Source organism: Astatotilapia calliptera, chromosome 17 (genome assembly GCF_900246225.1).
Source record: "Astatotilapia calliptera chromosome 17, fAstCal1.2, whole genome shotgun sequence".
Classification (NCBI taxonomy): Eukaryota; Metazoa; Chordata; class Actinopteri; order Cichliformes; family Cichlidae; genus Astatotilapia; species Astatotilapia calliptera.
Window position 1 is genome coordinate 31,040,763 of NC_039318.1, and position 144,179 is coordinate 31,184,941.

General features: G+C 39.0%; 5 protein-coding genes and 1 long non-coding RNA gene across 11 annotated transcripts in view; 4 read left to right on the forward strand and 2 right to left on the reverse strand.

Annotated features, from left to right (window-relative positions):
* The first annotated feature begins 15,467 nt into the window (after nucleotides 1-15,467).
* Nucleotides 15,468-40,370, forward strand: lrrc17 (leucine rich repeat containing 17). Of its 2 annotated transcripts, none has more exons than XM_026147667.1 (5): nucleotides 15,468-15,815; nucleotides 24,699-25,051; nucleotides 25,969-26,455; nucleotides 34,654-34,809; nucleotides 39,603-40,370. In XM_026147667.1, exons 2-5 carry the CDS (start codon nucleotides 24,779-24,781, stop codon nucleotides 40,043-40,045), a joined length of 1,359 nt encoding a protein of 452 aa, XP_026003452.1. In that variant the 5' UTR covers nucleotides 15,468-15,815; nucleotides 24,699-24,778; the 3' UTR covers nucleotides 40,046-40,370. The 2 variants fall into 2 exon arrangements, with proteins under 2 accessions (XP_026003452.1, XP_026003453.1); XM_026147668.1 differs by having other exon boundaries at nucleotides 24,702-25,051.
* Nucleotides 40,371-41,946: 1,576 nt separating this feature from the next.
* LOC113009794 (ras-related protein Rab-19-like) lies at nucleotides 41,947-48,068 on the reverse strand. Its single transcript, XM_026148339.1, has 4 exons — nucleotides 47,214-48,068; nucleotides 44,952-45,135; nucleotides 44,131-44,234; nucleotides 41,947-44,047 (listed from the first exon to the last, which is right to left on the reverse strand). Exons 1-4 carry the CDS (start codon nucleotides 47,406-47,408, stop codon nucleotides 43,856-43,858), a joined length of 675 nt encoding a protein of 224 aa, XP_026004124.1. The 5' UTR covers nucleotides 47,409-48,068; the 3' UTR covers nucleotides 41,947-43,855.
* Nucleotides 48,069-49,951: 1,883 nt separating this feature from the next.
* On the forward strand, nucleotides 49,952-83,908 carry LOC113009667 (tetraspanin-8-like). The gene is made up of 9 exons (XM_026148124.1): nucleotides 49,952-50,171; nucleotides 50,823-50,888; nucleotides 51,244-51,357; nucleotides 51,504-51,578; nucleotides 51,696-51,794; nucleotides 78,315-78,401; nucleotides 82,124-82,183; nucleotides 82,435-82,518; nucleotides 82,636-83,908. The coding sequence occupies exons 1-9, from the start codon at nucleotides 50,091-50,093 to the stop codon at nucleotides 82,738-82,740; spliced, it is 771 nt and encodes a 256-aa protein (XP_026003909.1). The 5' UTR covers nucleotides 49,952-50,090; the 3' UTR covers nucleotides 82,741-83,908.
* Nucleotides 83,909-96,099: 12,191 nt separating this feature from the next.
* On the reverse strand, nucleotides 96,100-103,266 carry LOC113009398 (tetraspanin-8-like). The gene is made up of 9 exons (XM_026147669.1): nucleotides 103,061-103,266; nucleotides 100,118-100,183; nucleotides 99,712-99,828; nucleotides 99,518-99,592; nucleotides 99,351-99,434; nucleotides 98,529-98,618; nucleotides 97,812-97,883; nucleotides 97,596-97,679; nucleotides 96,100-97,173 (listed from the first exon to the last, which is right to left on the reverse strand). Exons 1-9 carry the CDS (start codon nucleotides 103,118-103,120, stop codon nucleotides 97,039-97,041), a joined length of 783 nt encoding a protein of 260 aa, XP_026003454.1. The 5' UTR covers nucleotides 103,121-103,266; the 3' UTR covers nucleotides 96,100-97,038.
* A 9,471-nt stretch (nucleotides 103,267-112,737) lies between these two features.
* pus7l (pseudouridine synthase 7 like) lies at nucleotides 112,738-121,689 on the forward strand. 5 transcript variants are annotated; one of them, XM_026148061.1, is made up of 11 exons: nucleotides 112,744-112,805; nucleotides 112,907-112,936; nucleotides 113,347-114,168; nucleotides 114,532-114,691; nucleotides 114,852-115,071; nucleotides 118,623-118,721; nucleotides 118,858-118,939; nucleotides 119,283-119,448; nucleotides 119,860-119,986; nucleotides 120,948-121,001; nucleotides 121,102-121,689. In XM_026148061.1, the coding sequence occupies exons 3-11, from the start codon at nucleotides 113,379-113,381 to the stop codon at nucleotides 121,420-121,422; spliced, it is 2,019 nt and encodes a 672-aa protein (XP_026003846.1). In that variant the 5' UTR covers nucleotides 112,744-112,805; nucleotides 112,907-112,936; nucleotides 113,347-113,378; the 3' UTR covers nucleotides 121,423-121,689. The 5 variants fall into 5 exon arrangements, 4 of the variants coding, with proteins under 4 accessions (XP_026003844.1, XP_026003847.1, XP_026003845.1 ...); XM_026148062.1 differs by lacking the exon at nucleotides 112,907-112,936 and having other exon boundaries at nucleotides 112,740-112,805; XM_026148060.1 differs by having other exon boundaries at nucleotides 112,743-112,805; nucleotides 112,907-114,168.
* A 22,296-nt stretch (nucleotides 121,690-143,985) lies between these two features.
* Nucleotides 143,986-144,179, forward strand: part of LOC113009651 (uncharacterized) — a 383-nt gene continuing 189 nt past the window's right edge. The window contains exon 1 of the long non-coding RNA XR_003270227.1: nucleotides 143,986-144,155. This is a non-coding gene — a long non-coding RNA (uncharacterized LOC113009651). The remainder of the gene's footprint in view (nucleotides 144,156-144,179) is intronic.

Consider the following 144,179-nt stretch of genomic DNA (forward strand, 5'->3'; position numbering starts at 1 on the left):
TCAAATGTCACAATAGCAAATCTACAGCAGAATGGCTGAAAATTAACAAAGAATAAAGAAAGGTATTGCAATCCGGTTGTTCAGTCTGACGTCACTAGCCGTGTCTGGGTCTAAACTCCGCTGCAGGTCCATATATCAAACGATCACTGTGGCATTACTGAGAGTTGAAAAACTGTCTAAAGTCTTTCATCTTTAATAAAATGATCAGCGTTCTGCTCTACCAGGTGTAACAATTGAGTTTAACATCCAGGCATCCATGAAAACGGAATTTATGACATTTAACGGAGTTAGAAGTTAGCAGGGAGTTAGCTCGCTAGCTTCTATCTAAATACAATATAGCATGTCCTGACTGCGGGGTTTTGGAAACAAATTAAAACGTACAGCTCTGTTATCACTTCCAGCATAAATGAAGACAGAAAACTAAACAGCAGTAATGTTTGTAGGGTTACTGAAGTTGGGCTAGCTGGTATATAATGATGTGCTGCGTGACCGCTAGCGACACAGCTACGTTAGCATAATATAAACAAGCTAACTTTTTTTTCCACTCGATAAAAGTTACCGTGAGTGTTCTCGGTGGTCAGGAACAAATGTAATCGCATGGCAGGATGCTGTAAAAGGACCAAACTTCAGCCAGGAGAACAACTTAGATAATCCATCCACAATACGAGGTTAGTCATTCATATACTGCTGCATGGGCTGGGCTGTAGTTACACCCTAAGGTTTTAAAAACTGAGCTTAAATAAATGATTAGCGGTAATAAAAGCCAAGGGAGGTCAACAGTGATCACTGACTGTTTTAGGAGCTTTTTGAGATCAAATAGAAGAAAATACATAGCATTAAACATGTTAACAACACAAAAGCCATATTAAACGCAGACTACTTTAGACCCGGAAGTAGGATTCGTCGCGTCATCACTGAACAACCGGATGGCCCTGTAAAAGGCCTCAGACCTTAGCCTGAAATGGTATTATGGGAAAGCTGTGCACTAACAATGCCTGGAAACCTGAATAAAATTAAGCAACACTGAAGGAGATTTCCTGTACGATACCAAATTAAGCTAGGCAAGAAGGGAAGAAATGGCATTCCTACTGCTCACATAGACAGAGAACCACATAGATGAGGAAGAGAGCAGTGGGAAAACAGGGAATAAGAAGTCAAACCAAGGACAACAACAAATACAAAGTATTGAATTTAGTTTTTTATTAATAATCCACAGCCTTTAGAATCTATTGCATTTGCAGATAATTGAGACATATTTTCCTCTGGAGCTGTGTATTTATGTGTGGACTCATAACACAGACCAATGATTCTTGGAATATCCAGTTAAATGGAATGACATGTGATACATCTTCAACAAGTAATTTGGGTTCTGCAGAGCATGTTCCTTGTTTTATGTGTCCTTGGATTAAAGGCTTAACGATGTCATCATAGACAAAAGAGATAAATGAAACATGCAAAAAGCAGCTCTGCTTTAAACAGGAATTAGATACAAAAATTGGGGTAAAAAAGCATTTAGTGGCAATGAAAGCAATAGTGATAGCAGCTTGCACGGCTCATATTTCAGCTTGAAATGTTGGCTTAAAAGGAAAAACATTGCACTAGTAGTTTTGAAACTAAAACTGCGTCCAGATCGCATACGCAATGATTGGTCTTGATTTGGAGAGACAAGAATTGGTACACAATCAATTGAGAATATTATTAAGGTATATGTTTGCACTGGCCTGCACCAGTTACCAGTCACTTTGTGGAGCATTGGACTGCCACTACCTCATAAGACTTTGTTGTTACACTATCTCTTACCGTACATTACCAAATCTCCATTTGCACTACTCTGCCTGGTTTGCACTCAATGTCATTTACTCATTATATTGTATATTGTATAGCTTTCTTGTTATATGTAAAAATTGTATTGTATTTATTTATTTAAATTTTACTTTTTAATTATTTTACTTGCATTTTTAATCACTCTTATATTTAAATGTTCATTTGCTATTTTATCTAGGGATTGAGAGTAACGTAGTTTCTATTCTCTGTATGTCCTGTACATGTGGCAGAATTGACAATAAAGCTGACTTTGACTTTGACTTAAATTCAGCTCTCAGACAACAAGAGAAGGATAACCTCTAACAATAGTAAGAAATCTCCCTTCTATTAGGCATTAGCCTTAACAGCATTAAGTTCTACAAAGCAAGACCACAGGTCTAGCATAATGAACCCAACGCTTCTTGTAACAACGTCTCTTCTTCATCATAGCATGTTTCCTTCTTTCTTGATCCTCCCCCATCTGCCTATCAGTGGCAGAGCAGTCTTGTAATGTGGATAGACGAACAGCTGTGGTATGTTTGGACAGTGCTGGCCTCCACAGTATGGTCTCCTTGGTAGCAGAAGGAAGTGCAAGAGAGGTTCTGTGAGAACTTTTAGCAACATCAGGATTAAGTGGGATTTTTACCATGTTACAACAGAAGGTGATGGTGAAGTGAAAGTGATTATTTTTCGTCTTTTCTATCTGTGTTGGACTGTCTGCAGGCAAAGCAACATGCTATTTTCATCACCCTGCCCTGCAACATTTGCCAAAAACCTTAAGTCTGTGAATGTCACATTTTCCCATATTGCCTCAAACTCATAATTATCCATAAACTATGTATCAATGGAGCTTATCCCAGCTATCCGGGGTAACATTCAGATTCTGATATACATATATTTATATTTATTTTTATTTGTTATCAAAAGGTGAGACCCTTCTCCCTCTGGTGCACTACACAGACTCTACCCCACTCCTAGAAAAATTTATTTTCCTTACACAGATTCTTCAGTCTAACATGTGCTATTGTGTTATTAGTTAAACCAAATTTACTCTTTGAAGGGGGCATGTTGAAGATTTCCATTTCATGCTTAATTTTAGTTATTGACAGGGCCATTGCATCAGAAAAACGAGTGGAAACACTGAAACCAGATAGTTAACACAGTGGAGAATTCATTCCTGGTCTCGGGCTGATGCAACTTTTGAATGTTTAAGGTGATTGAAACCATTTTAAGTTAAATGTAAGACACTTGAGAGCCAGAGAACACATCTGGGTGTACTCAGTGCAGTACATAATATAGCCTGCAGCTCCTTGCTATACTTGAGTAAGAATAGCCCATTCTCTCATTTTCCTAGACATACTGTAGAATAGCTTAGCAACACAAAAATTCAACCAGGAGACGACAAGCACCACACATTTCTGAGAACAAAGCTAGTTCAAAATGACTCATCATTTAGTCAAAAGGAGATTATTATCTATATTTGATGGCATGGGTCTAGGCAGTGGCAATTCTAGAGTCTGTTAGGGGGGCATCTCCAGCCAACGCTCATCACCATTATCTTATAAATAAGCTGACACAAGCTTCAACAACAGGAACTTTAAAATAAATAAATGCAGAGCTATATATGGACAGGCAGAATGAAAACTTATAGTGGACTTTTAATAAAATAATCCATAAGATATTGCGTCCAAAATGTCCAAAATTCCAGAAGGTTTAGGAAAATCATGAGAATCCAGTTGTTAAGTGATGACGTGACGAATCCTACTTCCGGGCCTAAAGTAATCTGCGTTTAATATGGCTTTTGTGTTGTTAACATGTTTAATGTTTTGTATTTTCTTCTATTTAATCTCAAAAAGCTCCTAAAACAGTCAGTGATCACTGTTGACCTCCCTCGGCTTTTATTACCGCTAATCATTTATTTAAGCTCAGTTTTTAAAACCTTAGGATGTAACTACAGCCCAGCCCATGCAGCAGTATATGAATGACTAACCTTGTATTGTGGATGGATTATCTAAGTTGTTCTCCTGGCTGAAGTTTGGTCCTTTTACAGCATCTTGCCATGCGATTACATTTGTTCCTGACCACCGAGAACACTCACGTTAACTTATCGAGTGGAAAAAAAAGTTAGCTTGTTTATATTATGCTAACATAGCTGTGTCGCTAGCGGTCACGTAGCACATCATTATATACCAGCTAGCCAATCTTCAGTAATCCTACAAACGTCACTGCTGTTTAGTTTTCTGTCTTCATTTATGTTGGAAGTGATAACAGAGCTGTATGTTTTAATTTGTTTCCAAAACCCCGCAGTCAGGACATGCTATATTGTATTTAGATAGAAGCTAGCAAGCTAACTTCCTGCTAACTTCTAACTCAGTTAAATGTCATAAATTCCGTTTTCATGGATGCCTGAATGTTAAACTCAATTGTTACACCTGGTAGAGCAGAACGCTGATCATTTTATTAAAGATGAAAGACTTTAGACAGTTTTCAACTCTCAGTAATGCCATAGTGATCGTTTGATATATGGACCTGCAGCGGAGTTTAGGCCCAGACACGGCTAGTGACGTCAGACTTAACGACCGGATAGGAAACCAAACCAACCAGAAACATGATGGGAGATAACAAAGCACCGCCAGCAACAAAGGACTGACCGGGTTAAAGCACACACACTGAGGGGAAAAGGGAAGTGGAGACAGATGCAAGGAACAACTGGAGAAAATAAGATGAGGGAAAAATGACAATAGTTTCTAATTAAAACAGGAAGTAAAAAGCGATTACTAAATGGTGCAAGAGACACTAATGAACTTAATAAGGTGGAAAAGACACGAGACGATGGAACTAAACTCTTAACAACCAAAAACTGAGAACAGGACTAAACAGCAAAATAGATAAAGAATATATATATATAATATATATAATATAACTTATTCTATAACTGCAGTTAAGAAAATGGAGCGATGGCAGAGGGAGAAAGCCAGAAGTGAGGATAGAAGCTTCAAGCCACCTTACATGAAAGAGGGAGAAGTTAATGAGAGCAGATTGGATATTAAAAAAGTCACACTGAGGAAATTGTGTAAGTTATAAAATAAAAATGCACTGTGAGCTTTTATTTCTTTTATAAAATGTTCTCTCTTCTGTTTGAATTCAATCTATCTTTGACGTTAAGAAGAACTCATTTTGCTGCAGAGGAGCAGAGGGAGCAGAGAGTCTTAGGTCAATGCAATTCTGCTTGGAACAAACTACAAAGATGTTCCTTCTACTCTTTCCAGAATGCTGTCACTTTTGGTTTGCTTCTTGTGCAGCTGTGAAATAAAGTAATGTGGAATGAAAGCGTATTATGGTTCGCAAATGATGAGCTGATGTAGAAAGACAGGTAAAGTTTGGACACGTGTCAGGATTTTCTTCAACATTTTCAGGGAAGTCAAGTTATAAATCTAAGGGCAAGTCATCTAAAATAAACTAAAGATGAAGCATTTCAAACGGAAATAAAACCCCAGCAAATAAATAAGTCTGTGATATTTTCATATTCACAGCTCAGTGTAAAGCGCATTTAAAAACAGCAGACCAAAGCAGTAATTAACCACAGTCCTTCTAATTAAAATGGTTTCATATGCTGAAATTGCTTTACACAACAACACTGAAAATTATTTTGACATCTTGAAGAAGTTATGGAATTGGCCTTGATATCTCCGAGACAGAGCTATTTGGGGTTTGTGGAAAACTGTTCTACTGCTTTCCCCAGTTTTCCCCCTTTATGGAATAGTAACTGGCGACACAGCCAATATCAGCATTGTTGTCTTGATCTTTTAAATCTTAAAAATAGAAAACATAGAACAAAGTAGACTACTAATACAGACTCTGATCAGTGCTAGAAACATTTGCAGCCAGTCAGAATTGTATTTAAATATGATTTACTCTGGATGTTCCTGCTTTTATCTCTGTTGGGGAAAGATACAGCACAAAAAGATACATCTGGCCCCAGCTTGCACATATTATTTTAAACACCTTATTATCTGCAAGGGTCTTTCTTAACACCACTCATCTGGCAGCTTCCTTAGGAGGTCAAATGATTCGTGCAGATTATTTTTAAATGAATGTATCTATATTTTCTTTCGCAGCACTGAAAACACCGAGCTTCCCTGGAATAGTGTTGGCTTGGTAGAGGAAATTTCCGGTCCCGGATAACTTGTCCTGGTGACCTCATGGTGCACTCCACACAGGGAGTACAGCTATATTGCCTAAGGGATAGTATGTCTTTAGTTTAAGCTTTTGTCAGGTTGACTAAAGTTTGCATTGTCTTTGTTCAAACTCCCATTTTATAATCTTTGGTCCTGAGGGAAAACAGAAAGGAAGATAAGTTGGATAACCATGCCTGCCTCTCTGGCTTGTTATTTTATCTCATTGGAGGAAAGCGCTGAAATGATGGTAACAACTCTGAAATGGGATATGGCCATTAGAGGAATAGAAAGCATGCTGGTTTAATTTGGAACTTTTATTAGAACTTAGTGTGATGATTTTATTACTATGTCCAGTCTGTTTTTTATTTAGTTGTGCCTACCTAATAGTGATATGTATCAACTCCTCAAGTAGTAAGATGGAAATAATTGCAGTAGCTAATCTAAAAAACTAATCCAAAGTCTACAGCCACCCCTCATTTCTTGATATTTTGCTTCCAGACTCTTGAGCTTGGGCTCCAGACTCTTGGCTTTGAGCAATAGGGCTTTTTTTTGTCATCTCCAAAACAGTTAGACCTTTTTTTTTTTTTTACACCAACAAGGTGATTCCCAGGGAGCTATTAGCTAAAATCTTGGTGTAACCTGTCACGGTTTGGCATGGCAAACCGTGGGGGGTGTGGGGAAGGAGGACCCAGGCGCGGTGCTCTATGCATTTATTTACAGTGATGGAACTGATACACAACAATAATACATCCCCGTGTGCTCCCGACTTCCACTCCGTGTCTTCTCCCAGTGTTTGTGCCCATGTGTCTGCTCCCTCGTGCCAGTGCACTCTGTGTCTGCTGCCCTCTCATCCAGCAATCCTTCCTGGGAAAATAGAGGCAGTAGTTAGTACCCTCAGTTCACTTGGTAAGCTCACACTCACAAACAGACCAGCTGGAGAACTGACAGGAAGTCTCACGAAATGATCCCACGCCGGTGGGAGCTCCAAGACTCTCTTAAGTAGCTCCCCCGACGAGGCCTGATCAGCAGCAGGTGTGTGGCTTCGGGTGTGGCCAGTCCGCCAGCAGGGCCACACCCACCAGGCCTGAAGGCGCCCGCAGAAACAAACACACACACACACACACACACACACACACACACACACACACACACACACACACACACACACACACACACACAAGCAGGGATAACGAGGGACAGCAATACAAAATATATATTATAATATTAGTCCATAACTGCTCAGGGATTCTGGGTCGCTCAGACCCAGGACCCTGACATAACCTTAGTTTTGGCATATGTATTTACTTATTTATTTACACACTGAAGTTGTATAGATTATAAAATAAATGTATGCTTCATAATATGTTTTGCACTAATATTGCATGCTTTTTACATATCCTACAGGGCTCTCAAAATTTCAAAATCCCTGGTAGCCCTTCGGGCAGGGACTCTTCAGTTTTTGGTAGCCCAAAATAAATCTAAGTAGCCCGAATAAAAAAAGAGAGCAATTTTTTGATTGACGTTTTGTTTCCTTTACAATATTATACATTAAAGTATAATATTGTAAAGGAAACAAAACATTAATCAAAAAATTGTTGAAAAACAAATTACAACATTGTATAAAAATTACAATCATCAACTCAAATACTTGGTTCTAATTGAACAGAAATTTCTATGAACTTGTAAGAACTGTGTAGGACATGAATCAGTCTGTGTCAGATCCTGAATTTGAAATTTCCGCTGAAGTCACGGGTAAGAGACAAGTGGAACCAAGATCTAGGCCATTTGCTTTTTGAAGTTTGCAAAGACTGCTAAATTTTGCCAGTGGTAGTTCACTCTTTGCAACATAGTACGCTGTTCTAAACAGATTTTTCAGGTTTATTTTTAGTATGTTATTTGCAATTGGTGTTTGTTCTGGGAAAGATATTGCAGACTGAGCAATAATGCATTTCTTGCATTTTTCATGGGTTCTAATGGGGCCTTTCTTAAAATGACTGGTCCCGGTAACAAAGGCGCTTGTCGACTCAGAAATCGAGAGAAAACCAACAACACACCCGGCAGAACATTATGTTATTTACACGGGTGCACATAAGTGGTCCGCATGTGCGCATTCGCTGTCAAAATAAAAGAGGCGCACCAGATAAGAAGTTGCAACGCGCGTTTGCGTCCATATAAAAATCACTGTTTTTGTCCGCTAGAGTGGGATTTTCACGGCACATTCCGCACCACATCTCTGTGCGTTCATCATTTGTTTGAAGCCAGCTCACCTCCTGCAACCACTTTTCTTTTGTGGTTCGGACTCCTTCTGACATTTCTTTGGAGGTGGAGGAACACCAAAGTAATTGCTTAAAGGAGCTTCTTCGACATCTTTAAGAGTTTTAAACAAATGTCTGTCCTCCTCCAGAAAATCTTATGTATGCAAACACGCGTTGCAACTTCATATCTCGTGCGCGTTTTTTTTTTTTTTTTTTTGACTGCGAATGCACACCTGCGGACCACTTATGTGCACCCCTGGTTATTTAGCTCGTCATATTGCAGCCACAGAAATTCTTTTGTCCATGAAACCATAAAGCTGCACTTTCTTTTTGCCTTATAGTCTGATTTGTCATAACTTCTCCGTTTTGTGGTAAGCTTTTCTTTGGCTGTCACTTCTTCACCCTGACCTGTCTTATTTGGCTCAGCAGAACTAAAATATATATCCTGCTGCTTTTACACACACACTCACATAACGGTCAGCGATTCTCTGCGCGATCAACCTCTCACATGTTTAAGCTTGCTGCGGGAGATTTCACTTGTCATGTTTGCATAGTAAGCTAACGATTGATAAGACGATGTCAGAGGAATTGGTGCACAAATTATCATCACTCACCAATCAGTGCTGTCGCTCTCTATACACAGTTCGCGCGATTGCAAAAAAAAAAACAAGCGCAAATTCAAACGAGATTTCAATATGTCACATATTGACAGTGGCTCACCGATGCCAATGACATAATTACCCAGCTACATTTCCGAAAGAATGCAAAAGCATTGACATATATTTTTCCTTCCTACAATAACCCGACGGGCAGGGCAGAGATAGATTTTGGTAGCACGACTGGAAAAATCGCTAGCCCCGGGACGTCGGGCTAGCGATTTTGCAAGCCCTGTCCTAGATTATTATATAATTATTTACTTTACTATCATTTACCTCACCTTATTAATTTATGTGTAACATTTAGGGTATTTATTATGGTCACTTTTGAGTGGTAAATTTGGTTCCTAACTAGTAGTGCCTGTTTTTAGAGTTCGACATGCTCTGAATGTCAGTTGGGAAGAGATTGGAGTAAAGGTTGAGTAAACTCTGTCCTGCCCTGTTGGTATTTATGTGATACTTTTAAGAGAAACTGTAGCCCACCTTACACCCACAGCCCACACAGAATACTAATGCAGCCAGAAATGACGGATACACTGGCATGTCCCAGGGTGGTGAGCATACTTAGAAAAACAGGACAGTGAACAAATTGAGGATTAAAGAGAAGAAGTGTCAGGCTTAAAACCCATCTACAACAGATGAACAGTATTTAAAAGTCATAGGAAAAAAATCCAGCAAAGACCTGACACAGAACCTGAGAAATGCATCTGGCCCTGCAGCGGCTCCAGCTGCTGTTCACGGAAGCCTCATCAGAAAATGGTCTCAGTCGGAGGCTGGCTGTCAAGAGAAAAAAAAGGGAGAAATGATGAGTTATGAATCACACAGTGAAGTAAATTAGTGGCAACATGTGTTATGGATAATTGAATCCAAATTTACATTTCTGGTTCAAGTCAGTGTCAATATTTTCAATATTTTGTGGAGGAGGTCAAAAGAGAGGTAGAACAGTGTCCACAGCCATCAGTAAAGGCCCCAATATGAATTGGGGATCTTGTCAAAAATGATGGAATAATGAACACAGAAAAGTACCAACAGATGATATTACATGATCCACATGCAATACCATCTGGAAAGCGTCTGTTTGGCAGTGGCTTCATTTTTCATCATGACAATGATGCCAAACATAAGAGAGAAAGTTCAGGCTGTGTTGAAAAAGATGGTCGTACCAAATATTGCTCATTTTCAGTCTCATTGGAATTGTACAATCTCTGGTTTTTTATTATATGCTGTATCTCTTTGCATGCTTTCAATAAATCACCTATTTCCCATTTTCCAAGCAAAATCTAAAGAAATGGGGGTGGCTCAAGAATTTTTCACAGTGCTGTTCATAAAAACACATCATCTTGAATTCAATACAAGGCACATTGTTGTTTATGAAAATAATGTGTTTGATTTTTATTAGAATTTTTTTTATTGCTTTTGAGCTTTTGGCAGAACACAGAACAACAAATAATGAAGACACTGAAAAGAACTTACATTTAGAATAGTTTACGATTAAGAATAACAAATTCTCTAGTTTTATCTCTGAATTTGGTCTTCACTAAATCCACGGTACAAAATAAGGCTCTTTCCTGCTAAATCTTCCACTGTGTTCTCTAGCTAGTGGTTAAAGCTAGGCATTAGCTAGCGGCTAACCGCCTACCATTTGGGTATAGCATACCAACTGAGCTACGGAGCTAGATGGCTCACAACATCACTGTATTCATTTTTCAAATAAACAATGAACAGAGGAGCATGAGGCCTGCAACCAATAAATGCTGTCAGTAGTCATTATTCACCTTACTCTCAGGAATACTTTAGGGATGAACCATGGTTTAGAGTTATATTGAGAGCTGCAACATACTGCCATGGAGACATTGCTCATATTTGTCTAGAATTATCCACAGCCCAGGGTTTAAACCAACACTGTCACTTATTTAATAATCATTGCCAAATTCCAGAAAATATTACTTACAGTTCATCATGATGTGATTCAAATCTGCCGTGGCTCTCGGGATGACAAATTGTGACAGCAGCTGATGAAGAAAATATATCCAAACAATCTTCTTTCCACCCTCCTGTTAGCCTCGATTAATGGTCAATATTACGCTAAACGCAGTTACAGCTAAGCAATGTATTAATCAGCGGAAAGCACGGAGCCGAAGGCAGTTGTGTTATTGTCTTATTGATGTCTATTTCTCTATTCTCAGTCCAATCTTCATTTGTCTGTTTGCGAAATGTTATGATTTTTAATCCACAATGACATCCAGAGAAACACACTGTCACAGACACCCAGTTAATTACCCATGTGAGAGCAAAAAGTATGTAAGAATGACTCTTTTTATTTCTTCGAGTCAGTGTTTTGCTCTCTATTTCACTGAGTAAAACAGCCATATTCCACCATTCTGGCATCTTTTACTTCCTTAAACTCTTCTTCAAGTACAATAAAGCAAACGGGGGATGAAAAAAAAGCAGGAGAAGAAAACTGAAGAAGAAAAGCGGAAGCGGCTGAAAGATGACAACGCAAAACAAATTAATCACCTAAAGGAGTGGAAAGAGGAGGAAAGGGGCATGTAAACAGTGAGGAAATAAAGAAGGGGGGGAAGAAGGTGACGTGATTTCCAGAGCAAAGGAGTTATTAATGCTTGTTGTCTTTGAAGTGAGCAATTACCTGTGGAGTGTGTGCTGAATCACTGCTGTACACTGACAGAGTGTAACAGAAGGGATTCAGTGTGCAGCACTTTGCTTAAAATTGGATCTACATTTATAGCCAGAGCAGATGGAGATACTGGGTCATCTGGTTTGTCTAAATACTTGTATCCGCATGAACAGCGTGTACATGTGTTGCTTCAGCATGCTTCCAGACTGTTATGGATTGCGGCCAGGTAGAGAAGCATGGGACTCAGACAGAACCAAGGTCAAATAAAGTCAGCCAATACAAATGAGAAGAAGAGAGCAGAGTTAAGTGACTAAACATGCAGGTTATTCAAGGGTGTCTCATAGGTGGTACAATACTAAAAGCTTACCAATATCTCTGATGTTGTTGCAAAGAAAACATCCAATATGTGTCCTCGTGCAACTCTTCAATTACTTTCAGTACTGCTGCTTCTCTGTGTGTCTTTCACACCCCCATTTCACAGGGAAAAAGTCTGAATGAAATTCAGCTTTAACTTCATTTGAATGAGGAGAGATCATTAGGAAAAATTAAACGTAATTAATCAGTGTATTTGGAGATTAGACTCCGGTAGGAGATGAGTTGCACAAAGCACAGTCTGAAAGGGAGAATGACAGAGAGCATAGATTTAAACCCTGCAGCGTAGATGCTGATTGGTTCAAAGCAGGCACGCAAGAAGATGATTGGAGCAGAGTATTGAGCTAGACAGCGTGGGTAGCGGTAGTAATATGAAGAACAGACTAGCAGCTGAAAAGCGATTACAGATCTTAATTGCTGAACTTCCGCATAAGCTTCATTAGAAAGCTGTTTTTGTGTGGCTAAACAAAAGGCCATAAAAAGATTAGATGAATTTCTTTGTTGATTTAAGCCTTTAGTTCCCATTTACTCCTGTATAGAGTAGAATAGAAATATATAGAGTGATTTTATAAGCTTTGTTTTGCTTTGTTTTTTAAAGCCATCTATTAGAACTGCTTTATTTTTAGAGCTATAACCAAGTATAAACACAACTTTTAGCTGCCTTGTCTAATAAAATTAAATATTCACACATTTTGCTTTCATCAAAGATTATTTTGGAAGTTTCTACACCGTTTGGAGGTTATAAAAACGTTTTAAATGGATGCAGTGGATTGTCAGGTTGACCTGGCTCTCAAAGAATGTTTGAGACATTTTAACAAGGCACACATCCTTCATCTCCCCACTGGCAGCACAGCTGGCCTGGCACACAAACAGACCTTCTCATTCCTGGGTATTAACAAACACACATTCAGGCAAAGGTTTTCTGACTGCCCTGCAAGCCTGCTTTTGTGCATGTGTGTATATATACTTAGCTTCGGTGTATGTTCATTTACCACTGTTAAGTAGACAGGTTATATAGCCTTTTGAGAAACTAAAAATGCTTTGCATGTCCCCATACCTGCTGTCCTACGTACTAAAAATAAGTGTTCTGTTATAAGTACCCCCAGGCCTTTTGAAGTGTTTGCCAGTAAACAATCCCTTTAAGAAGCTGCAGAATGGTGGTCCTAATATGGAACTGTTCCACTCAGTGTTGATCTAGAGACCAGAAGTGCTGAGCAGTATGTTGACTATCAGGGATTACTTGTCTCCTACTAAATTAAACTTCACAGATCAACAAAACACTATTCTGCTTTGTTTTCTTACTCATGTTTGCAACAAACTGCAAGTGTGCAAGTGTGTCAAGTGAATATGTTTATTATTAAACAAAAATGTCAACTTTTATCAAAGAAATTATTAAAAATGCGCGAGTAGTCTTGTGTTACAGAAGTGCTAAAGCAAAAAAATACACTGTTTGTACATCCACTGCAGTCCTAAGTTGCATGTGAGAATGTAGATGCCCACTGCAGTATTATCAGAGTTTAAATAGTCTTCACCCTCCAAACTCCTTACTGCAGAGTGTGTGTGCCATTTCATTTTTGCTGATGTGAGAACTGTGCTGGAGAAGTGTAAGTGTCTTATTTTGCTGCATATGTGTCACATTCACATGTTTCACATCATCAAACAAATGTTAATGTTAGACAAAGATGATAAGATGATAATGCAAAATGCAGTTTTTAAATGAGAATTTTTTTTATTAAGATCTCAGTAAACAATATTGTAGTAAACACACCACAGACCAGTTGACAATTCAATGCTTTTCAGCATGATTGTGGATGCAGCTCAGGTGTGTCCACCTCCCCTGCAGCGCCACAGACCACGTGCTGCCGCATATATATTATATGAGAATCTAATGAAATTCAAGAACAGATGAGAGACAAAATTATTGACATCTATGAGTCTGGGAAGGGTTATAAAGCTATTTGTATGGTTTTAGGTCTTCGGTGAACCATGACGAGAGCTGTTATCCACAAATGGAGAAAATCTGGAACACTGGTAAATCTTCCCACAAGTGGCCGGCCTACAAAAATTACTCCAAGAGCTCATCGATGACTCATGTAGGGGGTCACAAAAGAACCCAGAACAATATCTGAAGAACTGCAGGCCTCAGTTACCTCAGTTGAGGTCAGTGATCATGATTCAACAATTAGTAATAGACTGGGAAAAAATGACATCCATGGCAGATTTCCAAGGAAAACACCACTGCTGACCAAAAATAACAATGCACAAGAGTTTGGAGAAAATATTCTGTTGACCAATGAGGCAAAAGTTCAACTTTTTGGAAGGTTTGAGTGCCATCACATCTGATGTAAAACTAATATAGCATTTTATAAAAAGATGATCATACCAGTAGCAAAGCATGGTGATGGGAGTGTGATGGTCTGGGCCTGGATTACTTGCTATTGATAGAACCATGAAATCTGCTCTCTACCAGAAATTCATGGTTCAAGTATTTTAACACACTGGATACAATTTTAATGTAAGAATCGTGCTTAAAGTCAAGATGGAGCAGCTTTACTTGTGGTTGGGATTCTTGCAGAATTTGCAAGACAGTGTTAGAAGAGAGCCCATCTTGAGTCGAGGTTATGTGTTTAGAGCTGAACTGCTGCAGGTTCTTGCCATTCACCAACCTGTAGAATATATTGGCATGCTTGCTTTTTATGGACAAATGCCGAATCATCTGATTATATACTAAATACACAGCTGACAACACAAACCGCTTGTTAATTCTCTTGAATTCTTAGATTGCAGCTTGTTTTTCTTCTTTGATGCTCTCTGCATCCAATGTTTCATTGCTGATTGGTTAAAAATAGAAGATCCATTCAGTCATCTATTTGTGAAAGGACCTGCCCTTTGTCAAATAGTTTCCAAAGACAATTTCTGACACGGTTCTTGTAACAAGCAATCAAATATGACAGATTAATCGTTGCATGAACATCAGCCAAATGTAATGGCAATGATTTATGGGGAGTACAAAGCACAAATGTTAAGGTGCTGATACTTAAACCCATACTGTGAGGACATAGTATAAAACTCCAAATGAGCTCTGGTTACTTCTCTTGTGCTGTTGTATCCTAAATTGATGCAATCCAGGTGTTGAGTGGCAAACTGTTTGCAAAACTTTGTGAAACCCCACGCTCTGCTTGCAAGATGTATGTAACATCTTCCAAGGACTAATAACAAAACAGTGCTTCACCACTGAAGCAGATGTTGGAAGTGGACCAAAGTTATTTTGGAACAAGCCTGTAAAGATTTAAGGTAAATCTAGAAGGTTCTTTCTTCCTTGAGTAGCACAACAGAAAAAAGAAAGAGACAGACAGGCTGGCACACTGGTGTTTGCATTGGTGGGCGAGTGCATGACTTCACAAGCTCTCTCTTACTCAGAGTACTCTCTATCAGGCCAGTTAGCAGCACATCTTGGGGGTAAGTCCACTGCTTCAAGACGGAATCAGTGCAGGGTTGGAGCCCTCCCACACATGTCTGTGTGTGTGTGTGTGTGTGCATACTGCTAAACCAGACAAAGCCTTGTAGCTCCTTCGAGAATCAGTTTTACATTGCTTGCAGTCTCTCTCTCTGTGTCTATCTCTTCACACTTTCAGTACAGTCTAGCTGAGTGGGTGAAAAGCAAGGAGTTCATGAGAGAGAAAAGGAGAGAGAGAGAGAGAGAGAGAGGGAAGGTGAGAGAGAGAGAGAGAGAGAGAGAGCAAGCGCAGCCACTCATTCGTCCCTCACTCCAGGCTGTAAGTTTACAGGCAGCCAGGCAGATTTTCTTGGCTTGGATGCAGCGCTCATGACAGGATTAGGAGCCTGGGATACAGGATCAACCGGAGATCTGCAGGTTCTAGTGGATGAGCCCAGGTCAGATTCTCACCCTGCACAGGTAGGAAAAAAAATAGTGCATCAGACCTTTATATATAAAAGTTTGCAACCTTGGGATTGTTCAAAGTGTATTTCTTTAACAAAATCTGATTCTCCAAGTGTTAACAAAAGGCCACAGTGAACCAGTTAAATCATAAAGTAAAGGGTGCAAAGTTGCAGAGTATGTAGCAATAAAATGTACCAAAGTGTTGACTTTTAATTTTAACAGACATATATTACTTCCCCTTTGTTTTAACCCCTTTGTTCTTTAGAAATTACAGGGAGTTTAAAGGCGTGCACTAACAATGAATGAAAAAACTCTGTCAGTTTTCATTACTTACTAAAGGATTGATAGTAAGAGAGTCAAAGACAAGTTTTGGCAAATGCAGAAGCAAAATTGAAATTCTGGATTGAGTGTCAGACACTAACTCAATAACAACTCATCACAAATGTGAAGCTTTGAAAGGGCAGAAATGAGCAACACACAAGTGTGTAGAACATGCAAAATGCAATTAAAACTCATAAACAGGGAGGAGATTAGAAAATCTTTTAAAAAATAATTTCAGCAAAGCTCTCTCTTGTTTCTTGCTCTGTATTTGTTGATTTGTTGAATTGCTGAAGTAAGCATTCTTTCCACTATGAAATTTTTAGCTGGAAGTGCTGAAGAGGTGCCAAGTTTATTTTAAAATGTGCGTGTGGGCGGATGGGGATCATTGTCGCCAGAGATTAATTTTGAAATCTCTGCAAAAGCAGCAAAAGAGAAAAAAAAAAAAAAAAAACAGGAATGAAACATCCAAGTTCTTGTTTCAGATGCTTCCTTCTTATGTTATGTAACTGGCTGGTGGTCCCGCTCACACTGCTGCGACAGATTGAGCCGAGCACCACTTCTGCCAGGGAGAGAGGTGAATTTCTTTTCTTGGACCCTCTTTGCACTGTAAGGAAGAAATTATAGATAGCCATGCCCTTAGAACCCTGTTGTGTGCTACTTCATGTTCATTGAATGCAGCCGGTTCTCTATCTCGTTGAAAATGAAGAAGGACTGCAAGAGAGTTCAAGGAAATGGCAAAAAACATTCACATTTTCAAAAAGCTTGATGTTAGAATATTCTAAAGGATCCACACACTGCTGCACAGATTGTGCTGTTTTCTCGCAGGTTGCTTATATTTGATTATATTTGCGCATGTCCTTGCAGCAATATGCACACACAGATTTACGTGCCCTCTTTTAACTGAAATTCCAAACGTATGCTTGGGAAGTGGGAGCAGTGTGTGGTTTCACCCTGAAATTCTTCAGGGAGAAAAGGAGAGAAGAGAAACTTGGTAAAGTTGCAGGTTTACTCTGATTACAAAGTGCATTGGTGCCTTTTAGTAAAACTTCCTTCTTCTCAGTCTTGTTGCAGTTACATTTAAATAGAGCACGCTGGGGTAAGAACACAAGTGGGAGAACTCTGTTTGTCTTTACCGCTCAGATGTGTCTGGCACCAAACCAAAGCTGGGTGGTGGGGGAAGGCATTGTGCATGCGTTTGAACTCTGTTAAACATCTTGTGTCAGCTTTTGAACTCCCTTTTAAAAAAAAGTAGACACTGAAGGTTGAGGACATACTATGTTATCAAACACCGCAAAATATTGTATAATAATAAGATAAAGCACCTCCCCTGCTCTTTGTTTTTTAGGATGGGTGGTGGTGGTAGGGTAATGACTCCATAATCTTTACTTAAAGCTGGCCATTTTTCCCGTACAGGAGTTGCACAGATGCAGCTGGACTCTGGCCACTCTCAAAGGTGACCAACTGCTGATTTTGGACATGCTTTTGCACGTGTTTGGATTTCAAAGTGTTCTAGAAAGCTGTTTCTCGTGGGTCTTGCAGGGGGAAGACACAAAGACAGGCAAAATGGCTCGTTTCTGTCAGAAAAGTCCTTCTGCTGTTTGCTTTTGTGAGCGGGGGCACCTCTGACCCTCTCCGAAACACTCAAGCGTTCACTTTCTGTCTCCAAACATTTCTTTCACAGCACTCTCAGTTTTCCTCCACTGCAGAAATGAACTTGTATGGTTTCAATTAGGCTCTCAGGGACGTGTGAGGGTTCTCTCTTGAATGCTTTCTACATGCGCAGCATGTCTGTCTCTGTTACTGTCTCATCCTCTCCTTTAGCATTAAGGGATTATTATTATTAGACTTCCCTCCCACTTCTGTTTTCTATACATTCCCACTGTCTGCACTTTTATTCTTTCCCTGTCTTCATCTCTCTCTGTTTGGAGTAGCTTGTCGGTAGGTCTGTTAAACAGTTGCACTTGGGCATGCAGGAGAGTTAACCCAAAGGAAACAAAGCAAGGTCAAAGCAAGGGAGGCTTTCCAGTGTATTAAAGAAGAAAAGTCACCTATCACATATAAGCTCACTCCTTGTCTATGCTCTCCGATTTTCTGTCTTTTTTTTCTTCTCTTATTAACTGCCTGACTTATCAATTGATGGCTTCCGTGTGCATGCGACTTGGATGGAATTTTTACATTTTGTATTAGTAGCTAAGCAGGAAAACCTCATTCTTGTTTTTACAGCCTCCCCTTCTTGTTCTCACTTCTCTCTCTAATACAGTGGCCCTTGTGTTTCTGAACTGTTTCCCCTGGCGGTCTGAACTCTTTCCATACCAAGTGGCCTGTCCACTGTTACCACCAAGATCCTCTGTGGTCGACCAGTGCAGGTAGCCACTGTGCAGTCTCAAGGCTTTGCTGGCGATATACTGTTACACTAATCACTACAATTTTCAGGGTTTATTTTTTATTTTATTTATTTTTTTGCTTTTTAGGTACGCCCTGCTTCATCATCAGTCTGGAAGTCATTGCCGTGGTTTTGACTTGTCTTTTCATCATTTGTAAACCAGCAACAGCGCTCTATCCTGATTATGTAATATCCCTGCAGTCATCGAGAGGTCACCGGTGGTCTGTGCTTTGACCCACAGATATAATCTGACTAGATCTATTACACGGGCACCCTTTGCTGTTGCAGTTTTCCCCCAGCTAGCCAGGGTTTTAACCAAAAGGCTTTCTTCTTTGTTCTTGGCTTAACAAAAACAGTGACACTTAAAACCAAACAAAAAATATCTCCTCTTTGCCAGCAGGAATTTCCCTTTTGCTGATGTCACTTTTTTTGGTAACTTAAATTTTGCCTTTGGGACTTGCACTTTCTTCCTGCGGTTTCTATTTAGTCTGAAACATCTTTTGCATCTGGTTTTCGAATAAACGAGCAGCCACCATCTGTATTTGTCCAAACTGCAGTCAGTGCCTCTTCCTGATGTAGGTGGTATGCGATGGTTTTAGAGGCCAACCTGTCTGCTCTGGTCTACTGAGCCCAAATGGCCCATTTGAGCCCACACAGACAATTCAAGAAACATACACAGACACTCAAAGACAGAGCATGCTCAGGCATATGTCTGCGGGTGTCTGTTGTATGCATACTTTGCTATCTGCTTTATTATCCAGTACTGACAGCCCTAAATTATGTGTATATTTTGTGCAGTGTGGGTACTACTGTACATATAGTCAATGAATCACTTGTATCTTTTCGTTTTTTGCACAATATCCATTTTTATTGCAATGCTGTAAACTTTTATTACGTTACTATTACACTACTAGAGATTCCTTGAGAGTAATCATACAAATATTCGCATATGAACACAAATCCCTAATACCTTATTTTGTCTGGATACAGAAGATGTTGCATTTAAAGATAAACTCACAAGACACTCAATTTGCTAGTATCCTTTAGTCGTTGGACGCACTTCAACTCTTCATGGCATTAATTCAACAAGGTGCTGAAAACATTCTGCAGAGATTTTGGTCCATGTTGACATGTTAGTAACACACAGTTTTTGCAGATTTGTCAGCTGAATACCTGTTATTCAAATCTTCCACCGCATCCCAATGGTACTCTATTGGATTGAGACCTGATAACTGTGTCAGACCATCTGAGTACAGTGAACCCAATGTCATGGTCAACAAACCAGTTCGAGATTAAATGAACACATAGTACATTTTTTGAGTTACTGTTAACTTCCTATAAGAGTGATAGTTCTCCTCTGAAATCAACAAGGCACTTTTTCTGCCACTTATTGCATATTTTCCCTGTTTTTCGGGCTATTTTCTGTAAACTCTAGAGAAGATTGTGTGGGAATATTCATAAATCAGCACTTTCTGACATGCTCAGACCAGCCTGTCTGGCGCTAACAAGCATGCCACGTTCAAAGCCACTTAAATCTCCTTTTTTCCCCATTCTCATCCATGGTTTGAATGTCGGCAGGCCAGCTAGACCATGTCTAAATGCCTAAATGCATTCAATTCCTCCTGTGTGATTGGCTGGTTAGTAATTTGTGTTAAAAAGCCACACAACATGTGTACCTGACAAAGTGATTGGTCAGTGTAGCATAATTGGTAAAAACCATCCTGGAGAGCACTTCACAGAAAAATGTAAGAGAGATTACTGTAGAAATGGATGACATTTTCGGCCTTAATCCCTGTCCAAAAAATCAAGCTACTTTTAATTGGTGCTTAGTTGGGGTCAGTATACACTCAGCTTGGGTCTGGAGATCTTTCACTTATTGCTTTATTATAACACGTTACTTTGGTAGGTGCTTGAAGGCATTTGATGCTGTGTTCTCAACAGACCAGAGCTGTCTCTGGGCAGGGTCCAGTTTGCACTTCACTGTCACTTTGTTGTTGTTATGTGAAATATTTTATGATTCATATGTGCAAATGTCCACACCCTCTGACAACATCTCATGCGTGAACTAAAATTGGGCAATTGTTGCAATGCAAATTAAAATCCAATTTGATTTTGATCATATGCTTTTTGTATATAATCAGAGAATGCTTAAAAACTGAGACTACAACAAAAGTAATCTCACTGTTTGATTAGTAACTCTAATTCCAATACTGAAGGTAGGAATGGTTGTGCGTTCACGGCATTACAGATGTATGAATGTAATATGAATGTTATGATCTGTTAATTTTTTATGTGTTACACCGAGCGCTGCTCATAAAATGACATAAGGTAAAAAATAATAGGACTTTGGATACGGCACATTAAAGCTGGTTCAGCAGGGAGACAATATATTCAGTTAGATCAACACTCCCTGCAAACTGTCCCCAAAACATATTCCTCAGACTTGGGTATTTATTCAGCGGTTTGTTTTCATTTGTGTCGACAACTTAAAGCTCTTTTGCTCATCTAAAGACTGCATGCATCAATTGTCTTATTAAAAAGTTATTGGTTTCTTTGAAAAATAAATTCCTCACAACTGAGCCAGAAATGCAAAAAAGTAATTAGCAACAAGAAAAAAGAAAAAAAAAAACCCTCAAAGAACATGCTGTATCTTTATCGTTGTAAAGTAACCCGGAGACAATTAAATGTCACTCTTGCTAGCAGGCAGGACTTTTGCTGAACTTGTGGATACAACTGTGTTCCAGACTGGGCACAGACATGACACTATCCACACAAAAATTATGAACAAAAAAATGAACTATGATTAAGGTCTCTGAGGCAAAAGAGAGGACTCGAATTCTTTGCAGAGGTTTATTTTCACGTAGTCAAAACGCAGGGACACGTTGCTACCACATTTTACGTCTAGACCAAACTCTATTCTTGTTCAGGACAGATGTTATAGTGGCAGGAAAACAGTCTGTGTGATATTTAGAGACGCCCCTGAGGATAAATGGGCCTTCTGTAGATGTTCTAAGATGGAGGGAGATAGTTTTTTTTTTTCTTTTTCTTTGACCACTTTGGGTTGGCATACACTGACCAGTGGTAGCTGGAGTGGGAAATAATACCAGAGTGGAAGGACTAAACTAGTCTGCTGTGGCCATGGGGCTAACCAAAGGGACGGGTTTAGCCTGAGTGGGTTTATTATGGTCACAGCTGGAATGTGTGCTGGATAATGTAGAGTGACTATGCCAATAGTTGTCTAGAAGCTTGATAACCAGATAAACTAGATAAAAAGAGAGATAGACCAGCACCACAGTTACATATATAAATGGGTAGGTATACATCACAAGTGGGTTTGACCCCCTTTTCTTCATGGCATAGATTCAAAAGCTTCTGGAAATATTCTTTATAGATTTTGGTCCATATTGACATGATAGCATCTGCAATTCCTGCAGATTTGTCAACTTCACATCTGTTATGCAAATCTTCCATTCCACCACAGCCCAAAGGTGCTCTATTGTGACATGGCTTGTTATCCTGGTCAAAGTATCCATCACAAGATCAGTACACTGTGGACATAAAGGGCTAGACATGTTCAGCAACAATACTTAGGCTGTGGTGTTTGAATCATTCTCAGTATTTTATGGGGCTCAAATATTTTCACCAAGAAAATATCTTCCACACCATTACCCCACCAGCAGCCTGAACTATTGATTCACGGCAAGGTGGATCCATGCTTTCATGTTTTTTATGCCAAATTTTAACTCAGCCAACAATGTCACAGCAGAAATTGATACTCATGAGACAAGCCAACATTTTTCCAATCATCTGTTGTCTAATTTTGAGCGAGTGAGTGTGAACTGTAGCCTCAGTTTTCTGTTCTTAGTGGACATGAACGGCACCCAGTGTGATCTTCTGCTGCTGTAGGATGTTTGCTTCTGGGTTCAGTGATGCCCTTCTGCATAGCTTGGTTGTAAGCAGAGGTCATTTATATAATATAATACAATTATTATTATTATTATGCCAGTTTAAATGGCTTAAACTGAAAGCACTTACGTTGGCAAATACTTAAATAGTGATACACAGGGGATGTGTCTGGATCTCCTCAACAAGTCTCTCTGTGCTTTCAACCTGAGTCTAATCTAGTCTGGACTTTATACGTGGCACAAGTCTCTCATTGTGTTAAAACATGCCACTCATCAGCTTCATAAACATTTACTACAGGATCTATAACATGTTCTCTTGCTTGCACACTGGCACATAAATACATAGAAAGAAGAAAGACAGGCACAGTTAGGCAGATAATGTTAGGTAGTGACTTAGAAGACCAATTCATTAAGTTCTTCTTGGGTTTGGAGAGACAGCTCGCTGGAAGGGAATTGCTCCATATAATGGCTTCAGTGAAAGAAACTGAAGGTTTATGTTTGCTTCATTTGATTAGAGATCATTTGTAGATGGACAGAAGATTTCTCAGTGAAGTGCAAAGTATTTCCCCAGATACATTCTCAGCTGTTTTTGCTTGTAGCTAGCTACATGCCCTGTCTGTTCTTCACAATGGAACGACACCATCTGCATTGACAGGCTTGTTCCACTGTATGAGTCTGAAAGACGGTAAGAGAGCTGCGGTTTGGTACAGTTGGCCTTAGTCAGCACACATGTGTGTCTGTATGTGTGCGCGGGGTGCACGTTGGCAGACCTGTCGGCCTCCCCCTCTTTTTTTCTTTTTGGCTCTGATAACACAAGGGATTCATGACTCATATATTTTGGCATGAAATGTGCACACCCATACACATGCGCATATTAACATAGCCAGCAGGCTGTGAGAACAACCAACTGTAGAGTAAAAAAAAGACAATTACCATCATTATTAGGCAATAAATAATAATATTTACAGTCTTGACATATTCATATTTGCACCTGATGACAGTGTTGGAGTTTGACAGTGCAAATGGCAAGAACAGCAGACCAAGAAACAGACATACAGGCTCTATGTGGTTTTAAAAGAAATGGTTTATTTGGGAAATTTGGTAGGCTGCTGTAAATATGAAACTACAATCAGCCTTGTTTGCTTAGCAAAATGACTGGAAACCAGTAGAAACAGCTTGCCTGCATGTGCCCTGATATTTAAAAAAACAAAACTGCTTACATTACCTTTTAAGTTCACTAATTAACACGCCACATTTTGGTGGTTTGACCTATATAGTAAATGGTGTGTGAACAAACCGCAAACTTGTGGCTTTACATGGCTTTTTATGTGCAGTACTACATCCAGGCCAGGTTTCTGTGGTTCTGGATGATCTTCACTAGTTGTCTGGGAACCTGACAGATAATGAAACATATATTGTATTGTCAAACTGTCCAACTAACACGTACATGTGGCAGATATTTATACACATAACACACTTGTTACTGTATCGAGCACTCTTGGTGTTTTTAGATAAAGGAAAATAGCTCTAAACACATGAAACTACATGATTTCAAATGCAATACACACACACCCCGACCCTCTACTTTATAACACAAACAATTCCTATATTATAAGGAGAAAAACTGTGTTTAGAAGATCTTGAACATTCAGCTTTGTTTGGCTGGAGGCAGAAAACAAAGAAAACTGAAAGAAAAAAGAAAAGAAAACTGTTATGAACACACATCAACCTCGAGAAATGTCTTTTCGTTTTTTCTCAAAAACCCCTTTTCCACCCCCACACCCCATTTCTGCCCACTCCACAATCACTCAGCTTTCCCACTAATTCTTTCAACATGTTCAGCATTACTGCTTTAGTTGTTGCCAGATATTGACAGATTGCCAGATGTTGACAGATATGCTGTAATAAAGCAGATACTCTTTATCTGTGTCAACTTCTCCTTTATGTTGCACATAAATGCACACAATAATGTGATGTCAAACACTGACATTTTCATGTTTTCTATTCTATAAAAGCATTCAATGCAAAGTGCTCATGAAGATTAAAAAAAAAAGTGTGATACTCAGCAAATGGGTTCAGGTAATCCTCAAATTCCTGGTATAAAGAGTACTGAGGAAAACCTGCATATGGACCAGGAGAACATCCAAACTCCACACAGTAAGGCCCAAGATGCAGGTTCTTATTAAGGACTCTCTTGCAAATCTTTTAGGATTTTGTGAGAAGTTTCCACTGAAGACCTTTGAAAATTCATTTTCTTCTCTCCCTCTCTTCCTCTGTTTGTGCCACCAGCAGTGACTGACCTGTATCCCTTCCTCATCCAACTTCCGAAATTGACCTGATTGCCAGGCTCCATCCTCTCCTCTCCTGTCATGCATCTCCTTGTTTCCCTCCTGCTCTTGCTACTCCTTGGATCAGCGGAACCCCGGAGAGGCCCTCGGTCAAAGGCTGTGGAGAGGGGCGCACGGGGCCATGTACGGGGTAGAGGCAGGCCCGGCGTCATGAGGCGTCAAACTGAGGTGTGCTTGGAATACATGGAGTCAGGAGAAAAATACCTTGACTGCCAGGATAGGCAGCTGACCACTGTGATGCAGGACTGGCCCAAAGATATCCACCACCTACTGCTGGCGAGAAATAGGATTCAGGTATTTACAGGCAGATTTCTGTTCACCTGGTGCAAAAATAACAACTGATGTTAATTACAGCGGACTGGAGATCTTTTTTTTTTTTGCAAGAAATTGGGTTCTTTGCAGCAATTAAGCCTGAGTTAAGTATCCATAATCTATTACTCTCTATGCTTCAGATGGCTTGTTGATGCCATGAGCATCTGTGCACCAGTTATTTGGGAGCAAGATCAAAGACAGACTTTTCTTCCTTATGTGTGCAGCTTTTTGCATGTCTGAGCAAGTACAGGATGTTTATGTCGCAGGTGCTGAGAGAACTGAAACAAAATGTTAGCCTGCAGGTTAATAAGTGGAAATGACTGAGCAATAGACACTGATGAAAGCAATGAAAACAGGTATAACTTATGCGGGAAGTCTTCGGCACTTTGTTTTGGATTTAAATAGGATATATTTTATCATTTAAAACATCTTTAACATGTATTTTTTACACTAAAAATATGTAATTTGAAAAGTTAGATACTTGGAATTACAGATAGAGAAAACTGATCCATGCTGTGTCTTTCACCACTTGCAGCACTTTGGGTTTACTGTTGCTGTTCAGAAATGGTAATCTTAACATAGTGCACCACTGTATTTTCCAAATGTCTGACATCTGGCTCCAGCAATATGGGAATTTTAAACTTCAGGCTCTGAAACAGTTGCCTATACATCAGTGGGTAATGCCACAGTAGTTATGGCCATTTTTTATATAGAATCTGTGGTATAACATGGGGTCAAATGGCCGTAGGAGGCTAAATTCCTACAAGCTGCAAACTGCAGACGATTGAAGTTTTTTAGTACAGTAAAGATAAGAATAATGCACAAGTAAGCTGATGGTAAATGCTACCATATTGTCCAGAAATGCAAATAAAACAACTCAAGTACATCTCTCCTTTCAGGTTTTGAGGGACAACATGTTTGCTCAGTTCACCCAGCTGAAGAGCTTGGATCTCCAGCAGAACCGCATCTCCAGGGTGGAGGATGATGCGTTCAGTGGCCTCTCCCAGCTCAAAACCCTGCTCCTCCAGCACAACCAAATGACAACAGCCTCCGAGGAGGTCCTGCTCCCCCTACCCCGCCTTACTTATCTCCGTCTCTATGACAACCCGTGGAGCTGCCTGTGTCCCTTGGAAAGCTTGATCAGAAAACTGCAGCTGCCAGGCAACCGCAACTTGGGCAATTACGCCATATGTGCAGAGCCTCTTTCACTGAAGGGTCAGAAACTAAAAAAGTTGACTGTAGACCTGCTGTGTGAGGAAGACAAGGGGCCAGAACCTGGAGTTGTAGAACGGCCAAAGCCTCCGCCAAAAATAAGGAAGCCAGATGCCACCTCCATGTGCCGCACGTACATGTTTCCCAAACCGCTGCTGGACTGCAGCAACAAAGGTGAGAGATTGTCAAGTTCTGTCTCTCTATATCTTTATCTATACATTGTGACCTATTCTTTAAATCTGTGTCTTCTTGCCTTGAAATCTGAGGCAAGAAGATACAACTTGGATGCCATTATAATATAAGTTGACGTATGCAGGTCTTGGTTGGGGCAGCAGAGGTTACCTATTAGCAGCATTGCTATGAGGATGCTGGTTTGTCCAGATGTTTTAGAAGGACTGGTGTGAAGGTTTGTGCAGAAAAACTTGGACTAAAAGCACCTTATTAAAAAACTCATTTACAGAGTTTGTTATGTTCAAATGTTTTTTTATTAACTGTGAAATGGGGGAGGGGGGGGGGATATTTTTTTTGGACGGTGAGCATTATGTACTGGATGGGGAAGTTGTGGTTAGTAAGACCACACAAAAATCATCTTACATCCAAGCTTTATTCTTGGAAATGTGGTGAAAATAAGAAAATATTACCATGTACTAAACTGAGCTGGTGAAACATAGTAATCTTTATACTACATGTTTGTTTGCCTGTTAGAAAAGTTGCATTTCAAATTAACTACAAAGTACTTTATAAGACTAATTAGATGCTGAGTAGCCCAACTTTACATTTACGCCATAAACGCAACACAAAGAAGAAGCCATGTGGGGAGTAGGATGTGATTATTTTCTTATCACTGACAAAGTATCTCGAGGACTTCACTGAAAGAAAAGCCAGGGTGCAGTACATAGAAAATTATGGCATTTAACAGTTGTTTTCACTAACCTGTCAATCCGATTTAATTAATTTTCTCTAATTGAAGGAATGTTGTTCTGGAATGTGACTTTGACCTCGTGTATCATCCTAGCTTTAGTATATTGATATAACTTTTAGTCAAAGTTAAAAAGACATTATAGAAAAACACAGATGTTTATTATTAGTGCAATAACAGAAAAATGATCAGCTTTAATTAAACTAAATGTAGGAATGAAATAAACTCTGACAAAGAACAATTTCATTGTTTCTGAATCAGACAGTATTTGTCCAATTTCAGGTGCTTTGCTAAACTTGGCCGCTTCTTTGTTGCAAACAGATAAACTGCTGTGAGAGGAGTACTTCATATGAAAAGGCACATTTATTAGCTTTGCTCAGCGCTCTTCGGGACACAGTCCTGCTTATTTGTTCATTGAAATTAGGCGCAAGAGTTTTTTTTGTTGAATTATGTTTGGATTATAATCAGGCGGCAAGCAGAGACGTGTTTGTTTTATTAGCAATTTCTACACTGGCTGTCTGAGCCTGGCTGGGCGCTCTCTTCTCCTTTTTCAAACTCTTGCTCAGTAGTGGAAAAGTTAGGATTAAAAAGTAAGGTTTCATATATATCATACATGTACAGGTTTTTGTGTGAAGGCAGATGTCTTTATCTGATCAGCCAGTATTTTAGGCTTGTTCTTGTTATTACCCATCATGTAATGTGACATTTGATGAGTTAAACTTTTGCAGTACTATGAAAAAGTATTTGCCCCTTCCTGACTTCTTCTTCGTTTCTTTTCTTTTTTCTTTTTGTGTGAATTTTATAGGATTTTTCACATCATCAAATAAATATTAATATTAGACAGACCACCTGAATAAAAGAAAAAAAAATTGCAATGAAGCCAATGAGTCTTTGACATCGCTGTAGAGGAATTTTGGCCCACTCGTTTTTGCAGAATTGTTTTAATTCAGCCACATTGGAGGGTTTTTGAGGCTTTGCAGCGTTTAACATGTGGGTCATGCTAAAGGTTTCTTTGTTTTTCTGAGCCACCTTTTCTGACCCCAAAACAAAATGAACATTTTGGATTGACCGAGTCAAAGTGCAAACTTAAAGGCATTTGAGATGCTGTTGCATGACCTTCAACAGAATTCCTCCACAGCGATGTGAAAGACTCACTGCCAGTCATTGCAAACACTTGATTGACAAGGACTTGTGCTTACCAGTTTTTAGGTTTAGGGGCAATTACTTTATCACAGCACTACACGTGCGCTCTAAACTTTGCAAATATAGTCCAAGTTCTCACCCAGGTTTTCACATCTGGTTCTATCTTTGCATTAAGCTGTCACTATGAGACTGTTGTCATAGTGACCCCAGTGTTGCCTTCAAAAAGACAGATGGCAATTTCTGAATTTGTGCAGATCCCTTGTGGTTACTTTCATGTGGCCTCTCCAGTTCCTCTTCTATCTTCTTTTTGTTGTCCTCTCACCATCCATTTAATTTAACACACTGTTTAACACACACTGAAACTCTGACACTTTCTGCGTCCATTATTCTGACCAAGTCCCACATGAGGATTTGAATACATCTATCAATGGCGAGCTTGTATCCTCCTGAGAAAGCAGTCTTTCATAGAGAATCGACAAGCCAAAACCACACAATGCAGCTTCTGTGTTGTAAGGACTTGAAGAAGCTTTTGCATATTTTCCTAATTATTTTTTTTCTACAGTAAGACATTTGAATATGTTCTTTATCTGAAGCATCATAAGGTTTCTCTGTTTTGCTCACAGGGTGAACATCCCATCCATCTCTCCACAACTTTCCTTTTTTATGCCCAGTAATGGTTCTCCCCATCCTGCCTCTTTCTAAACCACACTGCACCATAAAAGCTGTATGTGTTGTGTGAATATTCCTTAATATGGTGCAGCTGTTGTGCATGACAGTTAATTCCTGGTTTTGTGCTTTTGATTTGAAAGGATGCCCACGCTGCATATTTACTTCTCATTTTGTTCTTTTCCAGCACTTGTGTTTTCATTTAATAGTTGTATTAGCCGTGTGAAATCTAATCTAAGCATTACACTTACATGATTTCCCCCTAATCGTTTGTCTATTTGACAATCTAAGTGCTTAGAGTTTTCTTTGCTGTAATTCAGCCCAAATGAACTACTGTTGTAGTGTCTTGATGCATGAAACTAGCACTACTGAGGTCAGTTTCTTGACTATTAATATGGAAATTGTCATGACCAACAACAACCACTGATCAGAGACCACTGATCAATGGCCATTCACACAGGGTTGTGGAATTGCTGCAATCATAACATTGTAAGATGCTGTGATTCCTTCAATTCAGAGATGGTCTTTCCCTTTTTCAGTAAACGGCCTCCTTGATTTCTTCAACTAACCTGTAGGTGTGAATAGAGTGCGGAGTCTTGGTCTGATGAGTTAGCTCTTTTGTGTTTTGCCATGCACTTCACCAGAGGTTGTGGGGTTTTCCCCGTTACTCTGTGGGGGACCAGATCCTTGGGGTGGACCAATTTTTGGCACAGAGTATTTTGGTGTTTGAAAGCCACAGGGACACAGTGTCTCTGTGGCTTAAATACTAACAAATCTTAAATACTGATCTGTATGCATTGGTTTATGTTACACATCAACTTTTGAATCTCACAGTCTAAGAAGGCTAACTTGATATTTTGGTTAACTTGATGTGTTGGTCCACTGAGTTAATGTGACCAGTGAACCGTGGTATATCGTCAGATTTGATTTTCACCCAGGTGTCATCCACATACCTGAACCAATGATTTGGTGGTGTTCCAGGGTAGGACAGCAGAGCCCTCGTTTCCACTTCTTCCATGAACAAGTTGGCCACAGTGGGTGAAACTGGGAAACTGTTGTTTGCCCATGTTTTGGGCTGACCAGTTTTTGTAAAAAATGTGGAAAGAAGACAGTTCCAAAAGCAAACACACTTGGTCAGTGCTGAGAGTGCTCCTGTTGTTGAAGTTGAGGTCATTCTGTAATTTCTTACGAGCTGCGTCCACTGCTTCAGTAATGAAAGATGTAATAACATCCCTTTGTCAACAAAATCTAATGTCTTTTGGATGTGGTGTTTAGAGCTGCCTACCAACGTGTTGAGAATTGAAGCCAGAAACTTTGAGATGTTATAGGTGAAGATGATGGGGAAGGCATACTGTAATAAAAGGATAGAGTACAAATAGCACAATGTATCTCCAACTGCCACATCTGTAAGAAAAATAAACATACAACACCTGGAACACAAACTTTTGAAAATGCACAGGTGCATAAATCAACAATATACCTGTGTGTGTGTGAGTGTGTGTGAGTGAGTGTGAGAGAGAGAAAGAGAGAGAGAGTGTGAGTGTGTATGTGTGTAGGTGTGTGTGTGTGCGTGTGTAGGTGTGTGTGTGTGTGAGTGTGAGTGTGAGAGAGAAAGAGAAAGAGAGTGTCGAGTGTGAGTGTGTGTGTATGTGTATGTGTATGGGTCTTTGTCACGAATGTACTTGAAAATGATGGTTAGAAGCCACAAAAACGAAGCCCGGGAGCCAGAAGCAGACAGAGATGGATCGGGGAAAACCGGGCCACCCGCAGCCCCCAAGAATACTGAAGACCTAAGGCCAAACATCTTCACCCAGCAGGAGAAGGAGGGATAAGTAGACACCCCCCTCAGATTATACAGAGCACTGTGATTATATTGGTTTTAGGGCCATGATGTGATGTTAATGCCCATTTATCTACAGTGTCTTAGTAAAGTCCTTGGCCACTGTTATAAGAACAGTTTGAGTTCTTTATAGTTTGCTTCCAAGGACCCACACTATCTTTTAGTTGTTAAAGTACTCTTGAGCAATAGCTCTTCTGTGTTTTTCACAGGCTTTTAAGGTTTTCCTTTGGACATTGGCTGCTTTTTCGCTCATTTTTAGTCCAGTCTTGGTACATGACCATTTTCAGAATGTCTGTCAGGCTGAGTAGCCTGACAGACATTCTGAAAACTCATAAAAAAAGCACCCAACTTGATGGATGAACCAGTGTTGTGTCTACGCATAACAGAAACCTTAACTACACTAGAGTATATAAAATATTCTAGGAAGCCCCATCACTTCTGATATTGTAAGATGTTATACATAAGCCAGACGTGTTAAATGAGAGCAAAAATCTTCCATCTTTTAACAGTCCCCCCGCCCAACATTATAAATCTCATGATGATGCTCAGAAACCCAGTTTTATGTTCCTAGACATTGTTTTCAAAGCTGCTGTTACAGCCGGTAAATCATAGATTTCAGTGGTAACAAGTGCTGTGTAAAAACTTGGGACATTTGACATCTGAGTAGGCAGCACAAAAATGAGTCATTTGTATATGGTGACTTGGCTGCACATACACCCACACTCATAGCACTGTTATAGCTCTCTATGGATCTCGTGGATCACAGACAGCGGGCAGATCGTTAGCAGAAAAAAAAAAGACCATATTTTAGGTTGAGGAGAAGTTGCTGTGGTTTCAAGGGTCCTGACTGCAATGTTAACTGTTTACCTTTTGGGAAACTTTTTTACTTTTTCACACTGGGGTGAAACGGTCACAGAAGCAATCAATTTAGCATGGGAGGAGCACTGAGTTGGTCACCGTCATAAATATAAAGTAAACAGAGTTACTAATAGGTTTTCCACTTAACAATAATCTCAACTCTGTTGCTAAGGGTTCTGAATAGACTAAGATTCATTGCACTGCATATCTGTGTTTCTTTCTCTGCCATGAAAGCATTTACATTTACAATTTAACAAGTAAGGTGCATTTGACCTCACATGACATGTGGAACCGAGAAAGGCCCATCCTAATATATAAACTACTTTATTGCATCCTAGTGCTACTATGCAACACATAATACTGCCTAACATAAACATGTGAAGTAACCTTTTCCCCCGTCAAAAGTGGGGTGTGCTTCCAAAAAAGCCATAAATGGCTGCTTACTATTCACTATGCACAGTGGACCCCCTGTAATCACATCAGCACTGTAAAAAATTAATGGCTTCACTTTCTGCTGTCTAAACAGTATAAAAAGGTTTTGCAACACGTGCTCTGAGTGAGTTCAGTGTTTTTGCACAAATTGAATATTTGCTTTGCAGGAATGACTGAAGCGCTTCATGATATTTTATGGAATCTGAAGCCAAGAAAGAAAAGACTCTGGCTACAGTCCGGTACTTCACTCCACATATCTATTTAAATCATCCTTAGTGCTAGCACATAAATAGTAGAGTGGGTTACACAGATAAATTTCCAGATTGATGCTCTGCACTCCTACTAAATAATGTAAATAGCTTCGTTCTTTGTATTGAGACTGTGTAAATACTGCATTTACTCCCTGTGTTCCTGTGTTTAACTAGTATTAGTTGTACTAATACAAGAACCTCTATGCACTGCATTGGTGAGTGGCCACGTATATTAGTGCTAAAAAGTTATTTAAAGTTGGCCTGTTGAAGTGAACCAGGTGAGTCAACTTAGACTACAAATAATAGATTATGACATCTGTGAGAATTTAAAAAATATATATATATTTATAATGGATTTTTTAAATAGATTGGGTTTCCAAAAAGGAAACGTTTTCTCATGCAGCTATAAAGCATGAAGTCCTTTTTAAAAAAAAGAAAAGTCCAAGAGGTACAGCTGTTCACCGAACTAATGACTTCAGCAGATTCAGCGAGAGCCCAGTGCAGTGATAAATGACTTTCACACTTCCTGACCCAGGTCCTTCCTCCGTATCTTCCTTCATTCATCTGTCTCATCAGTAGATACATGTTAACAGATGTTAAAGCAGGAAAGTGCTTAACACTTTATCTGCCATATCTGTGCCATGAAAAAAGTGACTCCTGATAAAAGCTTCCTGATAAAACACCGTAGCTCAGCTTTTTGTTGAACTTTTACTACCCAGAGGGAAACATGGACTTCTGGTCACAGACACTACTGTCACAGCTGAATACACAGTGTAGGCGTAGGTCTTTATTTATGGTAAAACACCGAAGACCACAGATGTATCTGTCTTTGCAATGGAGGATTTGCGTTTGGCTCGGAAAACTGAAGTCCGATTTCTCACAAGGGAATCAGGAAGTTTAAGTCTAATGTTGGAATGACCGCATTTCCCTTTCCTAAAAAGCTGCTTTGACAACATTTCAGACACATTTACACCTATTGGCAGGCTGGGATTCCCTTTAGGTTTTCCAGAAGAAAATTTCTCGCCACATTGGACTGATAACATGTGCTGGAATGCTCTCTGAAGACAATTTTTGCTTCCCTGCATCACATCACAAAACAATAATCATTACACTTCCTGAGTCTGTTGGCTACATCTGTGTGTGTGCTGCATGTGTGTGTGTTTTCTTGGAGTCTGTGATGATTAATGGCACCATGCCTGCATAATAAAACCAGCTATAACATCTGTGGCAGTAAAGAGTACAACATCTGCGCTATAAATGTGTCCATAAGCATACTTCTGATGCAGCCTGTGTAAATAAATACATTCAGGAAACATCTTTGTATGCTTTGCCACACACATTTCATTCATGATTTTACTTACAAATCTACAAAAAGTTGGCATTCAATACCAAAGCAAAGCATTGTTTAATTATGTCTTAGGCCGCGCTTGCTGCCTATGCACACTTATGTTTCCTCCAGTCTATTTTGCTTCACAAACAATCAGCTATGATCCTTTTGATGATACAGGTTGCATGGGCCACCCAGTCTGTTTTAAACAGCGCTACAATGTGATTGGCACGGCAGATGGGACTTCCAATTTAAAGGATATTCATGATGTTGCCCACCATGACAGGTTCAACAAATCTAATGACTCAAAAAACCACAAAGCCACAAAGTCTAATCTGTGAAGGCTTTGATCCAAAACCTCCAAAAGGTAAACTGTGATCAGAGAAACCTGAATCTATTCATTGTTAGTGCCGAACATACAGGTTTCAGCCTTTTATTTTCAGTGGTTTTGTAGTGACAGCGTCAAATCTTTATTTCACCTCCCCCATCACGGCAGGAGGAACATTTATAAAATCTACCTCCGGTGTGGGACTTTAATTCAAAACTCCAGAGAGGCTCTGTTATAGAGATTGCGATACGTAGGACGCTTTGACTGTTTAGTGCATTACTGACTTCAAAGACAAGTATGAGTGTGTGTGAGTGATGCTTCCAGTGTAAGCAGAAAAGAGATCCCTCTGGCAAATAAGTGAAATGTTGTCATACATGATGTCCCCTTTGACTACATCTTGAAAATGTAAAAAGTTGCACACAACCTGCAAACCATCTTGAAGCCATAAAGATGCAGACACATTTCTGTCTGAGTTGAAGAGCCGGAAATGTTCACACCCTCTGTTCACATATCTTTTTTTTGTGTGCACTGATGATAGTAAAAACTTTTGTCTTTCAGGTATCATGAAAGTTGAAGGCCTAATGTTTCTGAACTTTTTCTGTCTGCAGATTTGATTAGCATCCCACCTGACCTGCCATCTGACATAGTGAGGATGGATCTGTCCAACAATAAAATAAAACATCTCAAGCCAAAACATTTTGTGCTGTCCAAAGACCTCAAACTTCTCAACCTCAGCAGTAACAACCTGCACCATATAGACACAGGTAACAGAAGCACCACTCACATATTCTCTCTCTCCCACACACACATGTGAATCTGAGCATTCGTATCTGGATATCCAAGTATTTTGTGTTGTCACAGCACAGAAAACAGACCCAACTGCACAACTCAGAGATAAGATAAATTATATTTTTAAGGGTGGTTCAATTCAATTGTATCTATATAGCAGCCAATCACAACAATCTCTTTAAGGTGTTTTCTGCCAGGGGTTAATAATAAAAAATAATTAAATACAGAGTGGTGTATAAACAAAGAGATTTAAAAGTGGTGAGTGAAGAAGAAATGCTCAGTACATCATGGGAAGCCTCAGCCGCTTAGGCCTATTGCAGCTTTTCACAGGAGCTTTTGCAGGATTCGGGGTCACCTGATGCCCTAACTACACTACCTGGCTTGGATTTAACTAAGCAAATAGGTACAAGCCTCATATTGGACAATTACTGCATGGGGGATTATCTTTCAGCTGGCAACAACTTATTTAACCCCAACTGGTGCAATGAGTTCTTTCTCATTTCATAAACAACCGCGTCGAAAGACACATCTCATGATCGTGAAAAAGATGTTAGTGTGTTTGAGAAGGGTTAAATCATTGGCACCCATCAAGCTGAGAAAACATCTAAGGAGATTGCAGAAACTACTAAAACTGGGTTAAGAACTGTCTAGTGCATTATTAAAAAGTGGAAGGATACCCATCATCAGAAAAAAAAAAGTAGAACTCAGAGCTAGGTTTAATAGTAAACATGCACAAAGCGAAGGGAACTCAAGGGATTGGGACTGAACAGCTGTGTAGCCATAAGAAAACCACTAATCAGTTTGGCAAACCAGGAAAAAGGGCTTCAATTTACTAGGGAGCATAACGATTGGACTCTGGAGCAATGGAAGAAGGTCATGTGGTCTGATGAGTCTAGATTTACCCTGTTCCAGAGTGATGGGCGCATCAGGATTCGAAGCAAGGCAGATGAAGTGATGTACCCATCGTGCCTAGTGCCTACTGTACAAGCCTGTGGGGAACGTGCTATGATCTGGGGTTGGTCAGGTCTAGGTTCAGCAACAGTATGTGGTCCCAGAAGGAGGTCTGACTATAGTGAATGACAAGGTTATTCCATCAATGGGTTTTTTCTTCCCTGATGGCATGGACATGTTCCAAGATGACAATGCCAGGAAACATCATTGTCACACATGGATTAGCCACCACTGAGTCCAAACCTAAACCCCATTGAGAATCTTTGGGCTGTGCTGGAGAAGGCTTTGTGCAGCGGTCAGTCTCTACCATCAGTGCAAGTTCTAGGTGAAAAATTAATGCACTGGATTGAAATAAATCTTGTGTCATTGCAGAAGCTTACCGAAACAATGCCACAGCGAATGTGTGCCGTAATCAAAGCTAAAGGCGGTCCAATGATTTTACCATACCTATGATATCATATAGATGCTTCTAGCTCTTGAGAAAGTGTTTTTTAATCAACAATATAAATCAAAGGTTTGAACTTTTACTTCTGCTATTTGCCAGGCAGACGTACTTGTGATAGGCTGCATTCACTATCGATAACTTGATAGCATTCTTAGCAATATTTTGAGTTCTGCATCAAAAGATTTTTTTAAATAACTCAAACAATATTTGTAGGCTTTTCCTAAAATAAGATTCAAAAAGCTTTTCCCTCTAACTTGCATTTACTATGCATCATTAATGACTAAGACCATGCAATTTCATATTTTAGTTACAATAAGCCAAGAAAAACAATAATTATACTTGACTACATTTTTGTAATGATAACAAGCAGAAATTCTGGCTACTCCTTGAGGGCAGGGGCAGGACAACCATCCTCTTTGCCTACAGAATCTCCCACAGTTCTCTATTCAGGAATGTCTTATAATGTCCCACTAGAGGATTAAACTCCTTGAACACATTGCGATATTTCACTTTTTTCCCTCAAGAAATACTGCACAATTATTATTATTTTTATTTAAAATTTATTGAGATGAACCTGAGAAAGAAGCACATGTTCCACTCACAGGGAAAACAGATATCTGTGATTTATTAGAAAGATGTTGTTTATCACCTCATCTCTAAGCCTCACTGGCTTGTGCTCAGGGTTCATTTTGAGGACATCCAAGTCAATCAAAATGTGACATATTTAAAATTGTGAACAGGTTCATGGTACACACTGGGGAAAATGTGGCTAGAAATTGCAGTGCAAGCAAAATGATTGAATATGCAATGAACTTGCAATCTCATTACCTTTGAAATGGCTGTTTTGAAGACAGGGACCAGGTCTGTGACCACTCGCAGTTAGCTGTTATCTTCAAAGCAAGTCAAGCAAGTCAAGGCAGCAATAAAATGGCAATAAGACGGAAAAAGTCTGCTGTCAGTTTCTGATTAAATTTAATCAAGTTGCCATTTACATATAATAGTTGCTGCAGGACAGCAATTTAACTGCAAAATGACATAGCTGCTTGTCAACCTTGACCTATAATGGCTATCAATACATTGATGGTTGTTGCACGCTCAACCACTGGGCAACCAACCACTACAACTACTCGCAACTGGCCTCAAGAGGCAAAAAATTGCAATGTAGTTTACTTAACTGCATTGTGACTGATTTATTAGAGAGTTCCCAAATCCTTTCCTTCCTTCAGAGGCACATAAATGCTTCTTTCCTTGTTTATTTCAGCAGTTCCCAAAATAATGTAAAATTACCCTATAGTTCATGAGAAAAAAACCCAATTTTTATGGAAATATGTAACATTGGACATTGACATGGACTAGATGAGAAAGTATTCGGAATACAAATTCGACCTCAGAAATAGAGGAGTACCATTAAAAAGTGAGAATTCATTAATCTCACCGAGCTAATTATGTGCGAGTCCATCCCTTTTCTGGCAAAGAGGGAAATTCAAAAAGCTTCATTATCCTGCAACAGCACATGCAAACAATCTACTGTAGCTCACCCCACTGTGTCTAACATTCTCTGGAAACTCAAACAGAAATTCAGTATAATTGTGAGAGCTTGTGATTGCCAGTGGCATGTGGTTTAAATCCCCAAACCCTCTTTTTAATCATGTCCACATTCAGAGTATATTCAAAAGAAAAAGTTGTTTATTTATGCTTTTCATGGGAAAGGTGGCCAGAGAGAAAAGAAACATGAATGAAAATGCAACATAAAAAAATCTGGCACATTGCATCAGTGTTCTCTTATTTGTGTTACTTTTTTCATGGAAGTCTTTGGCAGATTGTTTTGGTTTTCTAGGCCAGGCAAAACCCCAGAATAGACAAAGCAGTAATTTGATGGTCACAGGATAATGCAGTGCACTTAAAGCCTAATTTTCCTAATTTTCCTCAGACTAATAACTTTATATCTTAGAAAATGTAAAAGGAAAGGGTCCCACCCAAGGTTAAATAAATAAATAAATAAATAAAAGTTCATAATAGTCTTTAACTAAGTCAGTTTATCCAGCTGGCATTATTTCTGTGTTATTGCAAGTGAAGTTTCAGTGACCGGATCGCGACTCTAAGTTTAGATGCTTAGATTAGGATCTCTTGAAGAGCATGGAAGAAAAGGTAAGTGTCCCTAATAAACAGTTTAGCCTTTAGGAAATGTGCTTCAGACTTTCTGGCAAAGTTGGATGAAAGGATTCATGTATTTCAGTTCCTGGGAAAGTAGCATGAATGTGGTCATTGTGGCTCCAACAAGCACATGAATAGTATCCACTTTGGGAGAGCCTCAAGCCTCATGAGTCCAGAGATAAGACATGGGAGGAGGAGGTGAAACGAGCATCCCTGCCCCCTTTATTACACTTCCTTCCTCTGCTATAGTTTCCTCTGTCTGTGTTGTTCTTGGAGATGAATGTTCATAAAGCTAATGTAGACACTGAAAGAACCTCAACACCCAACCAAACCAAAAAAAAACTTTTTCAGTCTTCCTTTTCAAGTTCCCAATGTCATGAATTCCCTCCTTCTTAGTTCTCTACCTCCATACGTTCCCCCCCCCCCCCCCCCCCCCCTTTCCGCTCTGTAAAGATCAAAGCCTGGCCAAAGGCTGGGGAGCGTGAAATGGTCTTTGCTGTCCCATTACTCCCACTGAGAATGCATCCATGGGCATGCACGTGCACACATTAGAAAATCAGACAGCTAACAGTGACTGGAAACATTTGAGAATATCAGCAGTCACCTTTTAAATCAAAATGTTTGATTTTGCGTGTCATGAAGCCCAGCTGAAACCCAGTGTCTATACAGGGAAACTGGCCTCGGCAGCTTGCACATCTGGAAAAGCACCGTCAATACTGAAAGGTTTTAGAGCAACGTATGCTCCTATTCAGATGGCATCTTTTTCAGGTCTTGCATATTTTAAGTAAGACAAGGCTAAACTTCATACGTCATGAATGGAATCAGCCTTTCACCAATTGAAAAAATTTGGCACAGCATGAAACCAAAAATGTGACCTAGAAGACCCAGGTATGTTGATAAGCTAGAAAAAAAGCTAGAAAAAAAAGTTTGCGTTGTTTTGCAACTTTTATGGAACTGGGTTATAAAAAGACTTGATTACTTGATTATTCTTAAAGATAATCAATCAGTCAACAATGAACTAAAACGGTCCAAAAGCCAAAAAATATGTCAAAGACTGTGAGAAACTATGGTAGAGTTTAAACTGTGGCAATTTCTTTGTGTGTATTTTTCTTCCTTTTTAGTCATTTTATTCTCTGTTGAGTCTTAAATTGCTCTTTAAACCTCATGAATGCCAACAGAATGCTAACTAATTTAGTTTGCACTTTTCCCTGCTCCCAGCTGCATTTGCAGGCCTGCTGTACCTCCGTGAGCTTGACCTCTCCAACAACAGTCTCCAATACTTCCAGTACAGTGTACTAGAGGACCTCTACTTCCTACGGAAGCTCTCACTGGACAACAACCCGTGGTTCTGCGACTACAACATCCACTACCTAAATTACTGGCTCAAGCACCATCCTGGCGTCCATCACACTGGCTTGATCTGCTCAGGGCCGCCTGAGTTCAAGGGCTGGCGTGTCGCGGATTACGTCAAGACCTACAACGGGGAATGTCCTGTAGATAAACAAACAGAAGGGACAGATACAGGACAGGGGGCACAAGAACAGTCAGAAAATGACGCACAGAAGCCAGGGATGGACAATAGTGATGGACAGGGTGCAAATCTTCCACAACACCTGAAAAAGGCGGCACCAAACAAATTTAAAATCATCAGGCTGAGCTAAAATGCAGACGGCTCAGAGGACTGGTAGAAACGTATACAATAAGATTGAAATGGATGTCTGAGAACAAGCTGAACGATGGCTTAATAAAAGGAGGAACTCTGTTTTGTGGTAAAATCCATTACGTAGGCTATTAGGGATAAAGCTTCCCTGTTCTGTATGGGTTGCAGAAATACCTAACTCTATCACTTTTCTCTCTTACAGTAATTTTAATTTTGACTTCAGGATATACTTTTTTTTTCTTCTAAAAAGTAGTTTTTGGTCTTTTGGTATTAACGTATGCTTTTGTCTACTTGTTTTCAGGAAATAAAATTTGTTGTTTTTTGTATTGTTTTTTTCTGAAAATGTGTTTTACTATGTGATCGAAAATTTCCAGATACATTGCAGGTAATGTGTCAAGGACCACAAATGATTATTGCTAAAGTGTTCCATATTCCATATCATTAGCTGCTTATGGTGGGGGGGGGGGGGGTGCTGGAGCCTATTTCAGGCACAGGCACAGAGAAGGGTATCTAAACACCACATAGAAACTCCCAACACGATAAGAAGGTTCTTGCTGTTTACTGATCGCCACCGGAGACTCCCAAGCAATGAAAAATTATCCATACAATGTAATACTGATCAATTTAAAAGGTACCCAAGAAGCTTAAATTTATAATGTTTTTTTTCTTAAATACATAACATAATGAGTCCCAAGACGAACCTAATACAATTTAATGTTTGTTTGTTTTTTTTCAAGGACAAGGCACATTAATCACCATTAGTATAAATGTGCTATTTTTTTGCCAAATGGCTCATTTTGAGTTGCTGTTCCTGGGCCAGATGTTAAATTATCCATTAAAGGGCTGTAAAACATAAAAGAACACAATTAAAGGCCATTAGAAAATAGAGGAAGGAAAAAATAAAACAGGGTCAAAACTTGAGAGAATGGAGCAGGTAGCATGGAAACAATGCTGTGCAATAGTCTAGGAAAATGGGAAATGTGTGTTTGCTGAAGTCTAGCAAGCTTTAAAGTCAGTATTTGGTGTGACCACTGTTATTCTTCAACACACCCTGAACTCTTATAGGAAAAATTCTTGAATTCATAATTCCATCAATTTAGGCAAGATCTCCTATACCACTGAAATGCAGCCCCAAACCATCACAGAGCCTCCAGAGTGTTTTATAGATGGCTGTAGACACCCCTTTCCTTAATTTCTCTGTGTATAGTGATTATTTCAGGCAGAAATTACAAATTTGGATTTATCCCTCCATAAGATCTGTTTCCAGTGAACTTCAGTTCAGTGCTTGTGTAATTTGGCATACCTCAGCTTTTTCTTCCCGTTTCCCTTTCCTAAGAAAGGATTCTTGACAGTCATCCTTCCACCTAGACTATGTGAACTGAGGCTTCAGTGAAAAGCAGATGGATCAACTGAAGGTCCAGATCCATCTCTCAGGTCCCTTGTTAGGTCTTTACTGGACTGGACTTTATTTCTTAAAGGCATGGCTGTCAGATACTGTTCATCTGTTGTGGATAGTTTTATACACCTACCACTTCTTTTCTCCTCCAGTTGTCTAATTTCATGGTTTTTGGCTTTGGGAATCACCTTATTATTGCAAAATTACAATTTTATGACTGTTGATCTGTGTTATTGTTGGATTTTTTTTTCCTGGATTCACCCAAAGAAATGGAAACAAATGTGTTTGTGATAAAGCCAGCTAGTAACAAAATGAAGTAAAGATATATAATTTAAAAAGTTGTTCTTTGCTAAGTTGTCTGTTGCACATAGACACAACACTGGTTTGCCCTTAAACCTAGATGCCTTTTTAAGCTTGAATGATTCATAGGTCTGTGTTAAATAGTTTGACATAAAAAACAAACAAACACTTTTCTGGTGAGAAACAAGGACTGGATTGAAAATGAGTGAAAAAGTACCACTTTAAAATATGGCTTTTAAAAGTCTGGTTCCTTTGAGACAAAATATAAGGAATTGATGAGTGGCTCAAGACTTTTGCGCAGTACTGTGTATAACATAAAAAGGAGTCTGGAACAAACAGCAGAGTCAGTTAAACCATAATGACATAACAGCCCTTTACATTACAGATGACAAAGATTAAGCTAACTAATCAGACAAAACTGACTAAAAGGAAAGGAAGTGAGCACCGATGATGGCAATCTAACTGCTTTTAAACCAGACTGCGTGCAAAGAAATGATAATCCAAGCAATAATTCATTCTTAAAGAATAACTCACAGACTGGATCAAGGAGAAAAAAAATACAAAACTCACATGTATTTATAATTTGTTGCTTGTCAGATGCAGCACAATGTTACTGATAAGGGACCAGGCTACACCTGGATGGTCTTTTTAAGCACTGGATAACCAAAACAACAAACACTGATGATCAGCATAGCATTTGTTACATTGCTTCAAGGCTGGTGTTTCAGTGAGGTCTGCCAACTTTGCATCCTGGTTTTGACCCTGTCAGCTATGTTTAGAGGAAGTAGTCTTGGCGTGGTTCTGCCTTTAGGCTAATGAGACTTTTTCCTGCCTCCTGGTTTTCATATAAACTTGGTTAATTGTTTTTAGTGCCCTGACAGATGTTCCAAATAACCTTAGTCTTTAAGTCAATAAACAATCAGCCTACCTCATGCACAATGTGTAACAGCACAGTGCCATCTTGTGTTAACTCATAAGGAAGGCACCCATTCAGTACTCATCAGCCCAGCCCTTCTCAGGAAAGTTCCCCTATAATCGGCTGGGAACTTAAAAGCAAGTATGAATTACTGTATGAACTGTGAACTATATTAATTTCTGGTGAATGTGGCCTTCTTAGTCTCAGGATCCCCCTCATTAACACACTAAAAATAAGGACATATGTTGGAAAAAAAACCCCAACCTTCAGAAAATTTCACAAGTGCAGACCATGGTGCATTAAAGGCAGTTTCATTTTGTTCACAAGCATTAAAGCACAACAAAGTGCAACCTCTCACAGACATTTTTAAGCATGTAAGATATCATTATCCGTGTATCTTTTGTATCTTAGAAAAAAACAAGGGCTTAAAAATGACATTATTCACAGTGATTTGGCTCATAGCAGACCCCCCTCTGGACTTTTTCAAACACACTGCAGCAGCAGAGGATCACAGCTCATTACAGAGACAACACAAGAGGTCACTTGGGTGAAATACTCAGTCCTCTGAAAGCATTTAGTAACAACATCTAATTGTCTTTCACTGGCTTTTCAAAAGCTCTATAAAGGCACAAAGAAAAAACTTCAACAACAAAAAAAAAGAAAGTAAGAAAGAAAATTGGGACTTTTTTGTGTTTAACTGATTGCACATTTGTTCCCAGTAGGTGTGATTGTAACTTGTAAAAACAGCCATAATAGCTCTTCAGTTTATAAATGAATTGCTGGATTCATTTTAAGTAGCCTCATGACATCTTGTGGAAATAAAATGGTATTAAATGGGAGACAAAAGCAGTCCAAGTAATGCTTGACATGAATGAGAAACGTTTACTGGAACTTTCCCACAACACTGATTACTCCCATCACCACTCTGTTATTCTCTAAATGAAAAGACTGGTCAACTATTTTTCAGGTCAGGTAAGTCACAAAAAAAGTACACTGGTTGTTTTCTTGCTTGTTTTTTTAAGGCAATTATTTTCTGATAATTGCCTGAATCCCCTCGATGCATATATTGTTGAATGTTCTTGAGCCTGTGCTCGCCCTTATTCCCACAGTGATGTATCTCCTTCAGTTCTTCAGCTCCATCTTTCTCTTGCTGCCAACATCCAACGTCGGTCCCTTTTCTTGTCCTGTCTGCATTTGTATCAGCAACACGATTTTTTTTCTGGTGTGTGTGTGTTGGCACTTATGGTGCCATTGATTGGCCGAGAGTTGGCTCGCAGCAGAACTCGAGGCGTGTCCTTGCTCTCGGAGTCTTCAGGCTGCACGTTAAGGCCGTTACGAGACAGCAGCTCTCTGGCCATCAGCATGAAGGCTTCGTCCACATGCTGACTATCCTAGAAAAATATAAAAAAAGCTCTATATAACAAGTATCATCAGCATTAAATGGTCCCATCTATTTATTATATGCGTGTATTACCTTTGCAGATGTTTCTAGTGCAGCCAAAATGCCTTTTTGTTTTGCCAGATTGCAGGCTTCTTGAAACTGAACCTCCCGTTCCTGCTCCAGGTCACATTTATTACCTAAATGGAGAGAATAAAGAAGCTAAGTGATGTACACACAGTGACACAGGTTCTGTTAATATTACCTTGCACCTAATTTACATAATAAAGTCAAACTCTACTCGTGTCCATACAGTACTGTGAGCAGTAACACATGTTAATTTTAAAATGTAGTAAGCAGCAGCAAGACTCCCAAGACACAAATCAAGCTTAATTGACTAAAGATAGGGCATTAAGTTAGAAAGAACAAAAACAGAGGTGGCTGGGTTGCAAAGTGGCTTGCAGATCGCAGGAACAGTTGAAAATGATACAATTGTACCGTATATTTTGCATAAGCAGGCCATGCTAACTACAATATTTCTTTATTTAGTTGAGCTTGGTATCATTTTCACTTAAAAACAAAAGTGCATTTCTTCAGTCAAAGCATCCTACTCACCAAGCAGCATTCACTTATTTACACAATGACTGATGCATCACACCAGTTTTGGGGGGGAATTGGGAAAGACATTCATGATTCAACCACTGAACATCTGTGTGAACAAGCCTTTCGAACTCCTTAGCCACATCACAGGAGAACGTTTTCACAGTAATCTGTGTAAAAACTGCCAGGAGAAGAGGCTTTTTCTCATTTAAAGGCTATTGTAATCAAATTCCCAGTATTCTTTAGGGCTAACAGCATACCAAGAAATCTTCATTTCCTTAATGCTTTCAGTCGTTATCAGTCCTATCAGCACTCACCTATGAGGACGAGAACCACATTGGCTGCTCCATATAGCTCCACCTCTTCTATCCAGTGCTTCACCGAGTCAAAAGTTGAACGCCGTGTGATGTCATAGGCAATCACCGCGCCGTGAGCGCTGCGGTAGTAGCTCTGGGTGATCGTACGAAATCTTTCCTGACCTGCTGTGTCCCATACTTGCATCTGCAACAATAAATCATATTTAAGAAATTACAGGAGGATGGTATCATAGTAAAGTAAAGAGTATTATTACTATATTGAGACAATCATTTCTGGATTAAGGTTTTTGTTCTCAGTGCTCTGTATCAGTGAAGTACTTACTCCAAATAAAGATATCAGGATTTTGGAACATGAAAATTTCCACCTAGTGCAAGGCAGCTCAGTGGATACAGATGTTAATCTTTCAAAATGTGATATGGAGTGCCCCGCAACACGAGTGCTATCTGGACCACCCACCTACACACATAAATGCTCACACAGTTGAGCACTCATTAGTCTTCCCCTGAATAACAGTCCCCGAGGACCAGACAGACCTTGTTAGTGTGGTAACAACTGTCATAGTAACAAACGAGACTCACCAACCCCACCCCATTTGTTTTAATGCTTTGTGATGGTTACACCTAATGCAGATTATAGACATATGCTCAGATCTTTTTTGAGCATAGACTTCTACATGCATATGATGCTGATCAATATAAATCTGCAATGCCTTTAAAACAGGCTAATGACTCTTTTATGTCGATGTGAACGGCCTCATTTTGTGACTAAGTAACTCTTTGTAGGGGCTTTCAAATACCTGCTTTTCTGCCTTAATGAACATCATACGAAAAGTCTATCATTTCAATAACAGAAGAACCCAACAAAATAATTTATAAGAAATTAATTTTAAGTTCCTATTGGTCCATACGACTGTGATATAACTTCTGATCACCAAGATATCCAGATATTTTTAATACCAATAGTCTGAATTATGAGGTCTCAGGCTTGCAAAATTAGATGGTGTTGTAAGACTACTTATGAATTACATCACCAGTGTGTGAATGTGTGTGTGAATGGGTGGATGACTGGATATGTAAAGCGCTTTGGGGTCCTTAGGGACTAGTAAAGCGCTATAAAAATACAGGCCATTTACCATTTTACCATGAATTGATTGAATCTTTAAGATGATCCTACACTGTGATTTGCCGATGCTTAAAAACAGACAGGCTAAAGTGAAAAATAGAAAGTTTTCAGAAGATTCAATGCAGCTGAAATGATACCAGTTAACACAGAATCTTTAAACATCCACAGTTAAAACTCGCCATTTGAAGTTGGACTACTTCCCTTTGCGTGCTTTTTTTTTTTTTAGAAATAGTTCACATCATTGCTATACTAACGCACGGATAGTTGTAATATTTCCCCTAGCTTTAAAAAGATGATCTATTAGTTAAGGAGAGAATGCATGCCATGAATTTATATCATGCAACCATCTGTTTGCCCACCAAACACTGCAGTTACTGTATTTGTGTGTTTGTCTTGAATGACATACTGTTTCTTCCCCTGTGATTGATGAAGTTAGAAATTAGGGGAACAAAAAGGAGGCATTAAAAAGCCACACTACCATGTCTGTGTTTACTGATCAGTGCAGATAGTGAATGAACATGTATTATACACAAGCCACGACTTAACTGTATGAATAAGGAGCTAGATGTATTTATCCAAGTAGGCATTCAGACCAGAAGTATATCACAGCAATCATGATCCACCCAAACAATTAGTTCCTTTTTTTGTGTGTAATGACAGCACAGAGAAGTTTATTTTTACTCATACAAAAGGTCAAGCAGAGAAACCTGAACTACAGGTCCTTCGTGTGAGTGGCTGGCGTGACCCGTTTACAACTCAGCATACAGTAACTCGCACTGTAACCGAACGACTCCCCATTGTTATATCATTTACTGAGAAAATGAGAGAAGTTCATCACATCTGCACATTTAAAAGAACTATTGTTCCATTCATCCAGGTTCCTCACTCCTCATGACATGAGCAGACCTGTCCTAAATGATATATTTAATCTAATCAACAGCATATGGACCGGCTAAAGTGACTTAAAATAGATGTATTAACTAGTACATTAACTAGTAAGCCAGAAACTTAACTTGGATTTTTTTTTTTTTAGCCTAACTCAAGCCTCAGAAAAGGAAAAACCCAAACTCTCTCCCACAAACGCTACCAACTGCCTTTCACACACACACGCACAGACACGCACATTACGGGGAACTCACCTTCACCTTCTTCCCCTCAATGTTCAGTGTCCGTACAGTGAAATCTACTCCGATGGTGTTCTGCTGTTTCTCTGAGAAAATCCCAGACTTGAAATTCTGAATCACGCAGGTCTTCCCCACGTTTGAGTCTCCAATAAGGATTAACTTAAACAGGAAGTCAAAAGTATCATCATGTTCAGGTGCTGGCATCTCCATGATGAAGTCACAGTGGAATGTGTGTCTTTTCCTGGGAATAAATGGAAGGAAATGATCCCTCCAGTAATGTAGATCGCTAGGAATGGGTTTTCTTTGAGGGTAAGAGACGCTGGGTTATCTTTGAATTTGAATCAAGACTCAGTCACAAGAAGGAATATGGATATCAAACTTGTGGTGTGTTCAAAGTTTCAACAGGGAACAACTGAAAAAATGCCCTGGCTCCTTCTTCTTCTAACAAAATCTACAGTTGGTAAGCAGGCTAGATTTCCATCAGCAGAGTAGGTTTAGGTAAATATGGCCTGCAAAACCAGTTTAAGGCTGGTGGAAGGTTTGTCAAGATAGAGAGCAGTTCAAAGGTTAAAAAAGCTTCAGACAATCCATCCAGTCATTCAAAAAAATTTCCTAATAAGTCTGCATGTCTTCTGTTTTTAGTTCAGTCTGCCCCTCTTGTGTTCTTTCAAACAAAACCGTCTGAGTTCTGCTTTTCTTTTCAGCAACTTCTCAGTTGTTGACCCACTTTTTAGCCCCCAGCAAAAAACAGCACACGGCCTGTTGCCCCTTTGCACAGGTTCTGGCTGTCGCAGCAAAGGAGAGCTTCCTCAAAATAAGAATTTTTAAAGATGTGTGTCCGTAATCCAGGTTGTCTAATCCACCTGCTGCTCTTTCACACACGTGTCACTTTCCTCCACCTGACTCTCTCCCTCCCTTTTATTTTCTTCCCTCACCAGTTCTTCCTGTTTTCTTTTTCGCTGTTTAGAGCACCTGTCGTAACAATAGAAACCTGCTCTACCTGCTTTTCGCAAGTAACCCAGCCCAGCATCATTGTTGGATCCTGGGAAATGGAGTCTGTTGACCACCTACACACACAATATGTCTGCTGAAAATCAGAGAATATTACATTATTGAAACTAAGCATATTTCTTTAAGTATTATACTTGAACTCAAAGCTATTTACATTTTAGGTGCATAGGTTTTTCATATTTATATCCTGTTCATAGCCTGTACATAGCTTGTACTCACTACAGCCTGTACATACTTATAGTTATAGAATATTCACAACATACCTCATACTGTGTACATTATAACATAATAGACCCATTTCTGTAATATACTTACATATCTATATTATTGCTAATATATATTGTAATATATCTATATCACTAAAGCACTTCTGGATGGATGCAAACTGCATTTCGTTGCCCTGTACCTGTGCATGTGCAATGACAATAAAGTTGAATTCTATTCTATTCTATTCTATTCTGATGGGAAAGAGAAAGTGCACTCTTTTAAGTCACTTTTAAAATTTTGCATATTAGAACATAGTAAAAATTTCGGCCTTACTAGTTTCTAAAACATTTTTAGGAAAAACTACACAAAAATCAAAGAAATGTGTGAAAAACGGAGAAAATTCAATTATTCAGTAGCTTGAAGCACCAACTTTAGTAGCTATTACTGTGACATCGTCAGCCTTTGTCCCAATTCTTTTTACTGTATAAGTTTCAGTTCGCTAATTTATGCACAGCTCTCTTAAGGTCTTGCCTTAAGAGAGGTTGAGGTAGAAGTTTTGACTTCGACTGGGACATTGCAGCACCCTTTTCAGCCATTCTGTTGTAGATTTGATGCTGTGCTTGGAATCATCAAATCAAATCAAATCAATTTATTTATATAGCACTTTTCACAGGATAAAAACCACAAAGTGCTTCGCAGTAATATAAAACAGGAATACATAAAATACATTAATAAACAAACATACAGCACAAATCTAATTAAAATCTAAATAAATGAGTCTTAAGCTGCTTTTTAAAAGAATAAATACAATCAAGGCAACGTAATGATGGAGGGAGAGCGTTCCACAACCTGGGGGCCACCGCTCTAAAAGATCTATCACCTCATGGTCATGACGCATGACCCCTTTTCAGCCAAGCTTTAGCCATCAGATGGATGTCCTCACATCTGACTGTAGAACACTGAGATGCACAGAGGAGTTCTGTGGCTGCAAAATAAGCCCACAGGCGTACTCAAAATGTGTACTTTCAAAAACTGCATCTGCAATTTACTTTCATTTTTGTTCAATAAATAATGACATGGTGTAATGCCATGTGTCACAGTTCATCTCAGACTGTATTTTCATAATTAAAGACCACAAAAAATGACCATTTAAGGACCACATAACTTTGAATTGTATCCTAACACATAAAACCTTAGAAGTGATAGAGGGTGTACTTTCGTTTTGTCATTTTTTTAGGTGAAATACAGCATTTTTGTTTTACATTATATATAATGTAAAATAGGCATACAAATATATACATTTGTATGCTTGTATGGATTCAGCAAACCTGGCACATTGTAGTTAGACATGCACAGATTAACATTTGGCGGCTCGAATAAATTAGCCTGTCTTACTGAGTTTTGTTCAGAGGATACGAGCGCTTCCTCGATGCTAGCTGTGGCCATGTGGCAAGAGCCACTGCCTTTAACCGCGGTTAAGCTAAGCATTACTCCCGGATTGCAATATTTCCGAATGCACCTGAAAGCGGCACAGACTCCTCATCCAGCACATCACAGTGACGTCCTGTGCGGATACAGCAGACAGATGCCCTGACTGCTACGGTCCCAGGTCTACATCCGTAACGTTTTCTCCATGTAAAAGGGCGTTTTAAAGCCCGGGGGAGCAGCAGCAGAATGCAGCGGAGCGCGGTGGTCGTGGTGGCGGATAAAACGAGCTTGAAAAGGCCGTTTATTTTTGCAAATTCAGTCCATATGGTAGGAATTTTAAATCAATGCATTTAAAGCCCAGGGGCCTGTTTGATATCTTTTTATAAGGTTAAGTAGTTCATTTGTTGTCGTGTTCCCACTCAGATCAATTAATCTAAACCAAACAATGCTGTTTTGTCTGTATACCACGCGTATCGCGTGTAGTGTACTGCAGTGTTTGCTGTATGGTTCTTCCAATGTGTTTTTAAGGTTATACACTAAGAAGTCATCAGAAATGGGGGTGAAATTGCCATTGTGATGAATTTCTGCCTTAATATAAGGACACCCATCCTTTTCCGTCCATCTTCACCCCAGCATCTTCCCTTCAAATCACATATGCAGTATTCTCACATTGGTAATGTTTACAGTGTTCTGTGTTTTCCCAGCTGAGTCACATGTAAAGGCCTTCTGTTTTGCTGTGCTGTTACCTTGCTGTTCAGTACTTCTGCCTTCCATCTGCACTCAAAGGAGCTGCTGCTCCTTTAAGAAGTGACACCCATGATTTAAGCCCTAAACTGAGAATCTTTGCAGTTCCACATTCCCCGAGCTGCAAAACAAGCAGACCTATCATTAACCTCAAATATTTATTTCATTGTGACATCCTCTTAACTCAAAGCTGTTTGCACACTTAACACATGTTTGCGTTCTTCCTCTCCAAAGGCGCTGTGCTTCTTCTTGCTGACAATGACAGTGGCTTATCATCGAGATATCTTACAAACTGGAAAAGTAAGACCGACTTCTCATGGTTTTGGGGTTTGGAAAAAATAGTTTCAGATGTGTGCATTTATTGAAGGTGGCAATAATGCTTGTCAGGCTTCAGTGGAGACAACTGGGGATTTATACTAGGGGTCTCATCAGTGTCCTTGAGGAAGACAGTGAATAATCATCATGCTCAGTGCACATCTTCTGAATGCAAGCATGACTGTTAACCTCAAACAAACCTTAAAAGTGAATGTTAAGTGTAAGCGAAATTCAGGTCGGGTGAAATCTTTCACAAATGTTTGATTCAAGGCTTATTCATCAAAACTGACAAGTCCAGTCGGTGTATCATTTTAACACCATTGTGGTTTTTCCTCTTCAGATGGTGTCTACTGTTTCCGTAGTGATGTTGTACGTGATAGAGATTGGCTGCCTGCTGCTCTCGGTGCTCGGCGTGTTCGGAGCCTTCAAAGAAAAGAGATGGTGTTTTATTCTGGTAAAAGTGTGTTTGTGTTGCTGCTGCGCATGTGGGTCAAATCTATGTCAAATAACAAAGCTCGACTCATTCATTATTCTTGTTTTCGATTTCGTTCATTTGATTTCTTTGTCACTAAAACTTTCACTGATTTTGTTTGTGTGCAGTATGCAGCTGGGATGGCAGCAGCCAGTCAAACAATAATTGTTAAAGCAGCACTAAGTTACCAAGATATTTATGAGGTATGACATTACGTGAAGGCCCTGCAGTAAAATGTCACCTAAAGCTGCTAAAAAAAGCTTTTGCTGTGGTCTTAATATGCTAAGAGAAGATTTTAATGTTGATTTCTTTCTCCTCAGAAACGTGTGGTCAATGAAGAGTCCAAGCTGCTGTCCATGATGCCACTCACTACAACAAGCCAAGCCAACAAGACATGGCTGTATCATATTCAGCAAGAAGTAAGCAGAAGTTACTTATACAGTGGGGGAAATGATTATTTGATCCCCTGCTGAATTTGTAAGTTTGTCCATACAAATGGACAGCCTTCTAATTAGTACCTTGAGGCAACTGTTGTTGTTGTTGTTGGCACTATATAAATAAAATCGAATTGAACTGATTTTGATGATAGTTTCATTTTACATAAAAGTGATAACTTGATTTGCATGTCATTGACTTGGTGGTGAAGCCGTTGTTGGCAAGCACAGTAATAAGATGTTTCTTGTAGTTGGTCACCAGGTTTGCACACATCTAAGGAGGGGGTTTGACCCACTTCTCTTTACAGAAACTGTAAAGAGAAGCTTCTGCTCCTTCAGCTCCTTTGACATTTTTTCTATAGGACTGAGATTTGGAAACTGGGTAGGCATTAATGAGCTTCTTCTTTATGCACTCCTTTGATTCGTCTTAGCATGTTTTGGGTCATTGTCATGCTGGAAGATCCATCCATGATGCATCTACTGTGTTCTGTCTGTCTAACGGAAGACGTACATTCAACGGTACACTGCCCCATCTGTTGACCCCTCAGCGCGGTGAAGCCATCCTGTACCCTTAGCAGAAAAACACCCACAAAGCATAATGTTCACCAACTCTGTGCCTAACTTTGGGAAGGTGTTCGTTGAGTCTGTGCAGGTCTACAATCTTGTCTCTGACATCCTTTGCAAGCTCTTTGGTGTTTCCCACGGTAGTGGAGAGGTTGGAATGCAAGAAATGGATTCTGTGGACAGCTGGGATTTACACACATAACTTTGAGATCAGGAGTATCTGCAATCGATTGATCGATTGTGAAACAGCAAGTCTGTGCGAACCAGAATTCTGGCTGGGTTAGAGGCGATCAAATACTTATTTCACTCATTTACATGCAAATCACTTAAAAACTTTTATGCAATGTGTTTTTTCTGGCTTTCTGGTCTGTCACCAATAAAACGAAACTGTATATTAAACAGTTTATTTCTTTGTAAGTGAGCAAACCTATCATTTCAGCAGGGAATCAAATAACTATTTCCCCCATGTTAGGGCCAATGTGTGTATGTGTGTGTATGTTTTCTCATCTGTGACACAGACACTCAGAAAATCCTCAGCAATGATACTCCTAACTTCCTGCCTCAACATGGGTGGGTTGCGAGCAGTTTCATGTTGTAATTTAACCTAATTTGGTCCAAAATGCTGCTGCAGGTCCAACATCTGCATCTCAAAGTGCATCCATCTATGAATCATGACATTTGGTTGTAAGTATACAGGTTAACCATGAGATGTGGGATTGTACGTCTCTTAGGTGTGACTAAGAGATCTGTTGTTGACCTACATCACCTGAGTGATCCCTCGGCATACGGCCTCATGATTACTCCCCAGCCGTTTCTCATCTGACTTACAGTGGTGTCCCCTGCTATCACTTTGTTTTGTTTGCTGGTTCACTTCCCAGTGTTCCCCGGCTCTCTGTACCCTTGAGTTTTTTGATTCATTTTTCATCTGCCAAGCTTCTTCTGTGGTCTCAAGGACATTTGCAAACATTTGTATTTACCCCAATGTTTCCATATTCAAACCCATTATCAGTCTTGATGCTTGTTTTCTTTAAACATCACTTAACTGGTGTTTAGATGCTTTAGAAATTAAGATATTCCTCCTCAGAGAAGCAGAAGCGCTACTAAATAAACCATATTTCAAATTATTATGATAATGGAATAGGCAACAAACAACAAGGGTCCACAACCTCAAGAGAAATATTTATAAATATCACTGTTACGTCACAAAGAGTCACTTCAGGTTAATGATTTCACTGTGTGCTCAGTGTGGTCACCACGAGCTGGAAGGAGAGCAAATAAATTGTATTGCGAAAGTTTTGGCCTCATGTAACAGTACATGAGTAATTTGCTGAATGAATTAACAAAAAGTTTAATTTACTATTATTATTATTATTATATTTCAGTATTTGTATATAACAATACTTATAACAATATAACGAACTGTATATAGGAAATGAGAGAAGGGTTTATTATATCAGCCACCCTTGAAGGTAATAGGATAGGGAGGACATGTGGCATATTTTCTAATTATATATTGTTGCATGGAGCCTGTAAATATCTCTAAAGTTTTTTGTTGTTGTCTTTTTTAATCTTTTGCAAAGAAAAAAAAGTGTTGGCATATGACAGAGGTGTAAACATAAGGCTCTGGACTGCAACTTAAGAAAATACCAGCAAATAGGAAAATGTTGCAAAAACACACCAAAACACAAAGAAAGACAATAATGTGGCAGCTGTGAAGAACTGCCCTCAGGCACGCTTGAAAGAACTGAGCATTTATCTGTGTAGTGGGGAAGAAAAAGATGCAGGTGATGTGTTTTTTAACTGCATGGTTCATTTTAAAAACTGTATATACATGTTTGGTATAACCTTTACTGTTAGTTCACTGTCCTATGACCTGCTCCTCACAATATGTCTCACCCAAATCATGGAACAGTTATGTTTTGTGAGTTTTCTTTTTTGTATGTGTGCTTTTGTGTGTTTTATTTTCTCTTTCTGATGTATTTTGTGTGCTTCTGCAACTTTTTAAGTTGCAGTGCATTTGACCTTTCAGAATCGCCCAGAAAACACTTTAATCTGACCCAGACGACAGCTTTGGAAAATGTAAAGGCGGAATCAATTTTACACATTCACATATATTTTCATAATCTTTACAGCTTGTCCTGATAAAGGAATCCCTTACAGCCATTCATATTACACCAGAAGTAAAGTTATACAGTAGATTTAATTAAATGACAGAAACGTTCCTGTTTTTTCATTATCTAATATAGATAGATTTTTGTTTTCATTTTTATTTATTTATTTTTATTATTATTTCCTAACAATATATCCACAGTAAAAATTAAATAAATGTGCAAATAAAGTAGGACATTTTCTGGTGATTAACAAAAACGACGACAATGGCTTACCAGAACTTTTTCTCTGATTTTACATGTTTATTTCATACAATTTAATTGTGCTGACAGAATTATTTATGTATTTATTTTATTCATTACATTGGATTTTTTTTTTTTTTTTTTTTAGCAATTAGAAAAAACTCCTTTGAAATTGGACTTTTTTCTTATGTTGAGAAAAAATATAAGTAAGGCTTCTTCACACTGACAGAAAGGGTATTTTCACTGGTCGGGCCAAGTTAATATTAAAGTAGGGAGACCGGGGATAGTTGTAACGTGGGTCAGTTGTAACACTTCCAATTTCTCCAATCAGGGCTAAGTTTCAAATGATGTGACTCATCCTGTACATGCCCAAACTCAGTTTTGCTATCACATGTGAAAAATCAGCACCATTTTGTCAAAACACAGACAATTTAACACGAAAAAAAGTCATTTGTATGGCAAAAGTAAGTTTTTTCTACTTTATTTCAATGTTTAATAGCATTATCTGCTTTGCAGTTAAACTCATCAAACTTAAATATGTTATTATGCTTCCACCACCGATCCTGACCACCTTCTATAGAGGAACTATTGAGAGCATCCTGAGCGGCTGCATCACTGTCTGGTTTGGGAAGCTGTGCCATATCAGACCGCAAGACAGCGGATAGTGGGAACAGCAGAGAAGATCATCGGGGTCTCTCTACCCTCTATTGAGGACATCTACACCACACGCTGCATTCGCAAAGCCACCAGCATTATGGCTGATCGGACACACCCCTCTCACACACTCTTTACACTCCTGCCATCTGGAAAAGGTACCGAAGCATTCGGGGCACGCACATCCAGACTGTGCCAACAGCTTTTTTCCACAAGCCATCCGTCTCCTCAGCAAAAAGGGACTGACTGATAAACACGCACACACACACATACACTAACATTATCACTCAGCTTAACTCAAATACCTCAAAACATTGAGACTGGACTGACTAACCAACACAAAGCGCAAACACACTGACCTACACCACCAAACCATCGCACACACCAACCTGTAAATGCTCTTTTGCACAATATTATTACTAGATATATTATATATATATATTTTTTTTGCACTAACTTGTCTTGTAGCACCTTGGTTCCTGGAGGAACGTTGTTTCGCCTCACTGTGTATTTTTAAACTGTATATGGTTGAAGTGACAATAAAGTTGAACTTGAACTTGAACTATTTGTATGTCTATGGGGATATATTCTGTGTAGGTCTTTAGTGCTAATGTTTTAGCCGTTGGCTGTAATGTTAGCTAGTTCATGGCTATAGGAGTCTGGGTCAGTTGTAACAGCAACAGTCTGGGTTAGTTATAACAATAATGCAGATGTTACAACTTACCACACTATTACTTTAACTTATATTAAACAAGTTGGGGGCAACGACATCAGCAGAGAGAGGTTCACTGGTCACATTTGTATATGCGGTTAATGCCATTGACAACACAATTCCTCCACTGTTTGTGTTCCCACACATACATTATGCAGGCCACTGTGTCAGAGATGGGCAGTAGGAAGTATTGGTTGTGGAAATAAATCAGGATGGGTGCACGAAACAGATTTCCTCATCTTTCTGAAGCACTTTGCAAACCACACCAAGGTAAGCCATGATAAAAAGTAATGGAATTGCGATGCTGGTGAACAACTACATTTTTCAGCTTCATTGTTATGTTCAAATTGGTGCAAGAGTTGTTAGGTTACAATGCCCACTGAGCCAATGAGGCCAAACTCAAGGAAGACCAACCAAAATTAATGAAATATTCAGTTGCAGAAAATCCATAACTTGTCTTTTTTGGGGGGGTTGGAATATGTTCAAAAGCTAGATTTCTGCATTCTGTCACACACACACATAGCTACATAAATGGCTCTAAGTGCATTCATTGTGTTGAATAAACAAAGATTACATTGTTAATATTTTGTCAGTACCCTTATTTCATTGTGTTACATTTCACCCCAGGATATGTTACAACTAACCCAGACTATGGGTTAATTGTAACATTTCACTCTTTGTGTTTGAGGCCATACCATGCCAATGGGTAATTTGTGCTGCAGAGAAAATAGCTGCACTATTTAATAGCCGAGACATGTAAATACTTTGCATTACATTTTGAATCCACTACCTTAAAGAGCTCCAATTTACAGACAGAATGTCAAAAATGTTACAACTATCCCCGGTCTCCCCTACCATGTAAATGAGTCGGACATCAGTAGAATAAGACAACCAACAACACCTGGATGCACGAGATAAAATAAATATTATCTCAAGTATAAAAGCTACCGGCTCTTATTTCGTGTGGCATCCAAATGAAACGATACTGAATTATACACAGAGTCAGCTGTAGAGGGCAGTACTGCCACCAGGAAACCTAAAGGAAGAAGCGAGCGCTCCTCCGACAGGCGGCGGTAAGCAGGTTTACGTCTGAAGGATTCGTTTCCCGGTTTAGTTTTCGACGAAGAAGAACGTAACCTACGTAATAAACACGGTTTTAGCATTTGCACATGTGAGGACAAACTTTGTCTTTTGCTACTGTTTGTTACTGTGTTGCTGTTTTTGTGCTTACTGCGGTTTTAGCAACACTCGTGGCTAACTGTGCCTAACCGCGGGCCGGGTCAGCGCGCGAGGGGAGAGCGTGAAAAACCCTGGAGGATGCTGCTCGTGTCCTCGTGACCTGTCATCATGTCGCGGTGGTTTAAAAACCCTGTACGCGGTCTTTTCTGCACAGTTTGGAGGTCCGCAGGGGGTTTCGCTGCCTCACGTCGGACGGAAACAGACGGACGGAGCTCCAGCTGCGTGCAGCAGGCGACAGGTGCTGCTCAACGGTGCAGGGGGAGGTGAGGGTCAGGTTTGCCCCCAGTCCCACAGGTAAGGTCCTTCGGTATCCTGCACGACCTGACTGGTGTCAAGCCAGCCTCCAATTCGAGACTTGCAGTCAAGCCAGCCTCCAGTTGATTTTACGTTCCCTGTGTTTTCAAAGTATTACGGGAATGGATGTGGAAACCGGATTTCAAAATAAAAGCCAACTTCGAGTGAATTAACAGATATGTTAAGAACATAATAACATATAATTTAGGCTTTTTTTTTTTTTTTTTAGAAACTCTAATGTTACATCTACATGACACAGCCTTGTACCCTAATTGTGCCCTGTCAAGGCTATCTTATTTTGGATTTCAAAGTAAAAGCCCTGTGAATCTTCATTTTTGAACTACTCTTTCAATGAATTCATAATGCTCTTAAAAGCAAAAGTCGTATTTCCAAATACTATTAGAACTTTGTATCAACACTTTCCAACCGCAGTCTTTTTCACAGTAATACCATATCAATATCAAGTCATTCTGATTTTGCTTTTCATAGTAATGGCCCTTTGAAATTGCCGATATTTGACTTAATCTTCTAACGATTCAAAATGCTCTAAAATGGAAAATTCCTGTTTCCACAGGGTAATTCCACCTTAGATCAACAGTATACAACCCCACAGTGATACCATATCAATATCAAGTCATTCTGATTTTGCTTTCAAAAATAAAAGCCCTTTCAAATTGTCCATAATTGACCTAACTTTCAGTGATTTCAAAATGCTCTAAAATGGAAAATTCTTGTTTCCACAGGGTAATTCCACTTTAGATCAACAGTATACAACCCCACAGTGACACCATATCAATATCAAGTCATTCTGATTTTGCTTTCAAAAATAAAAGCCTTTTCAAATTGTCCATAATTGACCTAACTTTCAGTGATTTCAAAATGCTCTTAAATAGAATTTTGCTGTTTCCACCAGGGTAATTCCACTTTAGATCAACAGTATACAACCTCACAGTGATACCATATCAATATCAAGTCATTCTGATTTTGCTTTCAAAAATAAAAGCCTTTTCAAATTGTCCACAATTGACCTAACTTTCAGTGATTTCAAAATGCTCTTAAATAGAATTTTGCTGTTTCCACAGGGTAATTCCACTTTAGATCAACAGTATACAACCTCACAGTGATACCATATCAATATCAAGTCATTCTGATTTTGCTTTCAAAAATAAAAGCCTTTTCAAATTGTCCATAATTGACCTAACTTTCAGTGATTTCAAAATGCTCTAAAATGAAAAATTCTTGTTTCCACAGGGTAATTCCACCTTAGATCAACAGTATACAACCCCACAGTGACACCATATCAATATCAAGTCATTCTGATTATGCCTTCCAAAATAAAAGCCTTTTCAAATTGTCCATAATTGACCTAACTTTCAGTGATTTCAAAATGCTGTAAAATGGAAAATTCCTGTTTCCACAGGGTAATTCCACTCCAGATCAACAGTATACAACCCCACGGTGATACCATATCAATATCAAGTCATTCTGATTATGCTTTCAAAAATAAAAAGCCCTTTCAAATTGTCCACAATTGACCTAACTTTCAGTGATTTCAAAATGCTCTAAAATGGAAAATTCCTGTTTCCACAGGGTAATTCCACCTTAGATCAACAGTATACAACCCCACAGTGATACCATATCAATATCAAGTCATTCTGATTTTGCTTTTCATAGTAATGGCCCTTTGAAATTGCCGATATTTGACTTAATCTTCTAACGATTCAAAATGCTCTAAAATGGAAAATTCCTGTTTCCACAGGGTAATTCCACTTTAGATCAACAGTATACAACCCCACAGTGACACCATATAAATATCAAGTCATTCTGATTTTGCTTTCAAAAATAAAAGCCCTTTCAAATTGTCCACAATTGACCTAACTTTCTGTGATTTCAAAATGCTCTAAAATGAAAAATTCTTGTTTCCACAGGGTAATTCCACTTTAGATCAATAGTATACAACCTCACAGTGATACCATATCAATATCAAGTCATTCTGATTTTGCTTTCAAAAATAAAAGCCTTTTCAAATTGTCCATAATTGACCTACCTTTCAGTGATTTCAAAATGCTCTAAAATGGAAAATTCCTGTTTCCACAGGGTAATTCCACTTTAGATCAACAGTATACAACCCCACGGTGATACCATATCAATATCAAGTCATTCTGATTTTGCTTTTCATAGTAATGGCCCTTTGAAATTGCCGATATTTGACTTAATCTCCTAACGATTCAAAATGCTCTAAAATGAAAAATTCTTGTTTCCACAGGGTAATTCCACTTTAGATCAACAGTATACAACCCCACAGTGATACCATATCAATATCAAGTCATTCTGATTATGCCTTCCAAAATAAAAGTATTTTCAAATTGCCCATAGACGACCTACTCGTTTAACGATTTCAAAATGCTCTTAAATTGAAAGATGCTGTTTCCACAGGATAATTCCACTTTAGATCAACAGTATCCAACCCGACAGTAAAACCATGTAAATTTTATGTTGGTCTGATTTCGCCTTTCAAATTAATGGCCCGTCGAATTTGTCCATATGTGATATACTCTTTCAATTATTTCAGAATGTTTTAAAAATGAAAATTGCTGTTTCAACACATATTGGGTTTTCATTTTGAAAAGCAAAATTAGACTCAATTGATTATGACAGAATTGAATCATAAAGATGATGTAAAAGGAAGCTGAAATTGCCACTAGGTTGTAATTGATAGTACGTTTATATTTTAAGTCTGTGGAAAGATGTCATGGTTGGTTTGCAAGCTGTTTTGTAATTTCTTTATTTAGAATGACATCTTTCCACAGACTTAAAATATATATTGATATGGTATCACTGTGGGGCTGTATACTGTTGACCTAAAGTGAAATTATCCTGTGGAAACAGCAAAATTCTTTTTAAGAACATTTTGAAATCGTTAAAAAAGTAGGTCGTATATATGCTCAATTTGAAAGGGCATTTATTTTGGAAGGCATAATCAGAATGACTTGATATTGATATGGTATCACTGTGGGGCTGGATACTATTGATCTAAAGTGGAATTATGCTGTGGAAACAGCAATTTTCCATCTTAGAGCATTTTGAATTCGCTCCAAGAGTAAGTCATATATGGGCAAATTGAAAAAGCTTTTATTTTGAAAAGCAAAATCAGACTGACTTGAAATTGACATGGTAACATCGTGAGGTTGTATACTGTTGATTTAAAGTGAAACTATTCTGTGGAAACAGAAAATTTCCTTTATAGAGCATTCCGAAATCACTGAAAGTTAGGTAAATTATGGGCATTTTCAACAGGCCATTATTTTGGAAGGCATAATCAGAATTACTTGAAATTGATATGGTAACATCGTGAGGTTGTATACTGTTGACCTAAAGTGAAATTATCCTGTGGAAACAGCAATTTTCCATTTTAGAGCATTTTGAAATCACTGAAAGTTAGGTCAATTGTGGACAATTTGAAAGGGCTTTTATTTTGGAAGGCATAATCAGAATGACTTGATATTGATATGGTATCACTGTGGGGCTGTATACTGTTGATCTAAGGTGGAATTACCCTGTGGAAACAGGAATTTTCCATTTTAGAGCATTTTGAAATTGTTCCAGGATCAAGTCAGATATTGGCATTTTGAAAATGCTTTTATTTTTGAAAGCAAAATCAGAATGACTTGATATTGATGTGGTAACATCGTCAGGTTGTATACTGTTGACCTAAAGTGAAATTATCCTGTGGAAACAGCAATTTTCCATTTTAGAGCATTTTGAAATCACTGAAAGTTAGGTCAATTATGGACAATTTGAAAAGGCTTTTATTTTTGAAAGCAAAATCAGAATGACTTGATATTGATATGGTATCACCGTGGGGTTGTATACTGTTGATCTAAAGTGGAATTACCCTGTGGAAACAGGAATTTTCCATTTTAGAGCATTTTGAAATCACTGAAAGGTAGGTCAATTATGGACAATTTGAAAAGGCTTTTATTTTTGAAAGCAAAATCAAAATGACTTGATATTGATATGGTATCACTGTGGGGTTGTATACTGTTGATCTAAAGTGGAATTACCCTGTGGAAACAGCAAAATTCTATTTAAGAGCATTTTGAAATCACTGAAAGTTAGGTCAATTATGGACAATTTGAAAAGGCTTTTATTTTTGAAAGCAAAATCAGAATGACTTGATATTGATATGGTGTCACTGTGGGGTTGTATACTGTTGATCTAAAGTGGAATTACCCTGTGGAAACAAGAATTTTCCATTTTAGAGCATTTTGAAATCACTGAAAGTTAGGTCATTTATGGACAATTTGAAAGGGCTTTTATTTTTGAAAACAAAATCAGAATGACTTGATATTGATATGGTATCACTGTGGGGTTGTATACTGTTGATCTAAGGTGGAATTACCCTGTGGAAACAGGAATTTTCCATTTTAGAGCATTTTGAATCGTTAGAAGATTAAGTCAAATATCGGCAATTTCAAAGGGCCATTACTATGAAAAGCAAAATCAGAATGACTTGATATTGATATGGTGTCACTGTGGGGTTGTATACTGTTGATCTAAGGTGGAATTATCCTGTGGAAACAGGAATTTTCCATTTTAGAGCATTTTGAAATCACTGAAAGTTAGGTCAATTGTGGACAATTTGAAAGGGCTTTTATTTTTGAAAGCAAAATCAGACTGACTTGATATTGATATGGTATCACCGTGGGGTTGTATACTGTTGATTTGGAGTGGAATTACCATGTGGAAACAGGAATTTTCCATTTTACAGCATTTTGAAATCACTGAAAGTTAGGTCAATTATGGACAATTTGAAAAGGCTTTTATTTTGGAAGGCATAATCAGAATGACTTGATATTGATATGGTGTCACTGTGGGGTTGTATACTGTTGATCTAAGGTGGAATTACCCTGTGGAAACAGCAATTTTTCATTTTAGAGCATTTTGAAATCACTGAAAGTTAGGTCAATTATGGACAATTTGAAAAGGCTTTTATTTTTGAAAGCAAAATCAGAATGACTTGATATTTATATGGTATCACTGTGGGGTTGTATACTGTTGATCTAAAGTGGAATTACCCTGTGGAAACAGCAAAATTCTATTTAAGAGCATTTTGAAATCACTGAAAGTTAGGTCAATTATGGACAATTTGAAAAGGCTTTTATTTTTGAAAGCAAAATCAGAATGACTTGATATTGATATGGTATCACTGTGAGGTTGTATACTGTTGATCTAAAGTGGAATTACCCTGTGGAAACAGCAAAATTCTATTTAAGAGCATTTTGAAATCACTGAAAGTTAGGTCAATTATGGACAATTTGAAAAGGCTTTTATTTTTGAAAGCAAAATCAGAATGACTTGATATTGATATGGTGTCACTGTGGGGTTGTATACTGTTGATCTAAAGTGGAATTACCCTGTGGAAACAAGAATTTTTCATCTTAGAGCATTTTGAATCGTTAGGAGATTAAGTCAAATATCGGCAATTTCAAAGGGCCATTACTATGAAAAGCAAAATCAGAAAGAATTTATTTGATATGGTATTACTGTGAAAAAGACTGCGGTTGGAAAGTGTTGATACAAAGTTCAAATAGTATTTGGAAATACGACTTTTGCTTTTAAGAGCATTATGAATTCATTGAAAGAGTAGTTCAAAAATGAAGATTCACAGGGCTTTTACTTTGAAATCCAAAATAAGATGGCCTTGATAGTGACAGGGCACAATTAGGGTACAAGGCTGTGTCATGTAAATGTAACATTAGAGTTTCTAAAAAAAAAAAAAAGCCTAAATTATATGTTATTATGTTCTTAACATATCTGTTAATTCACTCGAAGTTGGCTTTTATTTTGAAATCCGGTTTCCACATCCATTCCCGTAATACTTTGAATACACAGGGAACGTAAAATCAACTGGAGGCTGGCTTGACTGCAAGTCTCGAATTGGAGGCTGGCTTGACACAAGTACGACACGGCTGTAAACATGTGTTACGGTAAATTTAGTTGAAAGAATTATGGAGAAAAAAAAACTGTCAACAGCCCCCAAAATCCTTTTAGATGGATATTTTTATGCTTCAGTTTTGTTCGTCTAACTTGTGGTCTGATTGTGGTCTCATGGCTGTTTTTTTGATACTTTCTTTTTATTGTTTTCTTTAAACATTATACAGGGAGATGGAGTGTAACAACAAAACGGAACATAAAAATAAAAAATAATAAAATATTATTATTATTATTATTAATAATAATAATAATAATAATAATAATAATAATAATTTTAAAAAAGGTGAAAAAAGAACGTGTTGGGTCACCATGTTTCTACAATTTGATCGTTTCTCATTATCAATGTGATGGTCTTTGTCCTATCGAGTTTATGTAATCAGTCCATTTCTCCCCCTTTTCAATGGTATTGATCTTCCTGAGTCCTTATTTTGTAAGTCAGCTGTTCCATAATTTGTATTTCGTCTATAATATTGATCCATTCATCCTGCGATAGTGGGTCTATCTTGTTCCATTTCCTTGTGATTGCCTTTTTACCGACTGCAAGCATAATTTTCAGTACGTTTCTATCTTCTTTCAACACATTTCCCGTAATGACACCAAGATATAATAATGTACAAGACTTAGATACAGCACAACCCAGAATTTTACCTATAGCTAACTGAACATCTTCCCAAAATTTTGTGATCTTGGGACAGAACCAGAACACACTAAAGTGTGAAGGAAGGGTGTTTGTTCCTAATTTTGGGTGTTGTAAAAAATCGAATTACATTTTTCCAGCAATGCAATCTCCAGACACGTGATGATGATGTTGTTGCCTGCTGTGTTTTCCAAATTTGTGACTATTCCTCATCAGATATGTTCACTCCCAACTCTCTGTGCCACAGTTTTACATACATTGTTGTACACCCTCTTGCCTCCATTATATGCTCGTAAATTGTAGAGATTATTCTAATTTTTTTTGCATTGTGGGCTTCAGTTATGGTTTTGATTATTGAATTTTTATCCAGATTTACACTACGTTTTACTTCTTTATTAAAAAAAGTCCCTAATCGGCAAATATCTATCATGATCTTGATTGCTTAGATCATATTTTGTTTAATCTCCTGGAAGTTCATAAAATTCCCATATTTAATTAGTGTACATATTGCTGTTAATCCATTAGGAATCTACTGTTTAAATCTTTGGTTCATACAACCAATAGAACCCTTATCATAAGCTGTCCATCGAAGCAGTCTGAGCTCTTTTTCCAGTTTGTATTTTCGTACCAGATTAAATCACATTTTTAACGTAAACTGAGTGACTTAATTCAGCTGTTTAATTACACTCGTTGCTTCTTCTGTCTCCCATAAGGCTTTGCATTTCTCTTCCCTGTACTGATTTTTCTAAATTCTTCCATTTGGCTTCATAATCATTGTCACACCAACAAATTATATACCTGATTTGTGCAGCATGAAAGTATGCTTAAAGGTTTGGGAGTGCCAAACCCTCCTTATCCTTTCTTATCTGTAGTGTTTCGAATTTGATTCTCAGTCTGTGACCGTTCCATATAAACTTGGAAAGGATTTTGTCCCATAATTGTGTGGATGCCCTCAATGGGCATCCACACTATTGAGTTCCTGTTTCTCTTTATTGTGTGGATGCCCTCAATGGGCATCCACACTATTGAGATCCTGTTTCTCTTTATTCTTTATTATTCCGGGTGTTTCCGTACACTTTTCGCCGTGGATCTACTTCCACAATTTTTGTGCTATTTTCACCGTTCAAACTCTAAACTGTTCTGCTCTTTCTGCTAATGCCGGCTATGACTTTTGGTGTTTATTACTATTATACTTTTTAAAATATTACACTTTTTTCCTTTAATTTGTCCCATTGAAATGAATGGGAAACTTCCACAATTCTGCTAAAACTTTCTTGTCTTTGAAACTTAACTACTGCCTCATACTTTCACCTAGAAACTCCATTCAAACTTTAAAATGTTCTCAAATGATTTGGCTATTCCTGTATGATTCAGCTTTTTCAGATCTTCTACCGTTTTAATCTTATCCCTCTTTGAGTTTTCAGTTGCAAAATTTTGATTTTTCAGAAAATACATGCGTTGCTATGGTTGCTATGCAATTAACTCAGAGGGGACAGTGAAACTGTTTGAATTTTCTCTTCATGTCCAAACAACTTCTTGCTACTCGCTCAATTTCCACTCAAGCCCCACAAATTATACATCAAAACGTAGGTATTTTTGCTGGCTTTCAGAAAATGTCCCTATCATTGTTGTGGGACTCATAGATATTTTGCAAATCTCCTCAGAGTAACACAAAGTCAGAAAACTCTCCATATAAACTCAATGGAGAGTTTGTTCAAAATCACCGCTGGATTTCTCTAATGAGAGGCATTTTCAAATTGTCATATCTCCTTAACGAAGCAAAGTTAAGACATGAGGCTTGTCCCCGTATATGTTCAGACACTCCTGACGCTCACAATTCAAGAATTTCTTTCTCACCTATTACCGTTCTGAAATGAGTTGGACTTGTTTGAGGGTAGGAAATTTGTCCCTCGCTCAGATTTCATCAGATTTCAAACACTGGAAATGAGGCACTTTTTTCTCTCGTCATATCTTTTTGATGGATTTCCACAGAGCCCTGAAAATTTCCATAACTGTTCACCAAAGCCTGCTGTTTCTTACGGTGAAAGAATGATTTTGATGCTCCATATAGATTTAGAGTTACCAAAGGTTGTTTGAGCGCAAGTCAAGGCAGTTTTTGCTTCGCCTCTACTCAGTTACAGTGTATTACAAGTCATATATCTTTAATAATTTATGTTTTATCTCTGAATTATGAAGACCTGAAGATTCCCCCATCTCTTCTGAATAAAACGATGCCTGAATGACCGTTCTAGCCTCTACGGTTAGGAAATTATGGCCATTTGTTCGAGTGGAATCCTGAATGTCAGAAATACACTGAAGAAAACTCACACCTCTCTCTGTGTCTGTGTCTGTGTGTGTAAGGGCTGACTACAGCAGGTGCAGCTAATTTAACTGACCTACATATACCAAGCCCAGACTCTCCACAGCTCCTGTTCCCTTTACTGTCTGTGTATGTGTGTCTGTGTATCAATATTTCTCCTATGTTTAAGTATTACTCCTCAATCATAGTATTTCTGCTAAAACAAAGTACTTCTGCTACATCTCAGTACTTCTGCTAAATCATAGTATTTTTGCTAAATCATAGTATTTTTGCAGAATCATGGTATTTGTGCAAAATCATGGTTTTGAGGCCAAATCATAATATTTCTGTTATTTTATAATATATGTGCTGAATATATTATATGTGCCAAATCATAGTATTTATCCCAAATTATAGTATTTATGCCAAATTACAGTATTTCTGCTAAAAAGCAGAAATAGTCCTTTTTAGCAGGAATTTCTGCCAAAAGACAGTATTTATGTTAAAACATAGTATTTCTGCTAAATCAGAGTATTCCTGCCAAATCATAGTATTTGTACTGAAACATAGTACTTCTGCCCAATCATAGTATTTCTACTGAATGATAGTACTTGTGCCAAATCATAGTATTTGTTCCAAAGCATTGTATTTGTATGGAGTCATAGTATTCCTTCTAAATCATAGTATTTCAATTAAATCTCAGTAGTTTTGTTAAAATGCAGTATTTTTGCCAAATCGTGGTATTTGTGCCCAATTAATAATTCTGATATGTTATAGTATTACTACTAAGTCGTAGAATATCTGTTATGTTATAGTGTATCTGCGAAATATAGTATGTGTGCCAAATCATAGTATTTATACCAAATTACAGTATCTGTGCTAAAACATAGTATTTCTGCCATATTGTGGTATTTGTGCAAGAACATTGAACTGTTATGTTATAGTATTACTACTAAGTCATAGTATTTCTGCGTTGTTATAGTATTTGTGCTAAAACGTAGTATCTCTGCCAAGTCATAGAATTACTGCAATTTCATAGTTTTTTTTAGGAAATCTGTTATGTTATAGTATTACTATTAAGTCATAGTATTTGTGCCAAATCATAGTATTTGTGCCAAAGCATCGTATTTGTATGGAGTCATAGTATTTCAATCAAATCTCAGTAATTGTTGTTAAAACGCAGTATTATTGCCAAATCATAGTATTTGTACCCAATCTTAGTATTTCTGCTAAATCATAGCATTTGTTCCAAATCATGGTATTTGTGCAAAAACATAGTATGTCTGCAAAACCATAGTATATCTCTTATGTTATAGTATTACTACTAAGGCATAGTATTTCTGCCAAATCATAGTATTTGTACTAAATCATAGTACTTGTGCCAAATCATAGTATTTGTTGCACATCATAGTATTGGAACCAAAACATAGTATTTGTCCCAAAGCATCGTATTTGTATGGAGTAATAGTATTTCTTCTAAATCATAGTATTTCAATCAAATCTCAGTAGTTGTGTTAAAATGCAGTATTATTGCCAAATCATAGTATTTGTACCCAATCATAGTATTTTTGCCAAATCGTGGTATTTGTGCCCAATTAATAATTCTGTTATGTTATAGTATTACTACTAAGTCGTAGAATATCTGTTATGTTATAGTGTATCTGCGAAATATAGTATGTGTGCCAAATCATAGTATTTATACCAAATCACAGTATTTGTGCTAAAACATAGTATTTCTGCCATATTGTGGTATTTGTGCAAGAACATTGAACTGTTATGTTATAGTATTACTACTAAGTCATAGTATTTCTGCGTTGTTATAGTATTTGTGCTAAAACGTAGTATCTCTGCCAAGTCATAGAATTACTGCAATTTCATAGTTTTTTTTTAGGAAATCTGTTATGTTATAGTATTACTACTAAGTCATAGTATTTCTGCCAAATCATAGTATTTGTGCCAAAGCATCGTATTTGTATGGAGTCATAGTATTTCTTCTAAATCATAGTATTTCAATCAAATCTCAGTAGTTGTTGTTAAAACGCAGTATTATTGCCAAATCATAGTATTTGAACCCAATCATAGTATTTCTGCTAAATCACAGCATTTGTGCCAAATCATGGTATTTGTGCAAAAACATAGTATGTCTGCAAAACCATAGTATATCTCTTATGTTATAGTATTACTACTAAGGCATAGTATTTATGCCAAATCATAGTATTTATGCCAAATTACAGTATTTCTGCTAAAACGCAGAAATACTACCTTTTAGCAGGAATTTCTACCAAAAGATAGTACGTCTGCTAAATCAGAGTATTTCTGCCAAATCATAGTATTTGTACTAAATCATAGTACTTGTGCCAAATCATAGTATTTGTACCCAATCATAGTATTTTTGCCATGTCATCATATTTGTGCTGAATCATGGCATTTTTGCCAAATCGTGGTATTTGTGCCCAAATAATAATTCTGTTATGTTATAGTATTACTACTAAGTTTTAGAATATCTGTTATGTTATAGTGTATCTGCGGAATATAGTATGTGTGCCAAATCATAGTATTTATACCAAATCACAGTATTTGTGCTAAAACATAGTATTTCTGCCATATTGTGGTATTTGTGCAAGAACATTGAACTGTTATGTTATAGTATTACTACTAAGTCATAGTATTTCTGCGTTGTTATAGTATTTGTGCTAAAACGTAGTATCTCTGCCAAGTCATAGAATTACTGCAATTTCATAGTTTTTTTAGGAAATCTGTTATGTTATAGTATTACTACTCAGTCATAGTATTTCTGCCAAATCATAGTATTTGTTTGAATTTGAATACTGCATTATCACTGTATTATGTAGTGGCTAAGTAGGGGCTGTTTACTAAGTGCATCAGTGTAAATAGGTCATCTCTTGTGTTGGACTGCCCTCTTGTGGCGCCTTTTGGGTAGTGCCTTAGTAAACGGGAACCCTGTAAAAAGTGGTATCAGACTGATTTGTAGTGGAGGAATTTGTTGCCAGTTTTCTTAATCTTTAATCTGTATGCATGTTGTAATGCATACCCTGTTCTTAATCATAGAAACCACACCATATCACCTCTCCACATCCTCCTACTGTATGCCATACCTCCCTGTACCATCCATCTGACCGCAATAAACTCCACCTGTGGTAATCTAATCCCTGGATGTCAGCCTCTCCTTCTGACCGAGGATAGTTACTATTGCAGCACCACCCAGCATTAAACTGACGTACACCATTCTGTACAATAGTATTTGTGCTAAAAAGTAGTATTTCTGCCAAATCATAGTATTACTGCTATTTCATACTATTTAAGCGAAATTACAGTGTTTCTGCAAAAACACTGCATTTCTGCTAAATCATAGTATTTCTGTAAACTTATAGTACTTGTACTCAATTATAGTATTTGTGACAAAGTGTAGTATTTGTTCCAAAACATAGTATTACTGGTAAATCATAGTATTTGAGCCAAATCATAGTATTTGTGCTAAAACATAGTATTTCTTCCAAATCATAGTATTTGAGCCAAATCATAGTATTTGTGCTAAAACATAGTATTTCTTCCAAATCATAGTATAACTGCACAATAAAGGTTCTTGAGCCACATCAGTGTTTGTGCCAAATCTTAGTATTTCTTCTAAATCCTAGTAATTCTGCTCAATGATAGAATTTCTGCTATGCTGTAGTACTTTTTTCCTAGATTGTAGTACTTCTGCTAAGTCAAAGTATTTCATGTAAATCATAGTATTTCCACCAAGTCCCAGTGTTTCTACTAAATCATAAATAATGTTTTAGCACAAATTGTAGGATTTGGCAGAATATTCTGTGTTCCAGCACAAATGCTATGATTTGGCAGGAAAAAAAATATTATTTAGTTTAAATACTAAGTTTTAGCAGAAATACTATGTTTAAACTTTAAAATATTCTGCTATTTCTGCTGATGTTTGTTATGACTTTTGACCATTGAAATGAATGGAACACATTATCAATGGCCTCACTGATTTTGCATGCTGGACTGAGTTGTGTTTTAGCTCAGTGAGATAAGCGTCCGTTCTCAGACTGGGAGGCCTGGGTTCAAATCCCGCTTATGGCAACATTTCTTTCAGTCAACAGTTAAACTTTGTTAACTCTTTTCAACACAAATTTAAGCTTTTTCACCCCTTTTCAACACAATTTTCGTTTTTTTCACCACTTTTCAGCACAAATACCAGCTTTTTCAGCTGTTTTCAGCAAAAACCTCTTTTCAGCACAAATTCTGCTCATTCAACTCTTTTCAGCAAGATTTTCAGTTTTTTCTGCTGTTTTCAGAAAAAAACTCTTTTCAGCAAAATTCTTCTGATTGAACTCTTTTCAGAAGAAATTCTGCTGATTGAACTCTTTTCAGCAAAATTTTCAGAGTTTTCACCTCTTTTCTGCCCAAATTCTGCTTATTCACCTCTTCTGAAACATTTTCAGCCTTTCCACCTCTTATCAGCACAATTCTCAGCAGCTTCTGCTCATTTCAGCACAATTGTCAATCTCTCCACCTCTTCTTTGTGAGAATGACTTTGGCTCAGTGAGCTAAATAGCTGCCCTTAGACCAGGAGGGCCAGGTTTGAATCCTGCTCAGGGCAACCTTTTTTTTTCAACTTTTTCAGCTTTTTTCTGCAGACATCTTCAGCGTTAAGGCATCCACACAGCATTTTCGCAGGAAATGCAAATTTTTCTAGTTATATTTTATTTTTCCGTACGTTTTTTGTAAGCCTACTCCTTCAAAACCGTTCAACTTAGAAAAACCATTCAAACACCGTTAGATTCCTATTCTTTTGGACAACACTGCTTCTATTTTTCATATTTTTAACATTTATATTTTTAATTTTATTCAACTTTATTCAACAAAAATTTATAATGTATTTCAATGGGGAGACCCTTCAAATCCTCATTCAACTTACTCATTTTTAAACTCTTACTACTTCCACATACATTGACATAGAGCCACCATTCAAACTTTAAAACGAAGACAAGACATTCAACTATTCAACTTGTATTTATCTTTTCAATATCTATTATACTTTTTCTTCAGTTCCAGTTTAAGTTTCATGATGTTTTTTCACCCGTTTCAGAGTTTATAATGGGTGTGTATGGGACGGAATGTTGGGGCTAGAGTGAGGCAGCTCAACTGCTAGAGTGAGAGGAGCAAAAAAATTAATCTTAAAATCTTTTTTAAAACTGCTGCTGTGTCCGCAGCGTTTGCTCTACAGGTATGATTTTACCCTCAAAACGTAGCCATCGCTGTCCTCTTTCATCCAATGTGTTTACTATTGTCCTAGGTGTTATGGTTCTTTCGTAAATGTCACCAATGCACAGCCTCCTCCCTCCAACTCTTCCATAGACTCTAATGTTAAAATGGCTCAGAAGGTTCGTTTGAAAATCAGAAGAGCATGGTGTCTTTCCACTGTCACCACGTCCATATAATAAACTCCACAGGCATGAAAACTGAGAATTCAGTAGACTAGAAGCTGCTGTCGCTCACGGTGAAAGAATTTTGTCAATACGACTTGTACTTTTCATTTGGGAACGATTTGTTTCGGCCTGACTTTTCTGTTCATTTTAAGCAGCAAAAGTGAGGCGCATGTCTGTGTGCGTGTGTATGGAGCCATTGGGTGCGGTCACTATAGCAACCAGGCTCACACCTGCCTGCTTAACGAGCTCTGCCTGCCACTCTGCCAAAATTCATCTTAAACACTTCTCTTTCAACTGCTGCTGTGTCCACAGTGTTAAAGCCATCATTTTACCCTCAAAACGTCGCCATCGTTGTTCTTTTTCCAACATCTTGTCTTTCAAAGCTCAGAGATGTAAACTTTTTAAACTGTGTGGGTCCAAGTGGAGGGATCACATTTTAGTCATTCAGTGATTCAAAGAATATGACCTTTTAATATTCTTTCAGATGTTTTCTGACTCTAAATGTTCTTTTCTCATTTCTTAGGTTTTTCTAATTTACAATTAAAACATTTTCAGCTTTTTTCCAACTTCTTCTTCTGTGTAACCTTCAGCTTTTAGCAGTTCAGCACTTTTGTTTTCAGGTTAAATTCGGGTTTTTTTTTTAATCTCATTCAAAATTTTTAACTTAAATTCAGTAATTATTTCATTTCAATGCATACATTCAGATTCAAGCATTCACACTGCAGTTTCTTCAGAAAATGCACTTTCTAGTTAGTGTGAATGCTTGAAAAGCATTCACAGTATTGTTCTTCTAATCTTTATTATTATTATTATTATTATTATTAGTGTGAATGCTTGAAAAGCATTCACAGTATTGTTCTTCTAATCTTTATTCTATTTTATTATTATTCTGTATTCCGTACGTTTTTTGTAATCTATCTCCTTCAAAACCGTTCAACTTAGAAAAACCATTCAAACACCGTTAGATTCCTATTCTTTTGGACAACATTGCTTCTATTTTTCTCATTTTTAACATTTATATTTTTAATTTTATTCAACTTTTTTCAACAAAAATTTATAATGTATTTCAATGGGGAGACCCTTCAAATTCTCATTCAACTTCCTCCTCTTTAAACTGTATCTACTTCCACATACATTGACATAGAGCCACCATTCAAACTTTAAAACGAAGACAAGACATTCAACTATTCAACTTGTATTTATCTTTTCAATATCTATTATACTTTTTCTTCAGTTCCAGTTTAAGTTTCATGATGTTTTTTCACCCGTTTCAGAGTTTATAATGGGTGTGTATGGGACGGAATGTTGGGGCTAGAGTGAGGCAGCTCAACTGCTAGAGTGAGAGGAGCAAAAAAATTAATCTTAAAATATTTTTTAAAACTGCTGCTGTGTCTGCAGCGTTTGCTCTACAGGTATGATTTTACCCTCAAAACGTAGCCATGGCTGTCCTCTTTCATCCAATGTGTTTACTATTGTACTAGGTGTTATGGTTTTTTCATAAATGTCACCAATGCACAGCCTCCTCCCTCCAACTCTTCCATAGACTCTAATGTTAAAATGGCTCAGAAGGTTCGTTTGAAAATCAGAAGAGCATGGTGTCTTTCCACTGTCACCACGTCCATATAATAAACTCCACAGGCATGAAAACTGAGAATTCAGTAGACTAGAAGCTGCTGTCGCTCACGGTGAAAGAATTTTGTCAATACGACTTTTACTTTTCATTTGGGAACGATTTGTTTCGGCCTGATTTTTCTGTTCATTTTAAGGAGCAAAAGTGAGGCGCATGTCTGTGTACGTGTGTATGGAGCCATTGGGTGCGGTCACTATAGCAACCAGGCTCACACCTGCCTGCTTAACGAGCTCTGCCTGCCACTGTACCAAGATTCATCTTAAGCACTTCTCTTTCAACTGCTGCTGTGTCCACAGTGTTACAGCCATCATTTTACCCTCAAATTGTCGCCATTATTGTTCTCTTTCCAACACCGTATCTTTCAAAGCTCAGGCATTTAAACTTTTTAAACTGTGTGTATCAAAGTGGAGGGATCACATTTGAGTCATTCAGTGATTCAAAGAATATGACCTTTTAATATTCATTCAGATGTTTTCTGACTCTAAATGTTCTTTTCTCATTTCTTAGGGTTTTCTAATTTACATTTAAAACATTTTCAGTTTTTTTCCAACTCCTTCTTCTGTGTAACCTTCAGCTTTTAGCAGTTCAGCACTTTTGTTTTCAGGTTAAATTCGTTTTTTTTTTTGTTTTTTTTTAATCTCATTCAATATTTTTAACTCAAAATTCAGCAATTAATTCATTTCAGTGCATACATTCAGATTCAAGCATTCACACTGCAGTTTCTTCAGAAAATGCACTTTCTAGTTATATTTTATTCTGTATTCCGTACGTTTTTTGTAATCCTATAACTTCAAAACCGTTCAACTTAGAAAAACCATTCAAACACCGTTAGATTCCTATTCTTTTGGACAACACTGCTTCTATTTTTCATATTTTTAACATTTATATTTTTAATTTTATTCAACTTTATTCAACAAAAATTTATAATGTATTTCAATGGGGAGACCCTTCAAATCCTCATTCAACTTACTCATTTTTAAACTCTTACTACTTCCACATACATTGACATAGAGCCACCATTCAAACTTTAAAACGAAGACAAGACATTCAACTATTCAACTTGTATTTATCTTTTCAATATCTATTATACTTTTTCTTCAGTTCCAGTTTAACTTTCATGATGTTTTTTCACCCGTTTCAGAGTTTATAATGGGTGTGTATGGGACGGAATGTTGGGGCTAGAGTGAGACAGCTCAACTGCTAGAGTGAGAGGAGCAAAAAAATTAATCTTAAAATCTTTTTTAAAACTGCTGCTGTGTCCACAGCGTTTGCTCTACAGGTATGATTTTACCCTCAAAACGTAGCCATGGCTGTCCTCTTTCATCCAATGTGTTTACTATTGTACTAGGTGTTATGGTTCTTTCATAAATGTCACCAATGCACAGCCTCCTCCCTCCAACTCTTCCATAGACTCTAATGTTAAAATGGCTCAGAAGGTTCGTTTGAAAATCAGAAGAGCATGGTGTCTTTACACTGTCACCACGTCCATATAATAAACTCCACAGGCATGAAAACTGAGAATTAGGTAGACTAGACATGGCTGTCGCTCACGGTGAAAGAATTCTGTCAATACGACATGTACTTTTCATTTGGGAAGAATTTGTTTGGGCCTGACTTTTCTGTTCATTTTAAGCAGCAAAAGTGAGGTGCATGTCTGTGTACGTGTGTATGGAGCCATTGGGTGCAGTCACTATAGCAACCAGGCTCACACCTGCCTGCTTAACGAGCTCTCTCTGCCACTCTGCCAAGATTCATCTTAAACACTTCTCTTTCAACTGCTGCTGTGTCCACAGTGTTAAAGCCATCATTTTACCCTCAAATTGTCGCCATTATTGTTCTCTTTCCAACACCGTGTCTTTCAAAGCTCAGGCATTTAAACTTTTTAAACTGTGTGGATCAAAGTGGAGGGATCACATTTGAGTCATTCAGTGATTCAAAGAATATGACCTTTTAATATTCATTCAGATGTTTTCTGACTCTAAATGTTCTTTTCTCATTTCTTAGGGTTTTCTAATTTACATTTAAAACATTTTCAGTTTTTTTCCAACTCCTTCTTCTGTGTAACCTTCAGCTTTTAGCAGTTCAGCACCTTTGTTTTCAGGTTAAATTCGTTTTTTTTTTTTGGTTTTTTTTAATCTCATTCAATATTTTTAACTCAAAATTCAGCAATTAATTCATTTCAGTGCATACATTCAGATTCAAGCATTCACACTGCAGTTTCTTCAGAAAATGCACTTTCTAGTTATTATTATCTATTCCGTACGTTTTTTGAAAGCCTACTCCTTCAAAACCGTTCAACTTAGAAAAACCATTCAAACACCGTTAGATTCCTATTCTTTTGGACAACACTGCTTCTATTTTTCTCATTTTTAACATTTATATTTTTAATTTTATTCAACTTTTTTCAACAAAAATTTATAATGTATTTCAATGGGGAGACCCTTCAAATTCTCATTCAACTTCCTCCTCTTTAAACTGTATCTACTTCCACATACATTGACATAGAGCCACCATTCAAACTTTAAAACGAAGACAAGACATTCAACTATTCAACTTGTATTTATCTTTTCAATATCTATTATACTTTTTCTTCAGTTCCAGTTTAAGTTTCATGATGTTTTTTCACCCGTTTCAGAGTTTATAATGGGTGTGTATGGGACGGAATGTTGGGGCTAGAGTGAGAGAGCTCAACTGCTAGAGTGAGAGGAGCAAAAAAATTAATCTTAAAATATTTTTTAAAACTGCTGCTATGTCCACAGCGTTTGCTCTACAGGTATGATTTTACCCTCAAAACGTAGCCATCGCTGTCCTCTTTCATCCAATGTGTTTACTATTGTACTAGGTGTTATGGTTCTTTCATAAATGTCACCAATGCACAGCCTCCTCCCTCCAACTCTTCCATAGACTCTAATGTTAAAATGGCTCAGAAGGTTCGTTTGAAAATCAGAAGAGCATGGTGTCTTTCCACTGTCACCACGTCCATATAATAAACTCCACAGACATGAAAACTGAGAATTTGGTAGACTAGACATTGCTGTCGCTCACAGTGAAAGAATTTTGTCAATACGACTTTTACTTTTCATTTGGGAACGATTTGTTTCGGCCTGACTTTTCTGTTCATTTTAAGCAGCAAAAGTGAGGCGCATGTCTGTGTACGTGTGTATGGAGCCATTGGGTGCGGTCACTATAGCAACCAGGCTCACACCTGCCTGCTTAACGAGCTCTGCCTGCCACTGTGCCAAGATTCATCTTAAGCACTTCTCTTTCAACTGCTGCTGTGTCCACAGTGTCACAGCCATCATTTTACCCTCAAATTGTCGCCATTATTGTTCTCTTTCCAACACCGTATCTTTCAAAGCTCAGGCATTTAAACTTTTTAAACTGTGTGGATCAAAGTGGAGGGATCACATTTGAGTCATTCAGTGATTCAAAGAATATGACCTTTTAATATTCATTCAGATGTTTTCTGACTCTAAATGTTCTTTTCTCATTTCTTAGGGTTTTCTAATTTACATTTAAAACATTTTCAGTTTTTTTCCAACTCCTTCTTCTGTGTAACCTTCAGCTTTTAGCAGTTCAGCACCTTTGTTTTCAGGTTAAATTCGTTTTTTTTTTGTTTTGTTTTTTATCTCATTCAATATTTTTAACTCAAAATTCAGCAATTAATTCATTTCAGTGCATACATTCAGATTCAAGCATTCACACTGCAGTTTCTTCAGAAAATGCACTTTCTAGTTCCCTTTAGAAACAAACTGAAGAAACTGAAGTTCAGGCTCCCTGCTAGCTCCCAAACCCAGTATATTCCACTGTAATCTAAAATAAAATTTGATTGGCCATTTATCCATTTTCTTACACTTATCCTTATATCAGCGGGTGGTGTGCAGCCTATTCCAGCTACCATAGAGCAAGAGGCGTGGTTCACCCTGGTAGACTTTTTGTTGTATTTCATTCCAATTTGGCTGATAAGTGTTGCTAGTTATGGAACTGTAAATAGAAACTATAATGTAACATTATGATAAAGGTCATGACTTATTTTTGCCCTGTTTGTTTTAGCCAGCTTTTAGCAACTTTTAAATCTACAGTATGTTAGGATACTCTGACATAAAAGTATGTTTTATGTTAAAAACACTAACCTCTTTTTGAGTATTAAAAAGATCCAAAGTGTGCCTGCCTCTGCTAACTGCTGACTTTTGCCTTTTTTGTATACAGCTAGCATAGTGCAGCTGTGCTAGCTACACTTTGCTAGTGTGAAAGTGCTTTGTTGTCAATCATGCACGCCAGAAACATCTGCTATTACTTGTTTTCTGGTCACCACTGACCACTCGTGAGTGTTGTTTGGTTTTGTTTTTTTTAATTTGGCTACCTCAGGAAGGAAATGTTGGGTTGCATGCATTATGCTTAAACAAAAGAATAGGCCCATTACAGTAGCGATGTTCAGACCCGTTGCTTTAATGACAATACTCTCCCTCTGACGCCAAGAGCCTTCCTGAAACTCGTATCTTTGGAATAAACACAAGTCTGTAGTGAAGGTTTCCAAATCCAAACCGAACTAAAGGTCAGAAATCAGTGCTACACCTTGTGTTAATGAAACTTTGAAGAACTGTTGCAACTTTTTACTAAATGATACAAAAAATAATTACTGCTGGACCTGTTTTGAACCTTTGTGTTTCACCTCCAGCTGGAATGCTGCGGTCTCGTTGAAGGTTACAAAGACTGGGGCTCTTCCATCCCTTCATCCTGTAACTGCCAATATCCAGGAAAATGCGTGAGTGTCTTTCTTTTATAAGAACAGTGGTCATTATGTTCATCTCTGGTCCTGTAACCACACATTGTCCTCTAGAAACTGAGGAACCAATGACATATTTAAATTAGCAGTTTCACTGGTGAAACTTGAAGACACAATTGGTTTTCCCCATAGCAAGTGCCAGTGTAATTTGAGTCCAAGTAAAGCAGTTTTTTCATTTAAATATCCAACTAGCAATACGATGAATGTAGTTATTTATTCCTCTTTGACTCTGTGTATAGCTTAAGTTGTCTTGGATTGAGGTTAACTAGTTGTTGTTTATCCACAGACCAAAGTAGAACTCATACAGTTTTAATGGAATACTGCATTTGAGATATTTCTGAAAAAGATTCAGGCATACCTAAATAAAAAATCTAAATGGAAACTAAAGTTGAATGTATTCTACACTGTAAACCCAAATGTAAAAGGAATATAGTTAATAGTAAAAAAGTAAGTGCTATTTAGTCCTCTCAGCACATCATGCAAGTACGTACACATTTGGGTTATTTATTTCAACCATTTTTTGTCAAAGTCAGACATTTATGTTTATGATTTCATTAACCTTTCTGTAATTTGTAGCATGAATTTGACTCTGAAACGCTGCAAATCTGTTGGCTCACTTTAAAAAATATCCCAATTGCCCGCATGCGTGTTGTGGCTCCCCTGCGGCACTCTGAAAGGGAATCTAAATACATATTTAATGAGATCAGCTGCAAAAATAACTGTGTCCATGGGCCAGATTCACTAACACAGCACGACAGTGAAGCCTAAAGAACCCTCTTTAGGCTTTAAAAAGCTGTTGTCAGGATTTAACAAAGGGGTGCAGTGTCAGTTTTCTGACTGAAACGCAGAGAAAGATGTTTTGGTGGTTGGCCTTACTGTATATGTATTAGTAGGAATTTCCCTATCACTGCACAAAGTTTTGGAAGGAGAATATGAATCTTGCAAATTCGATTTATTAACTTTTGTAGCATGCAGTGCAATATTAAATTTAATGCTGAAAAAAGCATTTGTTATTTTGGGCGTGTGAGTTGTGATAGTTGGGAATGAGAAGGGGAAATGTTATCAGAAAGAGCGTGTAGCGGTGATGTGTGGACGACTTAAAGCCTTGAGAGCAGTACTATATGTTCTGTCACTTTTCACAGAGAATGTTTATAGCCATTTCTTTTTGCCGCTCATTATTAATGCTAGTATTTTATATTTAAAAAGTCTCTGGATGTCTTTTCTCAGCAGTGCGCACACAGAGTGGCTTTTGGGTATTTTCTCTCTTTTAAAAAAAGTCTCTACATTGGAGCCATATTGAAATGTCTGCCAACATACAGCGATTAACTTAACTGTGCTAGTGTGTCAGACTTACACTATTAGTGCGTGCAGCCTCACACAGACTCCAGAAAAAAACAAGAAGAATGTGCATATTTGTGCATGTGGAACAAATGTTAATTAATGCAGGGACGACTCATGATCTGATGGTTAAATAATGTTTGGTGTTCTGTGCATCACACAGGGCAGCTGTCATAGATTTCAGGTTTATGTGGTGGAAAGGTTTGCAATAACACACTGAATAATAATCCTACACTCTGTCCTTTGGAGGAAAGATAAGTTCACAGTTATAAAAAAAAACAACCCATTTTTCTTCAGTCTATTCTCATCTAGAGACACGTGTAAAGCTTGAGCTTACACTGTCATTTATGTTAGGATATAAATTGCTCGTCCTCACTTCCTCATCAGCTGCGCATGTTTTGGAGCCACGAATCTGCACTTGTATTTGTATTAGGGCTGCCACGATTAGTCGACTAGTCACGATTATGTCGACTATTAAAATCGTCGACGACTAATTTAATAGTCGACGCATCGTTTGAAGCTTTGTAAGATCACAAAGGACGCAGGAATGAGTAGTAGGATTTAAGAGTGTAATAACGGACTGAAACAGAAGATGGCAGCACTGCATGTACAAGGATGCCAGCTGCCGTTAAACCCCGAAGAAGAAGAAGCTGTGTCCCAGAATTCATAGCGCAGCTGTCAACAATGGCGGCAGCTAGTTAGTTTTAACTTTACTCTTATTATTCTTTCTGGGTCACAAAATAAACGTTTAACATATTTTCAGGCGAGAATGTAGCTGTGTAAACCTCAAATATCTGCTCAGTTTATCAAGACACCACATATTTTCAAAAGCGCTCCGACGTTTTCGGAGACGTCTGTTACCCACTAGCTCGATAGCTAGGCGGGGGCAAGGCTAACTAGAGCGTGAGAACACCGGACTCCCGGCAAATCGTTTTCAAACCCACCGCCGTCTTTCGCTAGTCAGGTTAAACATATATATAAGTCACTTAGATAACTTAAAAATGTTATTGTTTGGCTTTCTTTAGTATTTTATTTGTTCCTGAGTAAATCTGGCTGAGATTAAAGTTATAGTTTTTTGCACAGCTAAAACTGTCAAGCAGACAGCTGATTATCAGAAGTGTGAGACGCTGGAGAATATACTCCGGTGTCCTGTTATATTTTAGAAAGCAAGGAGTTTATTAAACTTCACCGAAACAATCTGCAAATTTAATTAAAAATTAATAAACTACCATCTTGTCTTTATTTTTAGTTAGCACAAACACTTCAAGCTGTAAGCTAATGATAGTTATATAAGACCAGATGCTGCTGGTGCAATAAGCTGTACGCTGTACGTCCAATGGATGATGATCTGATTAGTGACTAATCGCAAAAATAATCGGTGACTAGTCGACTATCAAAATAATCGTTTGTGGCAGCCCTAATTTGTATACGAAGTAACTGCGTCTTTGTGGACAAATGAGTGCATTAATAGTTCACCCATCAGACTTTCCATTCTCATAGGGGCATTGTTTTTGCAAATGCATCATCATGTTAATGTGCCCTGTGGCTTTATGTCACAAAAGTGTTTTTTTTGGCAAACCTCACAGTAGCTTTTTGATGCCAAAAAAGGGTTTTTCACTGGCGCAGTTACCTAATCTGGCCCTAAATGACAACACAATTTCTAACAATTAAGCTGTGCATATTTTATTTTTTTACTTGGTAAAAAAAATGGCAAGGACTATAACTCTGATTCTAACTGTGGCATTTCCATCTTTTTTAATAAATATAATTAATCATTTTGTATTAATGTGACATTTTTATCTATACATTCATACGCCACGTCATCCTATACAGTTAAAGCACTTTATCTAACTCGCATATATGCACAGTTTAATGCACAATAAACCTACATGTCGTATGCATGTCTTTGGACCGTGGGATGAAGTACCATTAGTGTTTGGAAGATGAGGCTCAAAGCAGAAGCCTGATTGCTGTGAAGCAATAACGCTACCCACTGCACCACCATGCCACCCGGTGTTTAAATAAGGAGTTACAGTACTTGTTAGTTACTAAAGAAAAATCAGGCTTTGGGTACTTGGTAGGGGTTCGCATACACTTTAACCTCATTCTGGGTTCTTCTAGATAATCTTTTAGCGAACCTAGTTTTTGGGGAATTTCTAAACTTAAATCATTTTATGTTTTTTGTTTTTTTTAGTTCTGGGTTTCAGTGTAGCTTCATCAGCATGAGTGTGTTGTGCTGATCAGCAAGCAATAGCAAGAAAATCTGAAAGGAACAATCAACGCCGGGCACAGCTAAAACAAAAACTGGTGAAATTGTCTTCAATTTGTTGCATTGTGCTGTGAGATTTTGTGCTCTTCGACAGATTCGACTACGAGGCAGCGCCACACTCGGGGCTCCAAAGAACCACTATGTTTATCAAGAGGTAAAAAGAAAATTCTTAAAAACAAAAAAATATTGATTTCTTGTAGACTTTCTTTCTGATTTTTAAATTCAGGCAAAGTTTTTTAACCCCTGCACAGTGAATCATCACCACTTTGCTGGAGGTGTCCTTCCTGCACAGTATACTTAAAGTATAATGATATAATTATGATATAATCTTGTTATCTGGCACAGATGAAGACAAAACTAACTATGCTCCCCTACCCACCTGTACTTTCACTTTTTCGTTCACAGCCTTGCCTTCCAATTTACGTTTCCGAGCTGAAGCTTGCATTCTCGTTGTCGATGGGTATACAGTTTGGAAGCGGAGTGTTTTGGGTATGTGGTTTTTATATATATATATATATATATATATATATATATATATATTGTTATATGTTGGTGAAAAGCATCTTGAAATATTTTCCTTGTGCTAACTTTTCTTTTCTATTCCAGGTTATTTTACTTGTTATGAGCATCAAGTTGATGGACCAGATCAGAAGGAAACAGGACTTTATGGCTCTTCTCGAATCAAACAGATACGTTCCCGGTGCTTTCTAGCCCCCTGCTGTTTTAATACACGCATCCTAATTTCCATAACCTGGCTGTCTTATCATTTTTCTGTGTTGATGTTTAAATGCATGTCTAAAAGTAATCTACTTGCGCACAGTAGATAAGATTTAAATGACTCGTCTGCCTTACTGCTGTAAAAAAAAATTTTAAAAAAGGAGAGAGAGAGAAAAAAAGTGCAATTTAATGACATTAATCAATTTGAACTAGTTATCACATTTTCTTATGCTTTTTTTTCTGGCTTTTTGTTCTGTACATTAAGACTTTTGGATATATATCAGTGAGGCTTTCAAAAGGCAGATATTAATCTAATAATAATGAATCTGCTTCGATGTTTTATTGAAAGCTTGCCTCACTGAAGCCAACTGTAAGTTCTGAGTTTTGACGTATGTACCTCAAGTCAAGATGGCGTAATGAAACACGAATACTTGTCTTAAGCACACATTGACTTTTAAGCATTAGAGCAACTAATAATCTTTGCAAAATAATATTAATAACCTTTATGTAGCAGCTTTTTTAAACACTGTTTACAAAGTGCTTTGATTCAGTTATTCATTTAGCCATGCATATTACTGCATAATCAGGTGAGACAAGGGAATGATTCACATGTCTCTGGGACGGCAGAATGTTTTGATGCCTTGTTATGCACACTGAATATCTGAAACCTTGTCGCTGATTTCAGTTTTTCTTAAAGCACATCTAAAAATTCGACCTTGTGTGATCATGCCCAGCAGAGAGGAGCGGGTGAGGAGGAGGAGAGGGGATTCTATTTTGTTGCACATACAGTAGACACGCAGTAAAATCCTCTTTGATTTGAAGGTTTTGCACAGATGTTGGCAAGGCTGCTGCAAAGAGGTTGTGAGAGGCTCTTGTAGGAAAATGTGCCACCCAATTTCTTGCAGAGACTGTAACGCCCCAACTGATGCAACTCTCACCAAAGAAGCCTTTATGCCACGCCGCGTCTACTTTAACTTGCTGCATGAGCTGCCTGCTGTTGAAACGTCTACTCGACTCATATATTGTCAAATTAATTTAATCTGAAGCAGCAGATCCAGTGTCTACCTGTGCACTTTAACCATTATTGCCTAATATACACGTTCTGGCAACGTATGGTGTCTTTGTTTCTGTCACACACTGTTTTTGTTTTTTTATTTGCATGACATGATGTAATATTTTGTAAATAGAATGAATAAAACAAGTTTTGTCTTTTTTTTTTTTTACGTCTTCATTTTATTTTGTTTTCTTACGAAACTGAAACTGCCCGTCCTCTTAATGACGCTAACAGCTCGGTTAACCCAGCAGCAGATGCTGAGGAATGTAAATGATAGTTGTATGCATTTTAAATGTAAATTTTGGCAGCTGGCCTAAATGATACAGCACAGTGAAAAAAAAAGGCACCTCATACTAAACACCAGTATATAACAAACACATCGTATTAAAAAATGAACACAAAGTAGAAATGTAAAACTCGAAATACAAAAAAAAAGTTAAAAAAAACAAACAAAAAAAACAACAAAACATCGACAAACCAAATTTTACACAGTATAAAAAAATTAAAAGCTACCGAATCATCAAGTATTAAAACAATTCACACATGATATTCAGTTTGTTTTCGATATATGTTTAGTTATATTAGCTTTAAACAGTGCATTTTCACTCAGTGTTGATATCCCAGATCAATAATCTCAATCAACTGAGTTGAAATTCAGAAAGTCATAATAAAGCAGTCCATAATGCAGTTGTAGGATATGATATATTCAATATAACCAATTATCATAAATATATTTATTATTTAGCATGCTTAAATAATGGCCATCACTGCTGGAAGCATCAGAACTAGCAAAGACATCGGAAGTGGTCTGGAGGCTCTGTGAGGGTGGTGCAGTTGCCTGCTTTTGCCTCTGCACCTTAGTTCACTACCGAGGTGTCTCTGTTTCGATTCAGCTGGCACAAGATGGCTCTACACAACACGAGGGACTACATCTACAGGAAAGTGAAACAAAGATTGATTATTTTACTTCCTGTTCATCTTCTGTTGTTTCTTGACTTGCTTTGAGTCCTCTTGCAATTTTAGAAAGAGACTGAGGAGGGCAGAAAAGCCAAAGAAAACAGACACTTGCTCGCCTCTGGTTTCTTTAAACTCCATTTTTCTGGTCTTTTATGCTAAATTAGTAGATTGCGACTGTACTTACCCACAATAATAAAAATCCCAGTAACGTGCCCAAAAAAAAAATCTTAAATCCATGCATGAGGATTTCAACAAGGTACGTAAGGCATCCCTGAAACAGGAAAGGCTTAATAGGATACATATTTTCTAAAGATGAAACAAACAATTTGCATCTCAGTTGCATCAGATGACACCATAACAGCTTATAGAGTTTGCAAAGGTTCCTGGAAAAACTGATGAGAATGTCTTTAATACCTGTTCATAAATCATAACAGTCTGATTTTCCTCCCAGCTGCCTCCAAGAGTTTCCACCTAGAAAACATAATCATTAAAAGAAAAAAAAAGAATGACAAGCAGGGATAACAGAGACCAGAGTAATGTTTAAAAATTTATTTGTAATTTTAAAAAAATCTGAATAATTTTGGTGTATGTGGAGAGCAAATTTGTAAATTTATCCCAGTTAACTGCCGTATTATCAAAAACAGATTGCATGTAATTGCCAACTTGATGCCATTCAATCACAAAGTGATGCCAGGCCGACTCTGCCTTGTTTCGACTCATTAAAATTGTTTTGAAGTTGGCAGCTGATACAGGAGGTCACTGAACTCGTCCCCATCTTCGAAGCAACATTTCAACATTCAAGTGTTTTTAAATCAATTGGTCCTCCATAATGAATGAACACTACTAATAATGACAGCCTTATATCAACAGGTTCTATTACAGAAGAACACAGTGTAGGCATGTTAGCTTTCACACTTACACACAGATTAGTGGACTCTTTGGCACAAAGGCAGGATTTTGGGATGTTGGACTTCCAGTCCTGGTAGCCCTGAAGTCTACAACACTCCAACTGAGATGGAAGTCAAAGGAGAACATAAGAATACTTAGAGACAACTGCAAAACAACCACTTCCTAATTACCTCAAATTGGCTACAGGTATTAACAGAGGTATGTTTCAGTGTGATTGCAAAAACATGGACATCCTGACTCGCAACCTCAAACTACGAGGTTTCTTACACCTGTCTGTAAATCGTCGAGCAACTCTTTGCTGCTTTCCGTCAGCGGCAAAAGCCTCAGGTATTCCTTCTTCAGCTCTTCAACTAGCAGCACAACAAAAACAAAGTAATATTAAAAATATTATTACAAACAATACTGTGTCTTCTAAAACACATTTTGGATTAAACTAAACAAACACACAAAACCCCCCCCCAAAAAACCCCCCCACAGAAACTCCACATTTTAAAGTCAACTCGGTGATACCTCAGGGTGGGAAGCCAGTCCTAAGAATAATAGAATGATAACCATCAACAAGACGATACTCTCTAAAAATCACTCCAACTGCATACTGTCACACACTGTCACAATTTTTTCTTGGTTCACCTATTTTGGGATATTTACACGTTTTATTTGTAGGTTAATAATTGCTTAATTCTTTGTTTTGTTATTTATCTTTGTAAGTCAGCCAGGAAGAACTGCAAGGTCATTAACTTTAAGTAAAGGGACTGGTATAGGACCAGCATGCACTGGGGTGGGCTTATGGTTTTTGTTTTTTTTACCAGATTTGCAAGAATCCCTTTTAAGTTTGCAACTGCCAGAAGAACAAGTGAAAATGCAAACTGCATATTTTCAGTCCAAGGTGACAGTATTCTGTTTTTATAGACAATCCCACGTAACAGACAGGTCTGGCCCGGCTCTAGTGTGAAGCCAGACACTGCTGGCTGACTGGCATGGTAAGGGGTATGTCAACCAGATGTGGGCCAGGTCTGGCAATGATGGCACTGTTTATGTGATGGCATGCCACATCTGGCCCGATTGTGGTTTGGCTTATGCGTCCCAGATCTGTCGTCTAACCGGCATGAATGTGTTTTCTAGCAGTATCAAGTTACTAAAGTTACTATTTGTACTGGATGTCACAAATCCTCACATCCTGTGAGGTCAGATACAGATTCAATAAGATTTTTCTATTTTATTCTCAGTTTCCAGGAATTTCAATTTGTTGTTAAAAAAAAAAGTGTTTTGGTTTTGTCTCCATAGGACTCATTTATTTCACATGAAATATGTTAAAATGGTATTAAAACACTGTCATCATGTCAGTTTGCTGATAAATGCAAAGATTAATAAGCCATCAGAAACTCAGGGCATGCATTTGAGTATTGGTATGTCACATATTTAGACTGCTGGGGTTGTAGATGTGATTTTAGCGACATGCCTTGGAGGTGTTTTACTCTATAATCTGCTATTAAAGACGTAACTAATATTAACCGTGTTTTGTAGAATGATTTCTAACATTTAATGTTGTTAAGGCATTTTGCTAGAGTTGTAATTTTTCAGTCATGAGTGAAACGCTTAAGTTATCTTCAAACAATGTATTTAGCCTTTTATCTTGAAAATGTATTTCTACCTCCATAGAACAGCATATCACATTTTAACGTTCCCTAAAGTAACATGCTGGGACTGTAAGGGGGGATTTAGCTTTCATAGCAGGCTTCATGATCATGCAATTGCACCCAAAAAATTTTTTCATTCCAGGATCAATACAGTTAGAAGAGACCTGATCAGAAAATTGTAATTAAGAAAAGGTAATGCCACTTCCATGTTTAAAGAATATATTGTTATGGATTAACTCTAATCAGTACTACCTTCTTATTCTGTGTTTACTTCATGTTCTGTTAGGTCTGGGCTTCCCGGTGATCGTCATTCCCTGGATGGGGCTTCGGGAGATGAACTCCCTTAAAAGAAGGAGAAGCCTGTCAGGTTCTGTGACCCACCTGGCAACTCCAGCCATCTCCTACATCTACAACTGCTTGAGGAGCCAGGAACCTCTCCTGTGGGGCCAGTCCATGCAGCAGGACGCAGAGAGCATCAGTGAATGGAAACTTATGACGGCAGAAACAAATTAAAGACAGTTAATGTCTCCATTATGCTCCTGTTTCTCTGGTTCGCTCTTGTTTTTATCACTTGAGAAATATTGCTAAACTGAGTCCCATTGTATTATGCTCTGAATTGGAAATTGTTACACATGCATTTGTTTCATCTCATTTGCACTATTGTAATTGTTTGTTCACTTGTTTATGTAAGGCCCCCTTGGAACATCTGCTGGGTTGTTCAGAATGCTGCTGCAAGGTCTCTGACCAAGTCTTCTAACTACTCGCATGTCACGCACCTGCTGATGCAGCTGTACTAGCTCCCCATTAAATTCAGAGTCCACTTTAAGATTATGACTTTGACATTCGGGGCTCTGCATGGACAAGCGCCAAAATCAACATCAGAGATAGTTTACATCCGTACATCCCTAGCAGGTCCCTGGGGTCATGTGATCAGTTCTTGCAGGTTGTCCATAAAACTAAGCTGAAAACGAAAGGTGACAGAGCTTTTGTAACTGTGGCCCCAGACCCTGACACTCTCCCTCTTTGAGTTTGAGATCTGTGGACTCAGTGGTCTCTTTTATAAAACAGCTAAAACTCATTTTTTTAAAAACTTGCTTTTGGTTCAGTTTTGTTTTATCTTTTCTAAAGCACTTTGTGATTTTTATCTCGAAAGGTTCTATACAAATATAATTTCACTTACTTACTTAAATCTCCATTAGCTGATATAAGAGCTGACTGACAGGCTGTTGGGCAAATTGTTGACTTGATAAATAAATGTCACCCTTATAAACAACAGCAACAGGTAAACCTTTCTATCCATTACAACAGAATTGTCTTCTTTTCAGTTTGTCAATTAAAGGAAGCATTTTGTCATTACTTGACTTCATTGCACAGACACTAGGTGGCACTAACACCTAACACTTTCTCAAGAAATTAAAGTCACCATAATATACATTGTAAACTTGTCAAGGGCATTGCTGTGTCAATATTATGTTATAATGTAAGCAGTAGGCGTAGGACCTTTGTCACTTTGTGCTCGTATTCTATTTTCAAATTCACACCAGTTCTTTTTCCTGTTTATATGTATGTTTATGGACAGTTTAAAGTTTATAAGGCACGCCTGACTGTAACAGTAATACAGCAACCCTGCAAAATTAGGCAGAGGTGCACCTCTGTCCTTATGATCACATGCATTGTCTCCTACTGTCACCACATTACACAACCATAAGTCAGTTTTTTTGTGTGTGTGTGTTCGTTCTCAGGTAAAACAGTGAGTGAGACAGACCGTGGAGCTGTCTCAGTGGCCGTTGAAGGAGTCTTAGAGCTTCTGGAGGCTTTTAATATAAGATCAACACAGGTTCCAAAAGCGATCTCTCGCCATTTTGATGAGCCTGCAATGTCAAGTGAGCACATTTGAAGACCTAATTCAATTGATTTATGTTTACGTTATGACTGTTTGCAGCCACATGAATAGTTAATGATGTACTATGGTTAGTGATGGGACGTTCTGTATCGAGGCTTCGGAGCGTGTGTCGAGTAATGGAGGGGGCGTTTCCGCGAAGCGCGTATCGAGGCTTGCTTCATTTATGGGAGGAGCTGAAAATGATGACGTCCGAAGCCTCGCTGCCCGGCTGTACCACGTGACTGGTTCATGAAGCGGTTCGAACTTTGCCGCGAGATATGACAGCGATATAAACCCCTCAGACTTCATTCAAAATGTGGGTGTTTGATGGAGAGTTGCGGTTAGAGAGAGTTTGGAGACAGTTTGGAGGTTTATGAGAGTGAGGAGAGAAAGTCAGGAGAGAATGGAGCCAGCTAAGAAGAGGAGGATGTCCTCCCCTGTGTGGGAACATTTTGATCTTATTCCTCCCAACAAGGTATGTAAATTTCTACAGAAGATGTATTGTCATGATACTGATGGTGCAATACAATTTATGTTGAGCTGTCTTGACTTTTGTACAAGGTGAAGTGTTTGCTATGTGCCAGGGAGCTGGGATATAACAACTACACCTCATCCATGCTTAGGCACTACAGAGCTTTGCATGAGAATAAGAGGAACACCGATTGTGGAGCAAGACCAGGTGAGCCATCAAATGCAATGATAATATAGGATGCAGTAATGTTACTAAATGATATAACAATATTATACAACTGTTATAAGTTACGTATGTGATATTTATATTTGTGCTTTATTATTGTCTTTCCTCAGGAGAACAATCTCAAATAGATGAAGACCTGGTCAGCATGGTGATTGAGGACTCCCAGCCATTTAGCATTGTGGAGGACAAAGGATTCAAAAGATTTGTTAAATCATTAAATCCCAGCTATGTTCTCCCCACTAAAGGTTATAGAAGCAGTGAAAATTTAGTTTTTACAGAATAAAATGTGAACAGGCAGGACTGAGGCTCAAAGCCTCAGTGTGTAGCTGTCCATACCTCAACGTTACAAAAGCACAACCACTGTCCACACCCCAACCACACCTCACCTCACAGTAAATGATCATTTCCATTTCAAGCATTTCCAAATAATCATTTCCCATACTGCCACTATAAATATACACAGTATACTGCCATCACTACAATATACATGTTTTACACACTCCTTTTGTTGTTGACATTTACAGGCTGTGTGCAAAATGCCACACTCTTCAAATTCATGCCAGCTATTATTTTTACGTCCAGTAGGTGTCCTGCTAGAGCAAATGAAGCTTCATGAAGCTTCGCGTTGGGGTGAACCAATTGGATGAAAAGCTTCAGTGCTTCATGGGGCTTCATCTGCCCATCACTAACTATGGTTGTTGTGTCTCTTTGTGTCATGTATATTGTGCCTGTACTCAGGAAGGTATGCATTTTTATGGTCTTAAAAAGTCTGATAATGAGCTAAACATTACCCAGAGACAAGTATGTATTTTCTAATTAGCAATTTTTTTTAAAATGTATTTTTCAAATTGTTTAACAGCCAAATCTTCCTACAGAGGGAGAATCCACCTGTGATGTCGTCATGAGGGATGACGACAAGAACGAAGACTCTCACCAGGAAGCATGGACTGTGTTTGAGAGGATGTTTTCTCATTTGTATCATCTAAGGTGGTTGTTTTTGTTATTGGAGTGTTGTGATTCCACTGGTGATTATACTACAGATACCAAATTAGGATTACTTACCAGCACATATGCTGTGATTTAGTTAAATAACTATGTCACCATCAATTCAAAAGTGGTCGCATTCCGCTGTAACACTGTAGTATTGGGGAAAAAAACTTAAAGTGAGTAAAGTCTCTTACATAATTTCCCCGGGGATTAATAAACTACATTGATTCTAATAATGATGATGGCTGTAAAAAAAAAGAAAAAGAAAAAACGAACAACAACAAAAAACAAAAATGCAAATAACAGCCAAATCTTTCTAATTGTGGAGGAAGAAATTGACAAATTACAAAATAATCCAGCCCAGTTATTAAAAAGTCCATGCTTGGTGACATGAACTAATTTGCCAGGACAAAAACCACACTTTGGTGAAGTGTAGCTTGTTTTTTGTTCATTCTGCTGACCCCCTGAAATCTTTTGGTTTCTGTTATGTTGTAGCTCGGAAGTGTTCAAAGCTCTGGGCTTTGACCCTCACACCAGTCACTGCGTTCAGCCAGAGGGAGGTCCTCCACCACCACAGGAAGTCTTGGCCTGTTTGCAAAATCTGTCCATCATGCCAGTTAAAAAAAATACCACAGGACATTTCACTCATCTTTCATTTCAGGTTTGCATAAGACCCCTTCCTGATCATTCTTTGGATTATAGCTGTGCCTCTTATAGAGAAATGTATGCATCACAGTCACCATTTCACAAATCTTATTTGTACATCTGGATCTGTGTCCTTCAGTAAACTCCACAGAGGAGTTTGATCTTGCTTACCTTTGCCTCAACAAGTAGCTTTTTGAAGGAGTCCTTTAAACCACCACCCGTCTCCTTGTATGCGTTTTATATTCTCATTGCTCTCAGGCTCCAGAGGTGAACCTCTGTCTGCATTTGTCAGAACTATGTTCCAAAGTACTATGGTGCCTGAGAGCAATGAAAGCATAAAGGACTGGTTTAAAGGACTCCTACAAATTGCCTAATAACAATCACCTGCTGAGGCGTGGGTGTGTCCTGAGGTGGGCTATCAGCTGGTCACGGGACCTATTTAAAGGGAAGCTGCAGAGCAATGGAGGAGGCCCCAGATATGATGAGAAGGAATGTGTAGAAGTGAGGTATCTGATAGGTTGTGTAATGTGGTGACAATAGGAGACAATGCATGTGATCATAAGGACAGAGGTGCACCTCTGCCTAATTTTGGAGTAGTGTATCTCCACTGTTGTTTACTGGGTGCAGTCGTGTTGGGGGAGGGCTATTAGCCAGGACAGCTCCCCGGATGATGGTTTTGGCCCATATCGGTCTGCTTACAGGATGATGGGAGGCTTCTCCTCGTCCACCCGGGACAAGGCTGCCGTGGTCCCGCTCTGAAGAGAAAGTGCTTCCCGGTTGTCAAACATTATCTAGTCTTGTAGATGGTCTGACAGCTGAGAATAATGATGAGTCAATAACAACAGTGTGCTCTCATCTTATGCATGTGAGTTTGTCATTATAGTTTTATTTGTAAGAAAATGATGAACTTCACAATGTGTACCTAATCAAAGAACATTTCATAAGTCAGTTTAATTTCATTGCCCTATGAGAGCTGGGATAAACATATCCTGACAGTTACAGTTGAGCACACTTCAGTTAAACCTTGAAACAGTAGAGACAGATAGAAATAGATTCACCTTTGCATAGACAAAAGCAGATACCGCCTGTGTTCAGTCCATCATATTAAAAAGGAAACTATAACATGCTCCATGTCATCTTGCATCCACGTCTAAATTGTTGACAAGCAGCCCGGTGTTGTTGTTCTGACTGTATTTAAAACAGGGCTGTGCTGTCCAGCTTCAAAAGCTGGTATCTCTTGGTGGCGGTATTGGCTATATTAATTATTGTTAATTATAATTATTATATTCTTAGAGTTTTCTCTTTCTCTTATATTTAAAATAACCACACTACGGATGGATACTGTGAGAAGGAACATTTATGTGGATGACTGTTTAAAATCTGTTGCTTCACAAGAAGAGGCAGTGCGCATGCTGCAGAGGCTGATATCTGCATTAAAGGAGGAGCTTTCAAAATGGATCAGCAACAGTCACACAGTGCACATCTCAATCCCAAAGGAAAGAAGAGCAAAGGAAATCAAGGGTCTGGATTTGGATCAATTTCCAATTGAGAGAGCACTGGGTTAGTTCAAGTTCAGAAACTCTCCGCAGGATCGTCCACCAAGTAGAAGGGGCATTTTGTCTGTGATCGGCTCACTGCATGATCCTTTGGGAATTTTGTCTGCTTTCAGTATGCCAGCTAAACTGTTGCTACAATAACTTTTGTTGACAAAATTTGAAGTGGGACGAAGTTATTCCCCACTCTCCCTCTAAGCGGGGGCGTGATTGGGTGGAGGAGCTCCAGCTGATTCAGTGGAATGCTTTCTTAAACCAAGTTCCACTGGAAGACCAGATAAAGCACAACTTCATCATTTTTCTGATGCAAGTCCAGATGGTTATGGGATAGTGTCATATTTAAAACTGGAAAAGAATAACATCTCAAATGCTGCCTTTAACCTGGGAAAAGCTAGAGTTGCTTCTTTTAAGCAAACTACAATTTCCAGGCTGGAATTGACAGCTTCAGTTCTTGCAGTTTGAGTGAACTAACTTCTGCAAAAAGAGTTGCAGGAAAAGTTTGAAAAATCTGTTTTTTGAACTGATAGCACAACAGTACTGAAATACATCTCCAAGGAAGCCAGAAGATTTAATACCTTAGCTGCAAATAGAATTTATGTTGTTCAAGAAGCAACAGATGTGAATAAGTGGAGATATGTTTCCTCTAAGGAGAACCATGCAGACGACGCATCCAGAGGCATGAAAGCTGAGGATTTTCTCAAATGTAGGAGATGAATAAATAGGCCAGAAGTCAGAGGAATGGCCTAAAATGGATGTGGATCACAGTGCAATTCCTGCAAATGACCCAGAGGTCACAAAGGACCTGACAGTGAGCATTTTTTGTGAAGGAATCACAAGATGCTACAAACTGTCTGATTCATTACTTCTCATCTTGGACAAAACTTCAAATCTCAGTAGCCTGGTTTTAAAGCTGAAAGAGACCTTGGTGTTGCTGGGACAAAAGAGGAAAGAGTTTGTTGTTGCAGATCTGAATGAAAATGATCTGGAAAGTCAAAAGAAAGAAATGGAAACAAGAATGGGAAAATCTGACTCAAGAAGATTTGGCCAAAGCAGAACAAGCTGTTATTCAGCATGCACAACAACAGAAATGTAAAACTGAAATGGCTTTAATAAGCAATGGCCTCAAAGCAGGTTCCAAGGGGAAGTTCTCCCTACAAGCTCGACCCAGCATTGGATGCAGGGGAATAAATGTGTTAACATTGATTTTACGGCATTTCCGTCAAAACTTGGCACATGTAGGAAGAGCGTACATCCTGTCAAAACTAAGACAAAAAGACTGGATAGTAAATGCAAATTCGGCTGCCAAGAAAATAATCTCTTGTTGTATCATGTGTACACGCAACAAAGAAAAGTTTGTTGAACAAAAGATGGCACAGAGAGAGTCCTGCCAGACATGGCTCCGTTCACAAATGTTGGAGTGGTCTATAAGGACAAAGTCTCTTTAAAAGGTATGGGGTTCTTATTCTTTGTTTGACCAGTCGTGCAGTACATCTGGAAATTGCATAAACACTCAGTAAAGACTGCTGTACAAATGCTGTCTGGAGGTTCATCTATAGACAAGGCCCAGTTTCGTCCATCAGATCTGATAATGCTAAAAATTTTGTTGGTGCAAATTGAGAGCTGAAAGAGAGCTTGGCTGAGCTGAACTATGCTAAAATTCAAAACGCTTTTATTCAGGATGGCATCAAATGGGACGTTAATGTCCCGGCAGCATCTCACCAAAGTGATGTGTGGGAGCGTCTCATTCGTTCCATAAGGAGTATTTTAGTCTCAGTTCTCAAAAAACAAGCTTTGGAAGATGAAGGCCTCCAAACAGTCCTCTGTGAAGCTGAAGCTATATTGAACGACAGAGCCTTTACCAGAGTTTGCAGTGACTCAATGATCTTGAAGCACTCGCACCCAATTATTTGTTGCTGCTGTAAAACAAACCAATTTTGCCACCAGGAGTGTTTGATCAATGTGATCTTCATGCTAGGAAAAGGTGGAAATGGGTACAGTACATGGCAAAGCTGTTCTGGAAAAGATGGCTTTCTAAAGACATACCTCTGATGCAAGAAAGACAAAAATAGCAGGGGACTAAAAGATGTCTTATACCTGGACATATTGTCTTGATTGCAGATGCTACAGAGACCTGTGTTTTGGAAAGGCCAGTGGCAACACTTCTTTTGCTACTGGAAGCATCCTCTTGAAGAAGTAACATCATCATTGAAGATTAAGGACATGCCAGAGGGAATAGCTCCTTTTTTAAAGAATTTTGAAGTAACTGTGATTGTATGCACAATTAGGGGCCAGAGTGTTGGAGCCATTTATTCTTTATTTTTATTATTTTGAAATTTGTTTATCTTTGTAAGTCAGCCAGGATGAACTGTAGGGCCATTTTCTGTAAGTACTAGGACTAGTATAGGACTAGCATGCACTGGGATTGACCTATTTCTTTTTTACGAGAGCAGAAGCAACAGGAAACAGTAAAAACGTATTTTTGTTTATTGCTTGCCAAACTCAATAAATTAACCATAAAATGCCATGTTCAAGTTTTGGACATTGGACTTTTTTTTTTTTTTTGCCTGTGTGTAAAATATCACCACAGTGCAGCAGTGGCTTGTGGATTTTAAATTGTTGAATGTTTGTTTGGATAAACAATGGAATCGTCACTACAAAAGGTTTTCTTAAGATATATAAAACAGATGTGTTGCAACAAATACACAAAGACATATGAAACAGAGGGGGCTTTTTAAAAAATAGTGTAGAGACTTTTTTAGTTTAATCAGTGCCATCATATCAATAATTTTTAGATGACTTCTAATTGTAAAATGTCTTTTAAAAAATTCTGTGGAACAGGTCAAAATTGAGTGATCATTTTACTTAATTAGTTATTTAGTAATTAGTATTGTTAGTTTATGAAAGCTGTAGCCATTAAGAAGTGGGCTTGTAACCTAAGGGCTGCATAACTTGATAAATCATTACTGGTTTCATCATGTCACTTGATTTTATGTCAAATTTAAGTTTATAAAACAAAACAAAACCAAGCTATATGAAGGGAATATAAAATGTTTTATTACACAATGAAAAACAGTCTTTCGAATTTTTCTAAAATGTTCCCACAAACCTGGGGAACAAGAATCAATACATTAACTGTGGTTTACACAGTTATAGGTGTAAACTGTAAGCTGTATATTTTCCTTTTGTCCTTTCATTTATTAGCGCTTTGGGGTCCTTAGGGACAAGTAAAGCGCTATACAAATACAGGCCATTTACCATTTATGCAGTGGATAAAGGATGTGGGATGTGCCACAGCAAGGCTAAGGAAGAAACTGGATTGAAGGATTTTTTTTTCTTTAGCAGCTGATCTAAATGATACGGAGCAATGAAAAAAGGCATCTTATACTGAACCCCAGTCTTATCAAATATGAGAGTATTAAAAAGCTTTGAATGGAAAAAAAAAAGTCAGAGTTAAAGAAAAATGAAAAGCTACCAAACTACAAAATATCAGTTAAGCTTTAATTCACCCGTACTACTCATAAGTGCTTTTTTACTGAGCACATTAGCTTTAAACTCTGAATTTTTACTTATTTTCTTGCTTGCCGGTGCTAAAAATCACAGATCAGAGGTACTAGATTACGCTCCATGTTGGTGCAGAATTACCACCAGTCTCCAAACACAGAGCTAAAAGGCGCAAAGCAGTTAACACACTCTGTCGCTTATCATATCCCTCTTGGTTATACTGGATAGAAATATTTATCAAAAAAGGAACATAGTCTTTCACAGTTCTGTTTTTTGTGGCACAGCCCAAATTTACAGCTCATTAGGGATTACATAGTGAATAGAAAATACCCTTAACAAAGAAGTTCAAAATACACTTACATGGTATGATATAGTCAATATATCCAATCATCACAACGTCTTCTATTAATCCCATTGCTTCCGAGGTTTGCCTTAGCTTTGCTTAACATGCTGAATCAGAAACAAAGAAATCAGGAGTGGTCTGAAACCTCTGTGAGGGTGGTGTAGTTGCCTGCTTTTGCCTCTGCACTGTAGACCACTGCGGGGGTGTCTTTCTTCCGATCGAGCTGGCACAAGATGGCTATACACAATACTGCTGACAATATCTAAAACAGAATCAAACAGAGGTGGTTTATTTTACTTCCTGTTCATCTTTGTATTATTTCTTGAGTTGCTTTGAGTCCACCTGCAATTTTAGAAAGAGGCTGAGAGAGAGCAGAATAGTCAAAGAAAATAAAAAGGCAAGTTTGCCAGCGCAGCGAAAACAGATACTTGCTCGCTTTCATTCAGTTTTCAAATCTGTAGTTAGCAACTGCATAGGAAGATTTCAGGATGGAAAAGAGTTTTTGAAACCCTATGACTGAAAATATTAGTGAAAGACGAATTTTAAGGGAAAAATTAAGACTTTGTACAAATGGGATCACCTAAGCAAAATTCTCGTAACATTTCTGTCAACAGCCATGCACGCTTTGTAAAGATCACATCAAAGGAGCTATAACCATGAGAGCTACAGACTGATTGTACTCACCCACAATAACATGACTCCCAGTGTTACGCCCAACACAATCCTAATCAGACTCATTATGATCTCGATGAAGTATGGAAGGCATCCCTAAAACAAGTAAAGGATTAATGAGATAAACCGATATAAATGGAAACAAAGTTCATAACAGCTTATAGAGTTTACACATCTACCTGTACTTGAAAAAAAAAAGATAATTTCTAATGAGAATGCCTTTAATACCTTTTCATAAATCATAATAGGCTCGTCACCCATCTGGCTGTTAAAGAGGCTGCTGTTTCTAGGAGCCGCCACCTGGAAAACACAGAAATTATAATTGTGCATGAAGTGTATGCACACACAGACAACATGTAGTTTTTAAAATGTGATGATATTTGTGTGTCAAAGCTTTTAAAACATGCTTTTTTAACTGACTGCAGTCATTTTCAAGCAGATTTGCAAATAACTGGTGTCTTATTTTTAATGCAGACAGACTGCCAACATGCTGCAAACAATCGAAATAAGACTGCATGATGGGCATGGCGTCAACGTGTTAACGAGCTAACCACGCTAACACGTTGATTTCGTGCAGCCCCACGCACGGGGCGATCCGTGGTAACTCGTTAATGTAGATTTGCCGCGTTAATGCGGTAATGGCGTTGACATCATTGCAATTTTCACCAGTTAATAATAGTTAATTGACATATTATCACAAATGCCAGCTTGACCCCACTGAGCCAAAATCTTAATGACGTTTTATCGCTGACTTGATGCACTAAAATTGCTTTACCGTCTGAAAATGGTTTGGTTGTACCACAGTCTCCAACCACTGTTTTCCCAAGTGTTACTGTAGCACAAAGGAGCCTGGTGGTGCTACTTTGGGAGGAAGTTGGGCTTTGTAAATGAAAATTTATTGAAAAATGTTTTTAACCGTGTAGGCATGTTAGCTTTCACACTTACACATGGATTAGTGGACTTGTCGGTGCATAGGCAGGAATTTGGGATGTTGAACTTCCAGTCCCGGTAGCTCTCCAGTCCGCAACACTCCAACTGAGATGGAATCAGAGAAGAAAATAAAGAGACAACTGCAAAACAACCATCTCCTAATCCCTTCTACAAACAGTTAAGTCTGACCAAACAGCATCTGATCTGTGCTGCTGAAAACTGTATCAGTCATGCCAGGACAGTCTGGTTGTACTTTTGGAAAAATATGTCCGTCACAAACAAGAAATTTATGAGTGTTATCTTTCTTTTGTTAAAATCAAGAATACTGCATTTCTTCTCTGTTCTCACTAGAGTTCTCTATAAAACACTAAAACAGCTATTTTAAGTTGCTAATATTATAAGAAGAGCATGTGCCTAGCATCCAGTTAAGTTGTGTATCAGCATTGTTTAGTTATGCCATTAGCCTTACATATTATATGTGAGCTCTGTTTTTAGTTAGTTTTGTTTGATCACCTCTGAAACTACTTGGAACTGCAATTCTACAAGATTATACTTACAAAAACTGGCACGGGCTATCCATTATCGCTGCTCACAAACATCTCTATGACCTCATCGGCTATTATTTCCTTGTGCCATGTTTACACTACTGGCTGCAAGTAATTTTCAGTATAAGCTGGCAATATGATGCCTCAAATTGACACTGCAAAATTTTGTTATCTGAAAGACCTTAAATTTGTTTACTTATTAATGGGTTGTGAAGCTAGATGAATAGCACACACACACACTACAAACACATGCACATCTTCACTCACAACTTCACAACACAAGGTTACCTACTTCTGTCTGTATATCATCGAGGAATTCAGTAGCATTAACCAGGGGTAAAAGGTTCAGGTACTGCTTCTTCACATCTTGACGTACCTGCGCAACAAAAGCAAAGTAATATACAAACAGTTAAAAAACATTTCTGTATCTTCTAATGTGGAAAGGCACTTTGGTAATACCTGAGATTGTGAAGCCAGTCCTTGAATATTAAGCCCCAACATGAGTAGACTACTCAGAATCATTCCAACTGCATACTGACAAACAGAAACACATACACACAGAAATACGGGAATAAGGATCTATTTGTTTTTGTTATAAATTGTATTTTTATTACAGCTACCAAGATTCTTGTCTTCTTTTTTTCTTTACCCACCACTATTAGAGCCCACCGTATCTCTTTCCAGACACCGATTGCGCCAAAGATGGTCAAGAGAATAATTACCGCAGCAATAACATACATAACATGTATGACTGCAATCTCGCGTTCTGCCTGTGGAGAAAAAACAAAGACGCAGGTTGAGAGTGAGCAAGGGTGTAACCTGACTTCAGTGCCCCATGCAGATGTTGTTTGTCATTAAGAATACTACAGGAAAAGAAAACACTTACATGCTGGCATTTGTCTGACAACGGCTGCATAATATTTGCTTACTTATTTTGCCACTAATATAGAAATTGCTGCTGAGCCATATATGTGTTGTCGTACATACAATAGGACATTGTTAAATCGCACACACATTCATGTGTCATAATGCAAGGTTCTATAAATATACATTTTATACCTCTTCCTGTTGGTGTAAGTGTCCATGGCTAAAAAGACTGAATCCCAGCAGCAACAAACTGATTATCTGTAAAAACAGTAAGAGACAGTTCAACACTTTCAGGGCTGTAACAGGCAGAGTGAGAAACGCTAAGGTTACCGAAAGTCATCAATGATTTCTCCTCATCCCCAAAAGAATTGTGTACAAATGAAAGTATTAATTCTGCTTATTTAGAATTAAATGATAAGCATTTACATATTTAAACATTTACTATGCTTTACATTAATGATCTTGAATAGGTTATGTGACACCTGATCAAAATAATAATGAAAATATGAACATATAAGCTACAAAAAACATATTTTTTTGTAGTAAAAAGATGTAATGATTACTAAACCCCTTATACAAAACCCTTTTTTCAAACACTCAATATGTTGGTTAGCAAACTATAACATGGTACATAAGCTTTTGTGAACTTAACAACACTGACGTAAGCATTGTTGTATCAGATGAACTGCAAAACATGACATATTACACACAAATGAAGAAAAAATGCAGAAGCACTCTGTGGGAAACTAAGTCCACTCTTACTGCTTACACAGGAATCAATATGTCAAAGTGGAAAGACATCAGCTATGTGATTGCTGGTGCTCATTAGTCTGGTAATGCTTATACGATCACTTCCAAACAATTTTAGTCCATTTGTTCTACAGAGAGAAGGAGTGGACGTCTAAGGAATTCAATCCAGGGTCTGGCCATGCAACAAACAAATACAGGAGCTAAATATCAGATGCTACACGGTTCAGTTTGATGTTCAGGTTCATGACAGCACGTTTAGAAAATGGAAGGGATGTCAGGAGAAAAGCCTCTTCTCTCTAACAAAAACATGCCAGCACAGCTTAGGTTTGTACGTTTGCATCTGACCAAACCATAAGACTTCTGGAACAATGTCTTTTTGGACCGACAAGACCAAAGTGGAGCTATATGGCCATAATACACAATGCCACACTACAGCAAACTCAGCACAAACATACCCACTGTCAAGCACGGTAATGGAGGGGTGATGACTTGGGCTTATTTTGTAGAGACAGGACCTGGGCACTGTACAGTTTGTCAGTCAGTCATGATCTCTGCTTTATCTAAAAATGTTCTGCAGTCAACTTTGAGGACACCTCTGAATGTTAACACTTGGCCAAAACAGGGTCATGAAACAGGACATTCATTCAACAGAACGACTTCAAAAACAAAGAATGAAGGTGTTGTAAATGCCCCATCAAAGTCGATATCTGAACTCATTTGAAATGCTGTGGCAGACTAAGAGAGTAATCTCCTAAAGGAGAGTGAGAACCTAATAAAGTCATACAAGAAACAATTACTTCAAATTAGCTGCTCCTTTTTTTTTGCACACAACTAATAGAGGGTACACCTGGTTTTTACCATGACTGTGCTTGTGCTTGCATGTCTTCAAGTAAGGTTTTAGCATTTCTTCAAATAAAGTCATAGAACTGTTCCTAACTATTGTGACGTATGCATTTTCCTCCAAAATATGCAAGAAAAAAAATAGCCTGGGAACTGGAACTGGTTTGAACAAATCCATTTATAAGATCTCTCACTTAACAGGGGTAACGCCTAAATACCAGCAAGATACTTAATCCACCCCTTGAGTATTGATCCATAATTGACTTATGTTGTTACAAGAACTGGAAGCCTAAGAGTTTGGCATCTACATGAGGAGCTCGGGGCATGAAATGAAACTTGATAATTATGCTACTTTGCAGCAAAACCATTGACCCAAAGCGCAGATCTGAGACAATCAAAGTATACTTGGTGGGATGTACTTCTGAACCATCTTGGTTCTTGGATTATGGTTTGGTTTAAAGAAAGTGCTGACATCTGTTAAACCCAACAATATTTGTTAAATAGAATCATTTGAATTTCAAGAATGTGTTGACTAATGACTACAATGAAGAGTAGAACTACTGAAGAAGTTAATCCAGCTTTACACTGTTATGTTAATCTGATAAATAGTTCACCCTGTACATTTGTTTACCCTTTTGACATTTGGCATCAGCTCTTATAGGCTCGTGCTAATCTTAGTGAAGTATTGCACAATGTGTTTCTTTTGTAACAGCTCTGGGCTAAATCATGTGTTGGTAAACCACTGTAAATCAGTAAATCCAAAGTAAGTGATGAGACACATAGTGACAGCTAAACCATGAGGGACAAGCTGTATTAGCGGGAAAAACATGTTGCATAATCCACTTCCCCTCAACTGTGGGAATGATGAGAAGAATAAGGTGGGAGAAGGAGAAGAGGGAGTTAATAGGTTGGGGAAACCAGAGCATCACGTGGTATCACTGCCACTCAATCAGGTTTGGTGGGTCCCAGATGTTGTGCCAAGATGGCGATGCTGGCACATAGTCTGTTTTCTACAGTCATTAATGTCATGTTGCTGACTATGTGCCAAGAGTGGGCCACATTTGCACCGTACGTTTGTCACTCCTAGCTTTTGTTCTGTTTTTTCCTCTTCATTTAACAAACAAACAACCAAACAAGCAATTTATGACATCATATTTTGGATTTTTGGAAACATTATGCGCATTTTAACTGTTTGTTTTCATACTTAAAAAAAGGAAAACCAATGATGACATCACATAAGACTACAAGCATTATAGTACACATTATTGTTTAATACAGCCCCTAATTTAATTGTTATTTAACAATCTTACCGTTTCCTGGACACTGTTGTTTTCCCGTCTCGCTAATTATTCCAATGTGTTTCGAATAAATAAAACAAAAATTTTAAAAAAGGGCCTCCTACAACCTTCATTGGCAACTCGATTGAGTAAAACTGAAAAGGGTTTAACTGCAGCATCTGGATAAAGTAGATTTTTACGCATAGCACGAGGAGGGTCTCAACATCTGCATCTAAACAATCTTTTAGCGCCTCGTAACCATACTCACCGCGATCAGACTTATCACGACAATGAAAGTCCGTTTCAGCCACACATTCGCTCTTCCCATGTTTGGGTCTTCTGATGTCGCTCCACGAGTGAATGTGTCCCTCAAAAGTGATAGTTTGTGTGCCCGTAAAGAAATAAATCTACTTTTAAAGAAGCGAGACCCGTTAAAGTCCCTCCCCGCTAGACTACTGCGCTCCCCACCTGGAAATGGTGAGAATGTGGGTGGGTGGAGTCTTATTCTCCAGCTCATGAAGTTGCTTAACCCTCTTAATTTAAAGCCTGAAACATGAAATAATGAAGAAAAATCTTATTTATTTTTTGCAAAATAGAATGTTTTGTTAACCTTATTACGAAATAAAAAATACCATTAATTTGCAAATCTGTGTTTAAATTTGCAACATAATTTATTTCGGTCCCCTAATAACGTAGAAGCCTCAAAATTTAAATATGATGCAATTGACTTTAATCCCTAAACGCAGGTGACTGCTAAGTAACATATTTATTACCAATGTGATCAATATTTATGAGCACGAAAAACGCACGATCATATATGGATGGGGTGTCATATTAACAGGAGTGTAAAGTTTTGGAAAATGTGAAAGAGGACATAAATTTTGAAATGTATTTTAATTAGTTTTACAGCTTTTCTAACAGATAAAGACTCCCTCTATGGGCATTCAACTACACCAAATTAAGTTATAGTTATATTTTAAAACCATTGAAGTTGTGCTTCTTTTTCTTATATTAAGATCTCTCATCTGTAGTTGAATTTCTCTACACTGACAGAAAAGGGAGATGCACCCGTCTGGCCCACATGAGATCAAAATTAGCTATATGTGATGTACTTGGGAAATATGACCGCAAATGGAGTGGGAGTGTGTGGGTTGTTTTGTTTTTTTTCACTTTGTCTGACATGTTTCCTGCAACAAGTTCTTGATATAGGAAGTGCATTTTCCAAAGTAGCTCACACATACAGCAAAACACAGAAGACACAATGACAGTGGCTTCAGCTCAATTCTCTAATGACATTTACAAAGCAGAGAGCATTAGGTGCATTAATGATCATATACAGAATTGTCTATCTGTGTTGAAAAGACAGTTAATGTAGTATTTTTAATCTGTTATATGCCTTCATTCTGCCTCAATATGGTTTGGTTTGGTTTTTTCCCCTATTTCAGCACTTCATTTTCTTTATTTTCCTCTATTTTGCTCTATAGCATTTTGTGACTGATTCTCTGTACACAGCGCTTTTTAAATAAACTTTATTTACTTACCTTAACTTTCAATAACATATCTGCAACATTTCATTGCACAAGTCATCACAGAATATGCAAAATAGTTTATCTAACTGTCAAAGCAAGTTACAAGCATTCTCCACTGCAACCACTGAACATCCAAGGTATGGACATTGAGGCTGTGGACAGCTACAGGTACCTTGGTGTTCATCTGAACAACAGACTGGACTGGACTCATAACTCAGACGCCCTCTACAGGAAAGGGCAGAGCAGGCTGTACCCGCTGCGGAGACTCAGGTCGTTTGGGGTGGAGGGCCCACTCCTGAAGACCTTCTATGACTCTGTGGTGGCTTCTGCTATCTTTTATGGTGTGGTCTGCTGGGGCGGCAGCATCTCTGCTGGGGACAGGAAGAGACTGAACAGGGTGATCCGAAGGGCCAGCTCTGTTCTAGGATGCCCTCTGGACCCAGTGGAGGTGGTGAGTGACAGGAGAATGGCGGCTAAGCTGTCATCCCTGTTGGACAACGTCTCCCACCCCATGCAGCAGACTGTGACAGCACTGAGCAGCTCCTTCAGTGGGAGACTGCGGCACCCACGGTGTGGGACGGAGAGATTTCGCAGGTCTTTCCTCCCCACTGCTGTCAGACTCCACAACAAAGACTTTAACTGAACAAACACACATCCACACATGTGCAATAACACTAAGTGCAATAATCTTTTCTGGCATCGTTGTATTTTTACTCAGTTGTATATAGCATTCGTATTCTATTTTTATCTTATTGTATATTTTTATTCTATTTTATTCTACTGTATATAGTATATTATTTTATTCTATTCTGTACAGCTGTGTACTGTATTTATTCTTATTGTATTCTAATTTTTGCGTCATAACTTTTGCACTGTCCACTTCCTGCTGTGACAAAACAAATTTCCCACGTGTGGGACTAATAAAGGTTATCTTATCTTATCTTATCTTATCTTAAAATGTGCTGAGGCCACAGCTGTAAGTGACTGATAAGTCAAGATACATTAAGCTGCAGAGTTACAGCATTGGGTAAACACAGAAAATGCGCTGATAAACACTGTACAGCCTGTTCACTGTACAGAAGAGGATATATATATATATATATATATATATATATATATATATATATATATATATATATATATATATATATATATATATATATATATATATATATATTGTAACATTCACAAGAACCAGACGGTTGGGTCTCAGTTTGTCCGTTTATTCGGCACATAAGCAAGCGGGTTGCTAACTCCGGGGAGAGCGCCCTCGTACAACTCCTCTCTCCAGCCTGGCACACACACACAAAAACCCCCAGGTCCCCCCTCCCCTTCCTGTACCACAACCAAACATGAATCTTAAAGGAACAACAACAGTGTGCAGAGATCACCAACATGTCACTGTACAATAACACTTAACCATCGTTACACTGCCCCCCCAGCAATAAGTTCCTCGTCCCCGAGGGAACGACACAGTCTCTGAGGCGGGGTGGTAGCCTACGTTCCCTCCTTGACCTCCTGAGCCCCTGAGGTGGACGCGGAGCTTCGGGGCTTTGGGGTGGAGAGTCCGAGGGAGGGGAACGCAGCCCCGGTTGGGGGTCCCTCTGAGCAGGGTCACGGACACTCTGTACACGTCCCTCTGGAAAGGAGGGGAGGGACTGCCCTCTGTAGGGGGCCATCCGGTCTCTGTGCAGCGCTACTATCCTCCCCCTAGGAGGCAACTGCACCCTGTAAACAACCTCCCCTACTCGCTCTAGGACGCTGCAAGGCCCCACCCAGCTGCTATCCAGTTTAGGACACCGTCCCTTCTTCCTCTTTGGGCTGTAGACCCACACCAGCTCCCCAGCATGGAAGTGCCTCCCCTTAGTGGTGATGTCGTAATTCCTCTTTTGGCACAGGCCTGCCTTCGCCAGCTGCTCTCGGGCGTAGGAATGTGCAGAATCCAGCCGGTCCTGCAGCTTCGTTGCGTAGTCCCGGCCCGGTGGTGCCTCTGGCGCGTCCGGGGGCTTCCCAAAAGCCAACTCTGCAGGAGTTCTCAGCTCTCTCCCTAACATGAGCAGGGCAGGCGTACATTGGGTGGAGTCCTGTACTGCCGACCTGTAGGCCATGAGGGTAAGGGGAAGATGGTAATCCCAGTCCCGTTGGTGTTCTGAGGTAAGGATGGCTAGCTGCTGGGCCAGCGTCCTGTTAAACCTTTCCACCAGCCCATCGCTTTGGGGGTGAAGTGGGGTGGTGCGGGTCTTCTTAATCCCAAGGCGTCCAGACATGGCAGCAAATACCTTGGACTCAAAGTTACGCCCCTGGTCACTGTGGAGGGTCTCTGCTGTTCCAAAGCGGCTGAACATCCCCTCCACTAATACATCAGCGACAGTCTCAGCCTCCTGATCTGGGATGGCGTATGCTTCCGGCCACTTGGTAAAATAGTCCATTGCCACAAGAACATAGCGGTTTCCTCTGTCTGTGCAAGGAAATGGGCCCATGACGTCCACAGCTACTCGCTCCATTGGGGCTCCTGCTGGTTGCTGCTGAAGCTGAGCCCGGGACTGGTCCTGTGGCCCTTTGTGTGAGGAACATGCATCACAGCTGCGGCAAAAGTCCTCCACGTCCCTCCGCTGTTGACCCCAGTAATAGCCCTGGCGGAGGCGGCGGAGAGTCTTGGAGACCCCAAAGTGGCCGGAGCCAGTGCTCCCATGGCAGGCTTCCAGCACAGCTGACCTCAGCGACCTTGGCACCACAACCTGCCACCTCTCCTCCCCCGTGGCAGGGTCCTTCCAGGCACGCTCCAACACCCCATCCTTCAGCCTGAGAGCTGCAAACTTGGCCCATAGCCCCCTGGTACAGATGGAAAACCCAGTGACCTCATCCCAAAGGGGTTGCTCCCCCTTCTCCAGCCACTGCAGGACCGGCAGCAGGTCCGTGTCTTGTTCCTGCCGTGCCCTCCACTCCGCTGCATCCACCACCAGAAGAGCCCTGCAGGCGAGCTGTGCTGCTCCGTCTATTGTCGTGAGTTCCCGCTCTATTTCCTCTCGCTTCTCACAGTAACGGCAGCCAGCTGCAGCACATGGGCGGCGAGAGAGGGCGTCTGCGTTAGAATGGTGCGTCCCTGCTCTGTGCTCCACAGTGAAATTGAAGGCTTGGAGCTCCTCCAGCCAGCGAGCCACCTGTCCCTCTGGCTCCCTGAAAGACATCAGCCACTGAAGGGCAGCATGATCAGTTCTGATAACAAATGCTGTGCCGCACAGGTAGTACTTAAAGTGTCTCACCCCCGCCACCACAGCCAACAGCTCTCGTCGTGTGACACAGTAGCGCTGCTCACTCCTGTTCAGGACCCGGCTGAAGTACGCCACCACCTTCTCCCCTTCCGGCCCAACCTGCGACAACACCGCTCCCAGCCCCACATTACTTGCGTCAGTGTCCAGGACAAAAGGCAGGGCGGGGTCAGGGGGGGCAAGGACTGGGGACTCTGTCAGCGATCTGCGGAGGGTGTCGAATGCCTGCTGACAGTCCCGGGTCCAGATGAAGTCACGGTCCTTCTGCAGCAGGTGGAAGAGTGGTGCAGCTATGGAGGAAAAGCCCTTCACAAACCTCCTGTAATAAGACGCCAGTCCTAGGAAGCTTTTGAGCTGTTTCTGGTCTGCTGGTGTGGGCCACTCGGTAATGGTGTGGATTTTTTCCTCCAACGTGCTGATGCCCTCACGACCCAGCTTGTGGCCCAGAAACTCCACCTCCCTCCTCATGAAGTGGCACTTGTCGGGGTGCAGCTTCAGGCCTGCAGCCGCCACCCTCTCCAACACTTGTCTCAGGGCATCCAGGGCAGCATCAAAGGAGCTCCCGTGCACTAGAAGGTCATCCAGGTAAACCAGACACCGTTGCCGTGGGACGCCAGCCAGCACACTGTCCATAAGCCTCTCGAAGGTCGCAGGAGCGTTGCAAAGACCAGAGCTCAGGACTTTGAACTGCCATAGTCCCCTGTTAGTGCAGAAGGCTGTCTTCGGTCTGGATTCCGGGGACAGTGGCACCTGCCAGTAGCCACTCCGCAGGTCCAGGGTGGAGAACCAGGAGGACCCGGCTACTAAGTCGAGAGACTCATCAATCCTGGGAAGGGGGTAAGAGTCCTTCTTCGTCACTTTGTTGAGTGGTCTGTAGTCCACACAGAAACGCATCCTAGGACTTTTTTTCTTAGGCACCATCACCACCGCGGAGGCCCACGGGCTATCAGATGGCTCTATGATGCCCGCCTTCATCATTTCACACAACTCTCTGTCCGCAGCCTCCTGATGAGCCAGGGGCAGGCGGCGTGGGCGCACTTTAATAGGCTGGGCATCCCCGGTCTCAATGACGTGCTCTACCAAGTGTGTCAAGCCAACATCACTTTCTTTCAGGGCAAAAATGTCACTAAACTCTTTTAGTACCTGCCATAGACTCTCTTGCTGCTGTGGAGGCAGCCCCTCACAGTTCTTTGACCAGATACTCCTCACTGCTAAGAGCCTCTCCTCCTCCTCCGCTTGCTGTTCTGCTGGCGGGTCTGCAGGGGTCTCTGCGGTGGAGGTGGACGCCACGGCAGATGCTGTGCAGACCGGGGGAGGAATAAGCGGCACCTTCTTCCCATCAGGGATTACGAGGAAGCCTTTGCCTAAGTCCAGTACACCGCCAATGGCTCGTAAAAAATCCAGCCCAAGGATGCAGGCGTCCTGCACGTCAGCCAGCCAGGCAGCATAAGACACACCGAGGTCCCCCACCTTGAACTGGAACACTCCCCTCCCTCTCATTGGGGCCAGATCACCGGTCACAGTCTTAAGTTGCACATTAGTCGGTTGCACAGCAGCTCCGGTTGGGACAATATCGGGTCGGACCAGCGTTGCATTGGACCCCGTGTCCAGCAGGGCCGTACAGGACACCCCCGCGATCGTCACTGGAACATGGCAAAAGCCGCCAACCTGGGTCCATCCCACTTCTGACACCAATGTAACATTCACAAGAACCAGACGGTTGGGTCTCAGTTTGTCCGTTTATTCGGCACATAAGCAAGCGGGTTGCTAACTCCGGGGAGAGCGCCCTCGTACAACTCCTCTCTCCAGCCTGGCACACACACACAAAAACCCCCAGGTCCCCCCTCCCCTTCCTGTACCACAACCAAACATGAATCTTAAAGGAACAACAACAGTGTGCAGAGATCACCAACATGTCACTGTACAATAACACTTAACCATCGTTACAATATATATATATATATATATATATATATATATATATTGTGTGTGTGTGTGTGTGTGTGTGTGTGTGTGTGTGTGTGTGTGTGTGTGTGTGTGTATTGTAACGTTCTCAAGAACCAGACGTTTTGATCTCAGTTAGTCCATTTATTCCGTAACACAGGCAAATGGGCCGTTAACTCCGGGGACACCTGTTGTAACTCTCGTACAACACCTCACTTCAGCCCCGTACAGTTACACAACAACAAGGACCCCCCCCCCCCCCCTCCCCTTCCTGCACACATTAACTCCCTTTTTCCTGCAGCACAACCAAACATGTATCTTAAAGGAATGACAACAATGTGCGATAGATAGATAGATAGATAGATAGATAGATAGATAGATAGATAGATAGATAGATAGATAGATAGATAGATAGATAGATAGATAGATAGATAGATAGATAGATAGATAGATAGATAGATAGATAGATCAACCTCACATGCTAGCTGGCTAACAAAAGATTTATCTAGCTAGCTCTTTCATTAGCTAGCTAGCTGGCTTATAGCTCTTTTGTGAGGTGCATCTTCACTGCTGAGGTTTTCCTTCAGTGGTTAAGCAATGTAGTTATCTATTTTTTCATTTAACAGACCAAATCCTAAAAAACCTACCTCGAAAACAAAATATATGACATATTAGACATTGCATCCTGATCTGTCCAAAATGTATAACTGAGCACCTCCTTCATAGTCAAAAATTGTAACTGGGCCACAAAATGTGTTCTACTATACTGATGCTCACATCTGTGGGCTTGGCAGATTTTGACAATTAGTTGGATAATTCTGTATGTTATGACTTCAGAGGCATATCCAACCAAAAACTTTACAAAATGAAGACTTTTGAACATAGACATTTAAAAATACTAAAAAAGAATGTAAACAAACTTGTTAACAAACTGAGTCAAAGGGTTTCACAATATTGTTTTGATATCTACAACTGTTATTGACAAATTGAGTCAAAGCCATTTCCTGTTTATTTTGCAGATGTATTTGCATGATTAGTGGGGGGACTTTAAAAAAAAGAGACAGAGGGAGAGAAAAGGATTGGTAGCGTATCCTAATATTTTCCATTGAAAAGAAGAGGAAAAGCTTGAAAAACTTGACAATAAAAAAGATGGGAGGGGACTGACAGGAAGAGAGATCACACAGAAGAATGTAAAATTAACATTGGGGAGTTGCATCAGATCCTTGTTTTCCTCTTTGTGTGCCTCTGTGACAGCTCGGCACAGTCCTCCTCAATAAAAGCCTTTTTGTCTGCTGGTGTCTTGGAAGAACAGATTGTTAGAAACTCTGTCACATGACCCCCTCACTGGAGTCCTGCGTGCATGTACAAACACACAGTCACACCATATGTCTATGCAACTCACACAATTTCACCCACACACATTATGTGCACTGCTGCAATGTTATTAGTCACTACATTCTTTCTTACAAAGGCTCATTCCAGAGGAAAATATTTCCTGATGGACTACAGAAACATCTGGAGAGTATAATCAACGCACTCATCACACTCTGCTGGCAAGAGTATGGACCCTTATCGTAAGATTTTTCTGTCCAGTGTTTCCAGTACACATTCAAAACATCTTTGGCACACATTCAAACTGTGTGACCCAAAGGCACAGAGCCATTCTACTGAACAGAGGATATTGGTGGGTGGAAAAGTACAAAGGGTCAAAACCCCCAAATAGTGCACCCTTTTATTCTCTTGGTGTAAATATTGAAAGAAAAAGAAATTCCTTTGCCTTTTTAAAATTAGGGTTACACTGAATGTCTAGTTATTATTATTTTTTCTATTGCATACATGCTGTGGTTTACTCATTCACTTTGCTAGTGAAAAGTTGTTAGTTTGAGTCAAGCCAGAGACACAAATTCCAGTTAGGAGTACACAAGCTAGTATAATGACTGTTACAAGTCTGGATAGAGGGAGGACTGCATGAAGGAGGGCATCTGGGGTAAAAACGCTGCCAAGTCAAACATGTGGGGCTACCCGCTGTGATGTCCCCTTCTAACAAGGGAGCAGCTGAAAGTAGCTTAAAAAAGTTTAAATAATACAGGTTTTGCATATGTTATTAATAAGATCTGTATATACTTATGAATGAACACAATACCTTGTCAGTCTTACAACATGTTGAAATAAGATTCTGATCTTCTGAAATCCATCACTGAAGTAGTTCTGTATTTTGAATTTTGCATTTATGAGAAGACAGAGTGTTTCTCCCAATGTCACCATTGTTTTTGGAATCTTTCATCTTTATAAGGGACATTTGCACTGTGGCTACTCAGCAGCTCAACCTGAAACACAATGAAGGATTTCTATACAGCCATGTGAATCTTTACATAAAAGCACACCTAAATCACTGACTGACTTTTCAGACAGATAACACTTTATGAGGGCATCCGTACTAGTTGTAAGTAATACCGCCCTTATAGAAATATGCATTCAGGACCAAAGGGGGTCTGACTCTCTCTCTCTAAAACATGTGCAGATAGACTGATGTGTGATAATATCTGTCTTGTACTGATGTTATTGTACTGAGCTACCAAGTGTTTCTTGGTAAGAGTGAACATTTGATTTTGGATCCTTACTGGATGCATGACCTGGCAGGAATTTAAACACCCAACTAGTTGTTTGAAAGGCTCTAATGTTGCCACACAATTGCCTCACATTTCTTAATAGTTCCTTCACAAAGCAAGAGTTTCATTTAATTTTTTAAACTGGTGTGGACCAACAGCTCTCTAGGTTTTCTCATGGTATTTCAAAGTTGTTGTTTTTTCGGTGGCTGATGAACTGACTATTTCATTTTTAGTGAAGCCACAGTGACAGGACTCATTCAAACACTAAAAAAAGGATGTTACTCGAGTGATGAACCATTACTTATGTCATTAAACCACATGTAAAAATCCCCTAAAAAATTATGTTTACTGAATAAAGAACCAAAAAACTTCCCCCTAAGCAAGAATGTTAATAAGAATAAGAATAAATGTAGGTTGCACTTATAAATAAACATTTTTGTGTATGTTGTTCATTCATGTCTCTAAGGTTTCAAATATGGCCCAGAGGTCAGAACCATCTGCCCATAACCCTCCTACTAGAGGGTCCACATCTGGGTTCTGCGTTGCCCTTACCTGCCTGTCTCTTTAAGAAAAGTCATATGATGGTCACATGACCCGGAAGAATACCGAAGTCATTCAGCGTGGTTGTGTTTACAGGCGTGTTGTTTACTTGGCGCCTGCAGGTTTGTGCTGTAAATAAACCGTTAATTTACGATAATTAATCCTTTAGACGTTTATATTATCATTCAAAGAATAGTAACGTAACCTGCTTTCTTTTGTATAGCAGCCACAGCTCTCTGCTATCAATGTCGAGGTAGGTTTATGTGAAGGTTTTAGGTTTACTCGAAATAGACGGATTGCTTTGCTCTCAGTAAAAGAACTTACACGGAAATAAATCACCGATAGAATTCTAACATTATTTTAATGGTGTGCGGCGACACTAGCAGGCTTAAAATCCGACTCAAATCTCGTTTGTCATGTATTAGCATCTCTTCGTATTTCGCACAGGTGTGTTACAGATGTTTTAAAAATCTCAAGTAAGCAAAAAAAACATTACTGCCGTACGTTTTTAACGTTTCCCGATTTGCATGTATCCTCTCATTTTGAAATTGCCCTCATTTTCATTGACTTTTGCTTTATAACAATGACACGGTATGACATGTGTCTTCAGTTACATTGAAGCAGGTTTTGATAACGTTTTATTTCTGCCTCTTTTACCCTCAGGAGTAAGTAAAAACATTTTAGATATATTGATCATGAAGCAGGTTAGTGAGGCTGTGAATGTCCCTGCATGCTTCATATCAAACCATGAAGGCTTTCTTGGAAGCATCAAAAACTTCATTGAGGATTTTGTGGTGACTGAAATAGATATCTATGGACAGCATGTTAACACAGCAGCAGCCACACAGACACCGGGCTGTGCCTCTTCAGTTGGAAATGACAGAACCAATGCAGAATATAAAGAGGACAGTCATTCTTCAGCCTCACAGGATGTTGATGTCCCTCTGGATTGGGGGGTACACGACCCACTCCCTAGTCTAGGGAGTTTAGATTTAGGTGTGATTTTAGGTCAGTCGGTCAGTGAGGAGCTCGAGCAGTTTGTGTTAACTCTCAGAGATAAAAATCCACCTGAGCTGGAGCTCTCCCTTGGTTCCTTTGCTGACAAACACCAGAGAGCCAGTGTCCACCGAGCTGTCAGACACCGCTTCCCTTTTCTCATGACTGTCACCATTCAGCCTGAGATCAGGGTGAGGGAGGACCCAGACTACAGAGAGCTCTCCCAGCTTGTTAAGGAGGATGAGGCTGAGGACTTTTTCAGATTTATAGATGCCAAAGTGAGAGGTTCGTCCTATACGTTTGGACCTGATGACAATAAGGAGCACAGGACGGCAGTCCATCACTTCCTGAATCGAAGGTTCGGGAAACTGGTGGAGACTAAAAGCTTCAATGACCAGGGGAGGACATCGATCTCAGTTAGGCTGAGGGAGCGAGGGAGGCCAAAGAAGCGAACAGCAGAGGAACGTAAAGATGATGAAGTTTACACTGGTAAGGCATAGAATTGCATGTTATTGATCATTTATAAAATGTAAACAACAGGAGAAAACTCCAAGGTTAATGCTTTAGATCAAATTACCTACTTTAAGTAAACAAATAAATAATATAGAAAAAACTGAAGAAGAATGAAGAATTTTAAATATAAATAAAATAATTATGGCAGCTTTATTTCACAGTAATTGTGATTTGAATCGGTCAAAGCAGGAGAAAAAGACCAGAAAACTCTTAGTGAGAAGGGCAGGATGACACAGGTTAAGAAAATGAAAATCAAAGATGGTTTAAAAAAATCAGATTTCCAATAGGGAACGTTTTCAAATGTGATAAAAATATAGATTTTTTTGCGTGTTTTTCCAGCGTTCACTCTGTGTAAGGAAAACCTTGAGACTCTGGAGGCCATCAGCTACATGGCAGCAGCTCTCGGGGTCCTGCCATCTGATTTCACCTATGCTGGGATCAAGGATAAGAGAGCAATCACCTACCAGTCCATGGTGGTAAAGAAGGTCTCACCTCAACGGTACTGCTGTGTTTCTTTCATGCATTTTGAGTATATATTTATATATATATATTTTTTCTTTTTCTTATTTACAAATCATGGGATAAAAGCACCAAAAGTTGTGTTATGTTAGAGTTCTTCTTGAAATACTATTTATATATTTTGCATTTTGTGTGACTAGGTTGAAAGAGAAGAATGCAGAGTTTCAGAACAGAGGGATCCGCGTGTTTCAGGTGCGTTCTGTCAGCGAGCCTCTCCGGCTTGGACGACTGCAGGGGAATCACTTCGACCTGGTTGTCCGGGACCTGAGACCACACGGTGCCGGTGACACGCACTCCTCTGGCGGAGACGTGCACACACGGCTGGCAGCACTGGTGAAAGAAGCAGTGGAGAATGTCAAGGTATATTTTGAGTTTTAGGTTTTCTGCAATCCTGTGGTAAAAGCATATGCCAGGAACCAGGCTTTCTTTAATGTTTTATTAAAAAACTTTTTTTTATTGGATATTGACAAACTTAAAAAGGCACCTAACTTAAATAGTGAACCAGTGTTGTGTCTGCACTTGCACAGCTTGGCATAGAATACATTTTGAATTGTATACAAAAACTCTTCATTTGTTAAAGTTTATTTATTTGATTCTAATAATGCAAAGATATCACAGTTTGACCAACAAGGTGATTCTCAAAGAGCTATTAGCTAAAAACCTGGTATACCTCAGTGTAGTCTAGAGCAGGGCGATATGGCCAAAAATATTTATCACGATATATATTTGAAAATTTGCGATAACGATATAACTGACGATATAATTGATGCGAGACAAAATACAACTCCACAACATTACTAGCGCAAAAAGACAACCTTCCATTTATTTTCACGTAAACAAGAAGCTGGTTTTTATGTACATTAAAGCTTTATAAAAATGTAACAGTGCAAATGCAAATTCCTTGCTGAAAGTTTAACCCAAAGGCATTTCCAGTAGAAATGGGCTGACATATCCTGAGCATAACCATGTATAATATCCACTGAAGTTAAAAAGAGGTGCTTTGCAACATTAAACTGCAGTGTGCAGTACGCATTTTTCGGACCATAAGGTACACGGGATTATAAGGCACATTAAGCGAAACAAAGCAGTCAGATAAATCAAACTTTATTAAACTCATTCTTCTTGCTTCCTCCACTTCTGTACCATTGATTCATTAATGTTGAATTCTCTGGCAGCTGAGCTATTCCCATGTTGTTGCAGTATATTAATGACTAACCTCGTATTGTGGATGGATTATCTCAGTTGTTCTCCTGACTGAAGTTTGGTCTGTTTACAGCATCCTGCCATGCGATTGCATTTGTCTCTAACCATGAGGAACCTTCACGTTAACTTTTATAAGTGGAAAAGTGTTAGTGTTCCTCCTCCAGCTTCACTGTTTATGTTATGCTAACATAGCTGTGTCGCTAGCGATCACGTAGCACATCATTATATATCAGCTAGCCCAACTTCAGTAACCCTAAAAACGTCACTGCTGTTTAGTTTCCTGTCTTCATTTATGTTGGAAGTGATAGCAGAGCTGTACGTTTGAATTTTTTCAGAAATCTCTCAGTCAGAACTAGAGATGGCACGATACCACTTTTTTATGTCCGATACCGATACCGATATCATAAATTTGGATATCTGCCGATACCGATATGAATCCGATATAGTGTTTTTTAATCAACAAAACTGTTTTTTTTTTAATATCTTGCTGCATTTTGTATAAGTTCATACTCAAGTTTAAAACAACAACTACACTAAAGCTATTCTGTTATACCTGTATGCAAAAAAAAATATTTCATAGTTCAGCAATACTGATCAATCTAATAAACTTAAACCTACACCATCCTCCCTATTCTGGTATTTTAAAGAGTACTTAGCATAAATATTAAGCAACCTAACTAATAGGGTTCCAACTCCCAGCAACAACAAAAATAAATAAATAAAAAATAGGGAACCACCCCTCACGCTCCACCTCATGATGCTTAATCGACGTAACCAACCTTAATTTGATGCAGTGTGAAAAAAAAATGCACAGAAATCAATTATTTTTCAAGAAATATTAAATAGATTCAACATCTTTCTTCAACAAAATTGCAGACTGCACAGATGGTACCTTCCCAAAGGAAAAAGTACTATAGCTTACTAGGGTATATATATTAGACTTAATAGTTACTATATACAGTAATGGACTTCTATTTATTTTGCATCAAATTAAAACTTTGGGTGTCAGATAATTATTTATTAAAAGCTAGACATTTTAAATGAGAATAAGAAAGAAAAGTATGTCTTTGTGCCCCCTTTTCCCTGTTAATGCCCTATCGGCCCCCCTGGCTAAACTTTGCTAGATCCGCCCCTGCACAGTTACCAGCGTCAGCTACGTAGAAAAAGATCCTGGTGTAGAAAGTAATAATAAATAAATTCTAACAACAGCTTATCAAGCTTAAACGTGCTGCTGTTGTTCAGCCGCTGGTTTCCTCTTTCTGGTGCAAAGTGGGCCAAAAGCAAACTAGAGACAGGACTCGCGACAGAAAAGCCGATCAGCTGATCGTTAAGCAGTTTCATGATTGAAGTAGCAGCAAGAGAGAGAGAGAGGCAGTCGCTCCATATATTAGTTGTTAAGCTTAAGGCAGGAATGCTTTACAAACATTCAGAGATGGACTTACACACTTGCTTTGCTTCTCTCGGGATAACTTTGTCGGAGATGAAATGCCGGGTTGCTAGCGAAGCTCCAAATGCTATCCAGACCACCGACAGGTCCCGCATGCCACAGCCGCTCTATCACGTGATGCATATTGCTCCGACGTGCTAACGTTCTGAGGCGAGTTACGGCGTGTTGCAAGTTTTGTGAGGTGCTTTCGTGATATTTAATGGATCGGATTACATTTTTTATTTTTCTCCGATATCCGATCCAGTAATTTAGGTCAGTATCGGACCGATACCGATACGTAATATCGGATCGGTCCATCTCTAGTCAGAACATGCTATATCATGCTTAGGTAACTAGCGAAACTAGCGAGCTAACTTCCGCTAGCTTCCTGCTAACTTCTAACTCCGTTAAATGTAATAACTTTTGTTTTCATGGATGCCTGGAAGTTAAACTTTATAGTTACACTTGGTAAAGCAGCAATGCTGATCGTTTTATTAAAGATCAAAGAATTTAGACAGTTTTCAACTCTCAGTGATGCTGCAGGGTTGTTTGACCTGAAGTCAAATATACGGAGTTTGGGACCCAGATTACTCCCAGATTTAATAGCATCTTAGTCCGACAAATACGACAATAACAACGGCCACTTGCATGTTCTGCAAAAAAATGTGCTTTGTTGTGTATCTGATGGACAAACACCAAACCAGTTCCACATCACGGAAGTTGCACCATTTTTACAAACCAACAATCGGCCATGTGCGTATGAAAACAAAGGCACTGCGCATGCGCGTTTTACTCCCATTCTATCACGATATTTCATTTTCCTATCGTTGCCTAACATTATACCGGTATTACCGTGAACGGTATAATATGGCCCAGCCCTAGTGTAGTCCTCCAAAATCTGAGGAAAGTGAACAAATAGAGGAAAAAAGAAGAAGTGGTAATCCTAAAAAAAACCTCACTGCAGCAGAAAAACAGAATCTGAACGTCATGTCCTTTAAAAATAGGAGGGGGAAAAATCTGGCAAAGGCCTGACACAGTAGCTGAGAGATTCATCTGGCCCTTCATCTGCTATTCACTGAAGCCTCATCAGAAAAGGTCTCAGTGGAAGGGTGGCTGTCAAGAAGCCACAGCTGAAATTAGTCCTCGACTAATCATGTCTTTCCTGATAGAGTTTTAAAATATGTCTGCTCATTAGCAAGTGGTTTTGTTGGTCCAGAATGTCTGCTTCATACAAGCTACATGGCCACCACCACACATTGACCTCTGATGTTTTTCACTGTAGGCCAGAGGGTTTGTCAACTACTATGGACCACAGAGGTTTGGGAGTGGACAGAGCGTTCAGTCTGATCGAGTAGGACTAGCTCTACTGAAAGAGGATATGGTGAGCGTTTGAGACATTCGCTATGTATTCAAGATGATAATACTGTTGGTTACAGTCATATAAAGCTAATCCACGACCGGCATTGCTCAGTGAAAACAGCACATTGTTGAGTTACTGTATGTAATGTGTGTGTCAGGTGAGTGCTGTACGTCTCTTCTTCACTCCAGAGGAAGGCGATGATCCTCAGAGTCATGCAAAGAGACACTTCCTCCAAACAGGTTTGTTTTAGTTTTATGGGAGCTTTTTCTTCCTTCAGAAATTTCTAAAATGAGAACTATTCTTTGCTGAATCTGAGGTTTTTTTGCAGAACAGTGTGATGATCTGTTCCTCTATTTATTTTTGAAAGTTGGCTGAAATTCATCATCCATGTTTGGCTAAAACCTTATGATTCTGTAATGTCAGCGTCTGCTGTTCTAGTGAATTCATGACACATTTCATAAACCAAGTTTTGGTTAATGAAATGTGACTAAATTAACGTCATGCAAATGCTTTTTTTAGAATTTGCAATTTCAATATGTTTTGTCGTTTTATTTTTCTGTCTTTCACCCCTCTCCACTCCAGATAACGCTAAGGAGTCCTTAGCTTTGATGCCGTTGTCCAAGCCCAGGGAGCGATTGATGCTGCGGGCCCTGAACCGCTATGGTACAGGTCCTGATGGATGTGACCAAGCCTGGCTCAGCCTGCCACACAGCATGAGGATTTTCTACCCTCACGCTTACTGTAGCAGGTCAGCTGCAAGGAGAATCTACCCATCCATCCATTATCTTAACTGCTTCTCCTGTTCAGGGTTGCGGGGGAGTTGAAGCCTGTCTCATCTGTCATAGGGCACAAGGCGGGGCACGTCTTTGACTATTTTTTATGATATTAAATAAAAATCTTTGAAAGTAACACATAAACAGGTTTGACAGATAGCGATATGTAAAAAAAAAAAAGTCGTGCATTTATTAAAGCTGGTTTCCATTATAGGTGAGGGAGATAAATTGGCCTTAGGTGTAGCCCAAATAAGTGGTTTCTTTTATTTATTAGGAAATTAAAATAAATGTTATATAAAAGCCAAACAGTATTTTTAATAACACGCCATCCCAGTGCTTTAGATCTTTAATTTGAAAAATTATGTCGATGTTCTTGTGGTTGTCAGAGTTTGGAACGAGGCGGCGGCACACAGGCTAACTACAATGGGTCATAGTGTCCGAAGAGGTGACCTGGTGTGGTTACGACAAGGTCAAAACAAAATGGAAGATGCTAGAGAAACCAGCATGGCTCAGGTAAGAAGGCAGATAAAACAGGAAAAGGAGATCTTTTAAAAGTGATAACTGATTAAAAAGATAGCTCAGGAGTAATTAGGATAGCTTTGTGTTATAATCAGAGCAAACACTTTTCCAGGCTTTGTGACTTGGTTGCATCTGTGACAAACATTATCACAGAAGTACAGGAACCAGCTTGTTGACTTCATCGTGGACCTAAATGCTAGAATTGTAGTTCCCGCGTTCGTTTTCACACATTTACCAGATCCTTGAATTTTTCTATCTTAAACTTGGTACAGTCATGTGTGCTGCGTCCTGCATGCTACCCAGGCAGTGCCCACCGCTTAAACCACACAGTATTTCCAGTACAAGCACATCTAAAGCTGAGTGTTTCCTCCTGTGTGTTCACATGTTCATGCAAGCATGAGCTTAAGTTTTGTCTTATTTTTCAAAGTAAAGTTTGCACAGGCCAAACACCAAAGGAGGGGATAAAGGAGGAGTGGCATTTAAGAATCCAAGCTGGAGAAATGAAAGCATAATCTTGGCCTGAAACTGCAAAGCTGGGGTTAGAATGGGGGGTGAGAACAACACGAAGTATATCAGCAAACAGTGCGTTAAAATTTTTTTATCAATTAATTATTTATTGTTTCTATTTGTTTCCTTTTAGTGAGGTAAACTACCCTTTTTAGTGTGCATGAAAGGACAGAATAGAGGTGAAAACTGTGGTTACTTCCTTTTTTTTCTGCTTGTTGAGGCTGTGATTTACAACAGTAACTTTGTTATGGTTTCACTTACTGTACTTTTGTTGCTGCTGCAGTCCAGAAATACCTCCTGGTAATTTCAACAGTAAATAGGATTATTTAGTGACACATTTTTTTGTGCTCTTTTGGTCACAGGACACATTTTCGATGTGAGGACACGTTGTTACTTTTTTCAAACACCTTGTCAGTGCCACTAACTTTGTGTTTGTGCTTTCTTCTAGATCCATGTGGTGACAGATAAAGAGGAGCAAGACGGTATCTATAAACTAGAACAAGTAGGGAGTGTTTGGAGCTATTTGTGTCTCTGCCAAATGCTGTTTTTTGTACACTACAGTAACACTGCAGTTGCTACTTGTTATATTATTGTTCTGCCAGGTTGTGTTACCGATGCCAGGAAACACTGTGAAGTATCCAGAAAATGCCATGGGAACTTGGTACCGAGAGAGACTGGTCAGAGATGGACTGGAAGATTGCCGCTTCAGAGTCAGCAGCCTCAAACTGAACCTGCCTGGCTGCTACCGCCCCCTGCTGGCAGTGCCGCACAACCTCAGGTATCAGCTGCAGAGAGCAGCCAGCAGAGAGGGTGGAAGAACGATGGCAGGTTCGGAGTCGCTCACTCTCACGTTAAACTTCGACTTGGACTCCTCGTGCTATGCTACCATCTGCCTCAGAGAGATCATGAAGTGTGACCCCTGAAGGTTAAAGGAGGACATAGCTGTTGTATTTGTTTGAAGGAGAAGAAAACAGCTTTTCTACAATACTTTGTACTTTCATTGACCGTTATTATGTTACTAGTAGTCTTTTAGTTTGTTGTTGAAGACCGTAAGTATAAAGAAAAATCATATTGTGCACTTCAAAAAGCATAATGAAAGGAGGCCACTGCCAAATGTGAACAAATGTCTATGTAAAAGAATTCATGCAGTATGTTTCTCGTGCCATAAATAAATCCTGTAAAACAACAAAGTTTCTGATTTTTAAAAAAAAAATTTTCTGTATTTTCATTCAGAATGTTTAAGTTTGAAATCTTAAAAACACAATTTGAGTGGGTTCAACTCCACACTCTCCATCTTAAAGATAATAAAGCATTGACCTAAAATTTCAGAAATTAACTGCAATCTTAACTAAGTCCACTTAAAATGTGCATGTGATTTTTTTTTTTTTTTTAAAAAGAGAGACCAATAACCTTTGACCTTCACAAAGGCTTTGTTCACACTGCAGGTGAAGGCGCATCAAATCCAACTTTTTTGACCTTATGCGACCCATATCCGATCATGGTATGACAGTATGAACAGCACAAATCCGATATTTTCAAATCCGATCTGGGTCACTTTCGTATGTGGTACTGAATCCGATACGTATCTGATGTTTTAGAAAGCGACTGCGGTTTGAACGGTCATGTCGCATTAAATCCGTCTTTTACGTCACTGACACAAGACAGACGGCAATTAGCGCTGGAGAAGGGCACAAGAAGACATCGTGAACGCTTCCTGGCCATCCAGTGAAACTGTTGGGAAGACAACGTTGGAGAAACATGAACATTTTATTTGTACTGTATAATCTGCAGGTTCTGACAGAAATCTGCAACTATCCTTTGAAGCACCGCTCCACTCTAAAACAGCAATAAGGATAATTATTAGGCCATATGTAAATAACAATATAACTTAAAGAAACATTGGGAAACGTAAAGTCCGAAACAAGTCTGTAGATTAAGGGCCATCAGTCAAACAATACGTTTGGTCTGGGTCTAAACAGAGCACGTTGTGTGTGATGTCTTCTTTTGCGCATGCGGGCCGCTTTGAGGGTTCACACTAGAGCGGATTTGATCAAAAAATTGGAATTGAGCATTAAGATCTGCAGTTTGAACGTAGCCAGAGAGGTTCCAGAGCCTCTGTTGTGCTGTTGGGAGCATTTTGCTGGCATGATTGGAGTCTGCTTTTTCCCTTCTCCCCAGTTGTCGTTTTAAAGTTGTTTTGCAGGTGGACTCCATCTCCCTGTTCTCTTCTTATCCCGGCTTATGTAGCATTTAGATTACACAACTGCCATTCTGATTGCTCAGCAAGGTATATCAATATGTGCTATCACAAGAATATTTAAAGTGTCTCCCAGCATAGTCTCCAACATTGAGTGAGGAGAGCAGGACAGGGTCATTGAAAAGCATTAACCCACTGCCAGAGCCCTGAAAATGACCTCCAGTGTACCTGTCAGAAACGGACTCCAATAGTATGAGGTGAGGTGGCAACATCTGGCAGAGTTACCTGTGCTCACAGCTCAGCACCATACAGATCAACTGACTTTCACCAAAGAACACTGGGACTGGCCGGTCTGCCACTGATGCCCTATTCTCTTCACAGATAAGATCAAGTTCACACTGAGCGCATGTAACAGTCCTGAAAGAGTCTGGAGACATTGTGGTAAATGTTTTGCTGATTGCAAGATCATCCAGCATGACCAGTTAGGCAATGGGTCACTGATGGTCTGGTGAAGAATATTCTTAGAGCAACACGCAGATCTCCACATCCATGTTAGACCTTATGCTAGTGACATGGGGTTGGCAATACTCTGCACCAGAAAGAGACGCTCATGGATAACTGATGTATTGATGCTAATGAACCACCGTCACATTTGGTAAACCTGAATCCAGCTGAGGCAAATTGGGCCACAGATGCTTACGGATGCACTCATCCAGGTCTGAAAGGAGATTCCCCAGGACACCATCCACTGTCTCATCAGAGGCATGCCTAAACATGATCTCACGCTGCCAATAGTGACAAGCACACTAGCAATAAGCAAGAGTAGAGGAAGGATAAGGAACGAGCACTGATCTGTGGCCACCACCTGTGAAACCATTTCCTTTCTGGGGCTTATCTTGTTGCTTCTCCACCTGTTATCACTTTGATGAAATGGATTTGCAAATGTTTATGCTTCCTAACTAGAAAGATTTAAATTTAACAGACTTTATGTTATGTCACTGTGATTATCAAGCGTTACCTTATTTCTTATTTATTTTTTAAAGAAGTGCAAATAAATAAATCTTTCATGGGGGTTTGAAATGTATTCTTCCAAATTATCTAGATGCTTTAAAAAATTGATTAAATCACAGTAAGTGATATCCTCTCCTAGACTAGTCTTGATGGGCAGCTGGGGCTCAGGAGGCTCAGGGGGTTTTATACCAGTCAAAAGATTTATGGTTCAATCTCCAGCTCCTACCCAAGCATGTCCATGCCCAAGCATCCTTGGTGATGAATGCTGATAGATTCATCATAATGTGAGTGTGTGAATGTTATATAATGTGCTTAGGCATAGAATAAAAAGCACTGAGCGCGTAGTTGGGTGAATCAGACTTGCACTAAAAAGCACTTTGACCACTCAGTTAAAAAGTGCTCTATTAATACCAGTGCTTTTAGATCGTTTTCTTATTTATAGACTGACAAGGCAACGTGTTGAAATAATGCAGCTATCCATTTTTTCACCATTGGATTTAATCTGCATATGGCTTGTTTCCTATTAAGATACTCATATTTCCATTTGGAACACTGGCATGGATTTATTACACTGTCAAACAGATACCACCAGATGGCGAAAACACACCATATTAGTCAAGCAAACGTCACAGGTACTCCTAGCGGTGTAGTGTCACACAGTAAAGTGGTTTAAACTATTTTGTAGAGTATGGACTCCTTAAGTGTTCACCAGTTTACTATTTTCCAAACTGGTATGCTCATCATCTTATCTGACAGAACAGCAGCTGCCCCACATAGCTGAAAGGTTAATGATAATGTTTAGGATTTCAGTGCACTCCTTTTCTGTGACTGAATCCAGCCCTCCAGTTCACATGATCCCCTCTCGTTTAAACATAGAGCGGTGGACCAGTGAGAGAGCCATTTTAAGAACCAATAAAAAGCATAATGAAGGATAAAACTCGGGTGTAATTACGTTGCTAAGGGGCAGCTTTCGATCTGGATTAAAACGGAGCCAGCTTTGCCTCATGTGACTAATTTATGGAATTTTGATGAGAATGTTTACAGACACCAGCATATGAAACCAATCTCATGAATAACTCATGCTGGTCATACCTCTAAGCTATTCTTAATAGCTATCACTGTAAGTAATACGAAAAGCGACTGCTTGCATGGGTGTTGTTGTTAAAGGTGGGTTCTGACATGCAGGCTGTCATCAAACCACTGCACTGCTTGATAAAATATCTGCCTGTAAGCTAAACTGTCTGGTAAAGAAATACATCAGCACTAATGAGTTTCTTCACTTGTTGAAGATTTTTGTGGCAAACTTGCATGCTTGCACAGCGCACAGACTACATCCTACAGTACTGAACATTCTGTTAAATGCCACAGGTGTACTCTGGATATCAAATGTTTTTAGGTCACTGTTATATATTGATATTTTGTCATTTTTAGTCTTAAACCAAGACTCTTAAACAAAGAGTCTTATCAGTGGCTAAACCTTAAGATCTACCCATCCAATCCATCTTCCACCAATCAAAATCCAAAGAGCAAAATAACTAAAATAACCATCTCAAAACTACTAAACTAATGATATAAGCTTAAACGTTTAATTTTCCATTGATCCAACAAGGTGCCGGAAACATTCCTCAGAGATTTTGCTCCACATTGACACAAACAGTTGTGGAAGATTTGTGGGCTACGCATCCATTATGGGAATCTCCCATTCCACCACATCCCAAAGGTGTTCTCTTGGATTGAGATCTGGGAGACCTTAGAGGTCATTTGACTCCAATGAACTCACTGTCATGTTTAAAGCGCCAATCTGAGATGAGCTTTGCTATCCTGCTAGAAGCAACCATTAGAAGATACACTGTGGTCATAAAGAGGTGGACATGTTCTTGTCTGACCCAACCATCCTAATGTGGCAGCAGAAATTAAGATTCATCTGATTGTTTTTCCAGTTTTCTACTGTTCAATTCAACTGTAGCCTTAGTTTCTTGTTTGTAGATACCAGGAGTGGCACCCGGTGTGGTCTGCTGCTGTAGCCTATCTGCTCCAAGGTGTGACCTTACACTGTTCTGCATACCTTGGTTGTAATCGGTATGGAAGGTGTGGCCATTCTCCTCTGACCTCTGATATCAACCATTTTCACCCAGAGAACTGCAGCTCATTGGAAATTTTGCCTTTTTGAGACCATTTGCTGTAATCCTAGACACGGTTGTGTGGGAAAATCCCAGTAGATGACCAGTTTCTGAAATGCTTAGTCTGCCTGGCACTGACAAGCACACCGCAAAGTATTTAACATGTCTACATGCCTAAATCCACTGCTGTGTTGCTTTGATGTGATTGACTAATTGCATATTTGCATTAGCATGCTGTCTTAATTTAAAATGAATATAATATTTTATTATACCAGAGATTTGGTTGCTTTTAATATTTTGAGCGTCAGAAGTATCATTGCTCACAGTAATAAACTGTTTTTACATTGAGTACTTTGAAATGTTTTGCTTTACACTAACATTTAGCTCACTTGCAGTTTAAAACCAGTGCCGAGTAGTATCACTCTACATTATAGGCAAAGAGTGACTGACACACGGGATGAGTGACTTCTCCTCACTCTCGGGCTAATTCGCAATCCAGCCGGCTGTGGAGAAATGTTGACCCACTTCAGCAACAAAGATGACAAATTTACTGCACATCTCACTAGCTGAAAGGCCTGAGAATGACAAGGAAGTTATGAGAGACATTTAGCACTGATATGGTCTGACGTTTTCCCCCTCACAAAGAGAGATGGAGGAAAGGCTGTGAAAGACACCATCAAATGAGGAAGCACTGTATATCACTCTTAATTTTCCTAGTTTTTCATTACCTGGTGAAATTTGGTTGTTTCTTACTCAGTCGTCAATAATATATGTTTATGCCATTTCTGGTAGTGGTTTGGAGGCTCCTGTAGTTACTGAGGAGGAGGAAGCCTTATATGACAAAAGGAAGGAATGCTGGATGAACAATGGAAGAAGTAAGGAAAGCAAGCAGGCAAAATCACTTAGCAATCTAATGCAAAACAATGAAATGCTATATATGACTAATGGTGAAATTAAGGGCAATTTTTGAAGTGCACACTGCTGTTTCTGGTTTGACAAATACAAAACATGCCCACACACACTGATTGAACATATAAACACATTTGACCTCTCTAAACTGCCTGTCCCTCACTCAGTTGACTGACAGGTGGTGCACAGTGTAGTTAGACAGACACTGATATGCAGGTGGACCTGTGTTTGTTTTGATCTGCTCTGTCTCTGTGTCAGTCTCTGTTTCTGTCTCTGTGTGTGTTGTTGTTGTTTCTAAGTCCTGTCTACCGTGTTAATGCAGTAACCACTGCGGAGTATTCTCCAGACTGGAGGCTGATCATTGTCATGGGAGGTGGGATAAGGACGAGCAACGCTGCTATTGTTACTGTGTCAAAATATGTTTTGACTCTTCCTAATAAAAGAAAACATTCCCATCATTGCTGTGAACCTGCTCATACACTTACATTTAAGGTATTTGTTTATTCAAATGATGCACTGAGTTCAGTGGCGCTTCTTGGATTGGATTCTAGTCATTTTGCGGGAAATGAAACTAACACGAAGGAAGCTGTTGTCAAAACAAAGACCTTTAAAAAGTGGTTTAAAAATTTGGTATGTGGGCCAATCTTTTCTTTTTGACGCTGTTATTTAAGATGTAGTTTTAAAAAGCATCTTCTGTTATTGGCAAAAAAGTTGTGTATTACTGATTTAAGCCATGCCTGACTCTGCTTGCAGCTGCTTGCCCTATAGCAGCAAAACTATTCAACATAGTTGACCAAGGTTTTTTTCCTCTTTAGTTTTTGAATTTTCATTTATCGTCTGTTATAAATGTTCATACTGATATATTGGCAAATAGCTAATATTGGCCATTATACCAGCCCTGCCATAGTATCAGTAACTTAAGAGCTGACATAGAAGTATCAAAAAGCGAATGCTTGTTATCCTTCTGGTACGTTTTTGGACACTTCCTGCAAAAAAACCCCCCAAAATTCAGATTGTGATTGACACAGTGTCATTAAAAGAGAATGTTTTCAGATTATTTGGTTTAGGGTTTTTCCTCCAAAAATATTTCTTGGACTGGTACACGAGCTAACAGGGCATGTTTCCTTTCTTTTAATTTTAAAAAACGCACATGGCCATGCCCTTTTATTATGCTACCATGCCATTCAACAGTAACACCACACAACCTCTTTGCTGCCCAGAGGCTGCCATGTCACCCATTTTAGTGTTTTCCAGTGTCCCACATGTGAGATGCCTCCATGTGGAAAATGAACTGACCCAGTAACTGCAGCTGTGGTATTGACAAGTGGAACGGAGGGGAATGAATGAGTGAAACAAGATTGATTATGGGATAAGTTAATGCTGCCGTGCTGCAGGAACGGTACTGGTAGCACATGTTAGATGTGCTACCACTTCATAGGACAAAACAATGATGATGAAAGGTGTAATGTCAGTCCACAATGCGTAGTGTGTTGTGTCTAAATGAGAATGGCGGTCTCAAAGTAGTGTATAAATTTCATATCATTCCTTTTTATTAAAATGATGTGATGCAGATGTGTAGAGCAGCACTGATGCCAGGTTTGAGTGCGGCTCAGGCAGCAGTGAAAAACAGCAAACCTGCTGTGCCAGTTAGAGTTTAAGGAAATCCCTTTTTTGTGTGGAAAAATTAATCTTATAACCATTAGACCAATTCCATTTCTAGCTGAAAAAAGCACAGCTCCAACATATCTCTTTTTTTTAAGATAAAATAAAAAGCTATAAAACATCTGGCTGCTAAAATATAAGAAGTGCCTGTTGCTAACTTTTGGATATGACCAGGTACCACGTCCAGCCAATGGAAAAAGTTAATTTCCTGCCCTGTTTGTGACCCAACTTTTTACACACTCCGGCACACCAGCGGGATTGTGGTAAACTGCCTCCACATGAGCCCTTAATGGGTTACTTGCTACAACCGGGAATTTTTCTCACATTGTAAAAGTTAAGATAAAAAAAAAAAAAACCTGTTAAACCTCTTCCCTACACTGTGGACTCTGTGCCAGAGCAGAAGACTCTCACTGACTGCAAGGCACAGAGAAACAGAGGAAAGCTCATTATTTTTAATGGTGTCTCTCCACTGGTTAAGAGAGAAAAAGAAAGAGGGCTCAATAGCTTGTTCCAGACTGCAGCACTGCAACCAGTGTTTAGCAGAAACATTAGGTCTACCTGAATATATATATAATTTCTCGTGCCTTAACATTACATATGAAGCTAAGAGATGACCAGATAAGTTGTTGTTTATGCAAGCTTTTAGTATGTTCTATAGTAATGTTTTTAAGTTTAGGGACCTTTATGGATTTACCAAAATGTGAGTAAAAACGAAATCAATACAAGTGTTTTTAGGACACCTTTTTTTTAGGAAGTCAGAGTTAGGCGATGGTTAGCTTAGCTTAGCATATAGCTTGTTGGAAACGGTAGGAAGCCGCTAGCATCAATAGACATAGCTATAGGGAACTCACTCACTGATTTTGGAAGTCTCATTTTGAATAAGATCCCATGTTGTTTTTTAAGAAATCCAGATGTGAAGGGGGGAGCGCCTGGATGTGAAACAACTTGCACACTGGATAACAACTTGTTTTCTATAAGTTGTTAGCGAATGACCATACCAGGTATCAGCCTCCTTGTTGAAACATAGTATGGCAAAGGTTTACAAAATCAATTTGATTTTGTATTCAATATGACCTAAACTGTCGGGATATTAAACCCGCTGACTTATATAGGACTGGAAGTCTTTTTGGAACCACAGCTATTGCTATTTAATGCAGGTTTAAGATACTTCCACATTTTCTTCATTTCTCTGATGTGGAAGCTACATTAGGGTGACCAACCGTCCTCTTTTCCCCGGACATGTCCACTTTTCACATTCTGTCCAGGGCATCCGGGGGGATTTTCGAGATGGATGAAAATGTCCGGGTTGCTTATAGGCCTACAGAGGAGCCATATGTGCAACATCATCCCCGAACTGCTGTGTTGTAACTGGTTGTTCCGCGCTCACAGATGGGACAGAGCATGGAGTGGTGCGCTGAAAAGATGAATGATTGTAAAAGAAAACAACTATTTTATACAGCTAAAAAGAGCAAAAAAATTCTAAAGGGAACATTTATTTATTTTTATTTTATTTTATTAGTATTTTCCTTAAATGTGTCAAATATATATTTTCTCATCTAAATGTCCACTGCGCTGTCAGCCAGGGGGCGGTAATGCGCCTTAACATTGGTTGCCAACCAAGAAGAAGAAGAAGCTGTGAGCCAGGAGGGAGGGGGTGAGTGAGTCCTGAGTGATTCGCTTACGCTACGATTCAGCACAGGAGGGAGGGGATGAGTAACTCAAATGTGCTATTAGCATGTTAGCTGAGCGATGCTCCTGTGAACCGAGGAGCTATTGTCTTGATGTGAGCTTCTACTCAGGGGTTTTTCTTCCAGTTCAGAGCAGAAATGTTTTTGTTAAGAAACTGGCTGTTGTTTTTCCCCCCACAATTTTAATTATAAGCTAGATATATTTCTACTAATGGAATTAGATTGTTAACAGCAACAGGGATGAGTCAGTTGCGCTTGTGAATCATGATTCTCGAATCAGTAAAGTGATTCTCAAGTATTGAACGATTCGTTCACGAATCGAACATCACTACACCAAGACTGAAGCTATTGTCAATGGTGTGATAGTGCTACATTCAGTGGAAGTCACTCTTGAAGCTCTTAATGAAATCCAGAACTGTGGCATTTCTCAGACTTAAGTAACCATGGAACAGGGAAAATATTCCCAATCATACTGGAAGAATGGTGGTGCGCAAACAAAATTAATTGAGGTTAGAAACGCCAAATGAGACAGCAGAAACTATTGCACAATACCTCACTGGTACCTCACTATAATTTTTCTTATACGGATGAGGCATTATTTCTGTAACATTATTTAATTCCAGTGGTTTTTAAGGTTTTTTTTTTGCACTTGTTGACTTGTAAAAGCCTATATGACATTTTCTATTTCACCATTCATTAACCGCACAAAGAAGGCATCTTTTAAATATGTTAAAATTTTCTTGAAACAAACAGTATTATTAAAATTCTTCATGACTGGGCCAAATGTCCTCTTTTTTTGGAAATCAAAATATGGTCACCCGAAGCTACATCAATGTTTTATACTCTCTGTTGTCTATATGCAGTATTATTTTTTCAGTTAACACATTACCCTTTACTATTTATTTAAATATTTAACAAATAATCTAATGTCAACAACTTTTGATCTTACCTGCATTTACATGCTCACATTTCTTAGAATTTATACATTATTTTTAACTACAGTTCTAGCAGCCTAACTATGGTAAGAAGACTTTAAGCATTAATGCATTCAGGGTACGAAATACTTGCGATAGGGTCAGGTAGACGCAGATTTTCGCCTTATGTCCACTTGATTCAATTGACTGGTTGTGTTCTGCACATGGATTTGCCACAAAACAACACTGGAATAAAGTTGGAGGTATTTTTTTAAACAGTTTGCACCACTGCATTTCTCAGGCTCTGTATTTCAGTCTTAATGCCAGGCTAGCAATGAGCGTATTTTAAAAAAAAACAACTCTCTTTACAATGTTGAATATAGTTTTTACTTTTCTGTAAAATGTGTTGTATGTTGGAAATGTTTAAGGTGGTTTTCACTCTCTCTCTCACTCTCTCTCTCTCTCTCTCACACACACACACACACACAGATCTTAAGAGTTACAGTGCTGAGGTTTCGCATCCTGTGTCCTTTCATTGCCATCAGCCTCACTCTTTTACATCAATCAGTTTCTCGGCGGTGTAACTGGTTTGGAGTCTGCCCGTAGTCCTGTAATTACCGACTAAATCCCAGCTGTATGTGTGTATTTGCAAAATGTGTGTGCTCACGGAGAGATAGGAATGAAAATAGCAGGCAGGCCACTTTGGAGCAGCTGCGCTGCTGCGTCTGTTGGGTTTAGTGCCCGAGGAAGAAAGTAAAAGAAAGTTGTCTTCACAGTGATTGATGGAGTAGCTTCCTGTCCTGATAGAGGTTATTGAAGACCTTGGAGGGACTGTCGTTGTTTTCCAATCCTCTTAAATATTCTGCTTCTTTCTGCCCTAAACCCCCTTCATCTTTTTTACTTCCTTACTGCTTCCCCCTCCTCTCTTTAAAGCTCCATGCTCCATTCCCTTAACTCTCCCCTTTGTTTTACAAAGGAATGACATACTGTTTACATATGACTTGCTGATATCGCCATATGCCAAATTATCTCCACAGTATCTCACATGTGGCCATGCTTGGACAATTAGATAATGTGTTGAGGAAAGTAAAAGCACTATTTATCAGAATCAGAATCAGAAAGGGTTTTATTGCCAAATGTTGAGCAGGTTTACAACATTAGGAAATTGCTGCAGTGCTTCAGTGCAAACATACTGTCATAAAAATATAAAAATAAGAATAAGAATTAAAAGTGCTAAGTGGATAGATATATACATGATATATACATGAGTGCAGGTGGTGATCAGTGCCAAACATGGAATGATGCAGTGAACACAGCGTATCACAGACGTAAGCTTACAAGCACATTATACCCTGCTAAAATTGGATATGGCACATATTTCATGCTGTTATTCTCTGTCTACACAATCAGTCGAGCCTGTAGAAAATATATCTTGCTAGTGTTTAGCTAGTCCCACTCTGTTCATTCCAGCTTTACTCTCACTTGTTATCTTTGTTTATCATCATACTTACTTTCCTTCAGCTTCACGTCTTCACTACAATGTAACAACTCATGAAGGAATGTTTTGAAAATCGAAACTCTGGTCAGCAAGGTAAACCAGAAGCTAGGGCAAGGCTAGAATTAGCTTAGCTTAGCATAAGCACAGAGTGACTAAGCTTCATTCATGTATCTCATTTGTTTAATTTGACTGCAAATAAATGTTCAAGAAGAGCATTAAGACTTATGAGAAAGGGTTTACGAAGACATGCATTTCATTGACATGAAAAGTCGTGTCCTGACATGAGTTAAAGTGTGTGCAATAAGATATCATTTATATTTGCTGAGATTTGCACAATCATTTACAAAAGTAGCTGAATTACTTTGTTATTCTGACTTTGTGTTGTCCGCATAACACCACAACCATCCACTCATATTGTTTTTGAGAGTGCACTGCAGGGTTTTAGAGGACTTATGAGCTTCTGTGAGCCATTTAACCACAAAGCATGTACACTTGCTCTGACTGCCAAAATATACTGTTGGTTTTAGCTTGATTTCATACCTACATGGCAACAGTTGGTTCATGTTACTTTTTTGAAAGGTATGAAAAACAAATTGACTTTGACATCACCTAAGCCCATAAAGCCATCTCAATAACATTAAATTGTGTTTATGTAAAGAACAGCTGTGACCTGAACATGCTAGTGTTGCCTAAATATTCATTTTTAAGCCACTCACAACATATTTCTCTCTTACTGATCTTAGTCAATTCTTAGTCAACAATTAACAGACATTTTTTTTATTACCAAAGTGGGTCAAATGGCCTAGTCTTGGTCTGATTTTTCGCCTGGTCGCACAGTTGCTGCAGATTTGTTTACACATCCATTATGGGAACTTGCTGTTCCACCAGATCCCAAAGACTGGAGACCTTTTTCCTTCAGGACTGCCTTAATTCATCATGGCATAAATTCAACAAGGTACTGGAAGCATTCCTCAGAGATTTTGGTCTATATTGACATCAACAGTTGCTGCAGATTTGTTGGCTGCACATCCATTATGGGAATCTACTATTCCACATATCAAAGGTTTTCTATTGGAGTGAGATCTGGTGACTGTGGAGGCCATTTGAGAAAATCAAACTCAGTATCATGCTCAAGAAACCACTTTGAGATTATCTGAGCTTTGTGACACGGTGGATTATTTTGCTGGAAGTAGCCATCAGAAGATTGGTACAATGTGGTCAAGGGCTGGACAAGAAAATATCCCACACATCATTACACCACCAGTGTGAAATGTTGATACAAGTCAGGATGGATCCATGCTTCTTCTACTTTTTTTTCCTTCTTTTTTTTTTTTTTTGCAAAATTGAGACTCATTTGATCAGGGAATTTTTTCCCCAGTCTTCCAAAAGCCCATGCACATCCGATGAAGCTTCAGTTTAAAGATGAGCCATGCCTATTTAATGTTAATGGCTTGGAAGATTACATGTTGATAGGATTGCCACAGAGTGGAGTCATTTTACTTTAAACTGGTCACTGGTTTTTAACTAGAAGTGAAATCATTTCTATGCTGATGACATTCAGCTGCATATGTATTTTAAGCCTCATCAGCTGGATTGGCTCTGTGACAATGACCTTGTTTTAAAAACCTAGACTGAGACCATGATTATAGCTCCTCCTGAACTACATTCTAAAATCAGTCAGGTTCCTGCTTCTTTCTGTCCAACTGCTAAGTCAAACATTCAAAATCTTGGGAGTGATATATGATTCTTCTCTGGGCCTTGACTTGCTTGTAAAACCTTTGTCTCGTTCCTGTTTCTTTCATTTAAGGAACATTTCTAACTTGCGACACATGGTCTCCTAAGCTGAACTGGAAAAGAAATTGTTCATGCACTTCTGTCATCGTGTTTAGATTATTGTAATGTCCTGTTTACCAGCTTGGACAAATCATCTCTTTCTTGCCTCCAAGCTATACAAAATGTTTCGGCCAGACTACTAACACGTTCTAGCAAGCGAGCTCACATTACTGCAATTTTATATTCTTCCTATTGGCTCCCAATAGATTTTAGCTTTTTTTTTAAAAAATTCTTCTTTTAACATACAGAGCACTAAATGGCCAGGCTCTAGATCAGGGGTGCCCAATCCCGGTCCTCGAGAGCTACCGTCCTGCAGCTTTTAGATGCATCCTTGTTCCCACACACCTGAATCAAATGAATGGCTTGTTATCAGGCCTTTGCCAAACATGATGGCATGCTGAAGAGATCAAACCATTTGATTCAGCTGTGTTGGAGTAGGGATGCATCTAAAAGCTGCAGGACGGTAGCTCTCGAGGACCTGGATTGGGCACCCCTGCTCTAGATTATCTATCTTGGCTATTCTCACAAAATACACTGCTGCTCGTTGTCTCCGTTCACACACTCAGAGTTTGTTAGTTGTTAGTTGTTGTCTTTCGGTCTGTGGTACCAAGGCTGTGGAACAGTGAACCACTACAACTATGTTTGGTTGACTCTGTGGATACTTTTAAAATAAAATAAATCAATTTGAAAAATTCTCAACAGAAAGCCTGTTTAGACAGAAAAGTTTTTAACTGCTTTTTAAAACTACCTATTAATTTTACTGTTTTATTTCATCTTTTGTATTGTCTATACCTAATGTTCTTGTTTATTTTAACGCTTTGTCCCACCTGTCTGTGAAAAGCTCTTAATAAATAAATTTGACTTACTACAAGTCTTCCTAGAGCTAATTAGATGGATCCTTCCCTATAATCCAGACATATACAGAGATATCCCACCAGACTCCAACCACAGTTTAAAAGTCTATTCTCTATGCATTCTTTGTCATCTTTCACATGTGAAATTTACAGTCTCTTACCGTTAAACTTAATTCAGAAAAGCTGACCATCACTCGGCTAGGCTATAAACCCAAATTACTTTAACTGCCGGTGAAGAGGGTAGAGATGACAAAAAACAAAAGGGCTGAGAAGCAGGAACAGTTCAGTGTCTAATTGAATTAAGTATGAGGGGAGATTTTCCAAGAATGGTGCCTTTGTGCTGGAGCATCTGGAAAAACCTGACATCCATTTGTGTGCGTGGTCCTTTAAAAAGAACTGTTCTGCAGAGGAAGTGGACTCGGTCCAGTTAGGGGAAGGGAAAAAAGAGAGAATGAGAAAAAAAATCATTCATCATCATAAATGAAACACGAAAACACTGAATTGGTGGCATTCTATTGAGCAGAAGGAACTGAGCGGAACAACAGATGGGATCATGTGCAGTTGGTTTGGGTAAGGCCACACAGGGAGAAACAAATGTGAATATTGTAGATGTTTGCAATGATAAAATATAACCACTCTGTAGCAACACAATACAAAACAATACCATGACTGATCCCTAACACCCCTGCAAACTCTTATCAGTACCTCGCTATGGTTTGAGCAAATGCGCAGGATAAGTCGACCGCCATGCCCTCCCTTTTCTCACTGAAATAGTTATTTGGAGGAGCATAAAGCTTGCATGGCTCCCTGATCTCTTATAAGAGTTCAACACATTCAGATAGAGAAAAGAGAACATCCGCTGCAGTCAGTTTATTCCAAACGAATTAATCCGCTACATCAACACTGTCAACCTGTCAAAATATATCCGATCAAAGGGCAAGTCCAGGTTGTCCTCTGACTTCTGAGTGTTTGTGTTGGAGTAGTTACACGTTAATGTGTATCTGGGAGAAATACAGTTGTAAAGACAATTCTTAACTGCTTGTATATTACTAAAAAAAACAGAAGAATGATTCATAGCCTGGATGAGACTGTGAACTGGAGGATTTTGCTCATGGTTGTTCAGAGAGCACTAAAGCACAGTTCAGTGTTTCCAATTTTAATGACTGAAGAGGTTTCATACCAGCTTTATTGCCTTGTTGCAAAACATGGAAGGATTAAATGAATCGTTTTTTCTTCAAAGAAATTAAAGTTTCTAACCAGGTTCATTCATTGGTCCAAGATAAAATATTAAATGAATTAATGTATATATTACCATTAGATTTACTTTTAAGAAAATCTTGCTAGGCCTTCCAGATTTGTTCCCAATTCTTTAGTGACTATACACATGTAGTGTATCGTATTTTTACCCCAAACATGTTAGAGTCTGTTCAAACAGATGACTTTTCTACAACTTTTTTTGGTTGTAAATAAATGAAGTATGTTCCTGGACAAAATTTCTAGGCACAGCCAAGTGGTGGAGGGTTTCCGGTTTCCTGAGCTCATGATCACCCCTTTGCTTTTTGTGGAAGGTGTGGTTCTGTTGGCTTCATCAGTAGGTAATCTCCAGCTCACACGGGTGGTTTGCAGTGAAACAACTGACTTGGAGGTGCTAAATCTAATTTCTGAGGTTACAGTACTTTTCCAGAAAAGGATGAAGTAGCCCCTCTGGGTATGGAAGGAGTTATTGTTCCAGGTGTCCCCAAGTATCTCCGGGTCCTGTTCAAGAGTGGCTAGGGAGTGGAGTCAGAGATTGACAGAAAGAGATAGGTGATCGTAAACGTGAAGCTGTCGACTGTAGCCTAGGAGGTAGAGCTACTTATCATCTGCTAATTGGAAAGTTGGTGGTTCAATCCTTGGCTCCTTCAGTCTGCATTGAAGACTGTGCAAGATACTGAACCCCAAGTTGTGAATGTGTGTGAATGATGGGTAAAAAGCGCTTCAGCATTGAAAAAAGTGCTAGAGTAGAAAGGTTCTATATTAGAGCCAGTCCATTTACTGGTCTGTCTACGTTCCTGCCTTCACCTCTGGCCACAAGCTCAGGGTAGTGACCGGCTGCGGACATAAGGAAACTGGATGGCTGGATAGATGGATGAACGCTACAAAAAGCATTGTATCCATAGATGCAGCTTGTGTTTTCTGAAACTGTTATGTTGGTTTCTAAGTATTGCATTCATGATAAGTTTTAACTCACTCTAAAAGTTTTTATGTGGCGTAAGCTGATTTCATTTACCATTATCCACAAACTGCAGACATTATGTTACACAGTTAAGATACTGTGAGCATTGCAAAGCCAAAGCCAACTACGGACGTTTTTATTTTTGGTACATATGGTTGGCATATCGTTAGCTTCATAGCATACTTGCCTAAGTCATTTGACTAAGTCAATGACTTAGGCACTTATGCTATGAAGCTAACGATATGTGGTCAGTGCCCTGAAATGCACTGAACAGGATCATGCAGTCAAATTGGAGGGTACCCAGATGTCTATATCAAACCTTGTGTTAAACATCTGATGGCAAGACTTGTTTCACTCGGAGTGAAATGGACCCTCGCATACTTGCAGATACAGAAGGAATAACGCAGGTGTAGACCTGACATTGTACTTTTGCGTGAAATGTCTCAACAACACTTGGATGGATTGCCAAGAATCTATAATCTCAACCTTTCATCTATCTGCATTATGAGGTCAAAATGGATTGAACAATAGTTGTACACACACAGTGAAAAAATCTCAATCTCAACAGTCCCAGCTCTGCTTTGCATTTAGAGCTAATTGGTTAAAGTTAGTTCTGACATCCTATCAGCTGCCACTGCTGAATTACTGTGACCTATAATGATAGCTTCCACTACAAATGGCCACTGGAAAGAAATGGCTGTGCTTACTACAGCACATCCATGCGTGCAATATGCGGCCATGTCTGCAGGGCTTTGGCACACTGGCAAGAGACCAGGGTGTGAAATTCATCAGCTTATTTCAACAACACTGTTCATTTCTGACAGTTTGAACAGTTGTGTGTATAACATTGGAAAAAGTTGCTCATAATGTGTTGACCTTAGCCAGAACTTCAGGAATGATTGTGGGCTCATACTCTTGACTCTGATTCTTAGTTTTGTAAAGGCTGCGTGATTTATCAAGATAAGGGCTGGGTGGCTGCACACTTAGTTTACATGATTTCCTACTGGAGTCACCTTCTACGTCTGTGAGAGTTTTTTTAATATTCATGTGCAATCTGTCAGAGAACATCAAGAAAACATTCTCATGCAGGATTATTCAGCATTCAAGGAACAAATCAAGGCAGAGCAAGATTACATCTGAACATCTGCTGAGTTACGTGCAGCACTGTATGATGCAAATATAATATATTTTTCGTCAACCTTTTCATGTGTTTTCTCTTAACTCCACAGGGAAAGAAAGCATAGGAGAGAAAGGGAAATTGCCCCATTTAGGGCTGTTTAGAATAAAGTGGTTAAAGAAAGCTTATCTAAACGATGTGACTGATTAGAGTTAGAAAAAGAAAACGGTGTGCTTATGAAGAATAACGTAACCCGTCTCTTTAATTCCCTTTAATTCCTGTGCTCGCCTGTGAAAAGCTCATTGGGATTTGTGGTCCTGACAACCTCACTGGGAGCAAAGGAGAAGAAATTTGTAAATACTAATCATTCTTACCATACTCCTTTTTTTTTACATCATGAGTACAAAAACACCCATTTTAAGAAAAAGCTTGAAGAGAAAAATTCATACAATTGTATATTTCTGTCTGTCTCTTGCTTGATCACCCTATCTTACTCATAATCATGTCTCACTATTTTTGGCTCACATTAGGTTTATCTTCTCTCTCTGGTGTATTGCTGCGTCATTCCTAGTTCCCTCCCGCTCCCTTTCATCTTCCCCTCGTCTACTAACAAAATGACTTAATTGACTTTGAATGCAACGTTTAAAGCGTGGAAGTGCTTGCATTACTTTAACTTTTAGTTACTTAGTAAAAAGTGACAAAACATTAACGTCTGCTGCACACTCTGCGTGGAAGAAAACTTGAACTTTAAATCTGAGCAAGCACCTAGCAAGCCATCACGGGAATGTGAAATTCACAGAGAAACCCCCCGGATCCCCCCACTGACATGACCGATGCAGCACCGGTCAAACCTCCACCCTTCCCACTCCTGCTAAACAGGTGAAAATAGATTTAAGAGCTACAGGATTTAGTGCCGCTGAATCTTTTTTGCTGTGTTTTACTTGCATCTATTTGAAAAGAGTGAGTGTAAACACAAAAAAATATTTAATTTTATTTTATATGCTGGAATATGCAGAAAATAGGGTTAAATGTTAAAGAATTTCATCAAGTCAAAGACAGTTGCATATAATTAAATTTTTGCTTAATGCAATGTGCATAAAATTAAAAGATTAAAACTCATAAAACTATTTTTAAAAAGAGGCTTTCCATTTTTTTTTTTTTACATTTTATATGATGGATTATGCATAAAAATAGAATTGGGGTGAAAGGTCTATTGCTTTATTACGTATTCAGGTTGTGTATCTTTTTCTTTTTTTTTTAAAAGTAACTAAGTAACTAATTAGTTTTGAAAATAAGTAATCAGTAAAGTAACAGGATTACTTTTTTGAGAAGTAATGAGTAATTAGTTACTAATTACGTTTTTCAAGTAACTTGACCAACACTGGTTGTCACATTATACAATATATATACACAAATCTTTTGGCTTCTTTTTGAATCTAAAATCACTTTGATAATAAATTGGATTTAAAAAAATAGTTTTTCATTGCTGAGGCATTGTACATCGAAACTATTTGCACTGTTTGGATGTACAATGTAGATACAGTACTGGATTTTTTTCATTAATTAAAATGTGTAGGTAAACTTCTTTAAGCTGAGAGGGGAATTTCATTAGATGTGGCCCACAGTGTGAAATTAGTTTCACGTGCCTGCTGCAAAGTGAAAAAGCATTATTTGTTTTTAGGTAATGTAAGCTTCTCGTGAAGAGCAGCACATCTGTGGTGGAAAAGGTTTCCTAGTGGCACTTTGACCAGGACAGTTTTCTAAATAAGGGTGTGTAAAACACACTTATACACTGGAAAAACCAAAATGATGACGTGCTGATTTGGACTTTAGGAATTCCATATATTAAAGAAAACACCTGCATCCGTTTCTTAATGGAGTGCTGGCCCATTATAAACTGCCAAAACAGCTTCAGTATAGCTTGGACTTTAGTGCAAAGTGTGTGACACTGATTTTCGTTTTCTCCATGGCGTCCACTTGGGACAGCCAGGAGGTTATTTCCACTGCAGCTCCAGGGGCAGCCCCTGAGCAGCTGTTACCGGTTCTGAAAGAATTTAAATTGATGCATAGTCCAAGTTCTTACATCTGCTGGGCATTGTTTGTTTCAGCTTGCTAAAACAAGAACCAACTCCACTCCAAGGTTGTGAACTGCATAGTAATGTAAAGTAGAGTGTAGTTGCACGCTATAAAACCAAATCTGCATAGCTGGGCTGATCAGATCAAGACTCGCCCCGCTCCTGCTGCATTGCCCTGTCCTCACAGATCCTGCTGGAGGTGATATCAAATGACACATTCCCACACTCCCAGTCAGGCGTGGGAGAATAGGGTGGGTGGGTAAGACGGCATGATCTGGCCTCACACGTGCCTCGCTGCCTTTGTCAGAACTAGCCCACGTAGATGCAGACACCTACGCAGATAATCCACAGTGATGTCTGTGTGCATGTACAAACTGTAAGAGTATGCAGCGTGCAAAATACGCAAGAACTGAGAAAGCGTGCATGCATACGCACAAGTACACTAAGATAACACCGAAGACAAGCTTAGACTGTTGATCAGATTAGGATGATGATCAGATCCTTTTGAGTAAAGGTATCTAAGCACAGAGAGGGAGGAGGAGAAATGAAAAATAAAGGAAAAGGTGGAGATATGAGAGGACAGACAGTTATGAGAAGGAATGAGAAATACTCCAACTTGCTTTCCTGCTGAGAGTTAGAAATAAAAGCCAATTCTACTGCCAGCAGTAACTTAGATTAGCATAAAAACTAGATTCAAAAGGAAATCAAGCACATTAAAATCTCAATAAGAGACCACATACTTTTGGGAAAATCCTGCCCTGATATGCCCTTTCTCACAACAGGCAGCTGTGTGCTGCCCTGCTTTATTTAGGTGAAGGGTAGTGCCTGGTCATACCGTGCAGGAGGTAGGACACATGACACCCACTTCCACTCTGAATTCTCCGGACAGTTACCTGCTTTATTGTCACTGGGGCTCAAACATTACACAGGCTTTGTACTAAGGAGATGGCAGGTAAAAGCCCATGTAGAGTCGGATCTGATTTATGTGGACACTTCCATTCTTGAACACAGTTTCATCAGGTAAAGTCTAATAAGCTTCAGGACTGCAATATATGAAAACAGCGCAAGAGACTGTGAAGGAGCAGAAATTTGATCAAACTACTGTGAGGTCATTGAGGTTTGTGAAGAGTCTGTGATGTTCATGGTCCCACTGCAACATTTTCTTGTAAGAACAGTCCTCCCATTTGCTTTTTACAACACTCCCATGGGACTCGCATTTCACAGGTCGACGGACTAAAGGGTGAGAATCAAACGTCAGAGTTCAGAACTGTCATGTGAGTGGACTGACACTGGCCAAAGAAAGGTTTCACACATGCCCTCAATAGTAGTTTTAGTGACCATCGGCCAGTGAGTGTGCAATATTGAAAAAGGAGGGAAGAGAAGGAAATCTGTAACTAATCCATTCCTGACAGGCATCGGGCTTTCTACATCTCAGTATCACCAATTCACCACACCGCAACCACATGTTTAGGTCCTGACTGGCAAGCAAACAAACATATGTTTGTGATGTTTATCGTTTCTGGCTTGAGGTTTTACCATCGAGCATACAATTTCATCATGAAAAGTACCATTGAACCACCCCATGGAGCACATTGCTGATTAAGGACAGATTTTGTCTTGTAACAATAGACAATATCCAAGAAAAAAAGATAGTTGAGCTGTTGTTAAAAAGCACACTGGCAGCAAATTTTTTTTTTGTAAAGGAGCAGACTATGCTGCATGTTACTGATATGTCACTGACTGTGCTGTATAGTCCTTAGGCGTGGAGTCCTTGCTGCAAACCCAACCTAGAAGAAAACATTCCCCACATTAAGTAAGACTAAAGGGATATGCATGATGGAAATTATAACTTTCATATTTCTGGCCATCAGTTCCTTGTCACCCCAAAGGGATCATTACCCTGATTGCACATCTCCACCCATGGGTCCATCTCAGGGTAGTTAGATGGAGGTCTTTTGTTTGCTAATAGGCTTTCATCCACTGAGGAGAATGGCTGTTTAAAACGTAATTTGTCCTGGAAATCAAATTAAGTGATCTCATTCATGACTTACACATTACTGGCATATGAGAACAACATGCAGTGTGAATTTCAGAACAAGCGTTAGTACTTTTTTTTCTGGAGTGGTAGTCGGTGTCACTAGGTGGCTGGTTATTAGTGTCACAGGCCATCACCTTCAGCCTGGATTAAACGTCCTTATAAGAGGCTGAGCAATGTCCTAGACTGAACTGCATAAAGCAGGATTTAGTGAAATGAGTCCAAATTAGCGTGTGATAATACCTTAATGCCTCTGACTTATACCCCCTTATATTATACCCCCTTCTTTTGTCATTTTACTTTCTCTTGGCCATGTGAGAGGTTCAGCTAGCCAATATAAACTGCATCAGGGTAATAATTTCATCACTAATGAATGTTATTGTTGAGTAATATAAGAATTTCCTGCCAGGCTCTGTCATGTGTTTGAAGTGGGATGGGTAACAGTTTTTACCAGAACTGAATTCACAGCAGTTCTGTTTCTGTTTGGACAACGCTGTGAAAAAGTGCTTGTCATCTTCCTGATTGCATAATTGTTACGCTTAAATATTTCACATCAAACTGATTTTAACATTTGACAAAGATAACCTAAGGAAATAAAAGAAAAAGGAAGGGGTTAAATGATTACTTATTTTAGTAAGGGGGAAAAAGTTATCAAAACCTACCTTGACCCATGTAAAAAAGTAATTACCCCTCTTGTTAAATGATAAATTAATTGTGATTAGCCACATTTTTGGAAAGCTGAGTTCAATTTCACTAGCCACAACCAGGCCCGATTACTGGCAGACCTATTGAATCAAGTAATCACTTCAATAGAACCTTTCTGAGAAAGTGAAGTAGAGTAAAAAATCTCAAAATGAAATACACAAGAAAATCAAGAACACCTTTGAAACAAAGTCACTGACCTCTGTCAGTCTAGAAAGGGTTACAGAGCCATTACTAAGTCTTTGGGACTCCAGTAAACCACAGTGAGAGCCATTATCCACAGATGGAGAAAGCTTGGAACAGCAATGAACCTTCCCAGGAATGGCTAACCTACCAAAATTACTCCAAGAGTGCTTCAGCGGCTCATCCAGGAGATCATAAATGAACCTAAAACAACATTTAAAGAAAAACTGCAGGCCTCACTTGCCCCAGTTAAACCCCAGTTACCTGTTGAAGTTCATGGTCTTGCTGCTGGGCTTTAGAGCTAAGCTTTAACATCACTCTGGGTTCTTGGGTAGCTTAGTGTTAGCATGCTATTTGTGCAGATGCTTTGGTCGATAATAATGTCATTGTAATAACTCCATGGCAGACCAATCCACGTGTGTCATGGTCCCCGTGCCTGCTCGGCTGGCCCTGTGTGGCTACATGTTATGTTTTGTCTTTTCTCTCTCTCCTCTCTCTCTGCTCGCTGCCTGGGCGGAGCTCATTGTGAGCTCCCGGCCTCCACCACCTGTAGGCAATCACCTGTGGCTCCTCACCTTGTTTGCTCCCGCTACTTAAGGCAGTGACTGAGAGCACCTCGCCGCTGGACTATTGAATAACGCTCGTCAGTGCTACTTTAGCCTCAGCC

Excerpts from the sequence above, each read along its gene's own strand:
- lrrc17 (XM_026147667.1), top strand. The coding sequence starts at position 24,779 with ATGCATCTCCTTGTTTCCCTCCTGCTCTTGCTACTCCTTGGATCAGCG. Across the intron at positions 26,456-34,653 it reads GCTGGACTGCAGCAACAAAG|ATTTGATTAGCATCCCACCT; the intron begins GTGAGAGATTGT and ends TTCTGTCTGCAG. Across the intron at positions 34,810-39,602 it reads CCTGCACCATATAGACACAG|CTGCATTTGCAGGCCTGCTG; the intron begins GTAACAGAAGCA and ends CCCTGCTCCCAG.
- pus7l (XM_026148059.1), top strand. The coding sequence starts at position 113,277 with ATGACATGTGTCTTCAGTTACATTGAAGCAGGTTTTGATAACGTTTTA. Across the intron at positions 114,169-114,531 it reads AGATGATGAAGTTTACACTG|CGTTCACTCTGTGTAAGGAA; the intron begins GTAAGGCATAGA and ends GTGTTTTTCCAG. Across the intron at positions 114,692-114,851 it reads AAGAAGGTCTCACCTCAACG|GTTGAAAGAGAAGAATGCAG; the intron begins GTACTGCTGTGT and ends TTGTGTGACTAG.
- LOC113009398 (XM_026147669.1), bottom strand. The coding sequence starts at position 103,120 with ATGGGAAGAGCGAATGTGTGGCTGAAACGGACTTTCATTGTCGTGATA. Across the intron at positions 98,619-99,350 it reads TCGATGATATACAGACAGAA|TTGGAGTGTTGCGGACTGGA; the intron begins GTAGGTAACCTT and ends ATTCCATCTCAG. Across the intron at positions 97,174-97,595 it reads TGGGAGTCATGTTATTGTGG|ATATTGTCAGCAGTATTGTG; the intron begins GTGAGTACAATC and ends ATTCTGTTTTAG.
- LOC113009794 (XM_026148339.1), bottom strand. The coding sequence starts at position 47,408 with ATGGAGATGCCAGCACCTGAACATGATGATACTTTTGACTTCCTGTTT. Across the intron at positions 45,136-47,213 it reads TTGAGGGGAAGAAGGTGAAG|ATGCAAGTATGGGACACAGC; the intron begins GTGAGTTCCCCG and ends TTATTGTTGCAG. Across the intron at positions 44,048-44,130 it reads CACTAGAAACATCTGCAAAG|GATAGTCAGCATGTGGACGA; the intron begins GTAATACACGCA and ends ATATTTTTCTAG.
- LOC113009667 (XM_026148124.1), top strand. The coding sequence starts at position 50,091 with ATGCAGCGGAGCGCGGTGGTCGTGGTGGCGGATAAAACGAGCTTGAAA. Across the intron at positions 50,889-51,243 it reads ATATCTTACAAACTGGAAAA|ATGGTGTCTACTGTTTCCGT; the intron begins GTAAGACCGACT and ends TTTCCTCTTCAG. Across the intron at positions 82,184-82,434 it reads ACCACTATGTTTATCAAGAG|CCTTGCCTTCCAATTTACGT; the intron begins GTAAAAAGAAAA and ends TTTCGTTCACAG.